The sequence below is a fragment of the Heterocephalus glaber genome, unplaced genomic scaffold, assembly GCF_053883595.1.
Source record: "Heterocephalus glaber isolate CG9 unplaced genomic scaffold, H.glaber_assembly_v1.0 deba00000678, whole genome shotgun sequence".
In the NCBI taxonomy this organism is placed as follows: domain Eukaryota; kingdom Metazoa; phylum Chordata; class Mammalia; order Rodentia; family Bathyergidae; genus Heterocephalus; species Heterocephalus glaber.
In genome coordinates, this window is record NW_028258157.1 from 145332 (window position 1) to 289510 (window position 144179).

Consider the following 144179-nt stretch of genomic DNA (forward strand, 5'->3'; position numbering starts at 1 on the left):
GTAGCACTGCTGTCCCTGATGTGGATGTCATCCTCGTGCTACAGGGAGGAAGTGCTGCAGACCCTGCTGTCAGAGGCACGTGCACCTTCCTAGTACATGCAATCTCTTCAGGGCCTGGGTCAGGTGATCTTGCTGATGAGTGAGGAGTTGTGGTTGAAGTTTCTCAGAAAACAAAACAAAACGCATGAGCAGGGAGATGATGAGAACACTGGAAATTTCAGAATCACGGTATCTTGCAGACTAGTGCTCACAAAGCCACCCCAATCAGCACCAGGGAGCCAGGGCTCCCTCAGCACTTTCCATGACCTTCACAGGAACAGAAGCTGCTGCGACCACTAGTGTGGAACTTTGGAACCATTCAAGCAGCAGAAGTGGCAGAGGATTTCTGGGATAATGGTCAAGATTGGATCTGCGAATGAAGCAAAAGATGCCTTTGTTCTTAAGATGGAAAGTCTGGGCCATCTGTTGAGGTTTGAACACATGACTATACAGAAGATTTGATTCTCTATAAAAGATCCAATTCTGCAGGAAAAATATAACATTACACCAGCTGCACTTACCCAATTACAAAGGAGAGCACTCAAATTTTATATTAAGTTATTTTCATTAGAAAATATAGATAAGGGAACAATTTGAACCCATATATATGTGCGTTATTATATATATATATATATATATAGAGAGAGAGAGAGAGAGAGAGAGAGAGAATTCACAAAAAAATGTATACCCACTCCAGCAGTTCGTCATGCTAATAAATGTCTGGAAGCTTATGGTCACCACTTTTAGCACCTGCAGCAATTGTAGAGGCCACAGGACACAGGTATGAATCTCATGATGTCTGAATAAATTTAGTATTAAGGTATTTATATAAGTTTATCTTTTCCTGATGTGCACATTTTAGTAGAAAAATATATATATATATACACACAGTATTTTTGTGGAAATATATAAAAATATATATATGATTAGTAATGTGACAAATGTTATTTTAAGATTTTATATAAGATCCAAGAAAAAAGAATAGAGAAAGTTACTTCTCTATTTTAGTTTTATTTTTTGAGTAAGAATGAGTGAGTGGGAAATGCCCTATGATCCAGGGGTTTTTGACAAATATGTCAGTCTCACTCACTTCTGAATAGGGCCCATTCAGGAGAATTTAACAGGAATTCAGTTGTGTAAACTGAGTCAGAAGTGTTCAACCTTAGAGCTGAGTCTGCTTTCACATGTACAAGCAGAGTAAATGAAGGCTTAACTCATTTCCGATGAAACACATCATGCAAGAGGCAGAATGCCGTTGACACTTGGGAGTTCTGAGCAAGTTTCATAGCACAATACAAAACCCAAATTTATACACAGTAAAGCTATGCAATGCTGTTTTTAAGGAAAACGATGAAAATATTCATATAAAACATATGAATATGAATACTAGCAAGACTTAAAGGAACAATTTTAATTTCTATGCTTGAACATAAATATTCTCTTTTGACTTCAGTAGAAGAATGCAATGGTAGTGTTTTTTCCATGGGAGAATACTATTTTAGCAAAATAGTATTTTTCTTTTCTCTTAGTCATTAAGTATTTGGGGTTTCAAGGAACTGGTTCAGGGGAGGTTAGTCTTACAAAGGGGACCACTGGCAGTAGAGCAGGCTACTTGTAGCGTTTTAAAAAGCATGTAAGATTTATTGCAGATGTTTTTATATGTTTGACAAGAGCTATCCATCTCATACACTATTTTATTAAAAATTACTCTTGTAATTTAAAAAATGAAGGAAAAGTAAAGATATTTACTGAAAAAAAACCCCTGAAAATGTTTGCTCTAAGCTGGTCTAAAAGCTCTTCAGACAAAATGACAATCTCCTGTGACAGAAACATAAAACTAAAGGAAGGGGAAAGAAATATAAGAAAGAGGCAATAGGCAAATCTGAATTAATATTGAATATCTAAAACAATGATGTCCTCAGTCAAAATGGATCTGACCAAAAATAAAAAATACAAGAGAGAAATAAAAAGAGGTCTAAGTGATGTAAGGGCATTGCATTGCTTTGGAAATGCTAAAAATAGCAATGCATGTCATTCTGTACAGAGTAAGGAAGGAAGTATAATGCCATCCCCAGGGTAATCAATCATCAGAACAAAAATGGAGAGCAAGTAGTGAACAGCTCTGAAAGGGGAAACAGGAAAGATCAAAAGAAAAACATTTCTGAATCTGAGGTGGAGAACAAAAGGAGGAAAAAATGAAAAAAAAATGAATCAAGGAGATAAAATAATAAAATGGTAGCCAAAAAGTAAACGTTTTGCCAACTGTTTTACAAATAACACATTAGAAAGCCCATTAATAAGTCTAGGCTATCAGATTGCCCTCATAATCCAACAACTACATGCTAGTTATAAGGGACACACTGTAACTATAAGGACACAGACATTTAAAACTTGAAAAATACTTAAAATCCCGTGATCTCTGAACAACCAAAACAGGCCAATTAGCGTCTGCTGAGACAACAACAGGTTTTCTCCCTTTCTTTTCTCGCTCGAGCAGATTCCACTTGTCTCTCCCCTCGGGCGCTGGGGGGGTCAGTGCTGCGCTTAGTGCAGTCCTTATTGCCCTGCTGCCTCAGCTGCTCTGAGAACCCGGCCCACCAGCCGCCCCTCTGGCCACTGAGGTCCTGCAGGAGTTGGAGGCTTCCGCAAGGAGAGCTCGGTCTCGGAGCCCACGGGGCTGAGAGCGCCTGGCCAGGACTGCACCGAACCAGCATCAGCCGGTTGAGATCTTAATTGAGATCTTAATTTCTCGGAACTGAACCTCACGAGATCAGGAGAATTTGAACAAGTTCTCTCTTTCTCATTTAAAAAAGTAATTCCTACTAGTTGAACAAGCCACTGAACCCTTGGCCAAAGTCAGCTATGTAGGAGTCCAGAAAAATTGGCCAAATGATTTTTATGTTTTGTGGTAGGAAAAGTTTGCTAAAGCAGTAGAAATCAACAGTAGAGTATTAGCTGGAAGAATAATGTGGAACAATAGGAGAACACAAACATTTAAGTTTTATGTAATTGTACATTTATTATGCTAAAGAAGATAGATAGCACTGATGACTCTTTAGTGATTACATAATAACATGTTAGTAGACTTTGCCTCCAGGTGAGAAAGAGTACTGATAGAAATTATGACATTTTTTAATTTGTTTTCTGATAATTTCCCAGAATTGCAAAAACATACACTATTTTTTTGGAAAATTAGATTTTTATTTTTTGCTGAAAAGGGTCTTAAATGTTAATTCTTTTATTTTTACTTATCTGACCTATTTTTGATGTGTATGAACAGAATAAAACAGATTTATTCTCTTTGAAAAGATTCACAACTGGACATGTATGTTTTCTTAGTGTTTTCCAGTGCGATCTTGGAAAAAGAAAACAAGCAAACTGAAGATTGACTGAATGAAAACAATACTAGTAGCAATACCAAGACATTAGTAACATTACCATATTAAGTGCCAGGTGCTGTTCTAGAGCCCTTCAAATACTAAGCACTTGGTGTTCATCCCCCAAGAGGAGCTCTCCTCTATCGGGTTAGTCACATAGCACGTCCGAGGCCATGCAGCTGTCCCCAGAAACGATCTTAGAGTTGGGACATCATCCTCGCTAGCTATGTGCAGAATTTAACAAAAAATAGTTCACCTTCAGAGCCTGACTGGACACTTCTGACAGTGTCTATCGATTTAACTTTTTAATACGATGTCACACAAAAAACTATTAGAATTTCGATTTGTACTTGGCCTAACAAATTGTTAGTGATGGGATATTAGCAAGCTCAAGCCTTTGGTGTTCACTTTGATCCAAGAGATAAATGTGTGCAAGGTGTCCTGGGCCCTTGCTGAGGCTGTGGGGAGAAGTGGCGGAGCTTCCCTGCTCTCGTGGAGCCTGCAGCCCACAGGGGAGAGGTACAGTGAACAGCCACCCACAGTGCTGACGGGCGTCACATTAGGCGCTTAGTGCCTCTTAGCTTCAAGTCTCCTTGCTAAGAATTGAGAAAAATACTGCCCCCTCATGGCTGTCGCTGAAATGCAACAGTGAGTAGACTTAAGCCATGCCATGTACAGGAGCCTAGTAACCACAAAGAATGTAAACACCCTATGCCACAGACGTGAGGGAGGAATAACAGGAATAATGAAAATGAGGAGGGGATTTAGAGATGGATGAGGGAGGTGGGTGGGAGGGGAGGGGTTTTAAAAAATGAAACAAGGTGTATTATGGACATGTACTAACTCTGCAGGGTGAATGTAAACTTCATGTACAGCAAACATGTATTAATAAAATAAACGAAACACAAAATTATATGTTAAAGTATTTAATAAAAACTGTCAGCTCTCCTGTGACTACATTAAAGACATGTAGTTACCTTTCATTTGAATCGCTCTCTCGGTATAAGGCTTTTTCTTCTGCTCACAAAACAGCACACACATAAAAGAATTAAACAATATAAGCAACTTTCTGCAGTATTACACAATAGGAATTTCAGTTTATCCATGAAACTCTGACTCCCCTGCATGTCCTGTGTCCCCAGTATTAACAATATTCCATTGTCTGTTCAACATCTTTGCCATCATTAGTAACTTTAAGAAATTTAAGATAAATATTTGCATAAGAAAGAGTTTTTATTGAAATGATCCCAAATCAACATATGCTTTGTCATTTGCAATATTCCCCCTGGAAGCAGAATGAATAATAAATGGTCAGCCAGATGTTGGACTTATTTAAGTACTTAACAGAGAGTTTATATTCAAGGCATTTAACCGTAACCAAACTTCAGCTGTGTTTTTGTCTTAAGACACATATTTTCTCTAACTTCTTGAATACAGAGAGCTTCAAATATCTGCTTTGACTCTTTTTTGGCTCAAATGGAATTCAGTAGTAAGAGTGTACATAGTTAAAGTGTAGTAAAGAAAACGCAATGAGTTTCACTTTGATTGGATGTGGTAAATGGCTCAGAAGACATTACCTGTAGGTCAGTGGTTGACTTATGACAAATATGAAAACATAGTGAATTATAACTTATTACTTGAGGCACTTCATCTTGGTCAGAATTATAAAGTACTATAATCTCATACATTACAAATAAGAAAGTAATTTTATTGTACATTTGGAAAACAAATATGCTAAAGGTTTTATTAACTTGACAGCAGATTCGTTTCACTTAGTTTTAAGCAATCTACAAATATTAATTCATTTAACATATTGTTTAAAAAAGCAAAGTTCTAATATGGTTCTTATTTTACAGATAAGGAAATTAAGGCCAGAGAAGTAGATTAAATTTCTTAAACAAAAACTAAATGTATCTTGTGGAACATGGCAATTAACATTCACATGGTGTACAAACAACTTTCTAAAACAAGATGGTGTATACGTAGATACTGACCTTTAAAGTTCAAGTTCTCTCTCTTTTTTAAAATTTGTGACTCTTCATAGTTTCCTAGTAAGCTTTAACTATGATGTGTAGCTATCAGCTAAATGTTAGGAGAACAATTGTTTATATCAGAGAGTTTTGTAGCTTCAGTTTATTTAATTAAGATCTCTGGAAAAGGAGGGGAAAATGCAACAGAAAAGAAAGAAGGGAGTTCAGCTAACAACTAAAGAAAGGAAACACCAAGGAGCACTGAGAAGAATTATATTTCACAACAACTCTGGACAACTTTGCCATTGTAGTAGGAATGAAGTTGCTATTAAGACTTAGACCTCGGTTCTTCTGCGTGATAATGCAGGCAGGTCAGGAATCAGGCGCTTCCCTCCCTGAGGGGCCAGGGCTCCTCTGTCCTCTACACTGCGTGGGAGCTGCCTTCAACCCAGGTCCCTGCCTGTCCCAGCACTGCCTCCGACGTCACCAGGCGTCCTTCACAGGAAACTGCACAGCTGCCCACAGAGACTTGGATTTTAATCTTCAGTTCTTACGTAGTTTCTATCAAAATTTCATCTTGATTGAGTAGTATCTCACCAACCCGCACTAATTCCATTTTCTAAGACTGTCCCTGAGAAAATCTAGACAAGTCAGTCGGCCAGACATTATCAGGTGCATCTTCCCTGTGGAAAATCTTCCCTGAAATGTTCCTTATGCAATGGCGGAGTTTAAATTTTAAAATATTGTAAAGAACAGAACCTTGAAACATCACTCCACGGACCTTGAGAAGAACACACCATCCATTACTTTCAAAATCTCTTCTTTGCTGGAACACGGAAGACTCTCAGCTCTGGTCCTGGCACCAAGAGGCTGTGACTTTGCTGAATAATTTTTGATGCCAGGTGGCTCCGTATTCTTCCCTCTGTGATTGTTTTAAGAACCTTAAGAACATAACTGTCTCCATTTAGCAAGCTTGTCTGCTCTGCATTCAGACAAAGCTGTGTACACCGTGTAATCACAAAATTTGGTGAATGCTTACATTTTTCATTGTACTAGTATAAAACACACATGGCCATGAATCCTCCTCAGAATACTTCCCCTTCACCCTGAACACACTTACCCCATTTTTCTTGCCACTTTCCCAAGCAGTCTACAGTTTATTATACTTGGGGCAATTTCTGTCACATAAAACCATTACAATGTGTCCTCATCCGGTTTATTGGCTGGATTGGGCACCTTTCAACTTCTGGCCCTTCCCCAAAGTCAAAACCACCAGGAAGGTAAATGTGGTAAATGGATTCGGACACTGAGGCAGCCAGGACAGCACAACTAGACGCTCACAGAGGAGCACTCCCAGAGCTGCTGCCTACGTGCCAAGAATGACTGCATGAGAGTGTCCAAAGCCAGTGGGGGAACTTGGAGGAAGGATAAAAGGCAATGTGTCCTCTACTGGAATACTTTTTAAAATGTAAACATTCACCATATTTTTTTAAAAAACACAACTTGTACCCTGTCCTGTCTTGTTTTTAATCACAACTGCTCACTCTCTTCCTATCCTGTTTTCCCCTGAAACGCTCCTGTTTCCCCTTCCTGTTCCTGTGGCCAGCATTTCTAGGATGTCCACTCTACTCTACCATTACCACGGTGGCTTTAGGTTTAATGGGGCTGAACTCCCCCTCACTTCCGGCTTCCTCCCCTTTTCCTCACTGTGAGCAGCTGCTGGAGGCACTAGGGAGGCCCTAGAATGGCGGATCCAGTCTTCTCCCCTGCCTGACCCTCCCCAGACCTGCAGCCAGTGGCCACCTTGTCCCCCAGGCCCTGAGCCCACCCCGTGGGCCTGAGTGTCTCACAGGGCCCTGTCCGGGATGCCAGCCACCTGGAGCTGCTTACCTGTGCAGCCTGCCTGCGCCCTGCTTGCTCTATTCCTTGTGTGAAGACTTTTTTTCTGTTAAAGTTATTTTATTAAACATGATCAGGGCTGTTCGGGATTTCCTGGTCAGAAGGGACAGTTGTCTCGCTCAATGTCATGTCGTTTTTGCCTAAAGTCTCTTAAACCCTTTGGGAACTCTGCAGGGAGTCAGGGCAGTCAGGGAGGGAACAGGAGGAGGACAGAGGACAGAGGAAGAGGGAGACAGAGATAAACAGAAGACAGAGACTCGGAGAGACAAGAAAGACCTAGCAAACATTTCAAGCTTGCCACGGTTATAAACAGACTTCTAAGCACAACTACTTCCAAAATTGCATTCTTAGCATCTCTTGCCCTTCATTCAAGTTCTTAAATTCACTTTTGTCTTCTTAGTGTTCTTCCTAAGATTATGAAAGGATGTTAAGGAATTTAATTTATGAAAAGCAACAATTAGCTGGGTTTTGCCTGCCTATGAAAGAAAGTAGCAGCAATCTTTTAATACTCTCCAGTTCTTGTTTAGATTTATTTCAAGCATTCTTCAGTCTTGCCTAAAATAACATTTCTTACTTACATACTCTGATACTTTGAGGCAATTCAAAAATTCTGTGCAAAATCCGATTTTTCCAAAGAAAGACACACTTGTTTTCTTTACAATGTCATTAATATTAATCACTCTGAGAAGGCCCTGATATTAACATGTGGGGAGGAGGATGGAGAGGTTATAAATCTGTTTAACCTTATAGTAGCCCAGCAGCTGTCTTCCTCCACATGTGCTCCAGATATTTCTCCAGAACTCTTTAACGGGTGTACTTGTATTATTATGTGCACACTATTTTAATGTGTTTGCTAGGAGTTTACATTTTTCTTATTTTTTATTTTTTTAAACATTCTTTCCGGACCTACCAGATGTCAAGAAAAAGCCCCGTGATGTGTGAACCCTGGGTTTCCAGTAGCAGATGGGTGTTTGTGAGAGACCCCGGACCTCCTCTTGTTAAATATTTATGTCACACTCACACCACGAAAGAAAACTCACCAAGCAGCACTGACTTTTTCTTCTCACTGACTTCGATTTAACAAGTATGTGCTAAAGGCAACCAATGTCCATCTGCCAAATACTAATTACGAGCCTAAAAATCAGTATTATCACAAAGTATAATTTCAAGCTTTTGATACAAAGACTCCTTTGTCAAAGGAAGGGATAAAGTTACACAAATTATTGATTATTTTTATGTTAATAATTGTGATACTATGTTATGGCATTTCATTCTTTTTTCACAATTAATTCATCTCTCATCTCAATTTATTTACGATGTATACGCTACTGTTTGTCCCCAATACTTTGGGTGAGACAAAATTAAGTATGAGATAAAAAGGGAACTACCAGGCCAGGGATTTAGCTCAGTGTTTCTGTCGCCTGCCTTGCAAGCAGAAGGTCCCAAGTTCGGTCCCTAGTACCAAAAAAAAAAAAAGGGAACTTCCATAAATTTAGAAAATAAAGTGAAGCCCATCATTTTAAGTATTCTAAGCCTTAGATAAACTAATTACAAATATTAAGTGGGAAATATGACCACACATTTTCTGAAAATTAAGACCAGAGAAGTAAGCAAATATTGTATTATTTGAAGACAGAAGTATACCAAGTAATGTGTAAAGATACATTTTTCCCCAGAATTTAATGGTGAATTTATTCTTTGTGGCATTTAAGAAGAGTAGATAAGACCATTAAATATAGCAAAGTTATCTCAAAGTTAATTTCAATTATTCTAGTAATACTTTTCAATCAAAAATTTTCAGAAATACAGTCACCATTTAAGTGGTTAATTCTTAAAGAATCCTCCCAAAAATGATATGATGGTAAATCAATGTAGAAGAAGAAGACATAAGATCCAGACACTTTGCTTTTTAAATTTTATTACTTTATATTAGAATAGGATCTTGAAACTGTATTCAAGTGGATAACATAAAATGAGCATTAGGCATTCCTGAAAAGTCTATGTCTTAAAAAATATTTGGCAAGTGCTGGATGACAATCAAAATGTGATTGAATTCTCGATGTGTTTTTCCTTCAGATACATTGTCAAAGTAAAACATATATACTCTAAATAACACAAGCAAAGCAGAGAAAGGCTTTGCTACCCTGTAACTCTAACAGTTGTGTGTGGTATCAAAGACAGTTCAGATGTGATAAAAGTATTAGGTTTGAGCAGTTCGTTCTAGGTTTGTGTCAGAGAAGAGCTTTTCATATGCTTAAATGTTTTGAGAAAATGTCAAATGCATCAACTTTAAACCACAGGCAACAGGAAAGTGTGAAAATAAAAAGCTAGGGAAGGTTAGTTCCATATCACTCACAGGTCCTTGAATTGAAGAAAATGTCCTGGGCCATGGTGAGTAAACCTGAGGCTGAAAGGTTAGATTCTCTAATTTAAATCTCCTGGTTTGTGTGTGGAGAGCACACAGGGAAAGCCATAACTTGGATTAACCAGAACCAACATTGAACAGTCTTTCCAGGCATTGCCCAGACACCAAGCCCAATGTCAACAGAAATACACGACCAAAATGCAACCGCTGCTGAGGAGATGGCTTGCTTCTGTATTTGCACCTCTACCCACTTCATTAGGATACTAGCAAGTGGTTCTAAGTGAATAGTAAAAGGATCTGAGGGAGTAGCTGTGTGAGAGGATTTAAAGTTGGACTTCTGTCAGAGTGTAACTGATAAGGGAATGTGCTGAATAAAAGATGTAAAGATGTAAACCAGTAAAGATGAAAAATCAGTTAAAATTTGAGCAGACAGAGAGGAAAAAGAATGAGAAAAGTAGAATCCCCGTTGAAAGAATCAACTGCAAAAATTGCCCACTGTTGGCAAAGCTAGGAGACGAGTCCAAGGCATCTCAGGGTACCCTAAGAAGGCAGAGAACGGTGACTAGCTTAGAATGGTTCCAGAAACAATTTTGATTAGACCCAAGGTTTCACAGTAACTATTCCAAAGAACCTTGCTCTACTAAAGCCTCCTCCCAAATGTTTCCAAGAAAGCAAACCAGTCCATTTAGTGGGGTAAAACTTCTGAGGCTGTATTTACTTTTACAATTCTACTTACTTGTTTTGCAATGAAGTAATTTTTTATAAGTAATATCTCCCAAGAGTATGATAATTTAAACAATGGAGACAGAAGAAAAAAATGAGCCTTTTTTTTAATGGCACAGTATAAAGAGGTAAATTCCTCAAACAACTTTGGTTGGGGCGATAGTAAATCCTCAAGGCTTTTGTCCTTCAAGAAATCATCCTGGTTTTCTTTGCCTCACATAAATTTAATCTTCTTGCAATCAACTTCTAATTTCTTCTGTCCAACCCTATGAATCAGAAGAATCAGAAGCGCTCAGTCCTTCACTGCTGTTATCAATAATAATTTTACTCGGAAAAATCTTAACTATGAAATATATAGTTGTGCTAAGGAAAATATTTTGTAATTTTAAATTAGTAGTATTCCTTAAACTCATCTACTGTGTATATCTATTCCATGCAAACTAGGGCCACAACTAAAATTCGAACTCCTATCAAGATTATAGCCCACCAAAGGACAAAGATAAGGCAAACTGATAATATTAATTATGGCTTTACAAAGGGTAACAAATAAGAGACAATGACTTTACCCAAGAACACCCAATGTACAAAGAGCAGAATTTTCACATTTCAAGTGCTTAACAAAATGTAAGTTGAGTTCTAAAGTACACTGGGAAGTTAGTTAAAGATAAAATGTGTGTCTTCAAGCCAAAGTTGAAAGAGTTAGTAATACAGGAACTTGGAAATCAGACTTGATGACTTCCTTTCTCTGAAAGGACTGCAAAATGATTTCTTAGGGTTTTGATTCACAAGGAAGTATGTGTCCTAGTTTGAGGCAGTTGAGTTTAAAGCAACATTTGATCATATATGATTTAGTTTATATGCACATTATATATACACACATATATAAACCTACATGTATTTTAAATTACCTATTTGTAAAGGAAAATATATTTTTTTCAATGAAGCAGTGTTGTGTTCTGTTCTGATAAAGAAGGAAAGGAAGGATGAGTGAGGGAAAATGTGAACATTAACTAAAGAAACAACTCAAAAACACAATGTATTTTATTCTCTACAAATCTAGGATTTCTTCAAGGGAAAAATTGTTGGTTAAATTTCTAACAGATAAGCTTTAAAGAAAGAAAAAGTGTCCATTTGTGTGTACATTTCAACTGTGGAAGCCAGAAGAGTAAGCTAAGTAGAATAAGCATGGTTTCATGGAGGTGACAATTTTCTAACTCAAAATATGCAGCTCCATCCCTCATAATACAGGAACATTTGTTAGTTGACTTTCTCAAAGCTGGTGTCCCTCCCCCAATTTCATGGGGCTTTTTTCTTCTGCAAGGGAACGGGGACTCCCTGGAATTGCTCTCCTCCATTAGGAGCCAAGGATCTACCCTCAGAACTTTCTCAGGGACTCCTAGTTGCTAAAACATAAGTTAAAATCTAGTAAATGGATTCATCAATTCACAGAAAAATAACAAAAGCATACAGATGTCTGTAAGCTTACCAACCTGCCCTGCCACATTAGCACTGAGTCACACTGGTCTGACTGGACATTGTTGCAACACAATAGAAGACCTTAATCCTAGAGCCAAACTGACCTAAATATAAAAGGCTTCCATTTGACAGTTCAAGGTCCGCTGCATTGGCACTGGCACTGGCACTTGGTTGAAAGCTGTTGGGTTGTATGTCATTCTTTAGGAAGAATTTCACTTTTAGATTTATTTTTTAGAAAAAAAGTCAAACAGCTGCTTTTAGTTTAAATAGTTTACTCTTGCTAAAAGCCATGGCAGGCCAGAGACATTTTTCTATCAAGGTTTATCTTCACTTGTTAAAGCATAGATAAGAGGCTGCCAGGTTTTCGGCTTCAAAAGACACAAGAACAAATGTGGCCCCAGACTTGGCTGTCTTCACTGTCATGGATATCTTCTTCTCAGAGTGAAGGAAAAGCCCGGCTAGCTCTATGTGGAAAGAGGACATATTCAAATTAGACAAAAGAGGAAACATTAGATATTTTATTTCAAAAGACAGTGGCATGAGTTTTGTAGAAGAGGAGAGAATAATTCATAACTAATGTAACTAATGTAGCTTGAAAGATAGAGTTTATAAATTACTTTTGAATTCCACAGATTCAGGTGTTTTAATGGTTTTTTGGAAAGATTAAATGATTTTAAACATTCATCAGTATTCTAATGCTATTTCACTGTCCAAAATTTGCAAAACTGTTTTCTTTTAATTCCTTAAAGCAATTTTGAAACATAAACATTTTAGATGCATATGAGGTGCCACAAAATGGTTTGACACATACGGTGTGTAATGTCCAAATCAAACTGCGCACAGCTATCTCCTCAGAACTTATCATTTCCTTTTTGGTGATAACGTTCAAAATCCTTTTTCCTCCCTTTAAAATTTGACAGAATCTAACAGTTATCTGTGGTCCCCCTCGTGTGCCCCAGGACACCAGCACTTCATTCCTCAAGTCCACTTGCACAGTTGCACCTGATACTGCTCTTTCCACAATACTGTCACCTGCCCCCCGGCCACCCAGGACCCCTGCTCTACCGTCCATGTCTGGAAGCTCCACCTCTTCGTCTTCAGATTATTGTTTCCATTGCTGTAAAGAGCATTTAGTTTGCTATAATACCATTTGCCTGTTTTCTTTCTCTTTCTTTCTTTCTTTCTTTCTTTCTTTCTTTCTTTCTTTCTTTCTTTCTTTCTTTCTTTCCTTCTTTCATTTTTTGCATTCCACAAATGAGCGAAATCAGGTGCTCTTTGTCTTCCCATCTGTCTCTGGTTTGTTGCAATGGATCATAGCAGTATCTAGCTCCACCCCACTAGTCACAAAGAATAAGAGTTCGTCCTTTTTTAATGCCCAAATAAGACTCCATTGTTATATAAATGTACCATGTTTTCTTTACCCACTCATGAGAAGATGGACTCTCAGGTTGTGTCCACTTCCTGGCTAGTATGAATGAGACTGCAGCTCTCTCTGACATAGTGTGGTCATTTCTCTCAGAATCTACTCAGAAGTGTGATTGCTAGAGCACATGATCATTCTATTTTTAATACTTTTAAGAACTTCCAGACTGTCTTCTCTAATGGCCATGCTAATTTACATCCCCACCAACATGGAAGGGTTCCCTTTTCTCCACATGTGCACTGGCTCTTGCTGTCTTTAGTCTTTCATGATAGTATTTTGTAATTAGTGAAACTTGATACTTCATTATGGATTTCATTAGCATATCCCTGATGGACTAGTGAAGTTGCATATTTCATATATCTTTTGACCATTTGTATGTTTTCCTTTGAGAAATGTCTATTTAGGTTTATTGCCCAAATTGTATCTATATTTGCCTTTTTGGTCTTGAACTGAGTTCTTTATTTATCCTGGACATTAATCAGAAGTGTACTTGTAAATGTTTTCTACCATTCTGTAGGCTGTCTTTTCTCATTATTGTTTCTTCTGCTGCACAGAGCATTTTAGTTCTCTGTCTTTCTTTTCCACTCTTATTTCTGCAGTGCAGAGCATTGACCCTAAGAGCACTCTCCCTTGGAGTTCCATCCCTGGCCTCTGTGTATTTTTATGTGGAGGACATTCTCACACAGCGGCAAGGCTGCCTTAACCCATGGTGCCCCTGCCAGGATTCCAGGCGCGTCTGCCACAGCTGGCCTCACTGGTCTATTTTCTACTTTGCTTCCTGTGCTTTTGGGGTCTAACACATTCTTGACCATTCTTGTATCTAACACATTCTTGACCATGCCAATGTTCTCAAACACTTCCCTTGTGTTTAGTACTTCCCGTTCTTTTAGTGGTTTCATGGTTTCAGATCCTATATTTAGATCTTTAGTTCTTTCGGAGTTGATTTTTGCAACTAGTGAGAGACAGAGGTCTAAGCTGTTTTTTACATGTAGATATCCAATTTTTCCAGCATCATTTATTAAACAGACTGTCCTTTCTCCAATGTGTACTCTTAACACTTGGGTCATTTAATCCATTTAACTGTAGATCTTGGGTCATTTAATCCATTTAACTGTAGATCTGTGGGTTTGCCTCTAGGTTCTTACTCTGTTCCATTGGTCCTCATGTCTGCTTTTTTGCCAATATAATGATGCTTTAACTACTAAACCTTTGGAACATATTTTTAAGTCAAATAGTGTTATGCCTAGTGCTTGTCTTTATCAAAACGGTTAGGGGTTGGGCCAGGGATTTAGTTCAGTGATTCTGCCACCTGCCTTGCAAGTGCAAGGACCTGAGTTCAATCACAGGTACCAAAAAAAAAAAAAAAAAAAAAAGGTTAGGGGTATTTAGATTTTTGTGCTTCCATAGGAATTTTAGGGCTTATTTCTAGTTTTGTGAAGAATGTCAATGATATTTGGATAGAAGTTTTGTTGAATCTGTATTTTGCTTTTCAGAATTGTAGACACTTTACCAATAGGATTTTTTTTAACCCACAAACACTGGAAATATTTTTTTTACTTCCATCATATGCTTTTGTATTCAGCCATTAGCACTTACATGTATTTAGTTAAATATTGAGCAAAATAACTACTGAAAAATATTTTGTAGATAATATAGGCATTCTATGCACAGATTAAAATACCAAAAAGAGAAAAAAAGGATTTCATAGGGGCAAATATACAGAGATACAAGTAATTAAAATGCATTATGATAGGATTAGGGGTGTGTGTAAGAAGTTCACGCACATACCACAGTATATGAAGCAAAGATTTTGGACCTGTGACTTGCAAAGTAATCAGGAACATTGCCCACAGAGAATGAAATGAAGAAGCACCTTCTGTACAAGAGCCACAAACAAAGACTCCAAATTATGAAAGGGTATGAGGAGTGTGAGGACAGAAATATTGTATGACTTGGTTGAGGTGTGTCCTCAATTGTTGGAAAGGCTTTGTAGGAAACAGTGCAGGATACAGAGTTTGGGGCCAGGTTAACAAAGGAAATTTAAATGAAGCTTTGGCAGAATTGTATGCTGCACACTGTGGAGGAAAATAGGTCACTGTGGCTAAAGTATGTGATATCTTGGGTAACCGGGGGCGGGGGGGGGGACAGAAAAATATTGCAGATGTAACAAATATGTAACGAGTTTGGAAGAGTTTCGTGTATTGTCCTAAAACACTTGATTTTAAAGGTGGCGATGCAGGGCCATGGAAGACATTTCCACGGGAGATGATGCAGGGGTTCCGTATCTTGGGAACTTGTGTCACTTGCCAGTGTGCAGGAAACAAATGACAGAAGACAAAGGGTTGCATTCATCTTGCATGGTCATAGCTCTTCTTCCCCATTCAGGCAAAGCACATTTTCTTTGTTTTCTGTTTCTGGGAGCAAAGGGCATTATACCCTGCTCCGTTACTGCTATGCTTTCGAGGTGGTTTGCCACTGTTGAAATTAATGGATAAGATGAGTGAAATCTTTAGGGGCTTGACATGTTTCTTGGGAGCCTGGATTAGTTCTCATGGGAATGCGTCTGCGCTTGCAAGAGCAGGCTGTGACTGAGTATTTGGCTTTTTCCATCCGTCCGTCCGTTCTTCCTTCCACACACACCCACACTTGCTTTTCTGCTTTTCTACCACAAGTGAAGAATCACGAGGCCACTTTTGAAGCCAGCATTTGCAGCGGTCCAGTCTCAAACTTTCAGCCTCCCAAAACTCTATGCTCAGCAAACCCCTTTTCTGTTTCCATTATCCAGTCTCATATCTCTGGTACAACACAGAAAATGGACTAAGCAGGTAACTCTAATGCTAGTGAAAATCTCACCCATTCTTCCCCACAGCAGAATGAAGAGCTCAGGTCTGTGTGCGGCTGAGCATGGATGGGACCTGTGGAGAGTACAGGAAATCAGTTTCTCCCTGGATGTTTTTTCAGATATGGCTGCTGCTAAGAGCTTCCTTCAATTGTAGGGACAGAGCCTCTTGCAACTTTCAAACCAGCCTGGTGGGAATAGATGGCCTCAAAGTTAGATTGGAATTGAAGAGAGGAAGAGAGAGACTGGTTTCGTGTAGAATTTTACCCCCGTATGCAATCTCCTCTAAGCCAGTAAGGGGCTGAGAAAAGAGTAAGCCTAACTGAGGTCTCCGATGTCTTCAGAGATGCTTGACGGAAGCTGGGGGGAGAATGGAATTTTAAAGGCTTTAATGGATAATGTGAAAAGGAAAAAAATATTTAAAAGCAAAGGGGAAGTAAGGAGGGGGAGGGGAAAGGAAAGACGTGAAAGGAAAAATGAGAAAAGAAGGAAAAATGGAAGCGGGGCTTTTGTACATAGGAAGGGGAAGAGAGGTTGAAGGGAAGGAAGGGGAGTGGGAAAAAAGAGGACTCGAGATACATCGAGTACAGGTGCAGATTCCCTGAGATCACTGTGATTGCTGTGCGTATCTAAATCATACTAATGAAACTGAAATTTAAAAAATAAAGGACTTAGCAGTTAATGTTCCAAACGGCTATGGAAAAGTCAAATAGTGAAGGTTCTAATGAAGGCCTTGGGTTTAATAATCAGCATGGCATGGTTGAATTTTTCCAATGCAATTTCATTTAAAAAATTAAAAATGTGAAAGTGAAATTTGCTCAAATCATCAAAAATTGTTATTATATGCTAACTATCTTGTTAAAAGAATACACTCATTTAAAAGCAGGGCTGCATATGCTTTTATTCATTTCTTCATTCAAACCTTTTTATATTACCTACTTTTTGCGATATTTTTTACTACGGATGGGGATAGAGTCTGATTGCACTCCAGCAAAGGAGATAACATGTGGACATGGATACGAAAGGTATCAGAAACAAAATGTAGCAAAAAACTTTGAAGAATGTATAATCCCACATTAGCAGAGATAGAGAAATAATCAACTCTACCTTTAGAGGGTAGACAGCATACGAAGCATGAATCTCGAGTCTGCTTCTGAGTAAGCAAATATACGGCCGCCCGGCCAAAGAAATACTTTGTTGGGCTGCGCGGAGTTGCTGAACTGCGTGGGGTGTGATCGAAGAGATTTCCACGCGGGAGCTTTGCGGAGCACGGCGTCTGCCTGTGGAGAGGCTGCCGCGCCCGGGCCGGGAACGAGCAGAGTGGCTGCTTTCCCCAGACCGAGATCCCTCCAGCAGGGAAGTCTAAGGCGAAAGACACCTCAGCAAGGACAGCCCGAGGGCGGTGTGAACTGTGGACGGGGAAGAGGGCCTCGAGGAGGCTGGCAGGGGGATGGCCCAGGTAGCTTACTTCCCATGGAACGTGACCGCGATGTTTCTCCTGTCACAGTGACACCTTCAGATGTCTCTGCTTGCTGCTTCACTGCGTATCGCTTGCTTTAAAACTCCAACCTATGTATCCACAATAAAACTAGCGTCACTGCCTTAGAACAGACAAGTTGACTTTTATGCTGTATTCTTACGTGGCGTCCAAAATAAGCTCATGCACATCCAGTGCCAGGTAAGCAACTGGGAAAACTGTGCCTTCAGTCATCAGCAGCAAGAAAGCAGGACAGGGCAGAAACACCGAGACACTGTGCTCACTAATGCCTGATAACTGATTAGGTGATAGAGACAAAACCAGCTAACTTTACCTTACACATTTAAAGTGTGTCCAGCACTAGTTAAGCAATTTGTTTAACAAGTAAAGGGTGAATTCTCTACATTTTGTGGAATTATCCACATTTTATAGATGAGAAGTGGGGTATAGGTTCCAGCAGGATGGTTCAGCTTTCTCATCTCAGTAGTTTTCCTAAAGACTTAGCTAGCTAAAATAAAAAAAGATTTAAAATCAGCATGAATGAGGGAGCTTGAACAAAGCCCTGGACACTTGATGGCATGTGAAGGTACAAAGCCCAGGGACAGGGAAATACACACATGTTCCTCTCATAATTAAACTATCAACTTTCACTAGCACATGAATAGTCATCCTTGCAGAATTATTCTTAAAGAATGTCAGCAAACTGAGGAATCAGTGACGATCCGGTCCCCAAGCAGAGCCCAGGAGAAGCTGAAGAGGACAGGCCTGCCCTTGGCCCAGGGCTGGGGCCTCTGTTTACTCCACTGTCGGTGAACACAGGCTGGTGCCCGCTCTGCACCCAGTCCCAGGCTCCCAGAAGCACAAGCGCCTCTCCTCCCTATGAGCAGCAGGAAGCTCTCTGAGTGAATTAGACAGTCACCGCACCAGCTGGGGCTGGGCATAAGCACTTGGGAAATAAATGAAGTGGGGAAGGCAGTTTGTGCAGGAGAAGAGAAGGAAGGTCTCCTGAGAGCACTGTGCTTTGTGACAATGATCTGAATTAAGTGGGTCGTGGGACGATTCAGTCAACTGCTGCAGCAGAAGCGCTCACAGGTTTGGAAAGATGTGGGAAAGGTAGGTTCGGCTGCAGGAAGAGTGGGAGCTGGAAGGCCTAGCCAGCAACTACAAAGAGGAAGCAGAAGTTGGACCCGTGGTGGTGCAGCCTTTAATGCCATTACTTGGGGAAGCTGAGGCAGGAGGATTACAAGTTTGAGCAACTTGGTGACTTAGCAAGATCCTGAAACCAAAATAAAAAGCAACTGAGTATGTAGTTCATTATGAAGGCCCTGGGTTGCTTCCCCCGTAGCTGCCTTCCCACTGTTTCTTGGAAATAAAGCCTTAGTTTGCTCACACACTGCCGCTCACCACACTGTGTGATGATGGGTGGAGGCCAAACGTTAGACACCATAGCAATCCACTGGCAATCGTGTTGTTAGAGATATGCTACTGAAGAAGATTCTTGTTTGTAGTAAAGTACTGAGTTTCAGTTTAGAGAAATCAATACCTCATTTGAAAAGAATTTCATGAAAATATAAGTATGCATACAACCAATATAGTTGCTCATAAGAGGGAAGCCACTTCTAAATACAAGACATTGTTCAAGTGAATTCCTCATTTCTCCCACTGACAAGATTCTGTTTGTAAAAATCAAACAAGAGGATACTCATAAAAGTAGACCCCAAACCACCTCAAATGTCAGCAAAATCCAATAAAAGAAACACTAGAATGACTTTCCAGTGTTGGCTTTGCCCAACCTAGAATATAAGTGGAGAAAGTACAGATGTCATGTGGTTGCCCAAGGCTCTGATTCCTTAGAAGGAAGCCAAGGACTTCTGCCTGGATCCGCCTGTACCCAGCGAAACAATACACACAGCTTGGACCTGAGGTCCCTCCAGCCCTGGCCAGCTCTGCTGAATTCTCCGAATTGCTCTGCAGCAGAAGTGAGGCCCATCCTCCACCTCACCTCCTCATGTCAACCCTAGAGTATGAATCGGTGGAGTGGGAGTGGATAAGGCCTGAGACGTAGCTGTCGTCCATCCCTGTAAAAATGCCCTTCCCTCCACCTTACAGATTTATTTAATCTTGCTAGACTAATAACTTGTTATTCTGTGTCCAGTGTAGAAATCTAACTTCAAGATATTTAGCTCTCATTTCCTGAGAGCTCTTTGCAGGCCACTGGAATAGATTGTGGGAAAGACAAACAGAAGCCCCCCACACAGATCTCACTTAAGAGGTTTCTGTTCTAGTGGAAATCGAAATGTAAGTGTAGCAGATGAGGTGATGATGACAGGTACTGTGGGAAAGGCTTACCTACACCCCTACACAGTGTGGCAGTTCATAGGAGAAAGTGATTCTCTCTCTGACAAGGTCTAAGAGGGCTTCCCACAGCTGGTGGCGGTTTAATTACATGCACAATGTGAAAATTATGTCATCATGCGTAGAAGCCAGGCCTAGCTAGTAACCTTTGAGAAAGCACCAGTGAAGTTGTGAAACACTATGTCATGTTTGGTGGGTGACAATGGTGTTAGGCACCAGGGACAGAAGAGTTTGTGTCTTTTAAGCATAATTCTGAATTTACAACTACGTGTTTTAGAACATTAGAAGCAAGTGGAGGTTTGTACGTAGGATAATTGAATTTTGTATTTAGAAAGAAACTATGGACAAATACGAAGCAAATATTACTCATTATAAACAAGTAACATTAGTTTAGTGAAAAAACTAAAGGCTATGTATATAAACGTGAGCAAATGAGATCACAATCATTCACCACATTTTGGGTTTAACCTTGGGGGACTCGAGTTCCCTTCTCTATAAAATGGTCATAAATTTATAACATGAATGATCATTGGGTACACAGGTTTTAAATAAACATTTCAGCACTGGTGAGTTTTTTCACAGTGTTATTTTGAAAATAAAACATAATTTATACATTTAAAGTTCCTGGTATGGATTCTGGCATATTCTAAACACAATGTTTCACTTCCTTTCATTTGTATTTTTAACTTCAATAAGTCGATGCTCAATTTTTTTTATGAGAAAAGATGCAAACTACTCATTCTGAAAGTGCTATAAAGAAATCTTAGGGATTAAGCAATAAAATTGATAAAAACTCATATCAATTCACACACAAAACAAATTTTTTCAAATAGAATGCTGACCTCAATATTTACAGCTAATGTACAAACTGATTTCAGATATAAAGGATGAAAATAGTCCTTAAATGTGACCATGAATAGATGTTCATGGTTTAGGGTTACATGTAAAAAACCATGTAACAATTGTAGAACAGTGTCTCTAGGTGGGTCACGTTTTAGGAAAGAAAGTATAAAGAACACTTCTACATTGCTGATGGGAATGTAAACTAGTATAACAACTCTGGAAATCACTATGGAGATTCTTAAAAGAACTGACACTAGAAATTCCACTTGACTCAGCTATTGCCCTTCTAGGTATCTTCCTGAAAGAGTTAAGGACATCATGTTACAGTGGTCCATGCACACCCATGTTTACAGCAGCACAATTCATAATAGCTAAACACTGGAAAGATGAGTGGATGAAGAAAATGTGATATTTACATACAATGGATTGCCACTTTGCTATAAAGAAGGATAAATTTAAGAAATTTGTAAGAAAATGGGTGCCCCTTGAGACCATAATGTCAAGTGAAATAAATCAGACACACGAGCTTAAATATTGCACAGGTTCTCTTATATAAGCAGCCCAAAATATAAGTAAGTAGCGAAATAAAAGTTACTTCATAGCAAACAGGGGAATAGATCTTCTGCAAATGGAAATAGGATCAAAGATGGAGAGGCGAGGTAGAGAACGAAAATAGGAGATAAGATATGCTCTGTACATGCACCAACTTCCTAGGACGAATGTAATCATCATGCATTGCAAATGTGTAGTAAGAAAAATAAAACAGAAAGTATATGTCATTACATAGATACAGTGTTCTTTAAATGATATGTGCCAAACTGATACATCATGTTAGAGATGAGATGTTGCTTTCCACTGTTCTTTATATTGTTCTCCATCCTTTGCACTTCTCATAGTTTTAAGCACGTGTTACATTTTTACTATAAATGCATAATGGCAACACACACGCGCGCTTGCGCATGCAAACACCTCTTACTGAGCCATGTCTACCCCATGCTAAGGCAGTACACAAGACCTATCATTAAGACCTACACAGCCAGCCCCTTCCTCCCTCAGGCCAGGAACACTAACACACAGGGGACGTGTGGTTTGCCCGTCGTGAAGCCAGCCTGTGAGGGACAGCTGCCAGGGTCCTCGAGGACAGAGTGAGCCCTGTCCCCCGTCATTCCCACTTCCCCGGGGACAGCAGAGGCCATCTGCAAGGCTCCCATAAGCGAACCCAGATAATGCACTTCCTCTACGCCAGGCAGAGTCGGAGCAGAGGGCTCGGGGACCACAGGGACTGAAGCACCACCTCAGACTCAGAGAGCTCACCCGCGGCCACGCGGAGTGTGACCTCAGCGTCCAGCGCAAGCTGGGAAAGACAGTTGGTGTCATTTTAAAGGAAAAACCAAAGCTGGAAGAGATGTGTTGACATGCAGTCCCGAAGAGTGTCATTCTACATTGGACGAAGAAACGCTGTCTCAAAGGAAAATGCTGTTTCTCATGTCTATAAGAATGCATATTTTTCCTCTTACACACTTCGTGAATATTTTCGATTTGTATATGTTATGTTTTCTGCTTAGAAAGTCCCAAGGCTGAGAGGGAACATTTGGAGAGATGAAAAGTAAAATTTTCTGCTAATTAAATACGTAATATTTCAAGTCTGTTCCCCCTAAACTGAGTCTAGTTCTTCTAAGAAAGCCTTTCTTGCCAAATCTTACAGGCCTTATTTTTCCTATTGAATCTCTGCATTTATACAACAGAAAGTGATAAAATTTGGTGGAAAACAGAAAGAATAATTTAAAACTACTCCTTTGTCTATCGTTTTATGGCTATAGAAGTTACCATTTTGGCTCCTTGCTATTCAGGAACTTCAGTTTTGTTCACTATTATTTTGCTATGTTTTACTGTTTACTGTCTTTATTATATTACTATGTGTTCGTGTGATATACACATGCACACATATATAATCACACACATTTTCTTGTGTAATTTCCACATTATAACATATTTCAATAGAAACAATACCTGTGAACTTGGAGCATTTATTAAGCCATTTGGAAGTGGAATATTTAGGTTCTTCCAGCGTTTCCAGTTTATAAAGTGCTGTGATAGACACAGGGTCGGTGATGCACCCTTGGCGCTGGCCGGATCAGGGAGGAGGGAGCCTGCCCAGCTGCCAGAAAGCGGTCAGCCTCGGAAGGGGGCGGGGGCCGCTGGCTGCTGCCTGGAACTCAGGAGAACAGCTTGAGGGTTCTCGGGAGGGGTCTGGAACCTGGAGCACAGCATTCCGGTGACTGAGGGCCGCACACCACGCGCACAGCAGGCTCCGGCCTCTTCGGTAAGCCTTTAATCTGGACCCATAGCCTTGCATCGGAAACGGGGCTGGAGCCCCAGACTCCTCTGTCAGCCGCGGAACACCCTGGCTGGAGTAAGCGAAAGCTGTTGGAGTCTGCACCTCCTGAAGGGATTTAAAGAATGAACGGCCTCTCCGCACGGGAGCTCCCGCAGGTTTGGGAACTGCTGGGCTTCCCAGCGGGGTGGAAAGGACTCCACTCTCCGCGCTCAGGTTGATGCCACTGCCTCAGCTCATGCACTTGCTTCCACTTTACTCTACATCCGCACTGCGTTTCGGCCTCAAAGCAGGCCCCAGCTTCTGCCCAGAGGGGCCCCGGAAGCCCGCGGGGCAGGCTCCTCCTCTGGGAGGTGCTGGGGCCACACTGGGTTCGAGTCCTGATCCCTTTGGGTCGCTTCTGGGTGCATTTGTGCTGCTACAACAGGGCAGCTGGGACCCAGGAATTTATAAAGGACAGGAGTTTATTGATTCTCGTTTCTAAATGACTGGAAATCTAAGATTGCAGTCCGGCACCTAGTGAGAAGCCTTTTTCATTGTGTTGTCAAACAGCAGGAGGCATCCTCGGAGAGAGGGACAGAGAGAGACAGACAGAGAGAGGAGAGGCTCCGCATGGACACACTGCTCCATCTCCAGGGCCCCCACTGTGGCAGCAAGGATTTGGTCTCTAGATGCGGACTGGGGGGTGGTTGGGAACAGCCGGTTGAGGCAGGCTGGGCCTCTCCTAGGCTCGGCAGTGTTTTACATTTTCTTAACTCTTCTTCTTATGTTTTAAAAGAACTCCAGTTCTTTTAAGTTTCTGATTGCATTTCAGTATTATGTACTTTTTTGTATATGACCTGAAGGTTTGAATTTTAAAAAGTTGTAGATCTTTGTTTCCAAGATGGACTGACTCTATGTCTCGCTATGCAATCCTGGCTAAGTCATTACATCTTTCAGTTCTCTTTCCTTTTTAAAATTAAGTTTATTGGTACAATTTAGATATACATAATGATCATCCCCTCATATAGAATTTGTATCTAAATATGATATATTTTAAATCTTATTTTTCCTTTCTCATTTGAACATTTTCTTCCCATTCCCAATATCTATTATACATTTTGGTCTTTATTTCCACTTTCAGTCTCTCATACTCAAGAAAAAATGTGATACTTACACATATGAGTTCCTATTTATTTCACTTAAGAGTATGATCTCAAGGTGCATCCATTTGGCTATAAATATCTCAAGTTTATCCTTCTTTATGGCTGAGTAGTACTCCACTATATAAAGAACCGCATCTTCTTTCTCCATTCATTGATTGATGGGCACTCAGATTGTTTTCAAGATTTAGCTATTACAAACTGTGTTGCTATGAACATGGGCCTGCATATGTTGCATATGATGCTTTTAAGTCTTCAGGAAGATATCAAGAAGAGGAAAAGCTGGGTGAAATGGAACCTCTAGTTTTATTTCTTGAGGTATCTCCACATTGATTTCCAAAGTGGTTGCACCAGTCTACACTCCCACCAGCAGTGGAGCAGGGTTCCTTTTTCCCCACAGCCCCACCAGCATTTGCTATTGGTTGATTTCTTGATAGCAGCCATTCTTTCTGGGGTGAGGTGGAATCATGGCATTATTTTAATTTACATCTCTGGAATAACCATTGTTATGTGATGTTGAACAATTTTTCATGTATTTATTTTCCATTTCTCTTTCCTCACCTGAGAAGTGTCTGTTCATTCCAGATGCCCATTTTTGAATTGGGTCTTTAAATTTGAGGGGTCTGAACTTTTGAGTTCTGTATATATTCTAGATGGTAGTCCTTTCTCTAAGGATCAGCTGGCAAAAATCTTTTTCTGAATCTATAGGTTGTCTCTTCTCTCTGTTGGTGGTTTGCTTTGCTGTGCCAAAGCTTTTTAGTAAGATGAGATCCCAGCTATTAATTCATTGTGCTATTCGCTGTGTGATTAGGGTTTTGTTCACAAAGTCTTTGTCTACACCCATTCTCTCTTCCAGCAGATTGTGTTTCTGTTTTAAGATTTAGACCATTTTGATTTTATTTTAGTAAATGATGACAGACATGGGTCTAGTTTTAGTCTTCAGCATGTGGAAAGCCAGTTTCTCCAGCACCATTTATTAAACAGGCTATCTTTCCTCCAGTGGAAGTGTTTGGTTCCTTTGTCAAAGAAGAGGTGGCTGCATGTGTTTTGATTTGCTTCTGCATCTTCTAATCTGTTCCATTGATCCTCGGGTCATTTTTTTTTGTTTTTGTTTTTGTTTTTGTTGCCAGTACCATGCTGTTTTTATCTTAGTAGTTCCGAAGTATAATTACAAGTCAGGACTTGTGGTGCCTCCTGCCTTGCCTTTGTTGTCGAGAATTGTTTTTGCTCTTCTAGGTCTCTTCTGGTTCCAAATGAATTTTAGAAATATTTTTTTCTAGTTCTGTGAGGTAGGCTATTGGTATTTTGATTCGGATTACATTAAATCTGTATAATATGGGCCAGGGATTTAGCTCAGTGGTTTCACTGCCTGCTGCACAAGTGCAAGGATCTGAGTTCGATCCCCGGTACCAATCAATCAATCAATCAATCAAATCTGTATAACAATTTTGGGAGTATAGCTATTTTCACTATGTTGGTTCTTCCTACCCATGAGCAAGAGATGTATTTCTATTTTCTGATATCCTCTTCTATCTCTTTTTTCTATAGTTTTCAATGTAAAGATCTTCTTCCTTTGTTAGATTGATTCCTAAGTATTTCTTTTTTTTTTTTGATGTTGCTGTGAAAGGCATGATTTCCCTAATTTCTCTCTCAGTAAATTTGTTATTTGTTTACAGGAACTCTATTCATTTTTGAGTGTTGACTTTGTATCCAGCTATGTGACTGAAATTGATTGCAAAATCAAGTCTTTGGGCAGAGTTTTGGGGGTCTTCTATATGTAGTATCGTGTCATCTGCAAATAATGATAGTTCAACTTGTTCCTTTCCTATCTTTATTCCTTTAATTTCTTTTTCTTGTCTAATTGCTCCAGCTAATGTTTCCAGAACTATACTGAACAGGAGTGGTGATAGTGGACATCCTTGTCTTGTTCCTGATTTTAGCGTGAAGTATTTCAGTTTTTGACCAGTTAGTATGATGTTGGCTGTTGGTTTTTCATAGATGGCTTTTATCAGATAGAGATAAGACCTTCTATGCCCATTTTCTGTAAGATTTTTCTTTTTTATCATGAATGGGTGTTGGAATTTGTCAAATGCTTTTTCTGTATCTATTAAGATGAACAAGTGATTTTTGTCCTTGGCTCTGTTGATATGGTGTATTACATTTATTGATTTGCATGTGTTCAACCATCCATGAATGCCTGGGATGAATCCTACTTGGTCCTGGTGTATAATCTTCTTGATGATTTGCTGCATTCTGTTTGCCAGTATCTTAATGAGGACTTTTGTGTCTATGTTCATTAGGGAGATTGGCCTGTAGCTCTCTTTTTCAGTTGGGTCCTTCTCTAGTTTTGATATCAGGGTAATACTTGCTTCCAGGAATGACTTTGGGAGTATTCCTTCACTTTGAATTTCATTAAATAATTTGAGGACTAGTGGCATTAGATCTCTAAATTTCTTGTAGAATTCAGCAGTGAATCCATTAGGACTTGGGCTTATCTTTGTTGGTAGGTTTTTAATTACATCTTCAATTTCATTGACTGATATTAGGTTATTCAGCATTTTTATATCCTCTTGATTCACCTTTGATAATTCATATGTATCTCAGAATTTGTCCATTTCTTCTGCATTTTTCATCTTATTAGACTAAAGTTTCTCGAAATAGCTATTAATCTTCTGGATTTTTGCAGGCTCCACTGTGCTTTCACCCTTTAAATTCCTAATCACATGGATTTGAGTCTTTTCTTTCATTCTTTTGATGATGTTGTCTAAGGGTTTAACAGTTTTATTTAATCTTTCAAAGACCCAACTCTTTGATTCATTGATTCTTTGTGTTGTTTTCTTAGTCTCAGTTGCATTAATTTCTGCTCTGCTCTTTATAATTTCTTCCCTTGCACCAGATTTGGGCTAGATTTGTCCTTCTCTTTCTAGAAATTTGAGGTTCAACATTAGGTTGTCTGTTTTTCTGATGTGAATGTCCACACTATAAATTTTCCTCATAGCCTGGCTTTCATTGCATCACAAAAGTTCAGGTATGCTGTATTGGTATTATTTAATTGCTGAAACTGTTTAATTTCTTCTTTAATTTCATCTGTGACTTATTGGTTGTTCAGGAGGGCATTATTTAATTTCCATGTGTTCATATGGGTTCTTTGTCTTTTCTGTTCTTTGTAAATCGCAGAGCTTGGCTGCTGTGTAAATCTGTGATTCCGTGGAATCTATTGCAGGATGACCTTGTGTAGACGATAGAGCACCATGTCCTTTGAAGGTGTGTCTCTTGCTACTAAAACACCTGCTGAGTATCTGCACTAAAGGTGAAAAACTACTGCTTTTCCTTGTTTCACCATGAAGTCTGAGCTCTTTGATCTCCTGGTGCCCCTAAGAACCTTTAGCACTGCGCGTTTCTCTGCAGTTCTTACCATTTCATATGCCCCGTCTCCATCACAGGGAGAGGAGCCCTCGCCTGCGAACTCCACTTACCCCGCAACAGCACTGCAAGCAGCAGCCTTTCGCTCTCATCACCTTGGAGGCCGGAGCCCTGCTCATGGGCTGCTGGAAATCAGTTGATCTCTGAGTAGCTTCTTGCTCATATCCTGCCTAGATGAGGGCATTTTTCCTGCCTAAATAAATTCCCCCTTCTTCCTATATTTCTGGAAAGTAATTAAATTAAATGTTTAGAAGACAAGACTGCAAATGAGCAGGCAGAATTAATACTGAAATTTCACCCCTACAGATGACCCTATGATAAGTCATCAGAACACCTTCTAGTGTTTAAAATGGATATAGTTATAGAACCTGCACCAGCGAAATTGTGGCAATGATTGATTACCATGATGATTAGAGAGAGCCCCACAAACAGTAATCATGGAATAAGTATTACCTATTCATTAGCTCAGCTTCAAATATAACTGAAATCTTACCATGATGAAATGCTTGTCGGTTTCACATCAGAAAACTTTATACAATTTCATCTCCAAAAATTGCTGTGGTCTCACTTTTGTAAAAATTGTATTATTTTCTTGATAATAATGAACCTCTGAATCTACTAAAAGAGTCATAAGATTTAGGGGAATGCAAGGAAATAAGGGCAAGATTTAAAAGCACAGACATCTGGAAACATTGAAGAAATGACTAGATTAAAGAAAAGGAAATATAAACTTAGTTAAACACCTACCAATGTGATGATGCAGAGTATTTGTAAAATTAAAAAATTAGCATTCAAATTCTCAGCATTAAATATTTAAAAAACCTTCATCAGTTAGGAAAGAATGAGCCAAAATCTTACTAAAATCTTAATGTGCTTGAGAAGCTATTTGTGCTTCCAGGTTCCTGCTTCAAGATGCTCTCCCAAGCTTGTCCATATGACAAGAGTGAAAGTCAAATGCTCAGTAAATATGCATGGATTTTAAAAAGCAATAGAGGGCAGAGTCCTCGATGTCACCACCAAAGGAACTTGTAGATTTTACTATTCAAATGTAAATTAAATGTAGAAATTGTGTTATAAATGTATTTTACAGCTGAATAAAAATAGATGCATTCATTTAAAAATATTTATGTGTGATACAGATTATAGCCAGTACTAAAAAATAGATGTGTACAGATATAGAGCTGGACCATGTTCTCAGAGAGCTTATAATCTAGTAGGAGAGACCTTATTAAATATATATATATGCTAATAACAAGTTAATTAAGTGAGGTCGGTATTTTAAAAAAGCTGTACATCACCTTCTGGAATGTGTAATTGGACCAGGGAAGGCGGGGGGTGATTGAAAAATTTTAAACTGAAGGATGAATCAGGTATTAGTCAGGCAACAAGTGGGGATGGTAGGGTAATTCCATGCAGAAAGAAAAGCAGATGTCAAGGTTTCGAGGAAGGAAAAAGCTGAGCCAGATCCCAGAAGTGAACTTACGGAGACCCTGAAACAGCGCTCAAAAGCAAAGAGGCGTCTGAGGAGCAGCAGGGACCGTGCAGGCAGGTGTTGGTCAGTGAGCAAGAGCACACTCGGGGATTTTAAGTAGGAGAGCGACCGAGAGCTGCGTTTCTACTAGTGTCCTCTGGAAATGGGATAAAGATGAAGGGGGGGTGCGGATTTGGGGAATATTTTAGTGATGAAAGTGAAAGAAAATATCACGGCGCGAAGCCACCGGAGGTGGGAGATGTAACTGGCGTAAAGCTCGCTCGGGAGCTAAAGTTGGTCTTGGTGATGGTTTCCAAGCGGAAAGGGGAACAAAACAGGTATAAGGTGTTTTTCAGGATTCTGGTTTCAGTAAACCAGATGGATGCACCTTTTAGGAGTTTAAAGTCACCGAGCACTTCCAAGCGGTGAGCGACCACCACCTCCTTCCCCGCCGCCTGTGCTCGGTCCCTCCCGGAGCTGCCACCCTGAGGCCCGGCCAGCTCACCTGCAAGGCGTGGCACTGGGAAGGTGCCCAAGCCTTCCGAGGCGACACAGGTGCTGTCGCCGCTCAGGGTCCAGCTTCTGTACAAAGATTGGCTTTCCCCGTTGCCGGACAAAGGGTAGAAGTTCCAGCTCGTGGGCAAGTAAGGACTGGAGCCTGCAGCCCTGTGAGCCCCGTGGGTACCTAAACAGCTGTGGCAGGTCTGAGGCTGGTTGAGAGCAGAACTCAAGGGTCCTCCCTGCAGTCCTCCCACCTGGCCAGCGTGGCCATGAGGGGCGGTGACAGACGTGGTAAATAGTTTGACTATGGAAATCATTTAACACTGGACACAGAAATCGAACATCCCATTTCACGCTCTAAATATGCACAGTTTTATTTGTCAGCCACACCTTGATAAAGCTGGGAAGAAACATCACCGATATCAAGGTAACAGGTAAAAAATGACGGTGGAAGAGTAAAAATAGCATGTTGTAAAATGGAAGGGCCACATTCACAGGACACGCTTGTCAGCTGCAGTGCGACTCTAGTTCATGGGTGGATTTCAGAAACACAAACAATTGGGTCAAGACAGAAAGTGGCTAATCAAGGAGAAACGTGCTTTGAAACTTTTTTGGCCTTATTTTTGGAGATTTGTAAGAGCCTCCCCAAAACGTCTCTCTGATCCCTTCTAATGTTTCAGATCTTTTCTTCCTTTTTATTTTACTACATTTATTTGTCTTCCTTTCTCTTAGTTTGCTGCATTCACAGCTGGGCATTTCAACAGATGAGGAACTATTGTGAAGACTAATGAGCTGAAAAAAAGTAGAGTTTTTTAAATCTCTAATGGTGTTAAAATAGATCACCTTCATATTCTTGTGTAACCAATTTTTTTATTACGTTACTTATAGGAAAGATCCAGTAGATGATACATGTATGTCAAAATACATGTTAAATCTTCCTAGATGTCAGAATTTTATTCTAATTTAGGAAAAAGGAGCAAATCATGTAAAAAGATTGATCTGGGAAATTTAACCAAATGGAAACATTTGCTGCAAGGCATTTGTGTAGAGAAAAAAACAGTGCAGATTAGGAAGACAGTTGAGATATCAAACCTTGTAGGTACCACTACTTCACGTTCAAATGGTAAATCAAGTTTTCCTGGACCACATTTAGCAGAACTCGTGTGGCTAACAGTGAAATGAAGTAGTGGCCTTTCTGACTCCTAGTGGCACAGCAAGTGAAGGATATGCTGGCCTTGCTCCCTCATGTACCTTCCCAGTACACGTGAACACCAAAGTTCTTAGCTATCCTGCTGCATCATGGCCTGGACAGAGCATCTGAGTGTTCTCATTCAAATCTGGACCTTCAGTTCTTTGCAGTACATGAGGATTTTCAGTGTCCTGAAGAATGGTGCTCTGTAAGAACTAGTTTGGGAGGATCTTGCCTAAATCATTGGATAAATATTTCCTACTTTAGCAAATGTCTGCAGTTAGACAGCTCATGAGTTTTCCTGACCCTTTATGTATTTTACAGCCTTCACAGATGAGGCGTACTACTATCTGTTACCTAAACTACCTGACTGAAACGTCAATCTTATTTTTCCCTCTCTTAACTTTAACAAAAAGGAATTGAACATTTCCCCTCAGAATGATTCTTTGGAGAACCAAAGAACAATATAAATCACACTCTTCAATTTTCTCTTCTCCGATCTGCAGATCTTCATCATTTTTATTATTTTATAAAGTCAAAAATCCATTTATTATTAAATCACTAATCACTTTCTTCTACAGGATGTAAATTCCTCATTGTAGAGCACATCAATGCATTCTAAACTCTGACTACATTTAGACTTCAAACCATCTAAAAAGTTGGAGGTCTGAAAACCTGGCAGTATCCTTGAAAAACTTTAAAAACATACAGAAAAATTAAATTGTCAATTGAGCCTCATTTCACTGCTACCTCTGTTGATTTTTTTGTTAAAAAAAACCCCTACAAAACAAAACTTTTTGCTAATGAAGCAACAAAGATGATGTTGTAAAACTCTACTTCACAGTAGATGAGTTTATGCTTGACAGCTGAGACTACTGTTGGCTGAAGATATTTTTGCAATAATTGATGTGTTCCTTTCCCCTCATGTTATGACATCAACCCTTCATGGGAAAACCCAGATGGGAAAATGTTCACAAATATAATCTAAGCTGCATTAATTTGATAAAGTAAACACCTTTATCCACTAGCAAACTGAAGTCCAATTTTCCATTTTTATTTTTAACCACTTTTATAAATATAAGTAAACTTTTTTAAAGTTAATACTTATTTTTTTAGAGGAAGTTTTGCAACCTCTTTTTCTAAGTCCAGATATACCCTTATACCAAAACCAGAAAAGGATACCCCCAAAAAATAAGCTATAGCACAATATCCTTGATGAACACAGATGAACAAAAATCCTCAAGAAAATATTAGCAAACAAAACTTACCAGCATATCAAGAGATTATTAACAATAATGAAGAATAATTACTTGTAGGGATGTAGAGATAACTGAACATAAGAAGATTACTAAATGTAATGTATCCCATTGATAGAATGATGGACAAACCCATATGACTGGGAAAGTAGTTCAGAGTAGGGCACTAGCATGCAGGGGGCCCTAGGTTCAATCTTCAGTACTGAAAGAATAAATGGATCATGATTAGAAGCACAAAATGTACTTGATAAAATTCAACATCTCTTTGTGATTAAAAACTATGAAAAACCCAGTATAGAAGGAATATACCTCAACATAATAAAGGTCATATATGAAAAGCCAACAGGTAACATCATACCGAATGAGGAGAAGCTGAAAGCTTTGTTTGTAAGATCTGGAACAAGATTGTTGAAAGCCTATTTTTACCACTTTTATTCAACATTGTGCTGAAAGTCATAGCCAGATTTACTAGGCAAGAGAAAGAAATGAAGGACACCCAAATGGAAATGAGGAAGTCAAATCATCACTGTTTTTTAGATGGTGTGATATTATATATAGAAAAATCCCAGAGATTCTACCAAAAGACTATTATTAGAACTATCAAGCAAATTTGGGAACGTTTCAGAATGCAAAATCAACATATAAAAATCAGTAGAATTTCTATTCATCAGAAGCAAGTTATCTGAAAAATAAATTTTAAAAGTAATCCTATTTACAATTCCAAAAGATACTCAGGAATTAATTCAACCAAAAAAGATGAAAGAACTCTACAATGAAAATATTGATGAAAGAAATTGAAGAGGTCACACACACAATGAAAAAGCATCCAATGTTCATGGACTGAAAGAAATGATATCGTTAAAAGTCCATGCCACCCAAAGTAATCAACAGATTCAATACAGTTCCTATCAAAGTATCCATGACACAATTTGCAGAACTACAAAAAGCAATCCTAAAGTTTGTATGGAACTACAAAAATACCCTCAGCAGCCAAAGCCATCTTGAAGGTTATAAAAGCAGGAGGCATTCCACTGCCCAACTTTAAAACATACTACAAAGCTATAATCAAAGGAGCAACGCACTGACATGAAAACAGAGACAGAAAATTGGGACAGGATAGAGATCCTAGAAGTAAACGCACAAATCTACATTTGACTGATCTTTTATAAAACTGCCAAGAGTGTGCAATAGGGAGAGGGCTTTAACAATCGACACTGAAAATCCACAAGCAGACAAAGGAAATTAGACCTTAAATCATCAGTTACAAAAATCAACACAAAATGGATTAACCACCTAAATATAAGACATGAAGTAATGAAAGTACTAGGAAAAAAAATACAGGGAGAAAGCCTAAGTCTATTGAGATGGGCAAGGATTTTTTGGATAAGACAGCAAAAACACAGAAAACAAAAGCAAAAATGAGTGAATGGGATTACACAGACTAAAAAGCTGCACAGTGAAGGAAGCAAACAAAAGTGAGAAACACAACTTAGAGAACTGGCTAAAATATGCGTAAACTATACATCTGACAATGGGGTAGCACATAGAATATATAAAGAACACACAACTACAGCAAACATAAATATATTATAAGTAAATAAATAAAATCTGATTAAAATGAGCAGTGAGTAAATACACATCTCTCTAAAGAAAATGTGCAAATGGCCAACACACATATAAAAAAATGTTCTACATTCTTAATCATCAGAAACATGTAAATCAAAACCACAAGAGATACTGCCTACTCTAATATGAATGACTACTGTCAAAAACAAAGAATTAGAGACCAAAAATAGAAAAGATAGAAAGATATGAAAGGGAGAAAGAAAGAAGTAAAAGCAAGGAAGAGATGGATGGAAGGAAGGGAGGGAGGGAGGAAGAAAAGAAGAAAGAAAAAACTCAAGTGTTGGGAAAAACTTGGACAGAAGAGAACCACTGACCATTCAACTCTGTTGGTAGTAATGTAAATATAGTTCAGTCATTAAGGAAACAATATGCCTCTGCCCCTAAAATTTAAAAATAAAACTACTATATGATGCAGTAATCCCACCACTGGGTGTAGCCTCAAGGCATGGACATGTTCATTGCAGAACTGTTCACAGGAGTCAGGAAACAGAAGCAGCTGACGTGTCCATTGGTGGAAGTGGAGGGGTGGATGAAGAAAGCAAGCAGGTAAAGGCAGGGGGGCACTATGAGTCCTCACGAGAGAATTCCTGTCATTTGTACAACATCGACAGAATGGTAGCTCATTATGTTAAGTGAGATAAACCGGGTACAGAAAGAGAATATTGCATGCTCTCAGAATAGTTGGAATCTAAGAAATCCGATGTCACAGGCAGAATGGAAAGGTGGTGTCCAGAGGTTAGGGAGACTGGGGTAGGAGCTGGGGAAAGTTTCTCAAGGTCTACTAAGTCACAGTGAGACAAAAGCAAGTCTGGTGTGGGGCGCCTCCAGGTATACATATGCAGTTAGCTCAAAAATAACTTTTTCATAAAAATGATAAATATTTGAGGAAATAGATATACTTACCTTTCGTGAATGTCACATAATGTATACATATACCAAGAAATCACACAGTGCCCCATAAACTTTTCTTTCTGTCCTCTTTTCCTTCACCTCTTTACTTCCTCCAACTCCATGACCTAGTCCCTCACCTACAATATTTGAAACTTATTTATCTGCCTTCTGTTTTGCTGTGTGTACAGGGATTTTCATACAAGAGAAACCATTCAGAATTTGAGTTTGTGTGTCTGACTTACTTCACACAATATTATGGCCTCAAGTTGTTCCAGATGCATCATCTAGTAGAGTATATTAAATAAACCATTTAAATATAGCTCCATTTCCTAATTAAAATCTAAAAGTGCAATCCGATACAAATGCTTAAAACTTCTAATCTTCAGTAAGAGTTGCATAATATTTTTTAAAAATTGAAAATCTCTTAACATTATGAAGAGAATAAATTTTATTAATTATAATATATATGTAATACCATTGTGTGTGAAAGGTGATGCTGATATGGCCCAGGTGCACAAATTGAGTGGAGCTGACTGCGCACGAAAGGGAAGTCAAATGGCTGGGTGTGGTGGGACACAGTTGTAATCTCAGCTACTTAGGAGAATGAGGCAGCAGGAGGATAAGCTCACGCCCAGCTTGGACAATTTAGCAAGACCCTGTCTCAAAATTTAAAAAAAAAAAAAAAAAAAATGAAGCAAGACTGGGATGTAGCTTAGTGGTAGAGCAATTGCCTAAATGCCTGAGGTCTTGCATTCCATCCCCAGCCCTCCTAATAATAAATAAACAAATAAATAAAGTAAAATAAAGGGTAACTTGATTAGTCACATGCAAATTATTTGCAATATGTGAAAAGGAAGCACTTCTCAAACACCCAGCACTTGCACTGGTGGAGGCAGGGCAGGGCTGACTTCCGACTTCCTTCCGGGCAGGGGTGTGAAGGACAGAGTCACCCAGGGAATTTCCTGAGGCCGGGGCCGGAATGTCGGGAGTGAGGTGAGGACCGAAGACTCAGGCCTGCGGTGGGCATGTGGAGCCGTGCTCAGAGATGGAAGTGTAGCCATGAGCGTTCGGTATGGGAAGGTGATTGCGTCCACTTTGGAGTTGGGGTGTGTGTCCGTTTCACTCTTTGTTAGTTGCTGTCATTGTTATCAATTACTAAAGAAAGCATTACATATGTAAGTAACGCATGATGTGATACTTCTTTTCAAGTCTATGAAGTGTGAGGGAATTTCTCTCTTTTGCTAGGTTTTCTGACTTGTCAGATGGTTTAGGCAGTAACAGTCCTCATAATTCCCCCGTCTTTGCGCTCTTACTGCCACTACACATTTTATCTTGAGATTACCTTCACATAAATAATATGTGCCACTGAGATATTTGCAAATGTAAGAGGCAAAACGAAAGTCCAGGCTATTTACAATAAAATGTTTAATGTTCCTTTTGCAAGCCAGGCTCGAAATTTGGCAAAAGAGAGGTGGGAAGCTCTTTTAGGGTTATACAGGTCAACGTGGGATATGTGTAGGGGATGAAAGAACCGAGCCATGATAGAACTCAACAGAAACACAGCAAATGCGGACCAAGATGAGTCTTTCCAGAAAAATGGAATAAATTAAAATCACTTTTGCAATATACGGTGAAATGGGAGAGAAACTAAGTGAACATTCATGACAATACTGTGTAAATAGTGGCAAGTCATGATGTAGTACCCGTCTAGCAAGCACAATAAATGACTAAATGTGTTTTGGAATTAGAGAAACCAAATTACTGGATTACTGAAAATCACTGATATTACAATGGATAAAAGTTGGAATAAAATAAATTTTTGTCTTAGTTCTATAAATAATTTATATTCTATTTCCTGCACCAAAGTACATGTCCTTTCTGTCCATGACACCAATGTTTTCCTGTTTTCTGAATTAAAGTCCTAGAACAGACAGAAGTATATGCATAAATATAACTACAAGACAGAAAGGAAGCATTTTGATAAAATATTTTATTATTATTAGGAATAATATCATCATGGTTATAAAAATAACAACTTTATCAACTACAGAAACTTTATAATACAAGTCATAACCACAGTGTCCCTTTTTCCAGGTAAGCATCCAGCTCTACCACTCAATAGGCAGCTTATTGATTTCCTATTTACACATACAACACTCATAGTATCCACAGTATTCTAGTTTCAGTTTCCTAAAGACAGAAACTTTATGTGCAAATGGAAATGAACCTATTTAAAAGTTACACTGTTAAGAGTTGCAAGGTCTAGAAATTTTTAACGTTTTTGTGTATTAGTTGAATATTGAGAACTAAATTCTTTTCTGGGGGGACTAAATCGTGAAAAGTAATTTACTAAAATTATTAATGTTGAAAAGACAAATATGTCATTTTACTCAATTTAATTCTTCAAGTGAGTTTTTCTATAAATATATATAATAATTGAAAGTAATTATTCCTTTGAACTTCAGTAAGTCAATGTAAGGCTTTGTAGTATGGAATTTATTAAAACCCCTTACCTCATGATCTTTATATTGCATAAGTAGTATTTATTATTTTTTTTAAAAAAAGTTTAGAAACCAGAAGAAAATGCCTGACAGCCATTTCTCAATGCTTGACAGTGTTCTTTTCAAGAGAATGTTGTGGTTATAACATTCACTTTGTACAGTACCATTGGTACCAACAAGAAATATTCACAGGAATAAGTGAAATACAGTTGTGCTATCACATGCCATGGTCAATCGCCTCTTGCCTGCAGTGTTTCACATTCTCCTTTGGTTGCTGGAAACACTCAGACAACAAGCAAGAGCCTGTTAATACCAGAGAGCAACTCGATAGAAACCCTTTCACTGAGGACCTGCCCGCAGCAAATAGGTAAAAGTCATTATACATTTTACAATAAAATTAAAGAAGTATACAAAAAGATTATCATCGCTTCTGCACAGCAGAGGCATTATGACAAATATTTTAATTGTACATTTCTATTTCTGGTAGACGTAAGAAAATGTCTACAATTAGAACATCATAAAACTGTTATTCAAACAGCCAAAAGAAACAGAGCATCAAAAACTTGTAACCTAAAAGGCCCCTTTTCCATGTTATTAATAGGAGATTTCTAGATAAACTGAACTTTTTAATTATTTTGTAGTTTATTCAGAGAAAAACACCCACTAATAGAATCTTTTAGCCGGGAATGACGATGTTATGCCCTGTCCTCCCGGCTAACATAATGTGGGTGTCCTGTGTGGTCAGTCATATCCACGGCGCTACATCCAAAACTAAGCCTAACAAGGTGAGAACTGACTTGTGTACCCTGTTTGGTGATTTATTCATGTTATTTTTACCCTTTCATAAGATGGCAAGCACTGAGTTCAAAACATCTAAAAACTTAGCTGGATCTTGCATTTAAATTAATCCTTATCTCTTTCCATGGAGTTTTACAGAAAATGACATTAAAGAAATATTTTTAAATGTAAGTGTTTTAATGTATGGCAATTCTTATAAAATTTTTACTGGTATGATAAATATGTAGCTTAATAGTTGGGACTCTTTGTTTCCAATGTTTCTTAATGCCAGCATCTCTTTCATTACCAAAGTATCTTCTTAAAGAAAACAAAAACTTGGCATCATTTGCATAAGCATTTCTGTATTCACTGTCCTGTCCTCTGTGGACTACACTCCCCATAAACTGAGAACCAGCTTATTCCAGGCTGCAGTACGCTGGAGAATGATTAGGGCATTGTTTGGATTCATGGCCTTGGCTTCATGACTTAAGAGAACCAAGCCAGAGAAATGGGAAAGTGGTTCCAAACCACTCAAATTATTCCTGGTCGATACAAGAAGATTTTGTGAAAATTCAGAGCCTATTTCATGGCTCCTTTTCAATCTCACTTCTTGACAAATATATGATTATTAGCTAGTCATGCCAAACAGAATGAATAATAAATAGAACAGTTTGGCTATTACCATATAGAGCACAAAACTTAAATGGATATTTCCCATGGCATTAGGAAAGACCTGTGTTAAACGAAATAAGATAAAGTGAAGATACCTTGATAAAATATCTGATTCAGCAGATGCAACTCTACATTTAAGAAATAATTGAATGCAGATTTAGACAAAATAGTTACTTCCATTGTATAATTTTTCCTGTACTTCAATAAAGTATTAGTATGCTAAAATATTTCCAGGTTGAGAAAAATATTTTTATTTTTTGCTCTGATATTTAGTTTAATGCATAACATGGTAGATTATTAATAGAACTTTTTGGAGGCACATGGAGATTTTCCTCTTAAATATATATTATATATTTTAAATTTAAGGAGTGCGAACTAGAATCCAATCACAGCAGAAAGTCTTGGAATGAAGCTATTTTAATACCTTTTTAATGACCAAGACACTTTTACATTTCTTCACATTAGATACAATTTGAAAATTTAAGAAATACTTTGGAGCATAGATCAACAAATATCTTGCATAAATATGTGACCCTAAAGTTTGAGGAAAGAAATAATATAAATACATGTATTAGTCTCTTCCCTCTAAGAATTAGAAAATACATGAAAGAAGGAGGATAATAAATATGTAAACACCTAGATTAGGCAATATTTAATTCTGCAGGTCCTAATCTCAGTTTACAAAATCACCAGTAGAGGTCATCTATAGATTGGGTACAGAAGATAGTCACTTCTGTCTTCTAATTGCCCTTAACATCTCTACTGATCTTCAGAAATTTCTCCTGTTCTTCTTGAAGAAAAACTACAGATACATACCTCTAAAGTATTGAGAGATTACATTAGATACACCATGATTTGAACTGTACAAGTGTACCCGGGTACGTGTAACAGATGTGGGGTTTTGTAAAAGTGAGTTCGTCTACCACTGTTTCAGGATACACAGTGACAGAACTGAATGAGCTATCGCATATGACATATGAAAGGCAACCGAATTTAATACAGAGTTACAATTTAAGATCACAAGGTATAAACTGTTTGGGTGAGGTTAAAATAATGCTTAACTTAGGTTTACTCGTCATTAAGAAACTAACCTTGGAAAGCAGCCTGGCGAGATTAACTGATCTAGTCCATTAAATCTTTTATCATCCAGCAATTATACCTTTTGCATTTTTAATCCATTCAAGTATCTTCAGGAGTTATGTTACTGCACTTGCATGTACCTTAATTCACTTCAACATTTACAAAATAACACTGACAAACGAAACAACAGAAACACTCATAAGCATTAATGAGTATCCTAACACAACACGACACTCAAGTAGTTGTTTCAGGGTTGTTGTAGGTGACAACTCCACTCCACGTCCTCTGAGTTCTTCCTGTGAATGTGTCGGGTGCGAATGGATGCTTCAGGTACCTGCACTTCAGCTATGACTGTGGTACCTTATACGTTAAGATTATTTTGTGTATCCACTTTGCATAATAGGCCACTCGGACAAAAATACCAGGGCGGTTGGGGATGGCACAGCCGCGGCCGGGAACGATGACACCGAGGACCATGCGCATTTTGTGCTGCTCACAGATGAGCGGGCCGCCGTAATCCCCCTGGGAAGAGACAGGCACAGCAGCCGTGCGTTAGTCCAGAAATAACAGGCGCGATCAGACGCCGAATAGTCTCTCTGGTGTGAGAAACCGAAAGCGTAAACAAGGATCAAAACGCGTAACAGATAATGTGAGAGAGGAACAACAGGTCCAAAGGGGGAGGGGAAGTGCGAGGGGTAGGGGAAAGGAAAGAAGGGAATGGAATTAATATGAGAAAAGGGAAAAATAGAAACAAAGTCTTTGTAAATAGGGAGGGGTGGAGGGGTTGAAGGGAGGGCAGGGGAAGGGGGAAAAATGAGAACCAAGATGGATTACGTAAAGGTACAAGATCCCAATGATGAATGTAACTGTATTCTATACCTAAAATGTACCAAAAATTAATTAAAACAAGAAATAATGAGTATAATTCCATGGCATTATCCTCCACTGACTTGCACCTCAAAGGTACATAAACACAGACACGACCCGGGGAACACTGCATCTGAAATAGGAACAGAGAAAACTGAGGTTTCCAGGCCACGGTGGCCTTTCTGTGGAATTAGCCGAGGGAGCCTGAGACACACAGGAAAAGCCAAGGGTTTTGCAGTATGCATCGTTCACTGAGGAAGGCTCACTGTTGCCAAAGCATTAATTTATCCATAAAAATGTGCTTTCCCTTTGTTGAATGCAGGATAAAGCAACCATTGATATTTACTAAATAAAATCCATTTCTAGTTATTTTGATCTTCTGGTGTTTCAACTATGTTCAAAACAAAATTTGAAAAATACAGAAAATGTTTGAGTAAAAAGCACCGTGATACTGTTTTAATGATTAAACCATTACATCTTCACTTATTTCTAAAATCAGTTTTTCCTTTCCCCAATCTGTCCTCAGATGATCTCACCAAGTCAAATAAAAAGCTTTCAGTTGATAAAATAATTCTATATATTATTGGGAAGTTTCATTTTTCTCACAAGCAATATCCCCAAATGGGGAATATGAAGATGTGCTGAAGAAAAAACTTCTACGAGTAAAGAAAAACTTTACTCTAAGAGACTTTGTATGACGTCTAACTTGGAGGTGATAAAACTAACTGTTGTGTTTTTTTTTAATGCATGAGTGATTCCTGATAGGAGCTCTTTGGAGACTTGTAGATGTGATGCTATTGCTACCATATACACACATTTGAGAGATTTCTCTTTCAAATTTCCTTCAGTGGTTCAATTACCTTATTTTCAATGTCATATATGCATATGCATATATGTGTGTACACAAACATATATACATACATGTACCTTTATGAACATATATAGATATGTATGTACATTCTGGAGAATAAATGTATTTTTGACAAGGGGCAGAATCCAATTAAATTCAAGTCACCAATAAGAATAAAATTTCAAAAATGAGCTAAAGGTATAAATACTTCAAGGCTAAAGTAATGAAACTAAGAATGCACATATTCTTAATTTAGACTAAGGGTTATGTCTGAAAAGCAGTACACAAGCTATTATCAGCAGGGGTAAAGTGGGGCTACATGGAGTAGCACTTCGAGAGGAGTTCTCAGACTGGGTCTAGCTTGCAACTTGTGCGCTCACCGGACTCTTAGGGCTTAAAAAGAAAACCATCCTCTTTTTTCTCCTACTTAGAGTTTCCCTTGTAATGCTCATTTCCTGGAAAGACACCAAATTTGAAAGTGTTTATAAACACGTAATCTGTTTCTAATCATATCTCTTAAAGGCGGTTCTAAAACGTCTTTAATTTAGTAAATGTTTTCTCTTTAGGAATAAAAATCTCAGAGCAAAGTACTGACACACATTTCAATACATATTTATGATCCAGACTTAGGGCACACATTTGCATTTGCGTACATACCAATAAGCACTGCACTATCCTGCACTCACTTCATGGTCTGCATGCATCTGCTCCCACCACTGCACGGCTCGGCGGCTTGGAGAGCATGTATGGAGAGTATGTATGTACACGCTAAGTGCGTCTCACACGACAGCCTAGCAGCTTGACTGTGTAAAATGGGGACAGGAACCAGGCCAAGCGGGAAGAGCAGTTGCCTGACAAATGAAAATGTCCAAGCTCTTGGGGTCACAAACTTTGACCTTCAAGTTTTTTAAATAGAATTTGTTTACACACACACACACACACACACACACACACACGGCCTAATCAAAACCACATTTGAAAGTTTAAAACCAGGCATGGTTCTCGTAACATTTTTATGAAGTTCATTTAGGGAGACTTTGGGCGATGAGATACGTTTAGGAAAACTGTAGACAATGCAAGCTATTGTATCATAGGATTTGGATCCTTGTAATGCGAACAGCTTCCGGGAGAGTCCGGCTGCACCCAGGCACCTGCTGTGTACTGCCAGGAGGAAGCTGAGCGCTCACTGCTAATCCAAACAAGGCCAAAGCCGCGTCGCCCTGGCAGTCCCCTCCCCAGAACAGGGTGGCCTGCGAGTGTTTGATTTGAGAAACCTAAGCGAACACAACAAGCCTTCGCCGCGCGCTCCCTACCTCGCATGGCCCGGACCCGCCCTTCTCGGGCCCGGCGCAGAGCTCGGCCTCGCTCAGGGTGACCTTGCCGCGGTGGTGCCGCGCGCACTGCTCCGGACCCACGACGTGCAGGTGCGCCACGCGCAGGAGGCCGTCGGCGCTGATGGCTGTGGACACGGACGGGCGTGGGCGCGGGAGGGGAAAGGCGGGGGCGCGCGGGGCGGGGACGCGCGGGGCGGGGACGCGGCGCTCACCTCCCGTGTAGCCCCAGCCGTACACGCTGCAGGTGGTGCTCTCCGGGATGGCGCAGCCGTAGTTGGGCAGGTCCACGGTACTCACGGAGTCGTCCAGCACGGCCGGCCTGCGGGAGCGGACCTCGCGGGGTTAGGCCAGGAAAATGCATGCGGGAGGTACCGACCGAAATCGGAGCGGGAAGGAGCCCTTGTCCCATTTGGGATAGACAACCCCTCCATGCAGCAAGACCTGAAGACTGGACAGCACACACGGGACGCAGCAGAGAAGACCGGGTAAAAGCCCATTTAAATGAGTCAGCTGGTCTCCTGATGGAAGACCATGCGGCTGACAATTGTATTACTCAGTTTCCCCATCGCTCAGACAAAAGGCACAGCGCTCAACACACAGGTGACGCGGCTTCGTCGGGCTATTCGGGGAGATTCAGTCCACGGTCATCTGGCCCCGAGGCCCAGACAGCATGGTAAAAAGTAAGGACAAAGGCCGGCGGCTAACGGGCCAGCCAGGGCAGAAGAGGACGGGCAGGCGCCTTCTGCTCCACGCCCCGCGCGACCCGCACCCAAGGCCAAGACAGCAGCGCCTGGCACCGCCTCCTGCAGGGCTAACCTGGCCAGCTTCAGCAGCACCAGATCCGAGCCTTCGGGCCCGAACACCAGCTGGGACACGTTCCGAACCTGCCTGCGCTTCTCCTCGCCCCGGCCGTGCACGTCGTGGATTCCCAGCCAAGCTTCATAGTCTTTCAAGTCTCTGTTCCTAAGTTAAAAAAAGGGGGGGGGCATGTAAACCTTATTTCCAACTGTAATCTTGTTTGTGTATACCCCTCTTTTAGCTTATAGGATGAACAACCTACATTTAAAATTTGATTCAATGTATAAGACGCCCAGCACCCAAGAGGCTGAGGCAAGGGGATCTCCGCCAGTTCAAAGCCAGCCTGAACTACATAGCAAGCCCTTGTCTCAAAAAAGGAAAAACTAAAGGAGACAAAAAGGACAACACATTTGTTATGGAAGATTCTGAATCCTACCAGCATATATAAGCAGAAAGAGCTTTTAAATGGCTGAAATTCTAAATGACTATTTTCAAACATTTTTGATTATACTTGCTAGGGAGTGAGTCACTCGTGAAAATGCAGGTAAACTTCTTTACATGAATTATAACTTCTGTGCAAACTTTGCTTTATCTCAGCTGTGTACATATTTGGTTTATTAATGAGGATTGAAGTTTTAGTGACCTTGATAAGAATTAGGAAGTAAGTGTACAGCAGCTGTCTCTTTATGTTCTCTTGGGGCTTATTTTCATTGAAATCTATTCCCAGGGTGACTCTGGAGCTGTCTCTACGTAAAAAAGGAGAAGCAAGGATTGAGAGAATTTGTTGATAGTTTAGGAACAAGAATTTCTCTGTGGAAATAAGAATGCAAGTGGGAGGCTAGAACATAATTTATTTACATAGTGCAAGCAAACATTTTTCCCCAGTGAGAGTATGCTAGCATGAAAAGCAGTAAATTGAAGTAATATTAAACATAAAAATATCAATGAGGTTAAAGTTTATAAGCTAAATTTAAATAAATTAACTTGTTCATCTCATGCTAGTGAATCTCTGTAAAATAAAATCACATTCTAAGCTGAAAAGCCAAGGAGAAGGCACACATATTTTTAAATGTTGAAAGGTACTGATTGACAAAACATTTTACCTAGCAGGGAAACATTGTCTTGCAGTAAGGACCCAACTTTCCTTTATCAATGATCCTCCACAGATATGTTTATTTCTAAAAAAAACAGGAAAGAAAAACAAGTAACATCTGCACAGAAAGAGTTGCTGCCAATTAATGCAAAACCTATGGCTCCATCTGTTTTTTTCGTTGTCGTTTTTTTTTTTTTTGGTACCAGGGATTGAACTCAGGTCCTTGCGCTTGCGCAGCAGTCGGCAAAACGACTGAGCTAAATCCCTGGCCCTCCAACTGTTAAAAATAAATGTAGTAGAGACGAAAATACAGACATTAACCCAATTAGAATAAACTTAGTAGCAGTCCTTTGGTCTCAAGGGTAGTATTTGCAGGTTATAGCATTAACATTTTTAATAACATGATTATAATTTTATTAAATGCATTTTATGGTTTAAAGAACAGTCATTTAACAACAGTAACAAACATACTTATCTCTGAGAGAAAGAATGCGCTGCAGTTATCAGATTGAAAAAAATTGGAACTGTTTGAAATCTCGAATGTGATCATTAAAAATGCAAGTTAAGGTATTACTTAAACCTGAAAACTATTCAGTGGTAGCAACATGTATTACTGTTACACTATTCCCCCTTTCCTTACCATTATTTAGTTTTGATATGTTGAAATATTACTGAGTTTGAAGAATATTTGCCCAGTCTAAGACCCACAAGATAATATTTCATTTATAAAAGTAAATCAGTTTCGCCAGACAAATCACCTAGGAATCTGTAAAATATTTATCGGGAATAATAAGTACTAGTATATTTATTTACTGATATCCAAAATCCGTAAGTCCATTCATTTTTGACAGAAACATGGAACAAGTACAACTTGTCGTGATTTACATTTCCAAGGAGTACAGATGTTCCGTGCTCAGAGAGTAATGCTAGAAGTTTCTTTGACTAAGCTCATGGTTATTTATGGCCTGTACCACACAGAATGATAAAAGTTTATAGAGTTTTAATTTTTCTTCTCTTAGTATGTATTTTGGAAGAATAACCAAACAGCTGTTGTTGCTAAGAATATGGACTTAAAAGAAAAATGTCCTAAAAGTTTGTGGTACTCTGATCTTATGAAAACAGTTACTTGCATCCTCAGGAATGAAGACTCACAGAAAAGCATCTTTCTATATTCTCTTCTTGGCAAATAAAATTCAAAAGTCTAAGCTGTTTTTCCCCTCTGGGGTTAGGCATTAGGAAAGAGCCACTAAGAGCCACTAAGTAACTGAGAGATGTGGGTTCTTTAAATATTTTCTATAATAAAAAATTTTAATTTCTATTAATTAAATTTCTTTTATAAAGACCATTTTCCAAAATAAAATTAAACACTGGAAAGAGTTGGCCTTTATACATCTTCATATTGCAGTCACTTGTATTCTGATTTGCTTCATAATTCCATTTCAGTACTACAACCCTAGGACAGCTACACTAGGATTACTGGCATAAATACTACATCTCCTAAGTTATTCCTTGAGAGAGATACACTAGGAGAGAACTTCAGGCTGTCTCCTGCAACATTACGGTGAGCTAAAGTCATATAACAAAGGACAGAATGCCATGCTTGCCAACAGTTGGCTGATTCATAAAGTTCTTCAGCTTTGAGCTGTCTCTATTTTATTTTAATGTCGCTGACAATAAGAGATACCATGTAATGGCCATAAGAGATACATCTTCTTCCACTAGGAGGCTCCTGTTGAGCGAACAGGAAGGAAACGGAGGAGATAGTCTAATGGGATTTTCACCATGAGACGTTTTCGGGTATGAAGCATGGAGGAAGGGAGCCACTTAGTTTAGGGTTTCCAAGGGAGGAGCAGAGGTGCGTGGCGCACCTGGGAATGGAGCTGAAATTCAGCACTGGGCTGTGTGGCCTGACACAGATGGAGACGTAGGCATCCTGATGACCACATGGACCGATACAAAGGGATGTGATGAAATGTAATAAATCTTAAGTGCACTCACATGTTCAATAATTCTTATAGGACAGCGACTAAGCTTAATTATGATATAATTTGCTAAGAGATTTTATAAAGGAGCCTACCACTCATTCTTAAGACCACTGAAGAAAGTGGACATATTTAAAATTCCTTATTCACGCTGATTATAAAATCAAGACTACAACTATTAAAGGTGTTACTCTTTTTCGTAATAAAATACTGTGAAATTTTTAAATGTCATTTTTTTCATTTAATGACAGAATTTAAAAATAAACATAGCATTTCTGATACAATTACGTACAGACATATTAGAAATTAAGTCATCTTATTCTAGACTGGAGAGTTCGTAAGATACGTATTGTAAATACTATGGAGCTATGAAAAAAGACAGAAGTAGCTCTTCTACATAGTTGTCTTTTGTTTAATCATAGCCACAGTGTCACTTGGAATCGAAGACAGTGGCAGCACCTGTGAGACTGTGTGGACACGTAACAAGGCTGTCAGAGGCAGGAGCTACAGATCCCGGGCGCACAGCTTAGCAAGAAGCTGCTAAATCCCTTCTTCCAACCCCCGGGCGAGCACTTGGAGAGGGCAAGGCTTCATGACCACCAGGGACCACGCTGTTGGGAAGAGGATTTCGCAAAGGGTTCAGACAGTGTGCTTTGTGTCATTCGTAATTACCTGAACTTCAAACTAACCATCCATCCTACGTTTGTCCGTGCTGGGATCCCGTTAACCACTCGCAATTGCTTCGTTTTGGCACAAGATATCACAGGATCTGAAATCAGGACCACACACGGTGTTTTCACATAGCAGTGGGAAGCAGCCAGTGCTTTTCTTGCCTTTGAGTGCACGGGTAGATAGACAAGTGTAACTACTGTAATTGCATCAGAACGCTTTGTGAAATGGGTAACAAATGACCTCAGACCCACATCCAGCCCTAGGACCGCCACCTCCGCTATTGGTGACCGACACAGAACAACTCATTGGCTCAAAGCAGTGAAGATTTATCACTGCGGTGACAGGGGCTTTGCCCAGCACCCACTGAAACTTAGTTCTCCAAGTGCAGTGTTAATGTTCTTCCCTCACCATCCTCAAGATAAAATGAGGCAACGCTATTTACATTGTCTACATGTCAACAGCAACCTGCACCCTGAGCAAAACAGAATGACATGATGTGGTTTTCTGCATTTGTAACAGTAAGAATCTAGAGAGCACGGTGTCCACACTGTACCCCTAGAGTCGGTGTCCGAATGACGTTATGACATCCGTGTCCCAGTGAGATAACTCGGAGCCTCCCTGAAGGCAACTTCAGGCCCCTCCCGTGAGCGCCTCATCTCATCCTTTTAGTCTGTTCCTGTCTAGAATAGATTTTCTTCTGCTTCGGCCTGAGTATTGCAGGTGGTCTTTCCAAAGAGTAACTTCTTTCAGCCCAAGAAATGTGTGAAATTGAAAAGCAAGCAGCCTCACAGCGACTCTCCTGCGGAAGGCGACCGGCTCCTCTGTCAGTGTCATCCTCCGCCTCTCGGCTGTGGGGCTTGCATGGAGCATTAGGACAGCCAAGCTCGGCACCGAGGGTCCTCTGTAGCGGGCCCCTTCCTCCTGATGTGGCCCCCGAGCCCATTTGGAGGGGGTGCACATAAAAATAGCCCTTCCTATAGACTGTCCCCCAAATTCAATGTAAACGTGAGTGCTCTTTCCAAAACCACATGAAATATCTTGTAAATTTTCTTACAGAGTTGAATTTTCATATTCAGAATGCAGTTGTCTTTGACTATTTTACACCTACACACAGGAAAATACATACTTAATAAAAGCAAAGCACCTGCTTTATTTTTTATGACGGACATCATTAAAGCGATATTTGTTGGGAAAAATATGACGACATCATGTGTAGAAGAGAGATGCAGATATGCTTTATATCTGGAAAGATTACTTACGGTCTAGATTGATTGTAGGTGTGGTATCCCCTTCACCTGTAAAAATAAATGCTTAGATACATAAATAATTCACTACATACATAGGTCTATGTAGCCACTATGTAGCCCAGGCTGGCCTGGAACACTCAGCAATCCTCCTGCCTCAGCCTCCTGAGTGCTTGGATTACAGGCGTGTGCCAGCATATCCAGCTAAAATTTTGATATTTTATTAAAGATACAACATAATGCTTCTCCTTTTTAGTAATTTTGTATCAGTTTTGCAGGACAAATGTGCGTGACTGAGGAAAGCCTGATTTCCTGACTGTGAGGCACTCCACTCTGGTGTGCAGGACTGAGCCACACATAGCAGCAAGGAGTGACCAACACCAGGCTACTTCCCTGATGACAGTGGACCCTCCACTGATCCCAGAGATGCTCAGTGCTATGTACTTGGACCTCTCCTCTGGATAAATTGCTTTGTTTTGGTTGTAGTTTGGATTACATAATTTTTTATGAAAATTATTTTATTTTCATATGGTTTGGTATAATTAAACCTGTGCATGCCCTGGAACCCTCTGAAAGATGGAAATCAATGTCTCGTTTGGAAAAAAAAGGATGATAATGTATGTTCTTGGACTGCTTCAAAGACTTTTTTTCAGATGTTAGTAAAAAATATGGAAAAATACGAAAACCCTGGAAACTACACATTGATTCTATCTGTGTCCTCTTGACACACTCCTTTTTCATGATCCCTCTTCTGGGATTTAATTGCTGTACGAAGAAAGGCTTGGAAAATGCTAGGAGTTTGGAAATGCTTGTGCAGTATAAATGAGACACAAGACATTTCCTGAAGCTGAACTTTAACAGCTCAGAGTAATGCAAGAGCCGAGTCAGACTCTGTGTAGACCCAGCTGGGTGTTAAGCCCTGGAAGTGCCCTGAGCTCAGATAAACTGGGGACAAAAGAATAAGTGCACATGGATTCCTTTGGAATAGGTGCAAATTGTATTGTTATTTATGAGGGTACTTGAGGGAATTCCTACTTGCTTAAGGGTCTTTATTTATTTTCATTTTTCAGACCCAGGTATTTTAAATGGATAAAGGTAAAGGAGAACAAATAAATTTTACCGTGTTCTTTTCTCTTTTGCTTATCCTGGGGGAAGAAGGTTCTCCGAGAGCCCACTGAAGTCTGCATTTTAGTTTATAGGACAAAGTGGAATCGAGCCAGAATATGGTCAGGAAGGACTGGTTTTTCCACTCAAGTCAATTACTTGGAAATTGTGAACAATTAGATATTTACTCCTTATGTTGTGATGAGAAAGAGCAAAGTATTTCTATCCTGAATTGTGTATTGATTCTTTTATTTCTAAGTATCAGCTTACTTGGTCAACAAAGCAATCAGTTCATTATTGTATCTTAGTAAGTATTTAAAGTCTGACACACTTATAGGTGTTATAAATTTTAGGTTTCAAAAATAACACTTTGAAAATAAACGACATTTGCCAAGCTTCTTCAAGGCCAACATTTCTCACACTTTACCCTAAGCTGAATACCATTTAAAAGTCAGATTTTTGGAGACACTGGCTTTCCGAGTTTTTAGAAAGCACAATAGAATCTTCGGGTGCACAATGAGCCGAGCTATGAGAAGCTGCATCCAGGGCCTTTGCATTTTGCTCTCACATAGGATCCTGACTCCCACGTCCCCCACGCTCTGGACTGCATGGCTCCTGTCTGAGAACTGTGCAGTCAAAGTCTCATTTCAGATTGGTCCAACTTCACTTTGAAGAAGGAAAGCATGGAAATGACAAAAGGCTTACTTATGTGAGAGAGGCTGAGTTTGTGTGTGCGTGTGTCTCTGGCCTCACAACTTCACTATGGGATTCTCTCGAAACACTGAGACACCTTGCTTTTACTGTATTCTAAAAGTTTCAACTTAGGTTCAAAACTTAAAAACACCACATATTTTTATTTTTTATTTTTTTGGTACTGGGGATCGAACTCAGATCCTTGTGCTTGTGCAGCAGGCAGTGAAACCACTGAGCTAAATCCCAGGCAACATCACATATTTTTCCAGGCAAATATCTATGTTCCCATTTTACTTTATACGGTAATGTTAATATATGTTTACTATGTAATTATATTGCTTTGTGATTGTTTATATAAATGCCTCCTCTCTATGCTGTAAAGTATGTGAGGTTGGTTAAGAAACTATATTTTTTGTATGCCTACTATTTAGGGCAACACAAGCTCAATAAAACATATGAGTGAAGGAATACATAAAACCAGAGAAATTAAGAAAAATTTAAGTACTTACTATGCAAAAGATACTCTTTACAATACTCAATAGACACTTTATTGCACAGCTGTTTGAACAGAGGGTTAGTGATAAATAAGTTCTTGCCCAAAGTACTTACAAAGTGGACAAAGATTGTTACTCAGCAATCTGAGCTGAAACTCAGCTACTGCAGTCTCAGTAGTTAATATTCAAGATTTTTCTAAGATATACTAAATGGGTGCATGTACAGATATATAGGCATGTCTACATTTTACTTTTATATGTTTGATAAGTTTAAATATATATGTCAAATATTACTTTGAAAGCACTTTAGAAAAAATGAATAAAAACATTTCAATGTTTTGTGTGAGAAGTGTACAGTGTGAAAATGATTAACATAGCCTCTGAGGTTAAATAAATAATTAGAACTCAAATCTTTTAAAGATAAATGTTATGAGCCTTTCACCAGGAAGAAAATGTAAATAAATCCTGGCCATAAATATCAGTTAGAAAAATGATGGTGTAAAAATATTTATTAAAATTAATGTTTAGTATACATGGAAATAAAAATGAATTATCTGCAATAGCTTTTAATCAAATACTAGCAACACCTAAAGTCTTTCAACTGCACATTAGTCACTTTTAGTTTAAAAATATTAGTTGAAAATTTGGGGGAAAAACTTTAAAATTATTAGAGTACTATCTCTCTCATTTGAATTTAGAAAGTGAGTCACAGGCCCACAAGATTGTCCGAGAGTGCTTCACACTTAATTAAATATATGTGGTACATGTGCCACATGGAGCAGCTGAGAGTCTTCAAAAAAGACTCAGTGGGAAAGTAATACAACTTGTTCTACATGCAAGATTACTTTTTTAAAAATTTCTTCCTGGATCACTGTATACTTTTATGAGCCTCCAAGATTGTTAATAGTGTAGAATTCACACAATGATACTGGGAGGTAAAACCATTATTCAGGAAAAAATGGGACTGGCTTGTAGGTCCGAGATAGACAGAGTGCTTGCGTAGCATGCGTAAGACCCTGGGTTCACTCTCCACTGAGAGAGAGAGAGAAAGGGGGGGGGGGGTCTTTTAATCACTTCTAAACTGTATGTTATTCTCTGAAGAGGTAGATGTGTTTGTTTTGTGTTAAATCTGGAAGACACATTGCCGGGAAGCATGCAAACCCCGTGGAAACCCTATTATGGAAAAAATGGCAGAACATTAGGAAAACACTAATTAATTTGAAAAACTATCATCATAGCTGATGAAATAAAAATATCACAGAACATGTCATTTCTTTGCAAGTATATGAAGTGTTTAATTAATTACTATTGTAAAGAGTTTCCCAGTTTAAAAAATGTTTCACAGGCACAATCTTACTTATCAGTGTACTTGTCCAGCAACACTTTCAGGAAATTTACCTACAACTTCATGAAACACGCCTAGTGCTTCCACTTGTGAGAAATGACCTCCTTAAATTGGAATGAATGTTGCAAACATGAGATTTGTATTTGCATTCAATTTTGAAAACATCCTCACTTCTTCAATCCCACCAGTCTTCTTAAAGTGGGCTTTCTACTGCTGTGATCAAAGTCCTTGCCACTGGCTCCTCTCACAAGAAAAACATTCTTAGGATGATGTTTTTCAGCACATGAAATTGTGATCTTTTTGAATAAGGTAGGAGTTGAACATCACGATAGGGAATGTGTGCTGTAAACACAGATACGTGAGGATAATAAAATATTCTGTTACCACTGACACAGCCTCATTAAAAGGCTTTGGCAATCCACGCTATAGGGAGGACATATTTCATGCCGGTGCATAGTAATGCACATCAGAGGTCTCGGTGGGGTGATTTTGTCGCTGTGCTCCAGAAGTGGGACACTGGCTCGTCCAGAGATGACTCCAAGAGCAGTATTTCAGCCGACAACTCAGGGGCAGGGGCCCGGGAAACCTCTGAACCATTAACGGTATACCCAGCAGCTTCCCAACACAAAATTAATCAAGCCAACAAGTTAGTCATGCAAACGCTATGAGCTCCTCATTCAAATCCATGGTGCCGTGTGTTAGATACACTCTTCCAAACTGGCTTCCAGTCTCGAGTTTCAGTTCACTCACAGAAGTACACTGCTAGAGAACCTCATTCCCTGAACTCTAATACTGAGTTTTATCGACCACGTTATTATTTGGCAACCTGATAAGCAGAAATTTCTCATACTTTTTTGTTTTCATTTTTTTGTACTTGTTTCAATGTCTTCTCAATTATTTATTCCAGAAAACTCATCTTCTTAATTCTTTTTCTGAGTTCTCACATCTATTTCTTATGGTCATACAAAAGCTCTTCTACATGAAATACGCAACGTAGGTTTTACAGACGCATACTAAACATGTATGACAGGATTGCACATATATCTTTCAGTTTATGTACTAAGCTTTTAATAAAGTTGTCTTGGACTTAGAGAAGTGGGGAGAAGGCTCCATGTTGTTTATTTTTGAGTTAAATAACTAAGGGGGGAAGCCCGGCTGTCTCAGGTCACCTGATGTGACCACTAAGGGACCAAGGACTCCACTGTAAACTGGACTCTGGTTGGGCATCTTTCTAGTCCACCAGTGTTGGAATCATGGCCATTTATTGCTTTTGGAATCCAAATGGGAAGCTTCTCAGGGAGGAAACGCTAAATTTGGTCAACAGAATTCCTTCTGATCTACAAGAGAGGCGGTGGAGTGTGTGTGTATGTGTGTGACATCCAGAGAGAAAGGCGGAGACTGAGAAATGCGTGTTTGTGTGAGTGGGGGTGTGTCTTTGTGAATTGCTGTCTGCGGAATGTCCTTGTTTTGGAGTCAGCTCCTGAGCCCTATATTACTTACAGCTCTGATTAAGAAATCATGTTAGTGGAGAAGCACTACATTCACAATATTTCCACTGAAAAATAACGTTAGTTGTACTTACAACGGGAAATGGGGCAATAATCCCAGGGAATGAGAGGATTCCCTGTGTAACACCAGGGTCCATGCGCATCGTCATCAGGATTGCGGCAGTAGTTCTTGTTCAGTTTACTGGCATCTGGCTCCCAGAAGATGTGACTGCGGAAACAACAGCCGGACATCAGAAGGGACTGCTCTACTCGTGAGAAACAGGATACAGTGCTAGCGCTTCCCTTCCGAGCAGACACTGCTAGCTGCTACTTAGTTATTTTGTTGCTATTTGGCTATTTTGTTAGGATCCATATTGTTTCTCTTGTCACAGTTGGAAGCTGTTTTCTAACCTCAGAATATCATTGGATACATTTTTCCAAACTGACTTCCAGACAGGCTTTTCATGCACAATATGAGCAGAGATTTTTGTGACTTTGCTTCTATTTAATGACTACAGTGGCAAATGACAGTATCTGTGCGTAGAAGTAGAGACATACCGGCAACAGAAAGAGACAGCAAAGCCCAAAATTATGCATAGAAATACAAACTATTGTAAAAGTATTTTTTCATGTTTCAGATGGAAAGAATCAACAGTATCAGTAACACAAAGACCCAGAAAATACACTAACAATTAACAATAAACTTCCAAAGGAATAATTAAATTCTGAAATCTTACTGGCCATATAGTTACAAAATGTCTTCCTGACAGATAACCAAGCAACAGTTCAACCTTTCTAATTGAATGCTCAAAATCCTCCTGTTCAACCTCTTCCTTGCATCATTTGTTCTTAAAACAAAACGGTGCCTTACAGTTCATTAATTTCCAGTGAAATTTTTCCAAGTCACTTTTAACTATTTCCAAAAATTAATCTTAAACTTCGTGCATTAAGAGTCATTGTTCTGGGGTTCCCTACATAGCTCCCATCTCCAGGGGTAGGCTGGCTGTGCTGCAGAACTGCCCTCAGGGATGTATGTATGTGTGTGTGTGTGTGTGTGTGTGTGTGTGTGTGTGTGCGCGCGCGCGCTAGGCAGGGGAGTCCTCATTTGGAGTAAACACTACCGCAGGAAAACTTCAAGCTTCCACGGGGACAGCCCCAAGGCAGTGCTGGGAGGATATGGGAAAAAGTGTCTCTCAGTCTCTCAGATCCACCCCCACTCACCGCTGCCTGTTCCTAAAAATAGTTTTGAAAACCAGCCGAAATCAGCTTGAAATCAGCTTTTAGTTTAAATGATCTGAATTCTTGCTTCAGTTTCTGTACTGAGAGATTTTAATGCTAAGGATAAAACCACAATTCTTCACTCAGCTGGCAGGGCTTTTATAATACTGGATTGCCTCTGCAGAATTTCTTCTCTGTGGACATTGACCAAATTATAGCCTCTCGGCCTTGCCAAAATCCTTTCCAATTTTCAGAAACCTTAACCTTTCTGCTCTGCATAGCTCTGCTTTGGAGCTGATGTATTCTCCTTCTGTGTCTCCCCCGGCCAAGTGCTACTCCTCCTGTGTGTCTCAGCTAAGGTCTCCCCTCGGGAGGCCATCCTGGTCATCTGAGGCTCTCAGGCTCTGCTTCGCCTTCCCATAGCATGAATCTACTTTCATGGGTTTGTGGCACAGCAGAGGAACGAACTCCCTGCTCGCTGGCTTCCTCTAATGGAGCTTGAGACCCTCAAAGGTTGAAGTCTGCTGAGATCTTTGAAGTCCTAAAGCTGCCACTTCCAGTATTGGAACCACGAACCACGTGTGGCCACTGAGGAACTGGTATGTGACCAATGCACACAGAAAGGTGGGGTCCGTGTAAACGGACACCAGGTTTTCATTGTAGAGCATATACAAAAAAGACATAAGAGATGTCATTAAAAATGTTTATGTTGAATGCATATCAAAGTAAAAAATCTTTAGATATATAGTACTGGGTTAAATGACACATTAAAATTAATTTTTGGCTATTCATTTTTACTTCTTTAAAGTGGGCTATTAAAAACAAAGTGTATATGTAGCTTATTATATTCATGAGATGCATTATACGTATGTTAGAAAGCATTGTTTAGAACTATTGATATTGTGAAATAAATTAATTGAAACATTATCAGGCACTACTGGGTATATTCTGGAAGTAAATGTGGTTTTCTGAAATTGAAGTGTAAGAGAAACAAAGTGATTCAATTTCTCAGAGCCCTTAAATTCTTATTCACGTGGAATTATTCCCAAGAAGGATATGGTAGTCACCCGATGTCAGCACTCATTGAGAGCTATCCTGTGATGGGCTCTTCATTGACCTGAAAGTTTTTTCTCTATTGTGTATATTCTGGGATGTTTACTTGAAATCTGGTGTAGGTCACAATGATGTGTCATACTTGTTTTATAATTTTATAAACAGCAGACTATTTCTGGGGCCCAGCAGGTATTTTGTGTGTGTGTGTGAATATGTTCAATATAAAATCTGCAATTTTCTATGTATAGATTTTTAAATATATAGTGGTTTTTTGTACCTGGGATCGAACTCAGAACCTTACACTTGTGAGGCAGGCACGGTGCCACTGAGCTAAATCCCCAGCCCAGTATATATACATTTTTTAAAAGTTATATATACAATCCTGAAATAATTTGAAAATTTTATATAATAAAGCTAGCCAAGAAAACCTGGTTCTCTCATTTTAATAGACAGGTGAATATTTAGCTCAGAACACACAGTGAGTGCTCAATAAAATACCCTGGATTGAATTGTATATTAAAGGTTTTCTGCATGCAGAGACAATGTTATTAGTTATACAGGAAGATAAATGTAATGTTTTCATCGGTTTAATAAGACAAAGGATAAGCAGAAAGACAGATGAGCGTGCGTCTGCATGCACACGGCTATTGGCCCTGTTCGTGTACCAAGAACAGTCTACACACCGATGCAAGTCTTCCATGTTCCGTGCCCACATGGAGCACGTCAGTCCAGACCTCGTTTTGGATAAGCTGCCCATATAATTTTTTCCATTCCCACGATAACAATCTAGACACAAAATATACAAAAAAACAAGTGGTGAATGCTACGAAAGGTACAGCAAAAACATTTTACAAGTATATGAAATCATGAAAATCAATATATTTAGACAAAGAACCTGAAGTCTGTAACAGTAGAGACCTAAATATCTCAAATTAAAATATCCCTATTTCCAGTTCCATTTTTGCTTCATTAAAGTAAGTACTTCTGCAACTTCAAAACCAAAAGATTCAATGAGCAATTCATTAGGCTACCAAAGAAATGAGAACTTTTGGAATGACATAGGTATTTCCCAGATTTCCTTCTGAAAAATTTCTTTCCGCAGAAATGTTGCAAGAACAATGTAATGAAAGTCACAGGCGGTCGTACAGCCACGCTAGTGTTTTGTTTCTGTATCCCTGACACTGCCAAGTCACCCACACCAGCTGCCCCACAAACGCTCTGTGTCCTGTGCAGCACACGGCCCGACAAGTGACATCAGTTCGGTCATCAGTGCTGATACAGTTGATCCCTTTGCTAAGTGATGTCAAGGAAAAACTTCTCTCTGTATTTAGACAAAACAGTCGCCCCAGGCATTTGAAATGAATTAAACATTCTATTGCCAAACAAATTTGCACAAAATGGCTTAAGTGTACGTTGGTGAATTTCCGTGAATCAGTTATTACTGTGCTGGTTGTAAAAGGGTTGTTTTTCTAATATTTCTTTATATTTCTTAGTTGGTATTCTTCTGTAAACAGAAAGTTTTTCCCCCTACCCCTTCCATCTGGGAATCAGAAATGCAGCTATTATAATAAAAATGTTACATTGTAGCAGAACTGGGAATATAATGTGGACTTGTGGATTCTCTTTTTCTTCAATGTGCTATATAATATATCCCTGTTATTCATCTCTATGCTCCAAATGATCATTTGGCCAATTGCAGCCACTTTAATCTGACTCCTCTGTCTCTTACCATGTTCTGGGTGGTTTTATTTCCCTTTTTTAATTGAGCAATCTGTGTCCTATTACCATTGATAGAAGTGTGCTAATTCTTAACAAAAAGAAATTAACAATGTAAGTTTTTAATCTACATTTAAGCAGTTACAGCCAGGTGTGGTTGCGTAGACCTGTAATCCCAGGTAATCCAGAGACTGAGGCGGGAAAATCATAAATTTAGGCTACCCTAGACAGGTAGACAGACAAGGCAGTGAGACTGTGTCTCAAAATAAAGGATAAAAAGGACTAGGGGTGTAGCTCAATGGTAGCCTGGGTTCCAATCCTAGTACCAGAAAAAAAATAAAAAGAAACACCATTCCCTAATTATAAATAATTGTTGTGAATTAAAAAGTGACTTTATTAAACATTCCTAATTTTACATACATAAAACTGTAGATTTAACTATAAAATGTTGTCTTCAAATGCACATTAACATTATTAATATTCTATGCTTCCCTTTGGTTAAAGCATAGCATCTTGTCATTGGCTTTAAAATATCCTATGTGATTCTAGGAAACAATATGTGAGCAATCCAAATAACACTGATTAAATGAATAATTTGATCATTTCCGAGAACCAGTTAAAAGAATTAAGAAAGAAAAAGTACCTTCAATGATCATTGTTCAGATCCTTGGATCCAATTTGTATTTCTGCTATAAGGATTTGGACTTAAAGGTGAAAGCTCAAACTGTCTAAGACTTTGATGCAGATAACGTCACAGTCTTTACAGTGCCTTATCAGTGTGTTTTTAGACAGCATAAACCTGGGAAATCCAGTATTTGCACATGTGGAGGGGGCAACCCCCCCAAAAAAACATTTTCCCCTGTAGACCCTGCCTTTTCACAGTGGGGAATCTGACCCTTTGACAGCTAGGGAGTAGCTCTTTCCTGGGCCTTTGCTAGTCAGAGCTCCCTGGGGGCATTGGCCTTGCTTTTTATCCATTTCATTGTGTTCACCTGAATTTTCCATCTAGGATGAAAGACTCACTTCTACCAACAACTTCTTGTTTGAATGTGGGCCATCGACTAGGTTGTCCTTAGGAAATGCTTTACTTTAGAAGAGGTTTTAGCTTAAAATGAAGTGGTCAAGCTGACAGACTCCCTGAGCCTCCTAATTTCCTCTGCTCTGGACCAGTTAGGTCACTGACTGGATCCCTCACTGCTGCCCAGCTACCTTTAGCACCTGAACAGAAGCGCCTACTTCTGTTCACATTTTCTTAGTTTTCACCTGCTACTCTGCTTTGCAGGGTCCCACATTGTCCTCACTCCGGTATCCTAAGGGTCCTTGATGTGACTACTCCTCAGACTCTCTGTTTGTCGTTGCTGATGTTGTTGTTGGTGGTGTTTTTATTTTTATCATTTATTTTTATCAGCAGCTATTTGCCATGCTTAGTGATCACATTCATTATGGGGAACGTGTAGGTGAAAACATCTTAATTCTCCTTTTCTTTCCATTCCCCTGCCCTCCCTTGACCCCTCATGCCCTCCCCATTCACAAAAGCTCGGTTTCTATTTGTCCTCCCATTCCTTTTCTAAGTTCCTTTCCCTCCCTTCCCTCCCTCCTTCCTGCTCCCTTGTTCCCTCTCCTGTGAACATGCTCTTCCTGCTTCCCTGCCCTCTTTGGTTTCGATGACACTGGCGGTTCTGAGAGCTGTTGAGAGGTATTTGATGACATACCTCACGACTATTTGTCTTATGCTTTCCTCTGGGTTCAAAGGGTCCCTGAGAGGACAATATGAGTTTTAAGCACATCTTAATTTCCACTCCCTTCATCTGATAAAGTTATACAGTGTGTGCATCCGTGTGCACACACACATGTATTTGTCACGAGTAACTGCGGATTGCTCCAACTTCCATCAAACATCACAGCGTTCTTCTCCTGCACGTCAGTTTTCTACCTCCTTTCTCCCATAGTAGGAGCCTTGATTCCAAGTAACATCACTACTGGCTCATTTTCTCAATTCTACAATGCACACAGACTGATCTCAAAGCTCTTACATCCTAATACGAACAAAAGCAACCAGTAATTTAAAGTGCGACACAGATGTGGTGGCTCACACCTGTAATCTCAGCACTCTGAGCGGCTGAGGCAGGAAGGTTGCCAGTTCCATCCCAGTCTTGTAAATTAATGTAAATTAATGAGACTTGTAAATTAATGAGACTCTTTCTTAAAATAAAAAATAAAAAAGAGGCTGGGAGATATGGCTCAATGCAAAAGTCCGAGGTTCAATCCTTATGGCAAAATAAATAAATGCAAAATATATTTACAGTTATTTTGGCCTTAAAAATATATCCCAGTGAGGATATATCCAGTCAAAGAATTTTATTTAAAAATACTCTGGATATTTCTCCTTTTCTGTAATAATGGTATCCGTCTGATATATGGATTGACCCATTTCTATGTTTTCTCCCACTTTTTTTGGTTGAGTATTTAAAACATTAATGTTGGCTAATTGTCCAAACTGTATGAAAAGTTATGTTCAACCAAGTGTCCCTTAGCCTTTCTCTTCAGTATCATGCTGTGTCTGTTCAGGTCCCAGCACAGCCCAAGAGCAACTTCCCAGCCCTGTCTGTAGTTCCAGGGCTGAGTTGACTTTACGTTTTTGTCAAAACTAAGCAGATGCACACACACAAATACAGTATGAATGTACAAACTCATGTGTTTATGGAAACACTCCCTCTATATTCTTCTATCTCATCCTTCATTTCTTGTCACACAATGAACATACAGTTTCGTGCCATCCTTTATTAAAATGTAGCCATAGTCACGCGGAAAACACCGAATCAGCCCTCTGCAGACAGGCAAGTCTCTGGAAGTGGTCCCGGGGTCACCAGTCGAGCGGAAGGAGCCAAATTGGCCCACGCTCCGGCAGCAATCCACTGGACCCACCCCCCGGTCCTTTGGCCTCTTCTCTATACAGCCACCTGGTTCCACACTACAAAGACACAGAAGACACCGGACCACCAGACCACTGTACTGGAGCTAATCAAGTTCTCAGCATTTAAAGAATTCCTGCCCAGAGGTAGGGGCTTCTGAGCCGCCATCCCACTTCTCCTGGTGCAGAGGAAGGGGCTTCCAGGTGGCCAAACGTCCTGCCACTCCTGGCCCAGAGGAAGGGGCCTACAATCACTCCTGGCCCCTGGCCCACCTGTCCCATCTCAGAGGAGGTGAGCCACGCAGACGCCAACAGCACCCCCCCACCCCCAGTCGAAATGAGAAAACATGTAAATAAGTCTCAAAAACAGAATTCCAGATCACCTACAGCAACCTCAAAGGGAAATGAGATGGAACACTCTGCTACTCAACCACCTGGACCCACTGAACTGGCAACAAAAGGCAATCTGGAAAAAATGAAATCAGAAATAATTTCTCAGATAACAGGAGAAATTGTGCCCCTAGTGCAAGACATGATTAATAAATCTAGAGAGGAGCTGAGGAACATGATGGAATCCCAACATAGGAAACAAATGGAATCCATAAAACAGATGCAAATAGATTTCCAGGAGATGAAACACTCCATTGAAAGTCTATACAGCAGAATGAGCCAATGTGAGAACAGAATTTCAGATATAGAAGATAAGATTACAATTAATGACCAGGAAAAGAAAGATTGTTTCAAAATTATAAGGGAACATGAGAAATCAATCCAGCAGCTGCTACCCGATGCAAAGAAGAATAACATAAGACTGATTGGAGTCAATGAAGAAACAGGAGAGAGTGCAGATGACATAAAAAACTCTTTGTAGAAGTAATGGCAGAAAACTTCCCAAGCAGGGGGAAAGAACTTGACATACAGATAAGTGAGGCATATAGGACTCCAAATAGCCTTGATCAAAAAAAATCTAGACATAGGCATATAATTGTTAAGATTCCAGAAACTCAACAGAAGAACAAAGTTCTACAAGCAATTAAAGAAAAGAAACAAATCACATACAAAGGAAAGCCCATTAGAATCACAGCAGACTTCTCAACACAAACCATCAAGGCAAGAAGAGCTTGGAGTGACATACTCCAAGCCCTAAAGGAAAACAGCCTCCAACCTAGATTGATGTACCCTGAAAAACTATCTTTCAAAATGGATGGAGAAATAAGATACTTTCATGACAAAGAGCACCTTAGGAACTTTGTGAATACCAAACCAGCACTCCAAAGAATTTTACACAATATCCTAGGAACAGATATTGAGGATCACAACCCCAGGAAGCAAAAGAAAAATGAACCCATCTGGCATGACAAGAAATTAAATCTAAAGGGCGAGAACCCAACAAAAACAAAAAGTCATGGGAATGATAAGTCAATACGTTTCAGTTATAACCATCAATGTTAATGGTCTCAATTCACCAATCAAAAGAAATAGACTGGCAGAATGTGTCAAGAAGCAAAATCCAACAATATGCTGCATACAAGAAACACATTTAATTCAAAATGAAACTCATAGACTGAAAGTTAAAGGGTGGAAAACAATACTCTGTGTGACGGGAACCCCCCAAAAAGCAGGAGTAGCTATCCTCTTGGCAGATCAAGTAGATTTCAAACCAACACTGATTAAGAGAGACAAAGAAGGACACTATATCCTCGTAAAGGGAAGAATCCAAGAGGAAGAGATGACAATCATAAATATCTATGCACCAAACACTAGTGCACCCAACTATATAAAACAAATACTAATGGACATGAAAAGTCATATATGCACTAATACAATTGTAGTGGGGGACCTTAACACCCCACTATCACAAATAGATCAACTAGACTAAAAATAAGTAATGAAATACTAGAACTCAATCAAACTCTTGAACAAATGAATTTAACAGATGTTTACAGAGTCTTCCACCCCACAAAATCAGAATACACATTCTTCTCAGCTGCACATGGGTCATTCTCAAAAATAGACCACATACTTGCTCATAGAACATGTTTAAATAAGGGCAAAGGAATTGAAGTTATCCCCTGTATATTATCAGACCATAGTCTGATGAAATTGGAGATCCATAGCAAAAGAAACTCAAAAAATTTCATAAACACGTGGAAATAAACAACACTCCTCTGAAAAACCAATGGGTCATAGAGGAAATTAAAGAAGAAATCAGACAGTTCCTTCAATTAAATGACAATGACAATACAACATATCGGAATCTATGGGACACAATGAAAGCAGTCTTACGAGGGAAATTCATAGCAGTGAATATGCATATTAGGAAAACACAATGAGCCCAATTAAACAACCTGATGCTGAACCTCCAGCTTCTAGAAAAAGAAGAGCAAGACAAACCCAAAGCTCATGCAAAGGAGAAAATTATAAAGAACAGAGCAGAAATCAATGCAATGGAGACTAAGAGAACAGTACAAAAAATCAATGTAGCCAAGAGTTGGTTCTTCGAAAGAATCAACAAAATTGACAAACCCTTAGCCAACCTTATCAGAAAAAGGAAAGAAAAAGCCCATATCCATGCAATTAGGAATGAAAAGGGTGAATTTACAACAGACTCAGCAGAAATCCAGAGGATCATCAATACCTACTTCCAGAACCTATACACCAATAAGATGGACAACACAGAAGAAATGGACAGATTCCTAGATACATATGAATTACCAAAGTTGAATGAAGAAGACCTAAAAATTCTGAACAACCCAATATCAACCAATGAAATTGAAAATGGAATTAAAAACTTAACAAGAAAAGCCCGGGCCCTGATGGCTTCACTGCTGAATTCTACAAGACATTTAGAGAGGAACTACTGCCACTACAGGTTAAACTCTTCAATGAAATTGAAAGGGAAGCAATACTCCCAAATTCATTCCTGGAAGCAAGCATCATCTTGATCCCCAAAGCAGAGAAAGACCCACCCGAAAAGGAGAACTATAGGCCAATCTCACTAATGAACATAGATGCAAAAATCCTTAATAAGATACTGGCAAATAGAATGCAGAAGATCATCAAGAAGATCATACACCCTGATCAAGTGGGGTTCATCCCAGAGATGCAGGGATGGTTCAACATACGCAAATAGATCAATGTAATACACTGTATCAATAGAGCCAAGGACAAAAACCATATGATTATCTCCATAGATGCAGAAAAAGCATTTGACAAAATCCAACATGCATTTATGATAAAAACCCTACAAAAAATTGGAATAGATGGAATTGGAATAGATGGTCTCTATCTCAAACTGATAAAAGCCATCTATGAAAAACCAACAGCCAATATCATACTAAATGGTCAAAAACTGAAATCCTTCACACTCAAATCAGGAACAAGACAAGGATGTTCACTATCACCACTCTTGTTCAATATAGTTCTGGAAACATTAGCCACAGCAATTAGACAAGAGAAAGAAATAAAAGGAATAAAGATAGGAAATGAAGAAGTCAAACTGTCATTATTTGCAGATGACATGATACTCTATATAGAAGACCCCAAGAACTCCACCAAAAGTCTTCTAGACTTAATAACCAAATTCAGTCAAGTAGCTGGTTACAAGGTCAACACACAAAAATCAATAGCTTTCCTCTACACCAATGACAGACTCACTGAGAGAGAAATAGGGCAAACAATTCCTTTCACAATAGCATCCAAAAAACTGAAATACCTAGGAATCAACCTAATGAAAGAAATCAAAGACCTCTTCTCTGAAAACTATAGCACTCGGAAAAGAGAGATTGAAGATGATATCAGAAAATGGACAGACATCCCCTGCTCCTGGGTAGGAAGGATTAATACAGTGAAAATGGCCATACTTCCAAAACTGCTATAGGGATTCAATGCAATTCCAATTGAGATCCCAGCAACATACTTCACAGACCTTGAGAAAACAATCCAAAAATTCATTTGGAACAAGAAGAGACCCAGAATAGCAAAAGCAATTCTAGGTAACAGAGACATGGCAGAGGGTATCACAATCCCCAACCTGCAACTATACTACAAAGATACTGTGATAAAAACAGCATGGTCCTGGCAAAGAAACAGACCTGAGAACCAGTGGAACAGATTAGAAGATGCAAAAACAATGCCAGACACATTCAGCCATCTTATCTTCGATAAAGGAGCCAAACACTCTCACTGGAGGAAAGATGGCCTCTTTAATAAATGGTGCTGGAAAAATTGGGTTTCAACTTGCCAAACATTAAAACTATACCTATATCTCTCACCATGCACTAAACTAAAATTGAAATGGATTAAAGATCTAAATATTAAAATGGAAATGCTGAACCAGTTGGGACAGAGGTTAGGTAGAACTCTTGAAGACATTGGTGCAAGAAAAGATTTTATGAACAAAACCTCAGTTGCTCGTGAACTAGCACAAACAATCAACAAGTTGGATCTCTTCTTATTAAAAGGCTTCTGCACAGCAAGAGAAACCACCAGCAGTGTGAAGAGACAGCCCACAATGTGGGAAAAAATCTTCACCTGCTGTTGCTCAGACAAAGGTCTACTATCTCAAATCTATAAAGAACTTAAAAAGATCAGACCTCCCAAATTTAAAGACCCAATCTGAAAATGGGCACTGATATATGTGCACCCATGTTCACAGCAGCACAGTTTGTGATAGCTAAAACTTGGAAACAGCCCAAATGCCCATCAACTGGAGATGAGATAAAGAAAATGTGGGTTTTTTTTATAAAACGGAGTACTATTCAGCCATAAAAAATAAGAAATTAGAGACATTTATAGCTAAGTGGATGCACATTGTGGTGATACTCTTAAGTGAAATAAATGGGACACACATGTATAAATACCGAATAGTTTCTCTGGTGTGAGAAACTGAAAGTGTAAATAAGGACTAAATGTATAATAGATATTGTGAAATAGGAAGAAAAGGGGCAAAGGGGAAGGAGGTGGGAGGGGTAGGGGAAAGGAAAGAAGGGTATGGAATTAATATGAGAAAATGGAAAAATAGGAACAAAATCTTTGTAAATAGGGAGGGGTGGAGGGGTTGAAGGGAGGGCAGGGGAAGGGTGAAAAATAAGAACCAAGAGAGACTATGTCAAGGTGCAAATTTCCAATGATGAATGTCATTATATTGTATACCTAAAATGTACCAATGATTAGAATGAATAATCGATAATGCAAAATAGGAAGAAAAGTTCCAAAGGGGTAGGGGTAGTGGGAGGGGCAGGGGAACGGAAAGAAGGGAAAGGAAAAATGATGAGAAATGGAAAAAATGGAAATAAAATCTTGGTAAATAGGGAAGGGTGGAGGGGGTGAAGGGAGGGCTAGGAATGGGGAAAAATAAGAACCAAGATGCATCCTGTAAAGGCACAAGTTCCCAGTGAGAAATGTAATTGTGTTGTATACCTACAATGTACCAATAAAAGAATTTAAGAAAAACCTCTAGCCATGTACATGGAAATCATACCAGGTCAGTTGGTGCAGTTGCACTGTCCGGTGTGCACATTCGCAGTGCTGCACAGTGTAGCTGTTGCAGAGGACATATGCCATTTGCTACCACACATAATGCTGCACTGAAAACTCTGTGAGTGTGTTTTTGTATATTGTTGGGACTGTGTGTTCAGTAGTGTACTGTTGAATCCAAATCTGTATGATTTCCACTTTCACATTCAGATCTTCTATGCATCTCAAGTTTCTTTTCAGGAATGATATAAGGCATGCTAATCTTATCATTTTTTCCACGTGGTTACCCTATCAATTCATTATTATATTTTTAAAATTCCTATTTCACCCAGTGGCATATATCCTTGCATATTAATATTATAAATATCTATATGCACTTGGGTTTATTTCTAGACTTTGCATTTCCTTCTACTTGTCAATATCTTTAGGAGCTAGAGGTATGTTCTTTTAATCTTAAATTCTTTATAAAATTATTTTATTTCTGATAGGGTTAATTCCCTCTTGTTCCTCTCCTTTCCAAGGTTTTCCCTATTATACTTTGTTCTGGCTTGTACCCAGATGTAAACCAAAGCCTCATGCACTCAGAAGTGGGGCTTTTCAGAGGCAGGTGGATCTAGGGTCTGTGAGTAATGATTGAGGATGTGTGATATCTTCATGCACTAATGGGTTTAGCATAGCTCTTGGTGTGGATAATGGGAAGACCTACCCTGCGTGCAGATGGCACCATCCAATAGGGTTTTAGCCTGGATGGGATAAAGGTCCAGAAGGTACACTGGCTACTGCCTGCCCGGCCATGGACTGTTTCTCCTCTGCGATGCCCCTCTGCCATGCTGCCCTGCCTCAGAGGCAGCTGACTATGGACTGAAACCTCTACAGAATGTGAGCTAAAATAAGCCTTTCCTCCTTTAACTTGTGTCAGGAGTTTTGTTCCAGCAACAAGAAAGTAACCAAGACATACTTAAATGTTTATTTTTTGTGACTTGCAAAATAAATGTGTTTAATATCAGAAAACATTCTTAATGTTCCATTAAATTTATAGATTAGATTAGGTAGAAATTATACACTTATGACATTGAGTTATCACATCAAGGACAAAAGATATTTGTCTACATGTTAAAGAACACTTTAATGGCTTTTAAATTACTTAAAAATTTTCTTAGGCAGATTTTATACATTTCTTTCTAAATTTATTCCTAAATTTCCCTAAACTTTGTTTCTATTATAGATGGATTTTTGTTTTAATCATAAAAGTCATATATAAATGCTAGTGATATTTCTATATTGATTATGTATCTTCTATCTTAAAGTATATTTTGTTGTTCAATTTCTATTTTCTACATATATTATTACTATATAATTTTCATAGAGATATTTCACTTTCTTATTTCCAATCAACATATCTTCTTGTCTAATTGCTTCGAATGGTATCTTCAACAAAATGTTAAAAGTAAAACAATGTCAAATTGCATTTTAATGTTAAATGCACATAGAGACAGAAAATAAATTGTTTTCTTTTTAACATTAGTAAGGATACCGCTAATCTTTCTTCTTTAAGTGGTGATTTTATGATTATATATGTATATATATAAATGTATTATGTATATATGTAGATAAACATGTATGTGAACAGTATATGTTATGAAAGCATGTATATGTATGGTGTGTATGCCTATATTTTAAGTTAAAATGTGACTATATGTTAAGGAAATCTATATACATACAAATGAGTATACATGGATGTTTATGTGTGTGTGTGTATATATATATATATATAAAGATCTTAAATTCTTTCTTAGTTGAATACTTTACAAGGAATGAGTGAACTTTATCATAGGAATTTCAGAACTTATTGAGATTTATCATGAGTTTTTACATCTAATTATGTTAATAGTTTCTAATACTTAAATGATTTTTTTATTCTTAGACTAAATTCTATTTAATTATGTATTTTTTCTAATTTCTTTGTTGGACTCTGTTCAAAATTTTAATGATATAAATACTCAAAATTGAGAGAGTTTTATAGTTTATTTTATTTTGTGCTACCTGTATAATGTTTAGGCACCAATATGATATGATAAAAATTTGTAAGTTTGATTGTGTTTGGTAAGTTTGAGGCTAGGGTACAGTGAGAATGTGTAGTATGTGAGTATTCATCTAGGCACAGTATACTTTTTGTTGTTTTTTTTTTTGGTACTGGGGATTGAACTCAGGTCCTTGTGCTTGCACAGCAGGCAGCGAAACCACTGAGCTAAATCCCTGGCCCAGCACAGTGTACTTTTGATAAAATAGTTCTTTTAAAAATCTGTATTCCTTTTTAAGAATAAATCCACCTAAGCTTTCTGTATCTGCCAGGGCCAAGTAACCTGAGTTTTCCTAGAAAATTAACCATTTCATCTTCATTTCAATCTTTTACATAAAGTTAAATAAAATGATACCCATGTTTTCAAATTTTCTTGTTTTGATGGCTATTTTTTCTTTAATAATTATTCCTTTAAATATTTTTGCTTTCTCTTGAGTCAGCTAGATTATATTCTCATGTTTTTGAAAACTATGCTCTTGATTTAATCATTTAGTTCTAAAGTTTAGAACTAGTTTATAACTAATGATTTATTCATTTAGTTCTTTTCTTTTCTCAACCTTATTAATATTTCCCTCTTATCTTGCTTATTTTTCCTCAAGTTTCTTTTGGCTTACTTTTCTATCTACTCATTTGGCTAGAGATTTCCTTCATTTACTTTCATTATTTTGATATTGATATAAATATTTGAAGCTAAGAATTGTCTTCTGTGTATTGCCTTAAGAGTTTTATCAACACTTTCAAGCAAGTCTACCATTTCAGTTATTTCCTCTAATAGTATTACTTACTGTCCAGTTGGAACAACACTTGTATGCATTCCAATTCCGATGTTGTGACATTTGAAAATAAGTTCTCAAGTTTTAAACGACATGTGAAATTTGTATTTCCTATTGTATGGAGAGTGGTAAGAGCCACACCCTTTCATATATGCATGCATGTGCCTGTGTTTCTGTGTATATGGACAGACTGATGGGAGCAATGCCTACAGGAGTGTGGCAGCACCACACAGCACCACAGCTTCCAAGTGAATGCCCCAGCTGACTACTGAGCTGGCTGGCGGTACTGGTGTAAGCCCTAGGTCTATGCCTCCTTCACAGAGTGAGCCCAGGAGAACCTGACACAGTCTGTCATGTATCAAGTGCAAAGTATCCTAAAGAATGATAATGTGATACATTGTTGCAGAGTGAATGAAAGGGGAAAAACAGGGAATAATGAAAAGGTCACTGTAAGGAGAATCAGACTGAATACCAACTATGCCAATTTGAGGATTTGGGCAAAATTAATACAATTCTATAAAATTGTTTAAATCTATTACTGAATAGATTGATTAGGTAAGAAATAACACCTGGTTAAAGCCCAAGGTACTGAACTATCCACTTGCCTTACCTAACCCTTTAGTAAGTGACGTGTCTGAGCATCCACCAGAAGCTTGTGAAGCAATTGCTCTTTCCTTCTACGGCACAGGAACCACCAGCAATTGTCCCAGAGGATGAGACAGGGATGCAGAGCACTCCGCTGGTACCCAAAGCTCCTCAGTGACTGGTTCCAACTTAACTTCCCACTAACCTCTAGTATCTGCCGGGGACCCACTCCACCTCCCTGTACTGCTGTTCACGGAGTCCTCATGGCTGGGGCGCTGGAGAGAAGTTTGGAGAGGAGTTCACACAGGAGGGATCTATGAAGAGGAGCTGTGAGGTAGGATTGGGCTTTGGGGATGCTGTAGGATGACTATGACCTTGACTGTCATTTTTAAGATTATGTGAAATATATATGACCATTTAAAAATATAATTCTCAACCCATCTTCTACCAACAAATGTTCAGAGTTGAACGCTATTATTAATCATTTACAAATTAGTTTGAATTAATTTTAACCTGATAGTCCTACTGCTTTCTGAAACAGTCAGCTTCAGGCGCCTCTGTCTGCCGTGGTGCCTCTGTCTGATTTTCCCCAAATAGGAGACCCAGGCATCACCCACGGCCAACACCTGGGGCCCAGCCAGGCCAACTCTGCGGTTGATGCAGAAGACTCCTGACCCTCTTCACCCTTGTGGGGAAGCTGGCTCCTTCCCACGCAGCAGCCAGAGAGGGCCCTCTAGCACTGAAACCCCCGAATGGCTTCTCCATGCCCACCCAGAGTCCTTGAGCATCCCCAGGATGCCTGCAAAGCTGTGGCACAGGCAGGCCAACCGCCTCCCCTCCCGAGACACCCAGCTTATCTAGGCCTCCTGTCTCACACCCTCCCAGCGCGGGCACTGGGTTTGGGTTTCCCCGCACCTCCCGGTTGCGCCCCTCTGGACCTCATGGTGTAACAGGGAACCATGTTAGCCACACAGAAAACATGACTAGCTGAGGTCCTTTAAACTGTTCTTGTAAGTCTTCTGGTGTTCGTGGTGCTGGGTATGTAGGCATGGAAGCATCCGGGCAAAGTGCTATTTGACACGTCTGTGCATCCTGTCCCACACCCGCTGAGAACTATCTTGACTTATTAAATCATTTTACCAAATAACACCACAAGTCAGAGTTTAATGATTACATAGGAAAACGTGCATGTCTGCTAAATAACAATAAAACGCCTGTCCTCACAGGCGCGCACACTCACGCGTGGGGAGGCTGAAATGCTATTGTCCAAAATCGCTACTCTTCACTCGTGAAATCCGACTCACAGGCACTGCCCTTAGACCGACTGTGCGTGGCGCCCGCGGGAGGCTGAGTCGGCCTCCGCAGTGGAGCTCCGAGCAGCTGAGTGGGAATGGCGTGGACGAGGGTGGCCTGAGTGCAGGGTCTCGGGCCGCATTCCTAGCTGTCCGGACCTGGGCCTCGGCCTACACACGCACGTGTGGGTCCCTCTCCTCCCTCCCTTCCCGTCTGACCTGGTGACCCTGCACCTAAGGCCTCCCCTGACCATGACACTCGAAACAGCAAAGCCTCTCCTCCAGCTCCTCCAACTCCTCGCATTCACGTCGGTGCCCCACTCCACTTCAGTTTCCCTATGTTCTCTCCCCTGGGAAGCAGTTCTCAGGGCAGAGAATGTCGCTCTGTTCCCCAGTCTTCTCCAGAGCCTGGAGCTGGCACTCACGGGGTCAGAAAGTCAGTCAACAAACACCGCGGGAAGCATGCACACGGGAGACCCCGCACCTGGCCAAGAGGCGCCATCCCGTCCTCGTCCTCCTGGAGCCTGCCCCGGCTCCTTCAGCCTTACCTTGTCCTCTGGCCACGTCGCACCTGGGGATCTGGGAGCAGTAGCCCACGCGGATGTTTGGGTCGGTGGTGAAACACCAGGGAGACTCGGCCCCGTCGGGGTTCCGGCAGTAGTTCTCGCGCAGGTCCCTGTCGGGAGCAAGCACGCTGATGAGCCCTCCCAGCGCCTCCTAGCTGTGCTCCTGGAACCCCTGGGTGCTGTGCTAAGTGCTCCCCGGAACCTCGGCCTGTCTTGCTGGAGCTCTGAGGCCCGGGGAGATCTGATTTGCTGCCCGGATTTCTTTTAACTACACAGTAGCTCTTTCTTGACTTTGAAGCCTTAGCTATTTCTGGAAAAGTAAGCCTTAAGTATAGCACAGAAGCCTAAGTATAGAGCAATATTTCTACCTAGTGCATGAATGGGCTTTATTTTATCCATGTTTTGATTAGAAATGTAGAGGTTCACATAAGGAAAAAAGTCTATGTTAATTCTCTATATTAAACAGAATTTGGGGGGTTTTCTCTCTTAATATAAGGTTCATGTCAAATAAACTGTGAAATTTATGATTTGTTTTCCTGAAATATGCTCTCTGATATTAAGTTTTTTCTTTAATAGATCCCTGAATAGTAATTTAACTAGATTAATATTGAATATAATGGAAACTACAGTATTTGCAAATAGGTCCACTTAGAAATACCACGATGCTATGAATGCCCAAGCAGACCATCAGAATCTGTAAGAGTTCCCAGGAAGATCTTTGTATTCAAGTGAAAAGTCAGCAAGTCACACAGTCGATCTTGTCCACGTAGTCTTGACACAGCTGTGTTACTAAACAATCTGGGAACATGATTTTCCAATAAGTAAAGCCAATATATCAGAAGTGTTTGTCTAATAACTCATATTCAATCCTTCCACCTTCTTATAAAATTATTAACTGGAATACATGAAGTAAACCTTTATTTTCTTTAAACTAATATATACTTATATTTTAAAGATTGATTATCTGCATTAAGCTTCACATAAAATCTATACATAATTGCAATTGTATAATTGCAGAATTGGTTGGTGAAATTAGTTTGTATTTTTAATCAAAAGCAAGACAATTAAGTGACTATCCAAGGCTGTCAAAAGTCGTAGTGTGTGTGCACTTTTGGAATCCATACCGAGACACATCTCATTAGTCTAGATGAAGCACGGTGAAACTGAGGATCTGGCCAAAGAGTCTCCTTCTGTTATCTTGCTCCACTTGGAGAATGACTTGTAACTACCAAAGTGAATTGCTAATTACATGACTCATGTGTATTCATCACAGGTGGTTATATTCCACTACAGTGTTTTAAAAATTGTCATTTTTAAGGAGCCTCGATATTGGGGCAAATATTATTTAATAAACCTGAGACACCTGACTAATGCTCCCCATTCTGCTAGATCAAAAATAGTAAATGGTAAATCAATATTCTGAGCCAAATTCTGTTGACTCACAGTGTTGTCACATAGCTTATGTTTTGGTATACTTGGTATTTATGTTTGATTATTTGGCCAATAACTAAATTGCATGTCTTTAACTCCACTGAGATATTGCGAGGTCAATGCACTCAATTTCTATAATCATCCTTTTTTTACAGATACAATTTATTGGGCCTATCATATATACAATTTTTATTTGTGTATTACCATTTATTAAATGTTAACACAAGTGTGAATGGCATTAATGCTGTCTCCTTTGTCCCTTTTAACTAATCTTCTCTGATTTCCTTTGCTTTCCCTGCTTTAATATTTATTTCTGAGGTGTAAAACACATGGCTTAGGAGTAAATAATAAATTGCTATGAAGGAAATGATGGAAATAAAACCAGATTAGCAACTATAAATGTTGTTATTATAAAATAATGAAAAAAATATTAATGTGGATAATTACCATCTAAACAAATAAATGACTGAATTAGGTAACACACGCACACACATGCACACACACACACACACACACACACATGTCCAGTGCATGGACCGCTAGTGCTCAAAGCTCTCCATTAAAACCCAATTATATAAAACCAATATATGTTATTTATAGGTTCTAGTTCAACACAGCCACAATGAATGACACGTGTGTTATAAATTTCAAAAGCAATCATTTTCTGTTCTCTTAACAAGGTGGGAATTTTAAAAACACATGGCATTGGGCTGTGTCTGTCCAACAAAGCCAACTGGTGAGAAAGAGCAGCCACGGCAAAGGTGCCCAACAGCACTTGGGTGACCGGAAGCTCCTCTGGCTCCATTCGTCTAAACAGTGTTTCTTCCTCACTTACCACAGTTCCAACAACAACTGGAAACCTTCATTTAAGATGGTAAAAATAATTCTGTTCATCAGAGCTTAAGGTTGAAATATTAGCAGTTTGAAGTATTGATTAAAATCCAGGTACAGTTCTCTCTTAAGGGAGAAAGCTATGTAATCCCTGCCCCAAGCTAATACGAAAATGTAAGAAGGCACTGGTTTGCAACATGCATGGCTATCACAACCATTAACAGATTTATTAACAGACTCTAAAGAGAAAGCTAGGGTCAAAAACAAGCTAGAGCTGTGTTTCCAAAGCCTAATACTTCAACCTTCTACTTAGGGTAGTTTGAGATGCCTATTTGGGTCCAAATCCCAGACTAAAGTAATAAAAGTCTCGCAATAAGGAAATAATCTCCTATTTGACTCCAGTTGGTATCTGGGCACACAGAAGTTTAAGGATTGCTAACACAAAAATCAGTAAAAAGTAATTACTTGGCCTCATTTCCTCTGGGTCCTACTGAAATATACAATGTTTGGCTCAATTACTCACTTGCACTTGAAATTTTCAGGAGTTATATCATGTTGGTGGGGATACTGGGAATCCCAGCGCTGGCAGGGAATTCCATTCCAAATGGAATTGACAGTCCCCCTGTATCCTTCTCCTTGACCTTGAAGGCATTCGGTTGTTTCCATGGGGACATCAGTGTCATTCATAGTACTGTGAGCTATTGGGAGAAAGAAATTAAAACTTAAATTCTTTCAACACCTCATTCACCCCCTAGAATTCATTTGTATTTGTGCTACTAGGATGTTTTGGTCACTTATAAGTTTTTATTATTGCTGGAATAAGAAATTCAACTAGGGCCAGGGATTTAGCTCAGTGGTTTTGCCGCCTGCTGCGCAAGCGCAAGGACCCGAGTTCGATCCCCGGTACCAAAAAAAAGAAAGAAAGAAAAAAAGAAAGAAAGAAAGAAAGAAAGAAAGAAAGAAATTCAACTCAATGCTAGTACTATCTCCATTCCAATTATCCTCTCATTCAATACATTTTATTTTCATATATCACTATAAGATATATAAGCTGAATATATAGCATCTGAATGACTATACAACTATCCCTAATATCAAATTGCTTAAGTATATACAAAGTCAGCCATCCAATTAACCATGGCTTTTCTCATACATGATAAATACCTTCTAAGGTACTATGTTTTTCTTTTGAATCAACTTGGTATTAAAAGTCAAAGCAGTTGTTCCTAGGAACATCTATTTCCTGCTTTTTTTTTCTAATCTGACTTAAGCAATGCTTACCACATTTCATGAAACCCAATAACCCTCAATAACTAAGTTAAAAAAATATACAATGAAATTTTTACCATAAGTTAGACTCTTTTTCTGCTTAATGTTCAATCACTTAATCAAAACATAACTCTAAACACTCTAAACCAACTAAATCTGCTTGATATGGTTCAATTATGAAAATCAAGTAAACTCCCCAATTATCATTACAGTAAATATAATATAAAAGTAATAATAATAAATAGTATAAATAGTCATGCAAAATCTCTGGATATAGGTAGATAAATGACAGATAGATAGATAGATATTTAATAAGAAGAAAAAATAATGGGCTAGGAGAAATGACTTGCATAGAAATGTGGGTGCTGGGGTCCTAAGTCTTTTATGAGCTCAATCTTAGCTAATGGCTGTTAATGAAATACAATGTAAGGCTGGATTTCATGGGTCCCAAGGACCACACTTCATCTGCACTGATGTCACGACTTACTACCTTTCTGACAATCTGAGTGAAGTTTCTGAATCGTGATAACTCATGACAAGTCAGGCTTAGACCAATATAATTATTTCACGTTTAGTTATAAAACTGGCCAGAAAGAAGGAAAAACCGTTCCCAGTTCATTAGCTCAATGTTGCAGCAAGAAAAATTTTGATTCCACCATTGCAGTGTTTGAATACAGCCCAATTCCTGCGCCCCTCCTGCTGCCGTCCAACCCCATGCTGGGGCTGGGAGGAGGCAGTGAGTTCCCGAGGGGGAATTCATCCCTTCCTCTCAGGAGGGGTTCCCTCTTCCTCTTGAGTGTGGGTCACTGTAAAGCACGCCCTCCCCGTGTTTTCTCTTTGCGCCATGTGGCCCTGCTCCTCCACTTTTCTACTGAGTCACCACGCAGCAGGACACCCTCACCAGATGCTTGTGTCCTGCTTGGTGTTCCAGCCTCAGGAATCACGAGTGAAAACGGACATCTATTGTCTATACATTACCTAGTCTAGGCTATTCTGTTATAGTCACAGAAAACTGACCAAGACGCTTACCTCTGGGGCATGAGCTCATGGACAGCAAGCTTGGGACATCTGTCATAGCTTCTCAGATTGGAAGTGAGTTCAGTTAGGGCAGCCATACAAACACACCTCCACTAATCTTTTCATGGATCTCCTTGTCTCCCTTGGTCATCTCAATTCTTTTGCCTCCATACTGAGTTTGTGTAACTTCTGTTCTTTTTATTATTAAACCATTTTTCTTAAGCATTTTCCTTAAGTACCATCCTGATACGATCCAAATGCCAACCACAGACCCATTCTCAGTGAACCCATAAGTCAGTCATGGATGGCACTGGCCAAAGATGGGGCCATCACCAACCTGGGAAGATAATTCAGAGCTGAGCCCATCACATACGAACACACTCTGTTCTTTGGACCTTAGCATAACTTTCCAGATACCAAGCAAAACAACAAAAACAAAGAGAATAATAAGGTAATCAGGCATTATTGGGGATTTGGTCATTGTCCAGTGGAATTTCTAAATACAGAAGCAGGTTCAGAGATATTTCTTCTATTACATGAACCTAGCTTCATCTTGGGTAGGTGGAAGGAGAGGGAAACAGCCTGCCTGCTGTGTCAGTATGAAATTAAAGACCAAACATCATCTTTGGGATGTGTTCTTGGAAAAGGAATTCAAAGTAAGTTTTTTTATAAATGACTTTGGAAAGTTGTGCTTTTACAGAAGTGACCCATAACAGTTAAAATTTGAAACATGTACAGCCTGAGAAACAATCTTCAATGTACTTTTATAAAAAGGAATATTATTAAGGTAAATAAAGATCTTACTCATTGGGAAAATAAAACTTAGCAAATGCAAGGAGTAAATAGAAGCACTCATATCCTCCCCAAAAATATTAAGAGGGGAGATAACATTTAATGTAAGTTAAGCATTTTCCTTATTACAGTGAAAACTTTTAAGTTTTAAAAGTCTCTGAGATAAGAAAGAACTGTGTTACAAAAATCTAAATTCAAAGAAAACTACCTAATTAAAACTATTGAGAAGAAAATGTCACTGCTGATTCATCTCAAATTTCACTGTCAAGTTTGGACACCGGTGATATTAGAGTTAACTTTGTTCTGCAACTGCAGAGGTTTTCAACCACCTTTGATTAAAGAATCTTTCACTTTAAGACTAGTAATTTTGAAGTTTTCTTCATTTAAACCATTAAATTTAATAGTTTTTTCTAAAATTTAATTCAGATATTTTAAAGCCCTTGACATAAACTTATCTTAAAGAGTCATTAAATGGTCAGTAGGAAGAAAGTACATTCAAATAGTTAAATAAAATTTAAAAATTGGATTTGGATGAAATAATTTAGATTATGTAACATATTCAAATTTGGAAGCAGAAAATATAACTTTTTCAAATTTCCAAAATGACAGAATAGAAAGGATTATTGTTTATAAATAAAAATACAAATAAGTTCACTAGGCCTCAGTAACATATAAAAAAATCTAAAATAATATGATTATTGTCATTTATTTTAATAAGCATCTGTAATTTTATGTAACCTTAAAGAATCTGACAGTTTGCATTTTTTCTTGCCTTTTAATTAATTGAAATGTTTCTCATGATTTCCACTACTGACTAGCAGCATTCAGCTAGTATTTTTACTTAAAAGTATCTGCTGAAGTTATTACATCTGTATTTATCTCATTTGATAGTCAGCTGCTAGAAATGACCTCGCTGAAAAAAACAAATTACATAATTCTGGCAACAATGTATACAATAAATAAAATTGAATAAAAGGATATTAATACAGTGATGTAACCAAATGAACTTTCATCAATAAATAATAGTTGTTGTGAGAATTCATGAAGCTATTTAATAGACACTGTGTGGCGAGGACCAAGACAATCTGCCCATAGACCATTTAACTGCGATACCAATGTTTGCTGTTTGCCTCTCCCACACTAAGGATTCCAATGAAATGAATTATTCCCAAACTGCTATAAAATAGACCCCTTCTGCTGCCTTACTGTATAAATGTCAAAGCTCAATACAAACACCAAACAAATGTTTCACAATAATTGATTTGGAAAGCACTGTAACTATCCGGGAAAGGCATTCCCTGGTACCTAATCCTTTAAAGGGGACTGAATAAGGGAGTTTTGAGGTCCCCAGTGGCCAAAGGAAGCGTTGGGGAAGTACAAAACTGGCTCCAAATATCAGCTGAAACAGATCAAGTTGAGATAAAGCAACATGCTTTTAAAACAGCATCTTCACATTCACAGATATTTCTGCAAAGATGTCTACAAAGTTCACACTGAGAATACCAGGAACTCTTCTGAGAGTTCCACACAAATGAAATATTTGGCCAGGGCGTCAGTGGCCATGTTTTGGAAACAGATGCAAGATATTTATATGATTCTCAGTGGCCTATGAATGAAGGAATGTTTTCTTTTGATGACTGACACAAACTTTTCTGTTTGGAAGTACTTGAAAGGAAACAACATTTGTATTGAAAATTTCACTGTCCTGTTAACAAAATGTCAACACAACATCTGCCTCTTGGATTACTAATTTCACTTTGCTAGCACCACAGAAATGGGGTCTGGCTGCTATAACACTGTATTTGAAGGGAATTTTGAAGTTTTAATAGGTTTTTTGAGACAAAGAGCATTTAACCATTGTATAAATTTGAGGAGATGTGTCCTGCACCCCAGACAGAAGGAGATGAATAGAACAAGACACTAACAGTGCGGTGGGTCCGTCTCCATCGAAGAGCTGTCCCAGGGCCTTGACGGGAGCCCATGCAGGGCAGCCTGACAGTCCACGTGCACATGCACCTGTGTACCACACAGGCCCCCCCAGCTCCTGAAGCCTGAAATGCACATAGGTAAAATCCCACATGTCTAGTCCTCCCTGTCCTCAACTCCCTGCCAAAAGAAGATTCAAATTCTGCAGTGCAGATAACGGCTGCTGCTCTTTTCCTGTAGCTAAGAATAGATGCCTCCCTGGGCAGTAGGCAGGTACCTGACTATCCTGGGAACTGTGGCCCAGCCCGGCTCCCTGCTTCTGAGCCCAGCTACTGGGGAGAATAGAAGCTCAGGGTTTGCTCTCCCTGCCCTGGAGGCAGGCTGTGGGCCAAAGCCAGCCTCCCGTCAGCAGTACTGCAGAGGGTGGCTCCACTCACTGTAAAACTGAGAGCCTCTTGTCTTCCAACTGACGTGGGAAAGTAGTAAAGACCCCCACAGTACAAGCTTCAAATTGCTTGCACGTTTGCTTTCCATGTGAAGCCAGGATTCGTATCTGAAACTTTTCCCTGGACTCTGTCCAAGCCTTTTCTGGTACAAAATGCTCAGGAGACAAGACTTTCATAAGTCTTCAATTCTATAGGCTTATTCCTTAGAAGACGACTTGGAAAAGATGTCGAAGTAAGAGATTTTTCCCCGGAGAAGTGTATTGATAGCATTATTTTTTCCTGACTCCAAATGCAGTAAGGTTTTATTTCTAAGAATCTCTATTCTGGCCTTGGATTACTTAATAAAAATTCCATGAAACAATCTCTTTTTTAAGAAGAAAACTAATTTGTTACCATGATTTTCCCAACATACCAACAATAAATTTTGAAAAATAACAATATTCTCTTTGAATGAGGCCAATATTCATTTTTACTGAGAGGAAGAATTTTTTGTATTAGTTACCAATGGCAACATACCTAGACATTGCTCACGCTGCCATAAAGTTCAACTGACTTGGTAGTTTAAGCAACGCTGATTTAGGTTCTCCCATTTCTGGAGCCTGGGAGATCCAAGACCAAGGTGCTGGCCCATTGGGTGCCAGGGGAAGATCCTTTCCTGGCTGCTCCTCCCAGCCTCCACCTCAGAGGATGGAGATGGGAGACGAGGACATCTATTGTTATAAGAGCATCAGTCCTGTCAGTTTAGGGCCCATCCTTACAAGCTCCTCAGCATTAATCTGCTCATAAGTTCCTGTGTCAAGATAGAGCCACCTCAGGGCGGAGGGCTTTAACGTGTGAGTACTGGGGGACTGGATTCAGTCTGTTGCAATCCCCTAAACAGAAAGCTTAGCTAGGTAGAATCTGCTTCAGACACACTTCTAAAATGGCTCTGGATACCTAAGTATCTAGAAGTTTGAAAAAGTAAGAAAGAACAGGACAAGGTGAGAAAAATAGAATTGAAATAAGGCAATTCTTGTCTATTTTGGTGATAAAAGAGAGTTGCTCCAGAGACTGAGCAGCAGATTAACCTACATATCCAGGAAAGCATGGAGCCTGGGATGAGTTGGGCTGATGGGATAAAGTAGGAAGCAAATCTTCCTTTCATCTTTGGGGGTGGATATCAGGAAGTATAGAAGTGACACCAAGGGACAGGCAAAGAAGAATGAGAAGCTATCATTTGCTACGAAGGCAACATTCATGCATGCAAAAAGTATCTTGAAATCCTTTGGTGGTCAAGGCAAAATGTTCAACACCAGAGGTCAAAAATTAGGCATGGTTTTGGCTGTGTTCAAGCAAGCAAAGTTTGATAGAGATATCTATTAACCAAGAAAATTTGGAAAAATGAATGTAATATCAAGAATCTGAGCAGTACCTCAGCGGGGAGGTTTCTGATGGTGTGCATATATCACCTGCGACAGAATGCATTATTTGGCTAAGACAGGGTGGTCATTCTTAAGAATTGGAAATAAAGGAAATAATAGCTGAGTTAAAATGTAAACGAGTAGTTGTCAAAAAGATAAAGAAAGAAAATGTTTCAATGTAGAAGAGATGGCAGGGTGAAGAATCTATAATATGAACAAAAATATGAGCTACAGGAATCGTTCCACTGTGGCTGAACAGACAGCAACAAAGCGGGGAAAGGAGGTGAGATCCTGGGTCACCTCTGGGGTTAGAGGTGTCAGAGACCAGTACAGGATGGCTTCCCTTCATCTTTATCCTAGGATCAAAGGAAACCCTTGAAGCATTTCTAACTGCTGTGTGTGTGTCCATGTGTGTGCTAAGGAGGAGCAATGATGCACACGGTCAGGCGTCTGTTTGCACTGTGGAAATGGGATCGGAAGGGCAAAACCACAGCCAAGGCGGAAGCTGTCCTCAGTACCATGTGAACCTTCACAGAGAAAGGAGCGCGCTCTTCATGAGGAATGGAGGAGGGGCCACCTGTGAGAGGCTCAGGGAAGAGGAACTGAGTGCACCAGTGATGGGTCAAGGCGAAGCTTGAGAAAAGCGCCAGATCTAGGACTATTCTGGCCTTTGGGATTTTAAATTAGATCAGTGGTGATACCAGTCACGCAAGAGAGGTTAAACTGCAGAACAGACTGTCCTGTGGGATGAATGAAGAGAGACAGAGAGAAAGATAATCCACTAGAGGAGAGGTGTCCAGCTGGAGAGGTGCTGCAGAGGGGTCTGGGAGCCTCAGAGCAGCCCCAGGTCTTTCCTGCTCATTGTCCTCCGAGGGAACTGGGCTGCACCGCATGTCCTGCTGCTGTCAGAGGGACTGGGTCCCTTCAGCTGTCCGGGATCATTTCGGGGACCCAGGTGCTCAAAGCTATCTTTGTAATAATGTTAAGACATTGTTTGCCCCTTGCCCAGTAAAGTTTCTGGGAGTTATGTGATGTGTGCTATCTCAAAAGACTGAAGGCAGAAGTAAATGCCAGATACCCAGCCATCTTCCATCAAGATGACATGAAGAAATTTATAAGTCTCTAGACTTATAAAAAAAATCTGTAATGTCATGGTTTTCTGCATTTTCTGGAAAATGTGTATTTTTCACTAAAATACCTATCTATACCCAATAAGTTTACTATTATTATTTTTAATTAATTGTTTTTCTAAATTTCTAAATTGTTACATACCATATCAAGGCATATAACCCACAGAAACAATTTAGGTTCTAATGCTAAATGCTTCAGTACTAACCAGTGTAACAGCATCTTCAGTCCAGGAAGTCTGGGAACTGGTTTAATTAATCAATAGTATTTTCTAAAGGCATCAGTCACAAGGGAGTTTTCCATGGCCGGAGACTTGTAGTTCACTTCGGAAAAACACAATAGTCTTAAAAAATGCTTTTTGTAAAAAGCAATGAATTAATTTGTGGAATAAACTGTTATTCAAAGTATGAACTTATTACGGGGGGAAATCATAAGCCACTCAGTACCTTCAGGCACTGCTAAGGACTTTCCCTCTTGTCCTATATTTGCAATATCTGAAAATCCAAAGGGCCGGGAACTCCCGGGCCACAGAGCCAGGCTGTCTGGGGGCTGTGGCCTTGGGGTGGACACCGCCGTGTGGGAGCAGAGCTGAGGAAGGCCTCCAAGGTCACGGGGAATGAGAGACCCTGTCCGCCACATCCTGTGCCACACCGATTGCAAAACAAGCTAAGAGACAAACTTGGGGTTCATTCAGCAAACCACAATGCAGGGCGTCCCACAACGGTGGCTCTGGAAGGTGTGAGTATCTCACCATTAAGGCAGCGTCAGTTTCCCTTTACTGGTTTGGGCCAAAGCTCTTACATTTCCATTGTATTCTTGACCTGGGTCCATCTGCTCACTTCTGCATGCCTCACAGTTAGAAAAGTGTTTGACTCATAATAGCTGGTCAGCAGTGTTTGTTGAGTGAATACCATGTGAGAAGGGGAACCACCCGCTGTGTGCTCTCCGGAACACCTATGCCCAAAGATTCTGCTATCGCAGTTCACCTAGGATGCTCTGCAGCCTCAGACGACACTGGATTTAGATGTGTGGTGAACAAAGATGCCATGCACCCTGTCTCAGTGAGCACAATTACACTTACTGTTTTCTCCTCAAATAGATAGTTGTCACATAGACGTCTATCCAATAACTTGGGAAGTAGTTGAGATTTCCCCTGGCCTCACCCTATTTCTTACTCCATCTAGTCTGTTGTTGTGTACTCTACACTTTAACCCTCTGGTACCGCCCCAGTCTTCGTCAGCTTGTTTTACTTGCTTACAGCCTTAATTCTACACTCTCTTTACTTCCTCCTGACCTGAATTGTGTTGCCTTATGTGGAGATCTTTTAGGCCTCACTTCATCACACTGCTCTGAGATTTTCACACACTGGAATTAAACTGTAGACTTTCCTGTTACCATAGGGTTCTAAGGATAAATGCACACACAAACACTAAGCACACACGCGCTGTACGTATGAATATACGCTGGGTGCAGTTACGCAGTGAGCAGTCCAAAAGGCCCGAGTAGGATGAATGCTCTATGCATTTCCAGAGATCTCTGGGTCTATTTGCCCAGGGTTGTTCCATCCCAGGCCAATGTGGGACACTCCCATTCGGGTGGGAGGGAAGCTGCCTTCATGCAACTGAGTGGGAAAGGAGAGGAATGAATTTCCCTGACTTCTGGGCACCACATGCATCTGGGGCTGATGACGGGGGAGCAGTTCAGGCGGAAGGAGAGAGCTGAACCCCTCAGCCATCCACACCCACAGCCCAGGACATGCCTTGTGTTCCCTGGGCCCCAGGGACAGCAGTTTGGAGTAGACTGCTCTAGAGCACACGAATGAGAGCACTCCTCCTGCCTGGCTTAGGCTTTATCATGGCAGCTTGCTGGGTCCTCTCGGATCCTGCTGAGTTTGCTTACATCAGTTTCGTGCTTCTCATCTTCTTTCATTTTTCTGGGTTCCCCTAGGCACGGCTCACATCACCTACTTGCTCTGCCTTGAAAATCGCACTCCTGTCTTCCCAATTCTCCTCTCTGGCCAAGTCATAAGCATTTAATAGAACTGAAATAAGAATTACTAACACTAGACGAAAAGCAGTTCTCTGCGAGTGTACATGGTTACAGTTGTAATTGTTAGCCATGGAATTCACGTAATGAGACAGGAGTTTAAAAGTACCTTTTCAACTTTCAAGGGAGCAGATGACACAATCATCAACCCTATAGTCAAGACACGGATATAACCCAAAAGCAGGCCCAGGAATTTAACAATACAAATAATACCAATTACAGTCAGGTACTAGGCTGCCTCTTACGGCAGGTAGATCTGTGTGGGCCTCACCCATGGGCATTCGTATTCTGTTATTTCCCCCTTAAGTCTGAATGAAACTTGCGAATACGATGAGATAGTCCCTCTAGTGATTGTGTGGTTACATGACAGAGAATGAGAATTTGCACATGTAATTAAAGTTCCTATGAATTGACTTCAAGTTAATTAAAAGAAGACTAACCTAAGTGACCCTAATCTAACCAGATCAGCACTTAAGAAAAGGATTTGGATGGCAGAAGCTCGAGGAGCAGCGACACCAGGCTACTGGCTTTGGGGCATCCAGTCACGAGTGGTCAGGGTGAGCGCATGTGGAGGAGTGCCAGATGGTTTCTGAGAGCTGAAGGCCTCTGCATACAACCGCAGCGGCCGATTCTGTCAGCAGCCGGGCCTTAGATCAGACCACAAGGCAGGCGGGCGGGCAGGCAGGCACCTTGACTGTGACCTTGGGAGACAGCACGTGGAGCCTACAGGAGCCTACAGGAGTCAGGCCTGGTCTCCTCGCCCATGAAAGTAGGCGGCCAATGAGGGGCGCTGGTTTAAACAACTCATTCTGGGGACTTTGTTTGCCATAAGAGAAAACTAATACGCAAATGAAACTACCACTAAATTCCTCATTTTTGCACCATTCACTTTATTGTATTTGTAAGCCAAATAATTTGAAAGAATATTTCTAAGATGTCATCTTTTATGCTTTCCAGAATTTCAACTTTATCTCATTTATTTTAATAGAGGTATAATTTCTTTGTAGCTCTTTACATTTGTATAATCTTTAAGCTAAAAGCTGTCCTCTAATAAAATATTTCTAAAATATTCTCAAAGTTCAGAAGATTATTTTAATCTAAAAGATACAGGTTTGGCTCACAAATTCAATCATTTTCTAAGGAATCACATCCCATAAATGCCCACTCTGTTTACCAGAAACATCAGAATTATTTCATGTTGTGTACATAATTTGCCAGTTCCTCTTAACCAAAAAGAAACAGAGAGGAAACCATGTAATAGAAAAGTATCATATTCATTTATTTTCCCCCAATCTCTATTTAAATGTGCAAAAAATTGATTTAGACCCAAAATAAAGGGCAACTCTTAGGTGTCTTGGTGTGTGCTCTCCAGCTGGAGGGTGAATGCACAGTGCGTGTGTGTGTGTGTCTCTGTGTGTGTGTGTGTGTGCGTGTGTGTTTATACTGGCCTATTCCAGACAAGATCCATAACAGTATCCTAAGCACAAAAAAATGGAAAGAAATTAGAATATTTTATTAAACCTATCTGACCCAGAATGCTTGGAAGGTTATCACTATTCAACAAGCCAATGAGTAGTTGTCTTTTATTTTAAAGGACAAAGTAGATGATTCAGTTTTCTGGGAACATTGTGTTTCCCTCTAAGAGGCTCCCAGATTCAGCAGGTCTTTTACACAGGCTATGCTAGTCCCTTTCTGTGGCTTTAGGAGTGGCCCAAAACTTCTGCCTTCTCCAGTGGGCCTGGGAAGAGAGGGTAACCTGGCAGCAGGGGACAGGCCAAGCTGGATTTGTGTTGGGAATGCTCATACCAGGCTGTCAGGGGAAACAGGCTGACACCTACCCTGTCCTCTGATGCGGATGTGCTCCTCCGTGTGCTGGCTCCCAGATCTTACACGGATCACAAATTTTTGTGTATCTCTATACATACATGCGTGTATATCGTCAAGCTAAATTATAATATTACCACACCTTAATGAGAAGATGCAATACTTGAAGCACTTTAAGTTTCAGTTGACAAATAAGACATCTATTCATAAAAAATTCCTTCTCATTAGTATCCAGTATAATGTCAAAGAAGAGCAAATTCCCGGGATTTAGCCATGGAAGAGAGTGCTGCATACACACATTTAAAGGATATGGCACGTAAGCAAACAAGCTTTATAGCTTTAATTCAGGCAAGCTGGCTAGGTGCCCCTGTCTAGAGAGGATGCTAGGAGCTGCTGGGAAGCGGGGCAACACGGGGCAACGCAGAGCCCCGCTGCGGGGGGAACCACCCCAGAGGCGGCACACAAAGGCTTCTGGGAGAAGCTTCTGTCAGACTCAGGGTTCTTCATTGTGGCCTCTGTTATTCACCACAGCATTTCACAGTCAGTCTCTGTCCCGAGAGAAATGGCCGGGAAAGGACCCAGGACAGCAAGGTAAGAGTCTCGGGTTGGACCTGTCTCTGCCGCAGTGAGACTGAGGCGCTGCACACATTCCTGCATCTTTTTCTCCCTCTGATTTTTTTCATTTTCTAGATAACATCACTATGTTTGTCTTTTACCACAGGTATACACGCTTTTTATTCATACACTAATGTGTGTGTCCCTTTCCAACAGTGCCTATCTGAAAATTCAAAAGATTGAGTAGGATAACGCAACACATTCTTAAAATATTAAAGCTTGCACACATTAAAGCATCAGGTAAAATACTTGTTAACCTGTCTCCCTAATAATCGCCGGCTTAGATCCAGGCTGCGAGAGAAAAGGAAGCAATAAATTTGACCCTAACTTACGGCACATTTTAATTGCGCAGTACTCCCAAGGGGTGTCGGGGTCGAGCGTATAGCACCAGGGTCTGGGCTTGCCATCGGGGTTGCGGCAGTAATTATCATCAAAGCCTTTGTCGGGGTATCTGCGAAACACACCAAGAAAAGTGTCAGGTAAATCTGCCTGGAACACCACCTAGACCTCCGTTGGAGAAATAACTTCCTATGTAGCTCCAGCAAAGAGCAGATTTTCTATCTTTTCGTTCACAGGGGCTGTTAGTCGCTAGCTATAGAGTCCTCTGCCTTCCATGTTCCACTGAGGCCAGCATATCACCCTCTGTGCTCATAAGTGAGGTCCGTTCGGTACCTGCTCCAGTTAGGGGCCCCACTTGAAGGCCTTTCTCACAGGGCCTGATTGAGGGCAGATTCCAAACCATGACCTCATGTAGAATGCTCATTAAGAAAACAGGCCCTCTTCTGGGGAAGGCTTAGAGTTCAAACTGAAAGTTGGGTTTCAATAGCTCTGTTACTAATGATAGCTCAATTTTGGAAATAGAGCCTTTCTGGGTCATGCCCTCCGCCCCACCAGAGCGAGAGACAAACCACACCACTTCCCTGTGTGCGACCCACCTCCCAGCTTAAATTAAGAGAGTCCTGAGTGCCTGAGTTGGTTTTAATTGCTACCATATCCCTCCTGCTCTCACTTAAAAGAAAAGACATGCACTTTAAAAATAAATCAGGGTTGCAATTTCACTTAAAAGAACAACAGTAAGCAAAAATGAACAAACAATGATAGAGAAAAAGAAGAAAGAAAAAACACATTTAACCAATTCCCAAAGGAAGGCGTGAATGGATTTTCCCTTAAAATTATTTGTATGTTTTTTCTTTGTAATAAAAATAAAGGAATTTCTTTCCCTCCCTTTTGCAACTTAAACCTTTCAGGTGAAATAAATGAAGGAAGGAAGGCATCATCTCTTTGGTTAACTATTAAAGCCCAAAATGTTCTCCTACCAAAAAGGTAGACTTAGTTGTCTGATTTCTCTTGGTTGGCAATTTCAAAATACAGCAGGATGAAACTGTCAAAGAATTGTTCCTGCCACCCTCCTCCCATTTCCATGAGCACGCCTGTGTCCAGGTATTCTTTCTACCTGTGACGGATGCACCGAGTCTCTGACCTGCTGCTCTAGAGGGATATCCACCTGCATTATCAATGAACCCTCCCCTCACGGGGCCAGGTTATGGAATCAGTCAGTGCTGACTCCTCCCATCCCTCTTTAAAGTTTTATCTTGTTACAGAGAGAAAGCAGATGCTTCTGTTTGTCCTTCTATTATGCATCCTACCGAAGGTCTTGTGCTCAAGTCTGCCTCATTTGGGGGCCTCTGACCCAGTTAGCCAAGAGGAACTGAAGGTGTACCTGGTGTCCCCCCATCCGCAGCACAAAACCCTCTTGCCCAAGACCACCTTCTCCGGACATCAGGGCTCCAGCAACTGTTCCAGACTCAGCCTGGACATTCAGAGGAGTTTGACAAAGTGTGTTTGTCCACTCTCAGGAAAAGACTAAAGGAGCTCCCATGGTAGTTGTCTTGGAGCAAATAACAGTGTGTAAAGAGGGTCTGGGAGGTAAGATTCAGGGGTCTCTTACCTTTCTGGCAAGAATTTGTGCCGGTGTGGTGTCTGATGGTCCCAGCGCTGACAAGTTTTGCCTGATTCTGTGTGATCCATGGGCCCTCGATAGCTTTCCCCATTGCAGGTCATGCACTCCACTAGTAAAATTAAAGCAGGGCGTGTTAAAGATTTATGACAACAAAATCAAGAACACCACCATTCATTCCATTAGAAGAACAGTAAATCAACTGTTTAGCAAGCAGATTTTCAAAACACCCTATATTCATAAATGGTGGCACAAAATATATACTAAAGAATGCATCATCAAGTTTGCAGTTGGTGTCATACAGATTTATCATAACCCTATGATTCTGCACATCTAATTGTTCGATAACTGTCCACAAGTTTCAGAGGAATTGGAGATGTAAAATCAACCTTTGGAGACTTTTCCCTCATTGGTCTGAAATGCAGAATCAGTGTCTGTTGGGAGCATAATACTGCTTCTCTTTCCACTCACCCTGCAACCACATACACAGTAATTACACCATTTAAATTGAGTGCATGTCAGATCCCTATGGCTACTGCAATAATCAGGAACCAATATATTTGAAAGACCAGCTTTGGGTAGAAATCTGAAGAATATATTATTTTTTTTAAAAAAGTCACAGCTCCCCTCTGGTGGTGAACACCCATGTTAAGTAAGCGAGTAAAGCTGACATTTTTTCTAGCTTAGGCTAGAGGATGACCTACCATTGAACTCCTTACCCACTTTTTTGAAATGTATAAGCTTATCTAATTATTCAGGATCTCACAGATGATTCGGTGAGATTAATTAATTGTTCTTTTCTGGCTGGTTTCTTATGTCACATTGAAAACTCTGAATCACATCAATTAGCTGACAATGAGACTTCTCAAACAGAAGGTTGATTTGTAGCACAGCAAGTATCCTGTGAAATAAATCATCACTTGCCTCTTCTACAAATCCGGCAAATTTCCCCAAACACATCATTTGTATCTCATGATTACCGATCATCTAACCCTACTGAAGCGGAGAAAGATATTAATGCTTAGTTCTTATCCATTGGAATCTAGCCTAATGAATATCGGTAGACACACGGTGCATGGTAGAACTATTACTTTTGAACCTTTGATTTGTGTACTGTAACAGGACATTAACTATTAACTTTCTGAAACATACGAGCCACCTACTGGCTTTATCCTTCTACTTTCTTTTGTGTAGGCTAACTCATGACTCATGAACCGAGACAAAGGGCCAGTTCAGCTTCCCCTCATTCGATACTGAGAGTCTCCGAGCACAATAATAAGCACCTGACCCACACGGAGAGGGGCTAAGAGCACAGTGGCAAAGGTGCCCAGGCTGGCGAGGTCATTTCCACATTGAAACACTCGACACAGGCTACGCATCATCACATTTCAGCTTTCCATTTGAATGGGGTACGGATTTATGCAGTTCTCTTTTTTAAAACATGCAAGATTTGATATCCTCAATGAAAATGATGTGGCCTATATCATTGTTGTCTGTCCCTTTGTATTGAATGAAAAAGAATACGTCACTATGGCCTCACACAAAGGAGGTGTCCAAATGTGCGACCTCTGCTCTCAAATCGTACTCAGAAATCAGAATACATCTATTAGATTACCTTGAGTAAGTGCAGTTCGCTGTAGTATATTTCCTTCTAATGAGAGTGGATAGAATTATCTTCTGGAAAGCAGTATTATGTGTATTATTATAAAACATTTTTAGGCATATAGATTTTTATTAGGCTTAAGAAAATATAGCTACACAAATGAAATAGAGGATCCTATAAGATGATTTCTTTCCAGAATGAGTGTGGTCAATAAATGTTTCTGCAAACAATTAATGTACATAGAAACCGCCGCCAGATCTGGTTAAAGAACAAATTCTGAGTCAGTGCTCCTGGCCTGAGAATTAGTAAAAAGCTAACAGGGGAGGCTAATTTTCTGGCACTTGGAACTTACATGTGAGTAGCAAGTTTATAGATACTGTGGCATATTCTAAAGTTCTAAGTGTTTAGTGACAGTGGTATTTCAGGAAAGACTAGATTTTACTTGTGCCTTGGGGAATAGATGAGAATTGGGTAAGATGTATAAGGGAAAACATACAATAAAATGATATGACAACATGAATTATTATGTTATATTCGTAGTAACGTGAAGAAAGGTATGGCTGTGGATACAGTCCAATGAGATAAATAAATACAAATTAGTAAGAAAAAATTTAGAAAGCAGTGAAAGTTGGTTTTGGAGTGGGTATTAAATATGTCCTGTGATAAAATTGAGATGCTAAAATGTAGTAGCTGAAAAAATAATAAAATTTCATATTTATCTTTGCTGATTGTTTATCCTATAATTTTAACACATAAGATATTGTTTGGTTGATACCATGAAGAAAACAAGGCTCACACAAATTTTAAAAGACTTACCTAAAACAGAAAATGTCAAAAAAAAGTCTTCTGACCCTCTAGAATCCTTTCCATTAGCCCAAATTGACTTTTTGTCCTACATGCTTAGCTTGTTTGTTACAAATTCTAACTGGCTGTACTTGAAGACAGACTGATAACAATAATTTTACAAAGCACTATTAATATCCCAACCTTTCTAAATGACTCGCATTCCCCTCTGCCTTCTTGTTTACAAGGATAGGTGTCCCACCTTGAAGGATTAGAAGAGACAATGACAACGCAACTGAAATATTGGCCTCATCTGTAAAGTAAATGGCTGAAAATTTTGTTTTGCCATTTAAGCAAATTATCAGGTTAGTCATAGAAATTGTTTCTAGAAGACCAAATGTTGAAGTCATTTTTCAAACTTCTAGAACTCAAAGAATCTTCTCTGTTTTCCCAGCTCAGAGTCAGGCAGGATAGGTGGAAACCTAGCCCACCAACCACGAGGCAGAGAAAGTGTTCACTGTGTGCTGGAGTCTGGGACAGGGCTGCAGGTGAGGTCGGCCCTGCTCCGCCTTGGCCATGCATTGGTGACCATTCCAGCAAGCTCTTTCATAAACCAGGGCACGAGCAGACTACTGTCCCTGATCAACTAAACCTGAACGAGTGATTCTGCTTACAAGTACAATATTCTAAGTATAGTTCTGGCCTAAACGATGGACGAAAACTATGAAAACTATGAAACCTGGAGTCACTGAACATCCTTCTCATCATTCTAAGAATGGAAGCTCAAAAATTGTGTGCTTGCCATGACCCCGTAGGGGATGTGCGTTTATAAGCTGAAACAATCACTTGTGCTTCAAATCCAGTACTCAATCACTGGATCTATTTTGAATCAGTGTTAATTTTAGTCTTCTAAAGTAAATGCTCAGAAAAATCCATATATGCGATTATCTCAGCAAAATTGAAAATATGAATAGTCTCACAAATCCACATTTATGAAGAATAGCTTTACGTAATTCTTTGTTTTTAAAAGTTTTCTTTCTCCACATAGAATATGGGATCATACACAATGACAGCGTTGTTTGGGATTTTAAGGGAAAGGTGCTTTAAAATGATGACTTTGCCTTAATTAAAATATTTTTACTTGAATATTTGACAATCATGAAAATGACATCTGTTCAAATGATTAATAATTATTTTAAATATCAAGCAGATAACAAAGAAATTGGATTTTACATACCCAACTTTTTAATTAAGAATCAATTGGCAGTATTTTCTTTATATAATTACATAAGTTTCTTCTTTTCTTAAGTAATGATTTAAGGCATTTATACATTGTAGATTGACTAAATTAAGCTAATTAATTAATATATTTTAGCTCATAATTTTTGCACTCAGTATACTTAATATCAGGTCTCTTGGCATTTTCTAAGAATACAATATATTGTTACTAACCATAGTCACTATATTGGGCAATAAATCTCTCGAAATTTTTACTTCTAACTGAAAGGTTTTATATGGTATGAAAAGAGTATTACTTTACTTTTGGAATATTTAATATATTTCAAAGTTTTAAATTAGAAGAAAATAATATTATTTGTTAGATGTTACATACAATTTTTGAACCAAAATTTTAGACAAATTCGGACAATCATTCAGCCAAGTGTTAAATATAATCACAAAAATTTCTAAACCTCATATGTATACATATATATATTGTCTGCCATGTCTTTTTTTAAAAAGATATTTTTCTTGTTTAATTTTAAACATACAAAATTTTTGATAATTACTGCCTCATCCTAATTCTGTGACCTTTAAATCTTATCATTTCATAAATTAATATCTGCAGATACAAAAGTTCTACTGCTACACTAAACATTTTGGATCTCGAGATTTCTTTCTCTTACATGTATTTTAATAGAGATTTATGTCACATCCACATTATTTTTTGATATTTTGTATTATTCAGTTTACAATTAGTTCTCTTTTTTCTCTATTAATATACTGATCATGCTAATGTTGGATCCTCTTGAAAAAATCCCACTAAAACCTTGGTCACTCACTTTAGTTTGAATCTAAAACAGCGCAGCTGCAGGACCATCCCTGCAGTATCTCAGCTGACAGGCGGCATCGCTTTGTGCCTCCTGAGTAAGGCTGGTGTGGCACGGCCAGACCTCTAACTGCTTCCAGAGAGAAGTGAGCCACCCCCTTGGTTCGCTGACCGAGAACGCTGTGTGTCATTAATAGTAACAGGCACTGCCCTTTGCTAAGGAAGGCTAGATGACCTCAAGTTATTAAGGAATATCGAGAATTACATGCTTATAAGGGTAACTACATAAAAAAGTTTTAAAATTACTTATATTTTTAGAGTGCTATTATCCACTCCCCATTGGTCTAGATCTATGACAGTCTATTTTAGTAAGGTTCTTCTTATTTATTTTATTTATTTTTATTTTTATTTTTGGTACCGGGGATTGAACTCGGGTCCTTGAGCTTGTGCAGCAGGTGGCGAAACCACTGAGCCAAATCCCCGGCCCAGTAACATTCTTCTTATAAATCAGGGGTTGAGAATTAAATTCCCACAAGGGCCAGGTAGGTGAGGTGTGTTCTAAGCTGTACAGAGTTTGACCAAATTACCTGCCTCAGGATATGCTAACCAGGTCACAAGACCAGGAAACAAAACTCCCTAGCAGTGATTCTCAACAGTGATTTAGAAAATGGAAAGTGGAGATTTCCCTAAAAATAGGGGATTTTTTCTTCCATGTACAAATTTAAGACAAATATTAATCACAGACTTATTCATACAAAACAGACTTGTTCATAATGTTATCATAGTTATGTTTATTATTTTTAAAAGAAAAGAAAACAATGAAGGAGTTATAGGGAACAGAATATGACATGGAATGGAAAGCAAGAATTTACAAACAGAGTTGGAACTGGCTCTACCACATGGAGTCAGGGTTTTAAATTAACTAACAACAAAAACACATTCACCTTCTCTGACAGTTAAGAAACCATGGCCTTCACTTGCCCTGTGGTAACTACCAACCTAATATTAAATGGATATTCACGGGTGATATAGCTCAAAAATATTTAGTTAATAAACAGGTAAAATGTCTTAAAATAAAAATAGGACAGCATTCCAGTAGCCTCTTCCACTCCCCAAGTACTTCGAAATTTTAATAAATTTCTGAAAGAATTCAATCCACATTTGGATTTGGCAAATTTTAAGAAATTTTGACAGAATTGAAAAATCCAGCTACTCAATAGCCAAATATCTGAAAACGAACCCGCATATAACACTGGAGAACCCCTCTTCAGTCTCATCGGCACTCCAGAGGACAGAGAGCGCCCCGGTGTGCTGAGGAGAGAGGCCAGCACAGCGTGGATTCGGTTCCTGCCTTCACACCGCATGGACGCGGCTCGGGCCCTTCAAGTGTGATGCTAATTGGCACTCCCTGCCAGTCTGGTGTCACATTTGCTTCTAGTCCCATTTTCACCAAGCACACATGGGAGCTGAGCTTCCGGTGCCCCTGGTCCTATTCTCTTCTGGACACAGAGACTCCACCACATCGCATCAGAGGGGCTGCGTCCGAAGCTCTGCCCAAGCAGGGCCTGGGTGTACCGAATCCACATTACTAATAAAGACCGACTGCATTCAGCTCTTTCCATGTGCTCTATGGGAGCAACTCTCAAGGTTCGTGAGCTTAAGACAGTAGTGACAGTAGGTGTCTTGGGCTGAGCTTGAAATTCAAGCCAAACACTGGCTCCGGTGCCTGTGCTAATCTGGTGGTCATCTGATAGTTTGCAAAACATCATGGACAAATGCTCAGATAATTCTCCATGGTTAGGTTCGCATGAACGCCATATTTATTGGGATTGACGGGTGTCTGTGCACCTGCAGTGCGAGACACAGGGCGCCCCCCGCAGTCAGGCTCATTTACCTTCTGAACACTGAGGGATGTCACAGACTTCGTGCCGTACCTCGGGCTTGCTCGTGAAGCACCAGGGTCCCCCTTCTTCCCCTCGAGGATTTCGACAGTAGTTTTCCTGTAGGTCCTTACCCCGATAGCTCGAAGGCAAAAAGCTAGTTTTAAAATGATAATCATTACAGTATAAGAGCATGCAACTTTATTTTTGGCCTATTAAATTTATTAATTACTGGGTTGAATTTTCCTGAAAGTTAAGAAAAAAGTCACCCCTTAAATCTATCTCTTAAACAGTCACACATTTTAACTTAAATTCTGTCATTTCTATGCATTCTTAAAATATCTGAGTTTCTTTCAAAGTTCACCTAGCCGAATGTTCGGATTCAACATCACATTAAGAACTTTAGCCCCTAGGTTATCCAAGACCCCTGGATTCTGTGTACTCTCGAATATCCCTGGTGTGGAGTAACACACAACCACAGGCTCCACTCAGGGGTCCTCAGGAGAGAGCTGAGAAATCACTGCTCTAACTGCTAACCCAAGGGCGTTATCTGTTTGTTTTTGGCTTTTCTTATAAAGAATAGTCTCCCTTTTGCCCCTGCACAATTGAGAAACAGATTGATGAAATAACATGAACCAAGAAGCCAAAGTCAAATTCAGCCTAGACTTCAATTTCAGCTCTTTCTGGCCAAGAGCCCTGCAAACAATTTGGCGTCTGTCTGCCTGGTAGCTTACCTATAGAGGGAGGACACTTATGACTTCTAACGTCTTACAGCTCAAACGGCTGTTTGGAGAAGTTCAAAAAGATGATAAAGTAATAGGCGCTTAAATGCTACCTATGATTAAGCATGTTCCACTCTGTATTCTCTACTCTGACATAATAAAATACTTATTTCTTTCAAAGATTTTAAAAATATTGACTGTCACTGTGGCTTGGGGCTCCCAGTCCTAATCCACAATAGTAAGCTATTGGGTTCAATAACCTGGACTTCTGACTTTTGTGTAAAACTTCTAATGGCCTAGTGGTCATCTTGTTACTAACGTAAAGTTTTACAACACACCTGAAAAGGCCAAAACCTTTTGCTTCGTTTTTGTATTGCTTATGATCTTGGGCTCAATGATGCCACACTTTCCTTCTAGACTACACACAAAAATCGTTTAAAAAATAATATATAACTATAGGTAATACTAGTAAAAAGGTTTTGGAAAAAATGTAGTCACATTCCAATATTTTGTTGGGTTTTTGCTAAAAAGCTTTATTTCTACTTTTACTGACCTTAGAGTTCTACAAGTACATGGATTAAAGTGCAAGGATTTCATCTTTCAGTAAAAGTAATCCAAACATGTTCACTGTCCAGTGAGACTTCTAATTGTAAATGGATATGTGAATTACCCTAAATTAGTCATTTAAGTACTGTATACGTAAACCAAAACATCACATTATTCCTCATAGATACACACAGATCTTGTGTGTGAATCAAAAAGGGAGAAAAGAAGAAGAGGAGGTATCTGTTTTATGCTTTATTTGGCCACACAGAATGAATGCAGGACATCTCAGGTGCTAAGCGATGCTCTGCAATGGAATTCCTTCATTTGGGCGTGAGAACATTCCAGAGTCAAATTCTCGGAACACATGAATTACTGACAACTTACTAACAACTAAACCTTTTTTAAAATCTGAATTAAATACTGCAAACTTTCTGTAACTCTGAGGTGTCTTTGATAAAGAGTTTACATATAACCTTATTTTAATAGCATTTTAAATTAATTTCCTTTTTCTCATCATTATCTTGTATTCAGTTTACTGGAGCTAAATAGTGTTTTTAGTACATGTTGAATACCACAAACACATATTCGATATCTACAGCTTTTGAGAGGATTTTTACTGAAGGAGAGAGAGGGAGGGAGGAAGAGAGAGAGATGGAGCAAGAAACAGAAATACACACATACACCTTTCCAGTGGATTTAGAAAGCCAAACAGAAGCTGTGAGGAAGTGGTGAAAATATCAGTCAATAATTTAGCAGGAAAAATACAATTAGGAAGGAAGAGAAATAAAGTCAAAACTAAGATTAGATAATGCCCAACAGGCAAATTCTCCCACTGGAGTTGGTAAAATAGAGAGAAAAGATGGGCCCTTTCCACAATTTGGAATCAATTCATATCCAATTCCTCTTCCGGAGGATGAGATTAAAGTGCTCTCCGGGTCCCCCTGCATTTCCGGGTGTGTTTGAACTTCACCCCATCCACTGGCTTTCTTGTGCCCTGCGGTGTTGGCCTGACTCCCCAGCACCCGCACTTGGCCATGGCCTGCTCTCTGCTCTCTCCCTGCACAGGCGTCCATGTATAGATGTTCACAAGGACAGAGTGCATGCAGGGCTGGGCCAGGCAGTGGGCTCTGGGTTGAGCTTTGATTCCCATGCATACTATTCTTAGTTCTCTGTCCTTGCTCTTAGCAAGGCTTTAAGAGAGATAAGTGAAGAAATGTTCCAAACTGGGTATTATCCAAATATACTTTGCAACATAAACTAGGTCTTCTAGTTGCCAGCCTCTCTTTCTTTTAATATGAACTGTGTTCATAGGAAACTTGACCTATTCCATCATCTACTTTATTAATGAATGCTGGATGGCTAATGAAGGATATAGATGTAGATATCATGTCACCTGATTTTCTACACCAATTTCTACATCATCTATCATCATCTTTCCATTAAGCCACTTGTAAAATACTTCAGTTGAAGGAGTCAACAATAAACCACTCCTCCAAATGGAAACATATTTCATTTTCCATTGCCCATAAAGTAATCTCTAGTTAACACTTAATTTAAAGGTGTGAAGCTATAGTGCCGATATCCCAATCAGCTGCTAATTGAAGAAAACTATTACTTTCCTTGAACACCAAAGAAGTATTTGATTACTAGCACAGGACCCTCTCCACATAAACCTCTATGTCACCAGGAAATGTGCTGAGGTAAAATAGCAGTTGGGCTAGGGAGCCAGTTCCCAGGGAGATCTATTTCACATTCGCTCTTTTAGCAGACAATCACAATCATAGAGAATCTGGGTTGAAATAAGACCCCGAAAGCAGGATCAATTTTAAATGCTATGTTTGAAAAAAATAGTACTATACATGTATTCCTTTGTTTGCAAAAAAATATAGATCTATCTGTTTAAATAAAATGCTGCCTTCACTATGTAGATCCTTAAGAAAAGACAAAACCAACCGTACTGTGTGCATTGTAATAAAGGTAATCCCCTCATTCCTGTGCACCCGATAGCAACTGATTAGGGAAATGATGTTTTCAGTTATTGGAATGATCAGCTCAGCTGCCCAATGGTTGAGATCCCAGGTCGGTCGGACCCCAGTTTGGAACAAAGTTCTTTTGGAACAAATTCCTCTCTACTTACTAAAGCAAAATCAGTCATGTCACAAAATATGATTATTTCTTAAAGAAAAAGTGAAATTAAGTGGAAAATATCTCATCAAACAACGTCATAGTCACTAGCAAAAAACAAGCCCGGACCTCTGTCCTCTGACAGGCCACGGCCTCGTGCCTTAGGGTCGGTGAAAACACAGCTGGCAGAGCCCCCTGCTGCCTTATCTGCCGGCCACACCACTCACCGCTCTCTAGTTGTCTAGAACCCTAGAAAATGCAGGGGTTCGCTATGCTGCAGTTTTACCATGTATTTAAAATAAAATTAATAAAAGCATCCATTTGGCTGTTCTTCTGAGAATTCCGTGAGATGAACAAGTAAACTATTCCACAAGACAAGGCACCGGGCACAGGACAAACCAAATCTTCTAATCCCTTTACTAACCAGGGGAGAACTGTTTGTAACCACATTAGCTCCCATTAAAAACGATTTGTGAAATAAGCCTGCAAAACTATGGATATCTAGTTCCCCACTAGATCTAGTTCATCTTCCTGTTTTTCCTCCACAATGATTAAAATTCTCAACCCAGGAAACCTATTAATATTATGTTTACAGGTTTATAAATCGTATTCATCTGTTATAATAAACACAATTCCCTGGGTGTTTTCGGAGTTTTCTCTTGTCTTTGGACCACAAGTGAAGTGAGAATGTGTTCAGTCTGAGGGAGGAGTGTTTCACAGCTTTGGGTCCCCTATGGAATTATGTGGAAGCTTCAAATAATGGTGGTACCGTTTTCCGCCCAGAGCTTCTGGCGTAATTGGTCTGTGTGTCCCCTCCCCTCCGGGTGGTGAGGTTTATCAAAGGCTTGCAGTAGCTGATTCTAATGGCCAACCAGCCAAGGTTGGGAAAAACACAGCCCCTGTAAGGTCAGAGTCTGACCTGCCTCTGATTCACTAGTCAACCTCTAGTGCTTCCTCAAAAGCAAAAAGAACAATCTTTTCACTTCCAAATTGAAGTATTCATTACTTGTTCACAAGCATCAAGATCTCTAAAGTGAGGCACTGAGGTACGATGCTATTATCATGAGTTTGTTCACTCGTTGGTTCATCTCAGTCATGAATTCACATAAGCCCAGGCCTCACAGAACTCAGCAACCTGATTAAGTTACTACAGGGCTGCAGAATCGCTAGGAGGACCCCTCAAGCAGAGCTGCCCCCCTTTGCTTCTCGCTGTTCTTACCTGTGCTCGTGGGGGATCATGGAGCTCCAGGGCTGGCACTTGATGCCACTCTTGGTGACAGAGACTGTGCCCTTGTAGCTGTCCCCTTTCCCGATGATGCAGTTGCGAATGTAGTCTAGGGAAGGAAGCAGAGAGAGAGATGTCCTAATGTGGGAAACATGTGCCGTATTTACTGAGGACAAAAACAGAAGTGAAATTCCATTCAAACCTGTAAGTAATTAACTCCTAAAGTATTTCAAAATAACATTGAGGTTTCTTGCCCAAAGCTTTTCATAGATTTGCAAAATAACACACTTTGGAGTTACCCAAAGCAAACAAACAAGCAGATGATGAGAAGTTTTAGGTCTATGAGTGCACTATAGAAGACTAGCCACAAAGACTCCTCTGTATGTGACATAAATGAGCCTATATGCACACGACTGGCTAGGTAACTGTGACTTACTAAACCTAAAATATCTACAAAAATGGAGTGATTTTTAGAATATGAATTTTAAGAAATTATAATTAATTTGTCTTTCTTTACACCAGTGACATTGTGCGTATATATATGAGATAATTACATTCAGTTGATTGCTATATTCTACATTTTTGCTAACATTTTGACTCTTCAGGTATACCTATGACTACTAAATTATAACATACTCTGTTGCTATCAAATAATAGCATATGTGGCTGCTAACAAACTAGAAGATTAAAGAATGCTCATATGCTGAATCATCAATGTTTAGAATTTGCAGATTTATTAGGATATGTAGAAATTATCTTTTGTCTACTTGAATTTTCTTTTAATTACATTTAAGCATTGACTCTATCGACATGGAAATACATATTTGTATATAGTTTCAAATGTCAAAGTTTAACAGGGCACAGAATGGGATTTTTAAAACAATAACATTAAAATGAATGTTATTTTCAGAAGTATAGTCCACAATTACTATTTGTAATAATTAATTTTTAAAATTTGTTTTTATTTAATGGTCTATTATTTTATTCATATAATTCTGCTTCTCAACAGTGTAAATATCTTGTGAATACAATATAAAACCACCCTTATAGATAAGTTAACAAATAACATAGTCTCAATTCTTCTTTGCATAATTTTTAAGCAGTTAAGCACAGATCCAATTCACATATCCAAATTTCCATACTCATTATTATCAGCCATCATCATTGTAACAGATCAGTTATCCAAAGTTGTTAAATGTAAAATACTATTCTCAAAATTTGCCACAAATCTAATATATCTTAATCTAATAATGTAAGATGATATTTACTAAAGTGAATGTGGAGATTACCGGTTCTAAGAGACATGCAAAAAAGTCAAAGGGAAAGTGGACCTAGATTATAGGAAGTTTGGGACGTATTCTAAAATTTCACACGAAGAGTAGTCAAGGTTCGATTTTCATCACCTTCGTGAATGAACTGACTACACTAATCGATCAGCACATAACAGAAAAATCAATGAGAAATAGCACTGTGCCGGGAGATTCCTAATTCACATTTCACACTTTATTTCATCAGGCAACATTTAGGGAGAAGTCTGTCACCTTTCTTTTCATAGAGGTCGAATTCGTGGCCAAACTCTTTCTTCACTCCATTTGACATGCTATTGAAAGGGAGCCAGAGGCATCTTTTTCTTGCTTTATCAAACACAAAGGCCCTGAAAAAATATATGAATGAAAAGAAGGAATACTGCTCTTTATACAGGTTTTAAAGAACTGGCACATGATTTACCAAGGAAGACAATAGAAAATCAGATGAACTTCTATGTACATAATAAAAATACAGTGACATCAGAACCTACCATTTGATGGCCAGAAAAGAAAAAAACGAAACTAACTTTTTGTGAGTATGGATATATATATATATATCAGATTGAATAGTAGCAGAGATGTTCTCATGCTATTCTGAACAACTTATAGAAAATTAAGAGCTTCAATAAGCAAAGTCAACATGTAACACAACTATCTGGATTATTTCCAAAGACTTTTTTTTTGTAAGTACCCAGTAAATTGGGAGATTTTCTTTACACCTCTATACAAATGAATATAATTATGATGTCATGATTAGTTTCCCAAGTTTGTAATTGTATGAAAATGACATTTCCTAAGTTACATCAGGCATCAACCCCCAGGGACATTCTCTAGGAAACAGGGATCTAAATCCAATGTTCAGAAATGTTTGAATATAGTATCCCTTCCTGGTGCATTATAAAATACTAAAGTTTATTAAAGGTTGGGAAAATCTTGCTATAAGGGTAACTTTGTTTCAATCCATGTTTCCCAAACAAGTTTGCTTGTATATGCGCTTTGGTTTGTTTGGTTGGTTGGTTTTCTGAGCCAGGATCTCCCTGTGTAGTTCAGGCTGGCCTTGAACTCACTGTGCAGGCCACACTGGTCTGGAACTCACAGCAACCTCTTGTTTCAGCTTCCTCAATGCTGGGATTATAGGCATGTGCCACCACACCTGTCCTTTGTATATACATTTTAATTTAAAAATTATCAATATTCGAGAATGTGCTCTTGATGTATCATCTTAAGAAAAAAATGTTAAAATGTTTCAACTCTACAATTACCATTCCTACAGCCAAGTATTTAATTAGTTTTTTGCTGTTGTTCACTAAAACAATCTTTTTCTAAAACAAAAGGATAAATACCAAAAGTTCTAAAACAAAGTGCCAGGCTATGTCAACTGGAAAACTGCATAAAGGGTTTCCAGTTTCCTGATCACACTAACTCTTTGCTGTCCTTCCATTGCAATGACACATTCTCTCAGAGAAACACTTTCTCATACTATTTTACACCTCCACATGCAGTTATGAGGCCATCAGTAGTTTCTCTCGGGTGAAAAACTAAAAATGTAAATAAGAATCAAAATGTATAGTTGATATTGTGAAATAGGAAGAAAATGTCTAAAGGAATAGGAGAAATGGGAGGGGAAGGGGAAATGAAAGAAGGGAAAAGAAAAAATATGAGAAAAGGAAAAAAATGGAAACAAAGTCTTTGTAAATAGGGAAGGTGGAGGGGGTGAAGGGAGGGCAGGGGAAGGGGAAAAAATAAGAAGCAAGATACTCATGTACAGGTACAAGATCCCAGTGAGGAATGTAACTGCACTGTATACCTAAAATGTACCAATAAACTTAGTGGGGGAAAAAAAGAGATTTCTAGAGATTCAATAAAAAATTTCCATGGGTTGCATGGTCTTTTAAGTTTGACTTTAATACGAGTCTTTATCTTACCCTTAATTTTTATCATCTTATTTTAAAATTATTCTGTACAATTCTACATAGTCATGGCTGGAAGACAAGCTCTCTTATTTTCCTCTTAGGTCACCTTGGGAATGAGGAGAAATCCTGCTGACATCCTAGGGTCAGACACTCTGAGCATCTTTCCTGCCTAACAAAGAGGATCTAGAGTCCCAGTAAAAGTGATACTGTTGACACCTAGTCCAGAGGAAAGAGTGTTTGAGAGTGTGCTTCCTCTCTCCCACCCAGTTCACAACCCTGTCACATGGCCTTGTTGGTATGTTTTGATATTATGTGTATATTGCATAGAGCTGAACCACAATGTGGTCAGAAAGTATGAAACATCATATACCTGGGATAACTGCATCTGTCAATAAGGCCTCATGCCCTCTCTAATGCAGCAAATCATTTTAGTCTCTACTGAATAAGCAAGTTAGGATGGTAACTGTAAATTATGAGTGAAAGCGATATTTCCTCACATAGGACCCAAGGGAGTATATGTTCAGATTCAAAGTTTAAAATCCACAGTGAGATGTGGTTGCCCACCCACTCTGCCACACTCTTTCCACCCCAAGAAGGGAAAACACAACTTGGACCTGTTTGATTGCCAAAGGAACATCTCCAAAAATCTACACCGCCGAGGTGTGGATTGAAAGTGATTTTTTCCTAATTTATTTTTAACAATCCCAAGGCCTTTATACAGAAGTCAGGGGATGAAACAGAATTGGCATAGAATAATAGCAGAATTATTATGCTACTTGCAAATTTTATTCCCACTCCCAGTGGCAGAAAGCATCTCCCTGAAAGTGGCAGCTGTGCTATAAAAGTAGGAGGTCTTCCCGCTCCCCCACAGCTGAGAGCTCTCTGACCACGCCCTTCTGGGCCGCCTCCAACGCTCACTTCGGTGAGCAACGCAGGACAGCAGTGGACCCCGCACCTCGGGGCGGGGCTGACCCTCCGGCCACACCACCGGGCACTGTCCAGCAATCAGCTAGAACTTGAAATGCACAGAACGTGTCATACAATCCTACTTTTAAAAAGGGATTGAAATAGGTAAGGAAGGAATAAGAAATAAGATGAGGGAGAGGAAATGCATGAAAGAGAGCAAGAAAATGCATGTTCTTCTGGAAGATCAGGGGCCCATTGAGACGTTATGATTGACTTTCGGACAAAGGCCGTGTTTCCTCTTTGCTCCTTGGCTCTTATAGTGGTAAGGAGCTCTCCCTTGTGGGTCACCCAAGGACTACCAGAGGTAAGGGACCCTCTCTACCAGGCCTCTGAATTGCTCTATCACTTTTCACCTGAATCTCATCACCGTCATCCTCTGAATTCTTTCACACAGCCTTTGCTGCTGACACCATTCCCTCAGTTATTTTTAACTAATTCTCTCAACACCTTTTATTTAAATCCCTAAGACCAAGATATAAGTTGCAGTAAATTTTGGCCATTGCCCAACTTTTAGTCTGAAAATTCCTCCAGTCCTCTTGCAAGATAGAGGAAGGGAAGGAGGGAGGAGGAGAAAGAAAAAGGAAGGAAGGAAGGGAGGAAAAGTTTTACTCTGAATGACTGGATAGAATATTTTTAAATGTTGGAGAGATAAAGGTCACTCTGACTTGATTTTAGTTCCTCGAGTTTAACTGTTCCTCCTATGAGAAATCAGAACTCTCCTAACCAAGACCACTGTTGATTGCTGAGGGCAGTTTTTGGCATTCTCCCCTGCTCAAGCTATATTTGCTTCCATGGAGAGCTACGATTTCTGTTTGATGACTTAAAACTAGCCTCAAACTCAGTCTGAAGAGTTTTGTTCACAAAAAAGCAAAGAGAAGAACATGACTACAACGTACGCATGGGATGTGTGGAAAATCGTCCTAAGCACCACATAAAGAAACTTACTTGCAGGTGAAGGGGAGCCCTTTATTCCGAGTGCATCTATTAGCACACTGATCCGCGCTGTTCATCTTCTTGGTCTTAATCTTCAGTAGTGGGTCTTCTTTGATGAGAGTAGTCTTTGCTGACTTTTTGAATTCATGAAGGGTATTTCTTCTTTTCTTCTGTCCTTCTATTAATGCAAAATTATAAACATGGTAGAAATGCTTTCAATGATTTTACGGAAAAACAATTTTTGCATTACCTGCAAGATAATCATTTTATCTAAGAACATACTGGACCTTTAGGGATTAGGAATGCTGAGGGCTGTGGAATGGTTATGAGCAAGAGAAAAGTATTGGAATCAGGGCAATTCAAGGAACTTGTCACACACGCATTCATCTATAGTCTTCAGACATTTTCTCTATTCTTTCAACTGAAGTATGTCATAAAAAATTAGGATAGAGTTCATCCTAAATAAATAGAGAAATCTAAAGAAATAACTGTAAAACAAACAATTAGGAAAGAGTTCACTCTAAAAAAATATATTTTCCAAATAACACAAATATCAGAGCCAGGCACACTATGTCAGGTTTTATAATTAAAATCTTCATTTTCTTCCATCATTGGCCCTTGTGTGAGTTAAGAGTGGTTGAGTAGAGAAGCCAACTCAATGATAAGCTAGAGACTTCCCACTAAGAGCTATGCAGTGGACAGATTCTTCTCACTCGCTTTTAAGTGTTTTGTACTATTCATATTTTACCCATTCTCTTTCCATCTACTACAAATTAAAATGTTCTGTGCTGTTGAACACTTCTTCTTACTATCCACTGAACTGTTTGTCTTGAGATCAAGCCAAATACTGTAAATCAAATGCATGTAAAACTTCATCCCTTAATGTAGCAGTATCATTTTTCTTCAGGAAAGTGCAAGCCTCCTAGATAAGACGAAGCCTCCTACTATAAACCTGGAGAACAGTACCAAAACTTCCTAAGAGCTTAATCTTATGAATTACTTGTGAGTTCAGGAACTGTTTCTTTACTCTCTATTTTGTGAAAGTCATCTCAATGACATCCTCAGGTCACCCTCTTCGTAATATGGGTCACAGTGTCTGATCGATTGCAGCTCTAGGATAAGGAGAACGGAAGAAACCATGCCCCTCTGCCAGTCAGTTGATTCAAACTTTGACAAAGGCAATGATGACAGATTCACTTATAAGTTGATGAAGCCAAGGCTCAGGGAAAAATTCACTGACCACGTACAAACAGCCTGGAAGCCCAGCTGCCTGGCTTCAGAACTGCCGCTGGACGCCATTTACCATGTCAACTCTACCTAAGAATTGCCAAGAGTGTATGTGGAAATATAACGTGTAAACATTTTTTGAAAATTTGGTCCAGAGTTGTCAATCAAGAGGAAACTCAGATGGCAGAGCAGGAAATGCATAATACACAAGAAGAAACACAAGGGCCTTGAAATTTCCAGTTCTCTGGAAAACTCTAAAAATCTAGCATTAATTTCTGTAGCAACACTGTCAATTTTAACTTTTCTTTTCCCTATTAGATGGAATGGCTGTTATACAATAGGTATAATTTTAACGAAATTTCAATCAACCAGATAATCTAGGAACATGTTACTGAATGAGAGTCTGCTGAATGCCTTGCACAATGCTGGCAGATGGGTGATGGTGCTAATATCTCACTGCCTCACCAAATGAGGGCCTTCACTGACCCGAAATGTCAGCAGTCCAGCTCCTGGATCCACAGAGTGCAAGTCACATTAATGATGAAGGAAAATGAATTACTATCATCACGAAGTAAATATTTAGGAATCAATTTGAATAAAAATGTGACAGATATGCAAATTATATGTTTTCTTTTGGAAATGTCATCCTTTGTTTCCTGACACGGAGGAAGAAACTGCTCTTTCTCAAGCAAAGAAGGCATAACTCTTCCCAAACTTTTGTTTCTCTCACAGACCCATGTTAATGGGAAGTAAATTTTTTAACTAACAGTTTCTCTTCCTGTGATCTTATTTCATTAATTCTTTAGTAATGTAAAATATTTCACAACACAATAATAATTTGATTTCATGCACAAGTTTCAGTATTACCTAGAAGTGAGTAATAGTTAAATAATGGGGAAAATGTATTTTTAAGCCTGTCTGCCAATGTACAGGAATATATATGTATGCATAATTACTTGTGAATGTATATATTTATATATGTAATTACTTGTGAATGTGTATATATATTTCTCAAGAGAGTTTATACTAATTAACATTATAGAATTAAAATTGTCTGGTTATAAGGTATTTATTGTCCTCGTCTAAGTAGATGAGAGAAGAGTATAAAAATAAATTAAAAAAGACTACAACAAACATTAAATCTCTAAAGTATTTCAGCAATTAATTAAAATAGAGGCTCTGCTCACTGCTCCTGTCTCTTTTCTCAAATCCACGCAAGATGAAGGTAAGCAGTAGCGACCACTGGAGCAGAGGTCTCTGGGTAATCATGCATGTTTAATTCTATAGATCCTCAGTTGTCCTGCTGAAATGCTAATGTGTGGTTGTTACTCATAAAAATAGTCTATTCTTGCTTGCTGGTAATTTTTCTATCAGTATAGATCAAAAAGCATTCTGATAAATGAATATGTCTACACTTGCCCTGCACTAAGTAACAAATAGAAGTAAAGCACTTAATCTGGAGCTACAAAATAATCAGGGAAATTGAAACCAATACCAAGATTCCTTCCTCAGTACTCTTGCTTTGTCATATGAATTTCCCTTTATATGTCACTCATACTAGGTCAGTGGCTAATTACTGAAACTATGAAGTTCAAATTAGCTACCTATCATGTAATACAAGCATCTGTAAAGTCAATTACTCAAGCAAAAAGAGAAAAATTCAAAATAGAAGCCATTCAAAAACAGCATCGGAAAATAAAAACCCTTTGCTGAAAACAGTTTTGACTTTCTCTTCCATGTGTATTAACAACTGGTGCTTGTTTTACTGAAAACATTTAACAGCCAGTCTTCATCTGGGAAAAAAATGTCTTTGGATCAGATTTTTCCCTATTATTTTTTCTGTGTGAGCATTAGTTGAAGCTCATAAACAAAATACTGAAATGATATCAAAGGGTGAGAGATCATGGCAAATTCGTTACGCTTTCCTGTATTTTAAATTACAGCTCCTTCCTTCGGTCTTCTCCCAGTCTGGGAAAGTATGTGGGAAGCTGTATTACCAAAAGAACCTGCAGCCCCTGTTCCAGAATTGAAATCATTAGGATTCTATTGAAAACCCCCAAACAGAAAGTCGGGTCAAATGTATCAAGGCGCTTGAGGAAAGGCACATTTCTCCGCTGGTTGCTCACCCCACACTCATTTCTCTCAGTACCTCATATATTTTCTTCTGTGTGGACAAACTGTTGACTTCAAAGGAAAATCCTGCAAGGAAAGGATTTTCAGAGTGTAGAAAGAAGCAGAAGTCTGGCTCCACACACTCTGAGAAAGCTGCCCACACGATTAGTGATTAGCAGTTGGAAGAGCAAGACGTTAAGATGAAAGCATCCAAATAATGAACGGAAAGGGGGTGGTCATGACTGGAGATTTTAAACTTCTCAGAGGCAAGAATCACAAATAGAAGTCTAAATCCCGACTGTTACCTAAGCAGGACTTGGATTTCACTGACAATCACCTCTCCTTCTTTAGAGAACTGTAACCAAATCACAAAGGAAGATGTCAAGGAGAATGAGATTGTGTCAGATTTAAGTCAGCTGCTGGCACTGGAGAAGCAACATCGTTATCTTTTCCAAGAGTTTACAAAATAAACTGATGGGTGTGAGGCTGGGAACCTCCCAGATACCCCATGTCGTCTTCCTTCTACTTTCTTGTTCGAGGACTCACAGGTACAGAAATTTCATCCAGGTCTGTGCCTTCTCTGTCCATTCCTGCCTACAACTGTCCCTCCTCACACTGACCAAAGCCCCGTGCTGAGGTACAGCTGCTGCCAAGGGGCTGACCTGTCACTCAAGTCTTCAGTGTGGAGCACTCATGGCTCAGTGTGACCTTCAAGACTCTCCCTTTGACCTCACCTTGCTTTCCGGAACACAGGTCACAGTTCCCTGGGTATCCGAGACGCCTTTCTCTTCATGCTCTTTTACCTGCTTGCAGGGTCGTCCTAGGGTGTCCTTCACATTTCCCCCCTCTACTCTCTGGCTACCTGTGGTCTCCTGACTCAGGTGCCAGCCACGCCTTCCCTCCTCTGTCCATAGCCAATGTGGTACCAAACACTTCCAAACATGATTCCACTCACTCAAATGGGAATGAACTGTCAACCGTGGGAATTCTAACAGAGAATTGTTACTGATTCTCCAAAGTAAATTTCAGTTGGTTTCACTGCTGCTGGCTGCAGTATAAGTAAAGGGGACAGTAACAGATTTCATTCACATGAATTTGGTAGGAATCTCATCTCTTTCCTTTCACTAACAAAAATAACAAGATAATTAAGGACTTCAACCCTCAGTTTTCCCATATAAGATAACCCAACGATGTCAGTCTTACTAGAACTAATTAAGTTTTTCTTTCGAACTTGGTTCCTAGCAGTTTCTCACCAAATACAGGTTCCTTTCCTCATTCTTCACCTTTATATTTTTCGAAGTCTCTCAGGCAAGAGGTGCTCATTTAATGCTTCTTTTGTTACAGAGGATTGGAATTGGTTTTCAGCGTAAGTAGGAGAGAAAAGAACAACTCCTCTAAGGAAGACTTGGGTCGACCCTATTGAATATTTCTCAATAAAACTTTTTAATAAATTTATCTCCATAATACCTTCTGGTCATACCTGCTTGCAGCTTATTAGTGTCCACTTCTTTTCTAATAGAGTGCTAGTTTTTTTTCATAGAACCAAAAAAATATAACCAAAGCCAGTAACAACAGCTACAAAAAAAATCTCTCAATGCTCAATATTAGAAGACATTAAGAAAAGAATAAATATTCTTTGTATGTTTAAAAAGGCTACTCCTGTTTTCCATTTTGGTGATAATATTTTTCTAAAAGCTACCAAAGTAATGTTGCCATCCAGAGAAAGTCAGACCCTCTTGCAGTGACAGTTTTAGGGTTATCCACTTCAGGAATTGTTCGCGGCATAGACCTGTGATTCCCAGCTGGCCCTGCCAACTGAGAACCCGCTCTGAGGCTGCTTTCTGCCTGTACTCAGGGAACGCACTCACTACCACATCAGCCAAAGTGAAGTATAATTACAAATGTGCATCTCCTGCCAGAAGGTGGGAATGCCGCCAAAAACAGACAGACACTGTGGATGCTGGATCTGCTGTTTGACTTTTCAGCATGGTGCTCTTCTCTCGTTGGAGGGTCACCTTCAGGAAGCTGCACTGTTCTTCACAGCAGCTACACTGGACTCACAAAGGAAAGCCATCAACGTCTTAGCCAGGATTGACCTTACGCCCAAGATTCCCTAAACCAGTTAGGTAGCACGGCCCACTGGGAGCTTGATGACCTGGTAGGCCTTTTTCACCTCTGCAGAGAAATCTTGCCTACTTGCTTTTAAGTTGAGGCTTTCCAAACTGTCATTCCCAAAAGGTTCACTTCCCCAAATAGAAGCAAGCCAGATGAGTTAAATGATTTTTCTTATCATTTAGCACATTCTTGAAGTTTTCAGCCTTTGTATGACATCAGAACCTAGATCAGAGGTCTGATAAAATTCATATTTGACTTATCGCGAAAGAAAGACACAGGCGTCTCTGTTTCTCCTTGTAAAAAGTCTCTGCCTGCCACCTGAGCATTTGCTTCTTTCTGACTCCCGTGTGCCTACCCTGGATGTGCCCGCCCTGGATGTGCCCACCCTGGATGTGCCCTGCCTTCTGTGGGCACGCTGGCCACCAGGTTGATAACACAAATACAGATGTTTCCTCTTGTGCTGATTCCCACCGCAAACTTCCCACAGCGGCAGGTCAGGTCTCTCAATGCCCGGGCACCATGGGCTTCCAGCTGCTCCTCCCCAACCTGGGAAGCAAAGGACAAGCAGGAGCAGAGCAGAGTTCCGCAGCTTTCACCCCAGTGCCCGTTTTGCCCCGCAGGCAATTGCTGCCTTTCCAGAGGATGGGACTCCTAGGGCAGAAAGCCGGAGGGCTCAGCAGAGGGGCTTTCTCTTTCATTTTCAAAGCGCGCATTTTGTAGTTCGGAGTGTCATCCGCCTCCCCTGGACGAAAGCCTGTCTAGCGCTGCAATCTGGCTCTGAATGCCCTGGATGCTGAGGGGCGGTAGTTGTCCTGGACAGGCCCTCTGGAGAAGTCGAGTCCTCACCGGACGGGCCATCCCTCTCCCCTGTGCAGACCACGGGCTAGCTTCCAACTTATCCAAACCAACAAAGCTGCAGCCAGCATCAGCGCCCTACTCCGGCCGTCCGTCCAGGACCGCGGGGTCACTGGCATGGGCTGGGCCGGGTGAGGGCAGAGGGAGCCCGGCGCATGTCAGCGGTCCCGTAACGCTTTCCAGACAGAAACGTCAGAAGACAGCGTGCTGAGAGGTTGTGAAACCCCATGCCACACGCGGAGCGGAGCGGAGCCGAGGCTGGGTCGGGGCAGCGGGAGGGAAGGGGAGGCGAGCGAGGGGAAGCAGCAGGGGAAACTGACCTGCGTAGGGGATGGCGACGGGGAGCAGCAGGAGGTGCAGGAGGACTTGCTGGAGCAGCAGGGCCTGCAGGAGTCTGGCGGCCCACATGGTGCGGGCCTGCCCGGCCGGGCGCCTCTGCAGCCGCTGCCTGGGCGGAGGAGTCGCGTCCGCAGCCGGCGCCCCGAGAGCCGCGGCTGGGCTGCTTTCTCGTGCTGAGTTAAGTCGCCGAGTGGTTAACTGGAAGGTCTGGTTCTGCACTCCCTCTTACGGCAAGACACTGTTTTAACAGCGCGCTGCGCGCGGCTCGGGCCCCTCCTTCCGTCACCCCCACCGGCCCTGGAGAGGAACTGAGGAAGCAGAGGTCGCCGGCCCGAGGCTCGCGCGGGGTGGACGGCAGGGACCAGGAGCCAGCCCGGGCCGAGGTGCTCAACTCGGACAGCAAAGTGCGTGTTTCCACACCGACGTGGGGAAAGAGGAAGGGGAAGCAGCGGCTGAGGAAGGCAAGAAGCCGCCTTCAGCCCGATTCGCCCCTAACCTGCGAAGTCTGAGCTGCAGAAGCCAAGCAGGGATCGCCCGGGCTCCCGGGGATCCCAGGTGGGAGGGAGGAGGGTCCCAGCCCGGCAAATCCAGCGAGGCGGGGAGGGGTCGGGTCGGGAAAGGGCGTGGTATTGAGCGCAGACTGCAGGTGGGGCAGTGGCCTGGCCCGAGCAGGCTGGGGTGCGGGAGCCGCCCCCCCCGGACGTCCGCTTTACCTGGCCCTGCTTTCTTTTAAACGCCCGTGGGCAGGGACTGGGCTTTGCCGGCGGGTGGCGGGTGACGCGGGACCCCAGAGCACCCCTCCGGGACCCCGGGAGCCTCTCTGCAGCCCCCTCTCTGCACCCGCTCTGCACCCCTCTCTGCAGCCCCTCCCCGCCCAGGGCGCTGAGCTCGAGGGGGCGGGGGAGGTTCCCAGCACCACACTTCAGTGGCTCATCCATGGCCCCCAGGGTTCGCCCTCAAGTCATGGACTTCTTTCCCGCCGCCCCGGAGGCTGCCCGATTCCTCCAGCCAGGGCTCACTGTGTCCTGCCCAGGAGCAGCCCTGGCACCGGCCCAGCAACACAGGAACCTGGATCCTTTTCCAGCCGGCCCTTGTTTCACTGTCCCTTCTCAAAGCAAACCTCGAAGTAGCCTCCCGGCCTCTCTCCAGTGCCCTCTCCTTTCCTCCTGACCCCCCACCCGCTTTTTGGAAAATCACAGTTTCAGTGCACTTCTGCCCATGACCCTGAATGACCCCGGCACTGTGCCTCTGCTATTTTGTTAGGGGTTAAAAAGCTTTAGAAGAAGCTAGACTTTTAGGTAAGTAAATTTCTGTAGGTAAAGAGTAAAGGAAAGCGCAGTTTCTATTTAATTTTTCATTTTCCCAATCAGGTGCTGAAAGCTTGGTAGCAATTATTGTTACAAATTCAGGGAAAATTAAACTGGAATAAAGGACTCGGGGCAATAGCGGAATATTGCGTACATTTATGTATTGGGTCAACTGTTTTCAAGATTTTTATTAACAGATTAAGTATTATAAACACAACTCAGACCTATTTAAAATCATATACCATTCATATCCCCTTTTGACAGAAATTGGTTTGTTTTCATTGAAATCAAAGCTATATGCAGTGAGCTCTCTGTGTACACTAAGAATTATGCCAAGTGCTATTAGAAATTGTGGTATCTAATGCTTGGAATGAACTTTTTAAAATGTCATAATTCCCATCTTAAGCCAGGTATGTTTGCACATGTCTGTAACCTCAGCAATATGGAAGGCTGAGGGAGGGGGCTTAGAAGTTGCAGTTCAGCCTGAGCGATTTAACAAGAGACCCTGTATCAAAACATAATAAAATAAAAGGCTTAGCATTCCCTAGCACACGTGAAGCACTGGGTTCTATACTGTCACCATTAAAAAAATATCATTTTATATTTGAGGAAATAAATAAATAATTTTTATTCTCAAATAAATCATTCAAGATTGCAAAGGAATAAATATTCAAGTGTGAACTTCAGATAAATTGGTCCTACCCCTTAAGATGGAGTAAGTTTATTTAATCTCCAGGACAGGTAACAATCATATTTTTATAGACAGTTAAATTAGGTAGAAATATTCTAAGCAGTCAGATAGGGCTGGGCCCTAGAGGGAGTCAGTTCAGAAGATGAGAGCACATCACAGCAGTGGCTGGAGGCACATTCACTAAAGGCCAGCCCTCGAGATAAGGCTGGGATGACCTGCCTACGTGCCTCCCGGAGGGATAAGCAATATACTACACTATAAATGGTATTTCCTGGTCCATTGTTCACCCAGGTGGGTGACCAGGACCTCCTGATTCATGTCTTCCTGAAAAGTCCTTGTTCTTTTCATGTAAACTTGCTGTGTGACCTGCCTCCCCATTTGGACCAATATTTCCTAAGCAGCTGCTATGGCTTGTGTTTAGAAGTCCCCCCAAAGCCTCATGTGGCTTTTGCAGAGGTGGCTGAATCTGGAGTATATGATGCTGAGATTGATTTCTGGTGCAATGCTAGGATCGAGGGCACTAGAATTAAGGGTGTGAGTGCTGCCTGCCCTAGGCAGCCTGGATAGGATAAGAGGGGCAGAAAGATCCTATCTAGGTCCTTTTCCCTTGCTTGCTTTTGCTACGCTCTGTCTGCCATGGACTGTTTCTCCTCCGCCACATCACCCTGTCTTGGAGCCAGCCAACTATGCGCTGAAACCTCTACACACTGTGAGCTAAAAAACCTTTCTTCCTTTAACTTTGGGTTTGGGGGCTTTTGTCTCAACAGTGAGAAAAGTAACTAAGACAGCAGCTATATCTGTAATCCTATTGGTTGGCTATAGTTTTGTCCCACATTGTACCCACCACATAATTTTGTACTCGCCTTTTTATTTGCTCTATAAAACTTCCTAGGTGAAGTGGTATCCATAGCAACCCACTTTTAGGTCCTCTCCTGTCTCTCAGGAGCTATCTCTCTATCTCTCACCGAAATATTTCCTACTCTTAACCTCCATTGTTCCTTAGAAATCATTCTTATATTTTGGGGAACACGAATTCTGTGTATCTGACATCTAGCAATTGGGGAGTTACGTGTATTTCCCCTGTATCATTTGGGGGCCCAACTGAGATAATTGGAAGGAGGTAAGAGTTTGCTTTTGTTTCATGGGATTCTGGATTGTGACTTGTTTAGGTAATCAGAAATTTTCATCCTTGTCTGTCAAATGCTTATGCCTTGAATTTTTATACCTTGTCTTTTTTTTTTTTTACACATTTTTTTGTTAAAGTGATAGTAAATTCAAGTTGAGAATATGGGAAGATTATGATATTCCTTTGATGGGACTTTTTACTTTTGCAGGAATGGCCTTATATTCCTGTTTATATATGCTGCATTTGGACTTACTAAGTTGCTGAATTTATTGGTGCTGCTTAGTTGACATGTTTGTTTTGACTGTTATGGTTTTGCTATTTAATCTTAGACAACAGCACTAAGATAAAGTAATATTAGAGCATCCCCTAGTGGACTTTGATATTAACCAAAATGTGAATTTATGAATTGCACTAAGATGGGTCTTTTATGAAAGCTAGTTTATATTTAGGAAATAAACATGGCTATTAATAAATCATGGGATGTCAATTGCCAGGTTAAAAGACAATAGGCCAGCAGCCATTCTTAAGACTTGGAGGACAGGTTTCATGGGGACACCCTAGAGGGGAATGTTGAGCCTCTTCTGCCTCATTTGCCTTTCTGGTCTGATCTTCCACTGGTGAAGAGGCAATCTTAGTTCTTGAGATTCCCCACTCTCACCTTTCCAGACTGATGGTGATGACTTGTGGGCAAGTTGTCTCAATAACTCACCATGCACATGAGAAGAAAAGACTTCCTTTTTCTGATTTCATTTCTGATATTTTCCTGTCATTTTGTACTTCCCTTTTTTGGAGGCATGTTTTTGCTAAAGATTAGAGAGGGAGGAACCCTAAATTGTCTTTCCCTCCTATCCAACAACTAAAATCTTTTAAGTTGAGCCCATAGAAAATGAGCATTTGCTAACGCTGAAGACAGGGAAGTCATCCTAGATGAGGAACACATACCCCGTCTCTGGGTCAGATGAGACATCAGAATTTCACCCATCCTGGAGAACATACATGAAAGCAATGTCCCAGCTTATGTGTTCTGGGCAACAGTATCCCAGGTGTGGGAAACTGAACCTGAGACCCCATGGAAAGAACCAACTTCTGGGTGAGACCAGAAGGAGCTAGTTCCTAAGCACAATATTTAAGGAACCAAAATACATTCAGTTTAAGGGAGAATCCCCAACCTCCCGGGCTCTCTTTCTCCCCTCGTAGGTCTGGTTCTCATCATTGATGTGTGTAGGAGAGGTAAATACTTTTAGTCTAACTTGTGGTTGCTGGACAATGTGTATAGATTTTAACCTGTGAGCTTCTTAAGTGTGTTGCTAAGGAAGATTGCCTAGGTGATTAGGTAGACAGCACAAAGACTTTTCTGAGCCATTACTTGCCTCTATCTATCTCTGGAGGTGGTCTCTTTTACAGGCTGGGAAGTGCTCAAACAACTTTCAATTTGTCCTTTGGTCCTTTTCTTCCTCACTCTCTGAAAGAATTGGAAAGCAGTTGTTCAGATCTCTTGATTATTGGTTTAATTTTGCAAACAATGCTTCCTTCTTTAAACATGACTGCTTGTGCTTTTGGAAACACACGTTGGAGTTGGGAGTGTGAGTTTCTGGGGAAGGCAGAAGTGCAAATCTGTAAGGGTGGCTAGTCTGACCTGACCTATCTTCTGGTCACTCTCTAGATAGCACCCATCTGCTCTGAAACAGTCACCTCAGAAGACACCTTGAGAGGATATAGAAACCAAGTGGAGATTAAAAGGAACACCTATTTTCCTCTTGTGTTGCAGATGGGGAATTTAATGTTGAATTCTCTTGCTCCTTTGGAATGTATTCTTAAGCATTGGAAATTGTTTGACCCTCATGTAATGAGAAAGAGATGTTTAATATTTTTCTCCACTGTGCATGGCCTGTCTACCAACTAGAGGCAAAATGCAATGCAGAGGGAAGTAATTATAATATTATTTCAGAACTAAAATTGTACTGTAAGAAAGAGGGAAAATAGTCAGAATTACCTTATGTTTAGACTTTCTTTGCATTAAGGGATAATCCTTACTTGTGTTCAAAATGTAAATGTAAGCCACAGGAAAACCAGACACCTCTGGACCTTAGGGCACAATTGGATGCATTCACTATCACTGATTTAAGGTTCTCCTCCCTTGCCCTTTGGATTATAAGGGTGAGGCTTCTAAGCCAGCCATAATTGAAGTGTCTATTCGGCCCTATCCATCCCTATCTGATTTTGTTCAAGCTCCTCAAGGAAAGTATTCCTTATAGGAGGTGGATGGAGAGTTTGATCCTACCTGTGCCCATGTGTCCTTTTCTCTCAGTGACCTCAAACAGACCAAACAAGATCTGAGAACATTTTACGATGACCATGAGTACCTTGAGGGCTTTAGGGGACTTACTCAAACCTATGAACTAGTCTGGAAAGATGTACTGTTACTCTTAAATCAACCACTGACTTCTAATGAGAGACATGTAGCATTACAAAATGTTATTACATTTGGAGATAAATATCATATTGTTAATTTTAGAAGGCCACAAGACAGCCAGTTCCAACTGGAGCCCAAGCAGTCCCTACACAAGATCCCTACTGGCATACTAACCAGACAAGACATTGGAATAGGAGACATCTTCAGATGTGTATTCTTGGAGGTCTAAGAAGGATGAGAACTAAGCCCTTCACTTATCTTAAATTGTCAGCTATTCATCAGGAAAAAGATTAGCACCCCTCTGCCTTCTTAGATCATTTACAAGAGGCCTTGATGAAACATACATCCCTAGTTCCTTATTCAGTAGAAGAGCAGATTGTTCTTAAAGACAAGTTTATTAATGAGTCAGCCTCAGATACAAGGAAACAATGACAGAACATGGCTTTTGCTCCAGATAGTTCAGTTGATACTTGATTGAGATCTTACAAGGAGTAGACTCTAAGTCTGATTCTCGGGGCTCTAAGAAGAGCTTGATGACTAAACTCATCTGCTACTACTATGGAAAACCAGGCTACCTAAGGAAGGATTGTGATAAAAACTGTCACAACAGGCCCCTTGAGCTATGTCCTGATTGCAGAGGTAACCACATGAAGTCAGACTGGCCCCTGAGATGGAGGTTCCAGGAAGCAGGCCCATCTTACCAGCTGGTCCAGAAAGACTGAAGGGCCCGAGGTGCTCTCTGCCTTCTCCCTCTGACTGGACTGTCATCTCCCTGGGGGAGTCCTGGCCAATTATGATTGTAGAGGGACAAATTTGTCAGTGGTATTCATAATAGTCTTATTGATCTTAATATTTGATCTATGCATACTTAACTGTTTCTTTGGCCTTGTGTCCTCCAAAGTTAAAGCTATATGCCTATCCAAGACAAGAATACCTGGGGTCTATCATGGGCCTTCAGATAGACCCCTGTAGAGTATCTCTGACTGCCAATCACAATTACAACCCCCTTCAGCCAGAAGTAGCCACAAGAGTCATTGCCCTTTCCCCCCTCATGGCAGTTAGAGTTACCTCTTCAGAGTGGGGAATATCACAGGCAGCTTAGTTAGGCAGAAGTGTTACAGGCAGTCAGACAGGGTTAGGTCCCGGAGGGAGTTTGTGGAGAAAATGAGGATATATTACAAATGTGTCTAGAGGCACATCTGTTGAAGGCCAGGCCTCAAGATAAAGATGGACCAAACAGGTCTCCATATTTCCCCGAGAAATAAATAGTATATTGCAATTGGTATCACCTGGTTCAATGAAGTCAGATATGAGTCACACATGTGGGTGCCCAGAGCCTCCTAACCCATCACTTCCTGAAAAGTCCTTGTTCTTTCCATGTACTCTTGCTGTGTAAACTGCTTCCTCATTGGATCAATATTTCCTAACCAGCTATACTTGTAATCTTATTGGTTGATCATAGTTTTGTCCCATGTTGTACCTACATCATGATTTTGTACCCACTTCATAATTTTGCTCGATAAAACTTCCTCTGATGTGCAGTGGGGTCTGAGGCAACACATTTTCCGGCCCCCTTTTGTCTCTCAGAACCTATTTCTCTATCTCTCAATAAAACATTTCCTACTCTTAACCTCCATTATCCCTTAGAATTCATTCTTTGATTTTGAGGAGCATGAACTGGGCATATCTGACATCTTGCAGGTTGGGAATAACGTTTATTTCACCTGTATCAATATGTTAAAGATTCTAATTGCCAAACTTAGTCACAGATTGAACATATAAGATATGCTTATAATAATCTACAAAATAAACTGACCACGAGGTGTTGTTCCTGTAATCTCAGCTAACTTGGAGGCAGGGATAGGAAGATCATAAATTCAAGACCATCCTGGGCAACATAGTGAGGCCTCCTAAATAAATCAATAAATCAATAGATCAATCAATCAATCAATCAATAAATTCAAAAACCAATGTGTAAATAATTTAACATCTCCCAAATGTATAATGGAATATCTAAATGAAATAAATTACTAATTATGTCATTATTTTTCTTTGTCTAACATATTCTCTTGGTTTATTGTGAACCATGACTATGGTGTCCCCATACCTGGCTAATCAACATAATACTTCTTAGGGTTAGGTGTTAAACTGTAAAATCCCCTAAATATGTATCTGAAATCAGCTTGATATAAAGGATGTTTCTGTGAAGAAATACTTCCAGTGTCACAACTTGTGCAGTTACTTGGTTACGTGATAGATATTTGTTGCCATATAATATTTTAAGTTTGTTTTAAGATTGAGATTTCTGATATACCATGCCAACTAGATGGATTGAATGCAAAAGTGTACTTTCTCAAGTCTGTACTTGGTTAAATACACACACACATATGCACACACACACACACACACACACACATCTTCTTCAAGGTTCCATGTTTCTCAACTACAAGTGCTGTCCATCCATCACAAATATGCTGATCTGGCTTTGTGATCCACAGATCCTAGTGAGCTGTGTGCTCTTGGCCTGGTCCTTTCATTCGTTCAGTGCTGGCCATGTGGCAGATGTTGCTGCTGCTACTCCTCCTTTAATCATTTGCCTGATTTCAAACCCCAGCCGAGTCACCTACTACATTCATTGCTAATGGATAAGGATAATTTGTCTAATATCTCAGCTTCCCTGCTGCCCACCTGGGGCACCATGTACCAGGTACTGTGCTGACCATTTGCTGAGTATGACCTCTCCTACCCTTCCCACTTCCTGCGGGTTGGAGGAGAGGTCTGTATATCCAGGACATGTATATCATTGCCACTAATTTGCGGATAAGGAAATCAAGATTTCTTTCTGCCAAGTAAATCAGTTCAAGTGAAACAGTTCAAGCTACCAACTGTACAGGCACCAAATTACTCTGACCAAGTTTTATTCCACATTGAAAGAGGTCCAGATGAAGAGATTTCCAGCCTTATTTCTAACTTTACTATTTGATTATTTTACCCACATGAATTCTTTCATGGTCGCCATGCTTCTGTACAAATGTCACCGTCCCCATCTAGGAAAGAGCCCGCAGATTTAGGGCTACTCATTCTTCCCATGAGGCCACAGCTTCTCCTATTTCTCCCGTGTTCTTCCTACCCTCTGAGTGCTCATTCGTCATCCGTTACCACACCGCTGAATAATTCATACTGAGTGCCCCTAATGCAGGGAACATTGCAAAATTCAGAACAATGTGGGATTCGATTTTTTTTCTGTACTTGGGCCTTGAACCCAGGGCCTTCACAGTGAGCTATTCCCCCAGCACTTTTTGTCATTTCACTTTGAGACAGGATCTCGCTAAGTCACTAAGTTACCCAGACTGGAATCAAACTTATGATCTGTCTGTTGAAAATATTTTTAAATCTCTGAAACAGACATTTTAAAAACCCAGAATGCGATGCAAGTAGGCACACAGCATATTTATGTCCAAAGTTAGGGGACAGAGGTTACAATGGCCTTGAAGAGACTTAGACAGGCGCCGTCCAGTGTGGTATCCAGAAGGGGTCTATAGCTGTGTAAATAATGAAAATTAAGTCAGATTAAAACTAAACTTCATCTGCTGTGCTCAGCAGCTTCACATGTAGCTCATAGCTGGCCAAGGCGACCAATGCAGATAGAGCATATTCCGATCATTTCAGAAAGTTCTAGGGGTAATGTTGATCTAGACTAAGATGATCAGTGCAAATCACATCTAAATGTGATTACGGCTCAACCAGAGAGACAAAGAAAAACAATGATTATTAATAACATAAAAGATGGAGACGCTATCCAGGCATGGTGGCACATTCTTACAATTACAGCACTCTAGGTGGCTGAGGCAGGAGGATTGTGACTTAATGAGACTCTGTCTCAAAATAAAAGAAATTAAAAAGAGGTCTGGGGCTGCAGCTCAAGAGAAAGGCTCTGGAGTTCAATCCCCATACTAAAAATAATCTGCATATTACCATCTCCTAATTTGAAACCCTCTACTTTCTATCAGTTTTTACAGTGTGAAAAAGAAGAGCTTCATGTTAGCAAACATTCAGTAATAGAGCTCGTTGTTTGGAAGACTCATCACGTTCATTATACAGACAGGCACAATGACACTGGGAGAATGATCATGAGAAAAACGTTTGTAAAAGTCTGTAAAAATGTTTGCTTATTTTAAACAAAGCACCTGTCTAGCAAGGAATGTGATGCAATCCATCTGGTCAAGTATCTGAGGGTGTGGCAGGTCTTCCTCTTTTACATCAAAAATTCCTTAATTCAAAACAAGTGATAGATTTTGAAAACATTGTAGACTTGAAGTTGGTTTGATTTTCAATGAGTTCGAAATTGATTCCCCACTAAAAGGGCTCTCACCGTTCCTCAGTCTATGCATGGGCTCAGCTGCTCACCCATGATGTTTGCCACCTCCCAGGAAATCTGTTGAAAATTTGTGGTGAGATCGCATGGCCACAGCCAAGAAAATGACAGTAAGAGTTCAAGTATGTCATCACAGGGTGGCAATTGTCACGTGCATAAAAGTAGCAGGGTCGTCCCATTCTCTAGAAATTTGCCACATAGACTTCAGCAGAAATTTTTTTCAGGCTGTTCACTGATATGTATGAAGCAGAGTACTGCAGGGCAGAGTAAAGGGAATTCTTCTCCAGCCACGAGGACAGTCATGACTGAGCCACGCTTTGACTTTGGGGAGGAGAGAGACTCAGATAGGCAGAGAGCACACCAGGAACCGGGGTAGGACTCAGCTCTGCTCCGCTCTTGGGTTTTCTGTGCTGAGCCCCCAGGGAGCAGAGTCAGCGTCCCGGCCATTGCCTTAACACTCACCAACCTGCGCTGGGACCTGCTTTCATGTGCAGCCAGGTGTGAGCTGTGTTGTTAAATCCCAGGGCCCTGAGCGTTAAAGCCTCCCTACTTACACATGGCACAGGGGGACCGGCCTGTTAGGAAAATGCGTGGACCTGGGGAATCGAGTTCTTCTTCCTGAGTTTACAGTCTGATGATGATAAAAGTCGTCGGTGTAAGAAAACTGCAATATTCACAATCAAGAATTGCTCATAGCAACTGCCTAGTCCGCTCATTTGGATCTTAAAAGGTGTGTAATAAAATCGAGGTTTCCCCTTTTACTGCAAGTACATGTGGCACGTTTATGGTGGCCTTGGGGATATCTGAGGGGAACTCCATCTGCCAGATGGCACTGGTACCAGAATTGCATTTCAGACATGGAGGGAAAGATCATCCTGAGGAGCACGGCGTGTATGGAGCTCGTCTGAGGCCCTGGCCCTGCTCAGGAGTTACTGAGAGATCTGCTCCACTAAGGCTCGATAGTAGGATCCTGCACAGTTTATTAATCTTGGCCAGTTTTTCAAATGGCTGAATTTGTATCTGGTTCATAATGAATAAGGCAGCACTGCTTTAGGTTTTTGAAGAAGTTTGCACTTCAGTCCTCAATCCATGCAACCAAGACCCAAGTATCCTCATTCTGGGAGCGAGTCCTTGGCAGAAAGGACCAGTCCTTTTAGAAATATTAGTCGCTCCAGTTTAGAAATATTTGCACTCCCTGGAGCCCTAGAGACTTTATAGAATTACGGGTTCTCGAGCAACACAGGTTTCCTTCAGCAACACAGCTTTCCTCTAGCCAGGAAGCGGAGGTGTGAAGAGGCCAGTTCATGGTCCCCAAACCTGCCTATAATCTGAAATCATTTAATTTCGCTATATTCGTGTGCTTTTCTAATTCACAAAAATTTAGGAGGAATGCAGCAAAATCATATAATCATACAATGTTGAGTGTCAGGGACCAATGAAGTTGTTCAACGCTTTGATCTAATCCAGAAAGAAGGGGAAAATCACTCTAGAATGAGCCAATATTTTTACACTGCAACTCTAAAAGAGCCTTAGGCTTCCTCTGCTGAGTAGGTGATGATATTAACCAGAACACCCACTAAGGAGAATACCAGCTTATAGCTCCTTTTTAAAAGCTTCTTGGGGCTGTAATATAGCTCAGCGGTAGAAGGCCTGCTTAGCAAGGATTCCATCTCTAGTACCGCAAAAACACAAAACAAAACAAGATAAAATCAATCAGCCTCTCTTCCTCTTTGCTCAAATGAAAGAAAAAAATGCACAGAGTTTGCTGAATCTTTTAGACTGATTAATTTTTATATAAATAAGACAAGTTATAACCTTCTCTTTTAAGAGTAAAGTCAATAAAATATATTTTTGAACTACCTGGGTCAAGCCCCAAATCCTGTGTTTATCCTAGCACTTCTTATCTTTAAAAATACACTCATATTTTCCCATTTTGTTCCCTCTGACACAATTTCTTAACTCTCCAAAGCACAATGATATCATATAACTCAGAATTTTGGTGCTAGTTATCAGCAAAAAACTATATACTTTGCTTAATGTTTAATTCAGGGCTTCTATACAATATGTGGTTTTAATACCTTTCCATATAATTTTTCATCTTATGGATTTACTTATTTCCTCTAGGACACAAAATGAGATAATGCAAAGTTTAGACAAGCTGGTTCAAGTCTTAATTACACCACTTTCTAACTGGGAAAACCTGCACAGTTTAATTCACTAGGCTAATCTGCAAAATATTTATAATAAGTAACAGTTATGTATAATTATAAGTATTGTATAATTCTTAATTATAATAACATCAGAGAATATAGACATATAAAATAGAAGGCATATATTTAGGAACATAGTACAAGGTCATTTATTACTATTTTTGCTTATACTAAAACATTTAAGAGATTTGTCATTCGATATCTCAAACAGAGCACAGCTAAATTAAATGCGGAGTGAAGACAGGATCCCAGCATAGTGATATCAGGAAAGCCCTCAGTGCTCAGCAGTTATATAATTTAAAGTGTCTTAGTATCTTATAATAAATCTTAAGTGAAACAAAATATAAATTTAAGTTTTTCATATGCATCCTGTTTTAACTAATGTAGAGAAGAATAAAAAGTCACAGAATTCCATTTTCTAAAATGTTGGTAGTGGGAAGTGGAGGGGAAGGGGAAAGGAAAGAAGGGAAAGGAAAAATTATAAGAAAAGGAAAAAATGGAAACAAAGTCTATGTAAATAGGGAAGGGTGGAGGAGGTGAAGCGTGCACAGGGATTGGGGGAAAAAATAAGAACCAAGATGCATCATGTACAGGTACAAGCACCCAGTGATAAACGTAAATGTATTGTGTACTTAAAATGTACCAATAAAAGAATTTAAAGGAAAAAAAAATGAAATGTTGCTAGTGAAAAATTTCATTTATATGTATATATGTAAAATACCTTTAAAAGTAAAAAGTTTTGAGCATAACTTTGTATTGATATTATTCCTGGATAATTGTCACTAAAATAATTTTCTTGAAGTTAATTAGGGAAAATATAAGATTGAGAAATTAGTACCATTTATCTTTTGTTTCAATCAATCAAAAGTGATTAAATAACAACGCGCAGTGTAGGAAAAGTCTATCGGCCCACTTTCTCAACACAAACATGTTAAATGAATTTTGTATTTCAAGAGAATTCAAGCGAGCCACTCATTGTATTCGAGTGTATAGAGTACATGATCATACAGATACTGTCCGCTTAGTAAGTTAGAGCTTATAGCAGTGTCTGAAACAGCTTAGTAATTACCAAAAGCTAGACTCTATTATTCAGTTTCATCAAATGTATTCAAAGTGTTTGTATTTATCCTCAAACAGCATTACAGTAAACTCACCATTTAGTTTTATGTACATAGATAGATACACACACATACACACACACACACACACACACACAGAGGACTGAATGCTTAAAGTAACATTGGTTCATCAAAGTATTCACTCTAAGGAAAGCCAGCATATAGAATTCTAGCTTTTTTTAAATTTATTTTTTATTTTTTTTTATAGAATTCTAGCTTTTTAAGTAACTGAAGATCTGTCAATCTATAAAAGAAATTAAGTTCTATTCTTCCAGAACTCTTAGAGATCTTCATTCTCTGATACACAATTTTATGCACAGATTAAAGATAAAACCCATGATTCAATTCCACTTACAGTATGTTGCAATTGAGTTTAGCTTTAATAAATACTATTCTAAATAGCGTACAATTTTAATAGTAAACTATGAACCATTAATAGAGTGGCCTTAAAATTCATTTTATATTTATAATAATATTCAGTAAAGTATTTATAAGCATGTATTATAAATTATAGGTTGACATCATCATATCTTTTGAAATAATTTTTGATATTTCTGTAGCCATATCAAGCCATGAAGATTGATGTCTATTCATAAACCTAAATACATTTCAATTCATTGATTCAAAATTCTCAGAGAGCACTTGGCCAAGTGCTAAAGAACCAATAGTGATCCAGTATGAGGTCATAGGCAACAGTGCTGTGATCCCTGGAACCAGTGATTATACCTTTGTATTAATAGGGATTTTGCATATATGTGATCAGGGAAGACCTTGATATGTATTACCCTGACATTTTAGTCAGTTTTCCATCTCTATTATAAAAATATCAGGGATGATCAGCTTACAAAGAGAAAAGGTGCACTTTGGGTGACAGGGTGGGGTTGGTTTGGGGCTGTGGTGAGATAACAACATGTCATGGTGGGAGTCTGTGGCAGAACAAAACAGCTTATGTCATGGCCAGGAAGCAGAAAGGAGAGAAGAGGGCCCAGGGTCCCTCAATCCCTTCAAGATCACAACCGCAACATCTTGAAGACTTCCTTCCTCTCTTGGAGATTCCCCTCTCCCCAGGGCACCATCCTAAGGATGAAGCTTTCAGCACATGGAACTTCAGGGGACGTCCAAGATCCAAGGAAATGAACATAACCTTGGTTGTCCAGGAGAGCATGGCAGAGAGCCTTTCTGACCTGTGTTCAGAGCAATGCATGATGCAGGAAGATGGCTCAGAGGAATGCAGCCTTGGTAGATGATAGGGAAGAGGGGCAGCAGCTAAGAAGCGTGAGCCTTCAGGTGCTGTGAATTGCTAAGAAACAGCCTCCTCTAAAGCTTTCAGAAACTCATACCTCCCTGATGTCACCATGGTTTTATTCCATGACAAAAATATCAGGTTTCAGATGTACCCTAACAAAAATACACTGTCTTAGTCATCTTTTTTGGTCACTGCGACAAAATACCTGACACCTGCAACTAAAGGAGGGCAGGTTTATTTTGGCTCACATTTCAGGCTGTAGTTGGCTGGCTCCGAGACAGCATGGCACATGCACGGCAACGAGGCATAGCAGAGGAATAGCTGCTCCTGGCAGGAAGCAGAGAGAGGAGGGGATATACCCATCAGGTCAGACTCCCCAGTAACCCACATCTTCTGATCAGACATCAGCTCCTAACAAGAAGTCAATCATAACCACCTGTCCTACAAGCACTTCACAAAAGCCCAGCCTATGAGCACGTGAGGCTGTCAAGGGACATGGAGATGTGAGCAGCAACATTCCACCCCTAGCACCCGGAAGGCTCAGGCACATCCATCTGTGCAAAATGTATTTAGTGCACCTCTAAACATCGCCGAGGTCCTAAAAGTTTGAGTGTGTTGAAAAGCCCATGTCCAAAGTGTCCTCTGAGACTTCAGGCTGTGAGCCCTGTAAAAATCAAAAGAAAGTTGAACATTACCAATGTATAGTTATCAGCATAGGGTAAGCACTCTCATTCCAAATGAGGGCAACAGTGGAATAGAATCCAGCGAACCATACGAAGACCACATTAAAGCAAGGCAAACATTAAATCCCAAAGCTCTATGTCCAGCACCCAGGGCATGTTGTGGCAAGGTATGAACTCCAGAAGGTCTGGGCAGCCCCTCCATGGATTCCTGGTGGTTGTAGCCCCCATGGCCTCTCTTGAACTAGTGCTATTTGCTCACTGCTTATGCCTTTCCTCCAATGTTCCATGTTCCTAGCTTCTCCCACAGCCTAGGCTCTCTACTGCACTTTCAGCTTCACGCTCACAACTTCATGCACTGCCCTCTTAGGAGCACGCTGCCTGGCCTCCCAGGCTGAAATCTGGTAGAAGCCTCCTGGACTCCACAACTCTTGCAAGCTGTATCTGCCTAAAACCAGTACCATGTGGATGACACCAAGGTCTGCAGCCAGATCCATGTCCCCTTAAATCATGGCTGCTGAGGCCTCTGAATGCCAGGATGGCTGAGAACTGTGAATCAAATCCTGGGGATCTAATTCTGGAGCATGGTGCATTGGGGCACTCTTTTCAAAGCAAAATCTTTTGCAGTGTTGAGTGTATAAATAATGGGGGCTTGCTGCTTCCCCACTTACCCTCAAGGCATCTTCTGTATTGTCCTGATGTAAAGTACTTGGATTCTTTCTAACACTAATCTTTTCAGCAACCAAACTTCTCTGCTCCAATTTTAATACCCCATCATTACAGGAGCTCCCTTTCTGGTGAAACTCAAAACATTTAAAATCAGTTGTGCTGTTTGCTCTTGATTCTCAAAGTAGAGCTAGCTAAAAGCCTTCAACAATATCAATGCCATGGCCTGAATGTTGGGGAGATTTGAGATTAACTAGTCCGCTGCTCTTAATCTCAGTCTCCTGCAACACGATGTAGACAAATTTTCTGCCAGAGAATAACACATGTGACCTGGAGTCCAACTTCTCATGGTGTCCAACTGTAACTCCTGACCTTGTCAATACCAGCTGCACTGGCATCAGCACTCTGCTGAGATGCAGCCAGAATCTCCCATCAAGCTCTACTTCCAGCATTCTAGGGCTGCTGCTCAAGTTGGATTCTACAAACACTTCCAAACTCCTCCTACAAACCAGTTCCAAAGTTTCAGAACCACATGGTCAGGTAGAATCACAGCAACGACCCCAGTTCTCTCATCTCTGGGACACAATGCCTGACACTTGCAACTAAAAGGAGGAATAGTTTATTTTGGTTTATGTTTCAGGCCAGTCAGTGGGCTTCAAGACTGGACAGTGTGGCACAAGGGGATGGCGGAGGAATAGCTGCTCATTGCAGGGCGGACAGGAAACAGAGAGAGGAGAGAGGCATAAACACCCCCAGCCATGCATAGGGACTTGCCTTTTCTAACCAGATCCCTCCTCCTAAGGGCAATCAGCTGAGATCCTCTATGACCATGGAAAAGCCCTACCTATGAGCACAGGAAGCTCTTTGGGGCCTTCTAGATACAAACCACAACAGACAGTTATGTTGCTTTAAGTAATTTGTTACAACAGCAATAAAAACCTGATGCCTGTGTATGTCTCACCTCCCTGAGTATTTTGTGAACTCTTTGAAGGTAAGAGTTAAGTCTTCTATTTGATTGTATCTTTCCAAATTATCTATTTCTATCCTTTGCACTTAGTTATATTAAAGACACCTTGCCTGCAAGATTGATAGAATAAGGAAGCTTTATAAAGAAACTATTTGTACTGATTAAGTTATGATGGCAATCTTAACCTCACAGTGGTTTCTGCATTGCCCTGAGCAATGGTATCTGAAGTGCTCTCTCAGAGAAATATGTTGCAATGTGCTGTTTATTCAAGTAATCAGGAGAAAGCCCCACAATTACACTTGACAGTCCAGGAAGATTAGCAAACAATAGTGCTATTTTGAAAGACAAGATCTCTATCTTTGAAAAGGGAAGTTGCAAAACTGACTTTTCCTTTATCGCTTCAGATTCCTTAGGAATGAGGGTTTTACAACTAGTATTATCCTTGCCTAGAGCTTTTATATGTCTGGCCATTCTCCAGCACAAGTTCATCTGATACCCCGAGGCTTCCCAGAACCTCCTCTGGGATGCAGATCCTAAGTTCTTGTGCAAAATGTCACTGAAAAATTGATATGGCAGAGAAAACCCAAATAATTTATTTTAAAAGGGCAGAAAAATGGTGATAGAAACTGGACAAAGTCTGTGAAACACAAATGAATTTTGCTAAAAATCCTAGGCCCTATGGATGTAAAGTAGGTAGTTGAAAGTGTTTTTATTTTCCCCCCTTTACCTCATTGGCCCATTTACCATGCTTTGGGTGACTGCTGTATTTACACATCTTATTACAATTATAAATCAAATTTTAAAACCTCCTCCAATTTTTTTGCACCTGCCAGGAAGTGACATTAATAATCACTGAGTGCCCAATGTACTAGTAGATATGATGTCATTCAGAGAAATAAGAGACATTTCCCATCCAAAAGAGGAATTATCTTCTGACAATAAGATCAGTAATAATAAACTGAGCAGAGCCACCAGAGAGTATATAGTATATATGTATATATTTTATATAGTTAAACCTATTTCAATTATTTTTATATTTAATTTTGTGTTTTCATTGCTGTATTACATTTCTCTTCAGTTTTAACTTTTAGGTAAGTAGAACTCAGTTTATTTCTCTTCCTTTCTCCATCAATTATCCTAATATTTAAGCATTACCATGGCTATCAGTAATAGTCACCCTTTTCCAATTTTTTATATTTATATTATTTTCACTGTATTTTCATATTTAAAAATCACTGGAAATACTATTTTCATTCACTTAAGAAATGTGGGTAGGAAATTGTCAGACTATCTCCTGTATTGACTTTACTATAAATAATTTCAATGAACTAATTCTAGATCCTAAATCATAACAGGCATTTATTGAGATCATTCTTCTGAGCACACTCTGTATCTGAAGATTTTAAAGTAATTCTTAAGACTTTTTAAGTCTTGGTGACAAAAATATGAATAGGTGCTGCTCGTATCTCTGCTTAGTGGATCAGGTACTGAGTTTTTAAGTGCAAACAGCCACAGGTGAGGATACAGAAGCCCATGGCTGGCTGGTGGGAGCTTTTTCTAATTTGAGCTGAAATCAATCAGGAAAACGGGGAGAAATTACATCCGCATGGTAGCTCGCAGCACGGATCGGTTCATTATCTCAGTCATTACTTAAAGACAGCCCCAGCTCATACACTTCTACATCTCGTCCCATTTTTCCTGAGCCTTATTGGTGGTTGCTAGTTTCTTGAATATGGAAATAAAGCACTGGCTCTGGAATCCTAGATTACTATTGCTGCTAGCGACACTGCAACCAGCAGTCCTCCCTCCTCTCTGCCTTCTGAAAGGCAAGAGGCCCACCATCGGGGCAGGCAGTTCTTTCTGTGCTTGGGCTGTTGTACTGCTAGAAAATTCTCCTGCGTGTCGATCCGAATTCTATTTCCTTACTACTCTCATGTGTATCATTGTAATTCTGCCTCTCAGGGTCAAACAAAATACAAATATTCACTTCAATAAATGTAAAGTTAGACACTGTTTCTTAGACGCACCCCTCTCTGGTCCTCTCCACTGCTCATTCTCATCTCTTGCTCGGATGCAAGCTCCCTCTTCCATCACTAGCTCTGGAGAACAGGACAACGTCAGCATGATGGAATCCACCCACCTGGAGCGCCAATGGCCTATTTGTGAACACCAAATAGAGGTCAACTGGATGCAATGCTTTTAATGCAGGACCTGCCATCTATTGCCAGGCTATTATATACCCAGAACTTGGAAAGAAGCTTATATAACACACACCACTGCGTGCCCTAACAGCTTCCCGAGGTAGGTAGGGCAAGAGCGAAGCCTCTGATTTCTACCCAGATGTGAGCTCCCTGTCCCACTACCCACCTAGTCTTGCTTCTCCAGCCACCCTTGTGGAGCTCTCTTACATGCTTTGTGGATATCTAGGAACAATAAAATATAAAATGTACATAAATATATTTTATGGCAGTATTAAAATGATGTAGTAAAACCATTCCCACGTCATAAATCCTCATAAATGCAATAATTTTAAGGCATTATTTTCCCATGTAATCTTTTCTTTAACTCAGGTTTAGGTTATGTCAGTTTACATATATTTACATATGATTTGATTATGTCATATTGACAGATAAACATTTGGTTGGAGAAATTTTAGTTGTTTTTCCAAACTGTATTCTATAATAATTGGGAAAATAACTTCATATCACGAAGAGAAAATTATTTCAAAGAGAAAAATAAAAGCAATCCATAAATCACAATGAAAGGCTTTTGAAACATTTGCCTACTTTTAAAACCAGAGATATTTGTTTTTCATCTGGAATAAAACTTATTTATAATGCCATTAGCATCAAGAATAAATGTCCGATAATGTGTTTCAAATTAGGTAAGTGACACCTTACACTCTTTTCATATCTACTGCAGTACCCTGATCTTCAAGTTCACAAAAATATAAACAGACTTGTCAGATCTCACTAAATTTATTAAGATTTGGCAGAATGCCAGTGGAAGAAAAAAATCACGTTTCAGAGGAAATTTAAAATGTGTAAGAAAAATAGCGTCTTAAAGTCCACCAGCAATGCAGAGCAAGCTGCAGTCACGGTGAAGGCTTGGGCTCATTCTGTATTTATCTGTCCTGCACTTAGCCATTTCATTAAGAATAACCGTCCTTAAGGTGGATTCCCTGCAGCCCGCCTTCTGTGCTCTTCCTGCTGGCCAACAAAATCAAAATATCGCTAAGTAAATCTGTGTCATGGAAATGAGGGAGGAATGCAAAAGGGACATCATGACACGATGCTGCTGCCACCGATACTGGGGCCTTAGGTTTGCTTTCTTCCTGCATCTCGAGTTTATGTGACACTTGGTAAGTCATCCTTGTATTGTATTGGGTTTACTAACATCAGACAAAATGTTGGACCATGTCCACTTTAAACTAGATAAAAAACAAGAAGAAATCTTTCTTTCATAATACCTATAGAAAGGACTTTAAAGCATCCTTCTTTAGTCTTCAAATTTCATGTGCCGTAATATGCATTTTATTTGCCCACAAGTAATCAAGAAAATGCTGATGAAAAGTGAACACATATATAAATACATTTTCACATATGCAAGATGAGTACAGAGAAATTTTAAAGAAATCATTCATAAATATTCCTTAAAATAACTGCTAGTTTAGTTCCATTACTCTTAAAGGGTCATCTCCCCAGAATTGTGCTTGCTTTTATTTACAGAGATTTTCTGAACTATTCATTAAGGATTTCTGGAAGAGTAACACTTTCCAAAGACAAATTCCTTCAAATTTAATGATTCCACATACTTGATTGAAGAAGAATAATTTTAATACAATACAAATCACCCCAAAGGGTATTAATGTGGTTCATGAGCCATCTTTGGAATTAAACTAAGCTGCTACTGTGGTTAAAAGTGTATATCGAACCGAGTCCGAGTCCTGATCATAGAAGATATGAATTTTGCCAAATATGCTTATAATTTAAACAGATTGCTGCTAGTGACAGAGAAGAAAATGAGCCCTGAAAATGATAGTTATTTGATAAATTCTTTATTTTATTATGATTCTTACAAGTCACCCAACAGGAAGCGGACCCTTTCACCTCCTCTTGACTATAGCACAATGAAGAGATTCTAGATGCAACAGTCAAAAGGCGAACAAACTTAGAGATTAAAGTGGAGTACATAATTACCTCTTCCTTGAGTTACAGATGGCTTTACTAAAATAAAATTGAAGTGGTAATAATTAAAATGTAATGATATTTTATGCCAAGAGAAATATTGTTCTCATTTTTGCTAATCTTTTCTAGCTGTTGAACAACTATTAATGTTGCCTTTTTTCCATATAGGGCCACTTATTTCTGAAGAAAGTAATCATATAAAATAGAACAGATGTTGTGCTCTAATGCAAAGAAGGATAAATCCACTGAACTATGCATATGTAGTTTGTATTATTACACTTCTTTCTATTATTATGCCTTTATGATACTACATAAATACAGCATAAAAAGAGACATGGACGTTGAATTTTAAAACCTCACAATGGAACCTGTTGAAAGATGTCTGAAAGCAAAAGTGAGAATGCTTGGTGAATTTTGTAACTTGTTACTCATTTTTCAATAAGAATCAAAGTATGCTGGGTGTGGTAGTGCACATCTATGACCACAGTACTCTGAGAGGCTGAGGCAGGAGGATGACATGTTTGAGTTTAACCTGGGCAACCCAGTGAGACCCTGCCTCAAAATAAAGAAGAGCTGATGGTGTAGCTCAGTATCAAGCCCTGGATCCAATCCCCAGTAGTGCAAATAAATGCATAAAACTAAAAGTAAATAAGTTAGCATCTAAGGTACCTGTGTATTTTCATTATCTCTGAAATTAATCAGTAAATGACTAATTCTTTATCCTGCACCACTAATATTCTCCTGTAGCCCACCCCCGCCCCCCGCGGGTGTCACATTATACTACGGCCTTTCCACCTTGTGCTTTTCTTCTTGTCGCCTGGTTCAGGTTTGCTCCCACACTCAGCATTTGGAATACTAACTGGAAGCTGGCGCCCTATTTTACAAAGCCTAACTCCTTCCCTCAAAGGTCTGCTTCATGACCAACCCATAGCTCCTAATGACAAGTACCCTATTTCATTAAATGGACAGACATATATTAATGTCATGAGGCTGACATATTTTAATGGTGATATATACATTTGTTCCTTATTTGTTTTCCCTTAAGACTTTATTGAATGCTTACTTTCTGCCAGTAACAGATTTAGGCTCGGAAAATATACAGGCAAGAGAGGCAAAGATCCCTGTCACCTGGAGATATTTTAGTGAAATGAGAGAGCAAATGAGTAAATAAATAATGACTAAGATTACTTCAGATAACAAGCACAATAGCATGTGATTGTTAAGTCATGGAGCTGGTAGAATAGAAAATGTAGATTGGACTAGAGAGAGGCAGCCAGAAAGTTCAGACCATAATGTCGGAAGGAAACAATTTTAGAAAGCCTGGCCCAAAACCTTCCAGGCAAAAGGAACAGCAAGTCTGGTTAGGAAGCTCTGTCTTGGGCAGTGCCTATCTTTGGACCTCTGTCTCAATCCCCTTCATTCCAGCTATCCTTTCAATGAACACTTGAATGGCAACGCAGTCTCATTCCAACACACCAGCGTACTAACTTCCTTTTAAAATTTGCTAGCCCTTTTAATTTTAAAATGCTTTGGGAGACATTACCATTATTTCAAATAACCAGCTCAGAATCTCAAATTAGCTGAAACTTACATCTTTCCTTTTCAAAAAGAAAAATCAGTCCATATTCTTTTGAGATGCTGTCCTCTTTTCATACTTCTCTAACTTTGTCAACCTAGGCTGATTAAATGACTTCATGAAATATAGTTTCTCATTTGAAAACAGAGGTAATACTTCCAGGGAAACATTTTTACTGGGTGTGATATGGTTTTTGGAAAGAGATAAACAGATTGAAAATCTGACCCACCACATATTTTCTATGATCTTGGAAATGTGGTTACTGATTTTAATCTCAGGCATTTTTTGAGTCATAAAAAGAGAATCCATAGAATAAAAATGATATACCTGCCTCTTAAGAGGTTTTTAAATATAAGGAAGATATCACACACACATACACACAGAGGAACCTAACATAATATTTAATGAATGTTAATGTCCCTTGTCCCTTTTGAACATGGAACCAAAGGAATCAATGTATAGAAAACCACTTTAGTGATGATGTAAAATGTTTTGCTTAATACTTCTCTGTTACTCTTTTGGTTTTTTTTGGTACCAGGGATTGAATTCAGGTCCTTGCGCTTGCAAGGCAGGCAGTGGAACCACTGAGCTAAATCCCCAGCCCATTACTCTTTTCTTTATATTCATTATATTCACCTGAATCAAATCCTCATCTCTTCTTGCTTGTATTTTTCTCTAATTTTTGGATGCAGCTGCAGTCTGAATATTTGTGTGACCCCCAAATTTGTATGCTTAAACCACAACCCCAACTGATTGTATTAGGAGGCAAGGGCCAAGGTTTTAGATCATGAGGGTGGCATCCTCTGGAATGGGATCAGTGTCCTCCATAGGAGACTGCAGGGGAGTTCTCCACCCACCACAGCAGGAAGCTGCCCTCTGAGACACCACATGTGCCGCCATTTTGGTCTTAGAGTTTCCAACCTGGGAGCTGAAGAAGTAAAGTTGTGCTGTGTATGATCCACCTAACTTAAGGTATTTTACTATACCAGCTCAAATGGATGAAGACAGATCCTCACTGAAAATTCCAGAGTTCTCTGCCTTTCGTTCTCTCATATCAAACCCAATGAATTTGGGACATTGGGAATGGAGCCTGGAGTTTTTGCCTGTCCTAGGTTCTAAAAGACAGACCCTGTCATGGAGAACACACTTTGGGAGTTCCAGTACTGATTCTTGCCCTGGCACAACAGTCCTCAGGGTACTGCCTCCCCACTGGAAAGAGATAGGATCCAAGGACCCCTCTCTGGAAGTAGCCCTTCTCCACTCATTATGTTCTCCCAGCATTCAAAGCCAGGTCCCTTTGGGTCAGTGTCAGCCTCAATTCCTGGAAGGCAGCAGATGCTTAATAAATGCATGTTTCTTTTCACACGAGGCTGATAGAGTGCAAATTTCCAAATTAAAGACAGCTATCAGTAAAACCTCATTCCCCTGCCCATGACTGAGTTTCCAAGGCCACAGGACGTTCACATGAAGCAATCCACGACCCTTGGCACCATGTTGCTTGAGTGACAGGCTCTTCTGAAAGGGCTGCCCTTTCTGGGCCAGCTGGGAGAGCAGGGCTCCACCTCAGCCTCTGAGCCTGTGCCACCCAGGGTCAGAAGCTGGCAGCCACCCCTGTGGACTCTGCCAACTGAGTTACTATAATATCATAGAGCAGGTCACAGCCCCAGGGGGCAAGAGACAAATTTCTGAAGCTGTCATTCCCTGCAATGAGAGTTCCAGCAATGAGGGGCTTTTGCCGTGGTTGCTTTATTTGTTTAGGGGTGTTTTGTTGTTTTGAAACTCTATTTGTTTTAGCCAAGTTCGAGGCCAAAGAAGTGTATCACCCATAAAGTAACCCCAGGGCTCCATGCCAGATAAATTTCTCACAGAGTGAATGGTTTTGAATGCAGCTCACCGACCAGGTCCCAGCTTGCAGTCTCCCTGGAATCCGGAGTCTGGATAAACCTCAACCAGAGACCTTGTTCTGATGCATCTTGTCCACACCGATCCTAGGCCCCTCCAGGTGGGGTAAGCTAATTTGGACAACTAGATGCATGCTCACATTTTCCCTATTTCTTCTAGGTATACTTTTTAAACCATGTGAAGAGAAAGTAGTGAGATCTCTTTAAGAACTCAAGTTCAAACCCAGGAGAAGGAACACAGGAAGTTTTACTGAGTAATTGAAGTGATTACATGCAAAGCGCTTTCCCATAATCAGGGAGTTTCAAAGGAGGGCAGAGGCTGACTGACAGCGTTGGCCACCCTTGCAACTGCCTCCTGGATGGAGTGAATAATTACAGGCAGGGAGAAAGAGACCCCGCACTCGGCATCTTGCTCATTCTCACATTTCCTCTGCAAGCAGAAAATAAAGTTTGGAAAGCTTAGAAATCTTCTTAGACAATAAGAAGGCAGGATCCCTTCCTATACCAGCCACAACTGGCTTGTCCTCTATTTTTTTTTCTTTTATGCATTTACTGTGCATCTTTCACTCTAGATTGTGGGGAAGATCAAAAGACATGATGTTATGAAAACCAATTATGTGAACCGTGAACCTATAAACAGATAGAGGCTGTCATTGTGGAAATTCACTTTCCAGAAAAGTAACTGGGGCAGCATGACCAGCTAGGCCTCCAGGTCGAGCTTGCTGTGGCATCTGCCTGCTAGCAGGGCTTTGGTGCACAGGCCTGGCCAAAGAGCAGCAGAGCGATTCCAGGGTAAGTGGGGATGGGGTTGTGTGACTCCAAGAACTCTCAGGCTTCAGGAAAGCCTGGGAAAGCCACCGATCCAGGGAAGAGTGTCCACGCCATGCTGTCTGCTGCTGCTGTCCTAGCCCTGTAGAAGAAGGCGGGACCTTCACTTTCTGTCTTGGAAATGCTTCTTTCTTTTTTACATCTTGTTTCTCACTCCAATGTTCCTACATAGAATTTTTTATCTTGTCTTCTTTTCTTCAAAAAAAAACCCCCAAAACACCAAAGTTTCCCAACTTCCTTGAAGATTCCCAAATTCACATATATCTTTAGATTTCCCCCAACTGCCTACAGTAACTACTAAAATATATTATTACGTGCCTTGATTTACTTACATCGTACCCTGCACATATGAATCTTGCACAAGGCTCCCGCTCATGCAATGAGTGTCTACATCTTTGGGGGCTGCTTCCCAGTCTTGAGAGCCAACCTTAGAAGACCCGAATTCTGACTCTTCCACTCGAGGACCAGGACTCAGGCAAAGCTACATACCCATCTCTGCACTGCATTCTCCACATCTGTAAAGTGGCGGTGATACTAGGATATACTTGAGTTAAGAGTTCAATAAAATAATGAATGCTCAAAGTTCAGCACAGTGCCTGGGACATATTGAGCATTCAATAAATTTCAGCTGCTATTACTGTTATCAGCATTATAATTACTTTCTCAGAAAGTCTCACAAATGAAATGAGCTTGAATAAAAATTAGAGTAGGTCTGTGTTTCACATTCTTTCCCAAAAATAAAAATGGAAACTTTTCAGAATCTCACCCATTCACAAGAATGCACTGCCAATGCCAAATGGGAAGGAGCTCGAAAGTCCTGAATGGAACTGGCTAAGCAGAAAGCATATTAGACTAAACAACAAGCAGGGCGGTGATGCCGGCAACCAGGGCTTTCAGAGGAAAGCCCTGGCTTTCAAATTCCTGATCCCCTGTGGTCAAGTTAGATGAGCAGAAAGTGATACAGCCCAGCTGTCTCCTCCCACTGCCCTGCGACATTGCAACACAAATGGACCCATGGCACTTGGTCTAAGTTCCAGGTACTCTGTTCCATTTTATGATAAAAGACATTCAAGGGACATTAGTGGGTTTTATAAGTTAGAGGGGGCTGAATTGAAATAAGCTAGAAAGAAGCACAGAATTCGGATGTTTTGGAGATAGGGAAGTGCAGCTGTGGTCAGGGTAGGGACGGGTAGTTACACTGCGTGCGTTATTATGGTAACGGTGACCAACTGAGAAACACTCCTCAGGAACTTGAGCTTGCTACGAAACAGAAAAACATCCTGGTACTGCCAAAGTAAAATACTGGAGAGATGGTTTACACAATGAAGCACCTTAAAAGGATCCCCCTTTTTGACAATGTTTAGATCAATTTTGAGGGTGTTCTCTTCAAATTTTTAAAAACATTTTATTAGCCCGCGTTTGCAGTACAGAGTGATTGTATTCAGCGTGAGGAACTGGTGCATGGACAGGACACATCTGAATTGTTTTGTGTCCCCTGCTCCCTACCCGCTCCCCTCCCATCCCCCATCTGCCGCTCCCCTTCCTGTTTATAAGAGCTGTCTCCATTTTTAAGATTATTTTTATCTCCTTTTCCTCCTCTCCCCCAACTTCTTCCACTGTTCGATCCCCTTCCCATTTGAAAAAGATCTCCCTGTCCCAAATTCAACAATGTAGTAGGACACAAAATCAACTGGCAAAAATCAATAGCGTTCCCATACCCTAATAACAAACTCACTGAGAAAGAAATTAGGAAAACAATACAATTTACAAACCATCAAGAAAAAGTTAGTACTTAGGAATTAACCAATGCAAGGGAGTAAAAGACCTCTACCATGAAAATTATATCATTCTGAAAAAAGGAGATTGAGGAGGACACAGAAAATGGAATGGTAAATTTTTTAAATTAGATTTTTCTAATTCAGTTGTTTCTCAGCAATCTTGTGAACTAAAACTGTTTGCTATTGTCCATCTTATGTGTAAAAAATGCTACTTTATAAGTAATTGGATTTTAATTATTTCATCCCATCTGTGATATATAAGAACAAAATATAAGAAACCCCTTTTTTAAGAAACTTAAGGTTCAGAAATTGTACAATCCACAAGAGACACTGGTGATCATGACCGTAAGCATGTTTTCCCAGGCTCGGCATATACTGAACGTTTTTGGGGGAAGAAGAGAAGAGAGAAAATTGTTAGCTATTCAGTTAATCTCACTATTTTTAGAAGCCAAAACAATCAGAGGATAGGATTAACATCATAAACTTGTTGAACTCTTTCTATTGCCCTGAACAGTTGTGATCCTCTGGTATGCAAAAAATATACATATCAGCCAACAGCTATTAAGTTTACTTCGTGAGCCAGAAATGGTCAAAGCACTTCACACATTTAATAGTCCAACTAACACTATTAAATGTGTATTATCTTCATTTGCCACTGAGTAAACTGTGGCATGGAAAGGTTAAATGACCTATCTAAAATCACACAGCTATTAAGTGGCTATAATCTAGGATAATCTGTCTCGAACACTTTAATTTTTACTATGAAAGAGGAATAGAACACTGTATTTGCTTTGTGGAGTCCATAGCTGACAAAAAATTCCTTCTTCCTAAGTGTGAACAACTGATGTTTATGTTCAAGAGAAAAAATTAATCATTACTGAAAGAGTTCTATTTCTCCATGCTTAAATCACACTTGCATTAGTACTATGCTAAAATAAATCTTGAACTTAACACTTGGCATTTGCAATATGGTTTATTAAAATTACTGTTTCTTTTAATAGTCACTATACTCCAGGGAAACAACTTTTGAAAAAGATTCTTCAGCCTGGGCTTAAATGTTTTCTTGATTTTTTTCACGCCACCAAAATACTTCCCAGGCAGCAAATCAAATGCTGTTTTGTCCACTTGGCCAAATGCAAAGCAGTAGCATAAAGAGCTTGTGAAACTTGCTCTAGTTAATCGCTTCCACCTAGAAGAGATTACAATGCCAAATCTCTTTATTCCTTCCCAGATGTCTTCCACCACTTCATGCACTTTGCACATTAAGTAGGATTTAATATCTGGAAGCAAATCTTACTGTGCACCCTGGGCATCAATGGCAGTGATGCTGTGTCTATTCTGCCCTGTTTGTGCCCATCCCATGCACCGTGTGCTTGCCCCGTGGTGCCTGGCATCTTCTGAGGGTAGTGGAGGTGACACTTGAGCAGTACAGAGGGGACCTTGCTCCCTGGGTGAGGAAACAGCCTTGAGACACAAGTCAGCGCAGCAGAGTACCCTGCAGGCTCAGGTGGAAACCCTCTTTGTAGGTGGCCTTTGTCGGTGGCTACCCTACCCTAGGTCACATTCCTACTTGTTCCTGGGATCTGCATTTGGGCTGCTGATTCCCCAGCCTGGAGAGCCCCAGCCAGGTCCCATAGAGAAATACAAATGCTGAAAAGAAGCTAAATATTTTATGGATAAAGAGGAGTATATATTTTAAGTGTTTTACTAATTCTGATTTATAGATTTATAGAACTCTGCTAAGTCAATTTCCTGAATTAAGAAGTTTGTCCAAAGTCCATCCCAATTCTAGTAAACCCCTTAACAAAATCTTTAATATGGTCCACCCACAGTCTGTTTGGATATGTTATTTTGAGTTTTATTTCTTTGTCTCTAACCAGAGATAATTATATTTATTTTTGAGATAATATGCTTCAACAACCCATAAAACCCTCAGGGAAACATCTCCCTGCAAAACTAAAAATACAATAAACAAACCCAAAACTGAGGACACTAATCAGGTTTTACAAACATAGATGTACTTTTCAATGCTAAGCAGAAACAATGAGAAAAGCAGCAGCCTTTGACAGTATTCTCATTGCATTCCAAAAAGCCAATTTCACCAAATATATTTAAATAATTCTTCCCTATTATTGTTTATGGAAGATTCTAAGTCCATATTTCAATAAACTGTGCTCATCTAACTTAAAATGTCAACACACTTGACACAATAATCTTGCAGAGGACAAAAGGGAAATCTCTAGTGGCCAATAATTACTTCAGAGTTGTTTCATTCAATTTACCCCAGTAGGTGATCATATTAGTCACTTTCCCTTCACAGAGACAAAATATCTCACACAACTGAAAGGAGAGGTTATTTTGGTTCATAGTTTCAGGAGATTCAGTCCACGGTTTGCCAGTTCCAAGGCAGAAACAGCATCATGGATGAGCTTGGTGGAGGAAAGCTGTTTATCAATGGCAGCCAGTAAGTACAGAGAGGAGGGAGGAGCCAGAGAGACCAACCCATCATCTGTCCTCTCCAAAAGTGAGAATTTCAGGGTATGTTTTAGATCTAAGCCACAACAGTGACCAGCAGGTTACCTAGATTTGGATTTCCCGGGTTTAGGGTAATTAATCCTAGATTGAATATCTTGCCTTCTTAAAAATCCTTTCATTTTTCCATTTTCTAATGTTAATCCCATTCCCTTCTATCCTTTCTCCTATCCCTCCAACTTCCTTCCCCTTTGCCCCTTTTCTTCCTATTTCACATTACCTATTATACATTTCATCCTTATTTACACTTTCAGTTTCTCACACTAGAGAAACTATTCAGTATTTATATATGTGTGTCCTATTTATTTCACTTAAGAGTATCTCCTCAATGTGCATCCACTTAGCTATAAATGTGACTAATTTCTCATTTTTTATGGCTGAGTAGTACTCCATTTTATTAAAAAAATACATTTTCTTTATCCAGTCACCAGTTGATGGTGATGTGGGCTTCTTCCAAGTTTTAGCTATAGCAAACTGTGCTTCAATGAACATGGGTGCACATATATCACTATGGTATGATTCTTTTAATTCTTTGGGGAAGATCCCCAGCAGTGGAATAGCAGGGTCAAATGGGACTTCCAGTCCTAGCTCTTTGAGGTATCTCCATACTGATTTCCACAGTGCTTGCACCAGTCTACACTCCCACCAGCCATGGAGCAGGGTTCCTCTTTCCCCACAGCCCCACCAGCATTTGTTATTGGTTGATTTCATGATAGCAGCCATTCTTTCTAGAGTGAGGTGGAATCTCAGCATTGTTTTCATTTGCATCTCTTGAATGACCAGTGATGTTGAACACTTTTTCATGTATTTATTTGCTATTTCTACTTCTTTGTCTGAGAAATGTCTGTTCATTTCAGATGCCCATTTTTCGACTGGGTCTTTAAATTTGGGAGGTCTGATTTTTTTAAGTTCTTTATAGATTCGAGATAGTAGACCTTTGTCTAAGGAAAAGCAGACGAAGATATTTTCCCACATTGTGGGTTGTCTCACCACACTGCTGGTGGTTTCTCCTGCTGTGCAGAAACTTTTTAATAAGAAGAAATCCCACTTGTTGATTGTTTGTGCTAGTTCACGGGCAACTGAGATTTTGTTCATAAAATCTTTTCCTACCCCAATGTCTTCAAGAGTTCTACCTAACCTCTCTTCCAAATGTTTCAGAGTTTCTATTTTAATATTTAAATCTTTAATCCATTTTGATTTTAGTTTAGTGCATGGCGAGAGATATAGGTCTAGTTTTAATCTTTGACAAGTTGAAACCCAATTTTTCCAGCACCATTTATTAAAGAGGCTATCTTTCCTCCAGTGAGGTGTTTGTCTCCTTTATCAAAGATGAGATGGCTGAGTGTGTCTGGAGTTGTTTCTGCATCTTCTAATCTGTTCCACTGGTTCTCAGGTCTGTTTCTTTGCCAGGACCATGCTGTTTTTATCACAGTATCTTTGTAGTATAGTTGCAGGTTGGGGATTGTGATACCCCCTGCCATGTCTCTGTTACCTAGAATTGCTTTTGCTATTCTGGGTCTCTTCTTGTTCCAAATGAATTTTTGGATTGTTTTCTCAAGGTCCATGAAGTATGCGGTTGGGATCTCAATTGGAATTGCATTAAATCTATATAGCAGTTTTGGAAGTATGGCCATTTTCACTATATTAATCCTTCCTACCCAGGAGCAGGGGATGTCTGTCCATTTCCTGATATCGTCTTCAATCTCTCTTCTCAGAGTGCTATAGTTTTCAGAGAAGAGGTCTTTGATTTCTTTCATTAGGTTGATTCCTAGGTATTTCAGTTTTTTGGATGCTATTGTGAAAGGAATGATTTGCCCTATTTCTCTCTCAGTGAGTCTGTCATTGGTGTAGAGGAAAGCTATTGATTTTTGTGTGTTGACCTTGTAACCAGCTACTTGACTGAATTTGGTTATTAAGTCTAGAAGACTTTTGGTGGAGCTCTTGGGGTCTTCTATATAGAGTATCATGTCATCTGCAAATAATGACAGTTTGACTTCTTCATTTCCTATCTTTATTACTTTTATTTCTTTCTCTTGTCTAATTGCTGTGGCTAATGTTTCCAAAACTATATTGAACAAGAGTAGTGATAGTGGACATCCTTGTCTTGTTCCTGATTTGAGTGTGAAGGATTTCAGTTTTTGACCATTTGGTATGATATTGGCTGTTGGTTTTTCATAGATGGCTTCTATCAGTTTGAGGTAGAGACCATCTATTCCAATTTTTTGTAGGGTTTTTATCATAAATGCATGTTGCAATTTGTCAAATGCTTTTTCTGCATCTATGGAGATAATCATATGTAAAAATAGGAACAAAATCTTTGTAAATAGGGAGGAATCGAGGGGTTGAAGGGAGGGCTGGGCAAGGGTGAAAAATAAGAACCAAGAGAGATTATGTAAAGGTGCAAATTTCCAATGATGAATGTCATTATATTGTATACCTAAAATGTACCAATGATTAGAATGAATAATCGATAATGCAAAATAGGAAGAAAAGGTCCAAAGGGGTAGGGGTAGTGGGAGGGGCAGGGAAAAGGAAAGATGGGAAAGGAAAAATGCTGAGAAATGGAAAAAATGGAAATAAAGTCTTTGTAAATCGGGAAGGGTGGAGGGGGTGAAGAGAGGGCAGGGAATGGGGAAAAAATAAGAACCAAGATGCATTATGTAAAGGTACAATTCCCAATGAGAAATGTAATTGTGTTGTATACCTAAAATGTACCAGTAAAAGAATTTAACATAAAAAAAATCCTTTCATTAAAAAATCAGTTAACAATTGCTAGTTCTGTGCTTTGAATGTATATATGTCTAAAATAATGACATCATTTTCTTCTCATTCTTTCAATTCATATAATTATTCAGTACTAAATGAGTTAGACATAGATATATAAACTCCTGTACAAATTGATGGGGCAATTCTCAGGAACACACCTGGGATATGCACATGCTAGGCAAGCACTCCACCTTGAGCTCTATAAATATTGTCATATCTGCAATCAATATGAATATATATATATTTCCTTAATTAAAATGCAAGAAATCATTTAAATTTCCAGACTTAAATGCTAACATACTTAGCCACACCTATACTTTTTGCAAACCTTTTTATTTAAAAGAATCTTGAAATGTGCATGTTGGCAGATTTTTTTCTTTTCATAAAATTGCCTGATGGATTTTGATCTCCCTAGCTGTCCTTATACATTACATTTCTTTGATATATATATATATATATATATATATATATGCAAATTTTCCAGTATAATATGGATGGTTCAGTTCATAAGATGGTACAGATAATAAGAAAATGTATTTAAATTTCACTCACTGAAGCTGTAGATATGTTAGAAAACCAAATTGTGCCAAAACACAATAGAAAAAAATGCAGTTACCTTACAAAGAGTGTGTTTATTTCCTTGTGGTTCAGAAAATAACTGGTAGTTATTTACTTCATTGTATTATAGCCCCATGAGGAGAGGATGGATAACAGATTTCCATTCATCAGACTGTGGCTAAGTAGAATCTTTGTACAAAAACTTAAATTCATTTAACCAATGTTGGTTAAGAACTCTCCTCTAGCCCCAAAACATGAAACTAAAATGTAAATAAAAGATCAAAGGCTTTGCACAGCTGGCTCCAGGTGCTCCTCTCTTCACACCAGACCTCTCAGAGCAGCCAGCAAAATCACCTTTCCTAGCTGTGCTGAGTGTCAATGTCACCCTAGAGCCAGGGAAGGTTTAGAGATAAAGAAAAGAAAATGGAGATGGTGGGTGTTATCAAGAAGAAAGTCTGAAAATATCAGCACAATCTCCAGGAAACATTTGCCCCGAGTTGAATAAAAATGATTTTAAACTTATTCTCTTTTAATTAGCTGACTCATTTTGCAGACAATGGCTCTAACCTGATTTTCCTTTTTTGTGAACT

The 144179-nt window shown here is 39.9% G+C and overlaps 1 protein-coding gene across 3 annotated transcripts; it reads right to left on the reverse strand.

The window, feature by feature from the left end:
* Nucleotides 1–36593: 36593 nt before the first annotated feature.
* On the reverse strand, nt 36594–110881 carry Hgf (hepatocyte growth factor). 3 transcript variants are annotated; one of them, XM_004839760.3, is made up of 18 exons: nt 110646–110881; nt 104029–104194; nt 100439–100551; nt 98892–99006; nt 94295–94437; nt 87959–88079; nt 86343–86461; nt 74071–74245; nt 71268–71395; nt 56568–56670; nt 53709–53842; nt 48506–48541; nt 47247–47343; nt 44603–44677; nt 43518–43664; nt 42914–43020; nt 42681–42826; nt 36594–40172 (listed from the first exon to the last, which is right to left on the reverse strand). In XM_004839760.3, the coding sequence occupies exons 1-18, from the start codon at nt 110731–110733 to the stop codon at nt 39996–39998; spliced, it is 2190 nt and encodes a 729-aa protein (XP_004839817.2). In that variant the 5' UTR covers nt 110734–110881; the 3' UTR covers nt 36594–39995. The 3 variants fall into 3 exon arrangements, with proteins under 3 accessions (XP_004839817.2, XP_004839818.2, XP_087062875.1); XM_004839761.3 differs by having other exon boundaries at nt 39807–40172; nt 94295–94422; nt 110646–110868; XM_087206749.1 differs by lacking the exon at nt 42681–42826 and having other exon boundaries at nt 39956–40172; nt 110646–110868.
* Nucleotides 110882–144179: the final 33298 nt, after the last annotated feature.

What these genes read in the sequence shown, in the direction of transcription:
- Hgf (XM_004839760.3), bottom strand. Translation starts at nt 110,733, where the DNA reads ATGTGGGCCGCCAGACTCCTGCAGGCCCTGCTGCTCCAGCAAGTCCTC. An exon ending in AACATGGAAGACTTGCATCG is followed by an intron (nt 53,843 to 56,567) that starts GTGTGTAGACTG and finishes TTGTTTCCGCAG; the next exon opens with TCACATCTTCTGGGAGCCAG. An exon ending in CGGCTGGGGCTACACGGGAG is followed by an intron (nt 42,827 to 42,913) that starts GTGAGCGCCGCG and finishes CCGTGTCCACAG; the next exon opens with CCATCAGCGCCGACGGCCTC.